This window comes from Leptinotarsa decemlineata, unplaced genomic scaffold (genome assembly GCF_025532065.1).
Source record: "Leptinotarsa decemlineata unplaced genomic scaffold, Ldec_3_MD MMD2_tig00003308_RagTag_RagTag, whole genome shotgun sequence".
Taxonomy (NCBI): domain Eukaryota; kingdom Metazoa; phylum Arthropoda; class Insecta; order Coleoptera; family Chrysomelidae; genus Leptinotarsa; species Leptinotarsa decemlineata.
Window position 1 is genome coordinate 3,530,579 of NW_027412586.1, and position 104,278 is coordinate 3,634,856.

Genomic DNA, 104,278 nt, shown 5'->3' on the forward strand with positions numbered 1-104,278 from the left:
TGACTTACTCACTCGGAAATGAGAAAGCCCGGATGGAGCGAGAGTGCGCGAGAGGACTATTGGGACAATTGCCGTAGAGACGTGGAATAGTGGTGTAAGCGCTGTGACCAGTGCTCTTCGAGAAAGGGTCCGAAGACAAGGCAGAGAGGAAAGTTGAAGCAGTACCTCAGTGGGTGCCCTTTAGAGAGAATCGCAGTCGACATTTTGGAACCACTCCCTATGACCACATCTGGTTACAAGTACCTTATGGTTGTGATATACTAATTTTCCAAATGGCCTGAAGTGGTAGCCTTACCCAACCAAGAGGCTAAAACGGTGGCAGAAGCCCTGTTGCAGAACGTAATTGCCAGACACGGATACCCCAAAAACTACACTCGGATCAGGGCCCAACTTCGAATCGGATTTATGGAAGGAAATGATGACTCTGTTGAGAATAAAGAAGACAAAAACAACTGCTCTTCACCTACAATCCAATGGAATGGTCGAGGGGCATAATCGCACCATCAATAACTACCTCTCCATGTTTGTTTCCGAAAACCAAAGAGACTGGAATAAATTGATTCTTTTTTTTTTCTGATGGCATACAGGAGCTCCCCCAACATGACGCGACAGATTATATCACCATTCATGTCGGGAACTGAAGCCTTCGATAGATGTATTGTAAGGAAGTCCTTTCGATGAATCTCAAGGGGTACCTCTTTCAGAGTATGCGAATGATCTGAAGGAGAGGCTGGAAATTGTACACGAATTTGCCAGGTCCAAATTACAGCTTTCCAGCGACAGGATGAAGATAAGATTCGACAAAAAGACGCTGCCAGTGAGCTTCAAGGAGGGCAATGCAGTGTGGCTCTACCAACCCCAACATCGAAAAGGTATGTGTCCCAAATTGCAGAGATCATGGCAAGGAACTTACTTGGTAACCAAAAAGATAAACGATCTGGTGTTCAGAATCCAATTGTCACCCAGAAGCAAGCCTGAAGTTGTCCACGTAGAGAAGCTGATTCATTACATGGGTCGTGATGCCCCCTCTTGGAATGTTGTTCGGGGCGACAACCTCAGGGAACGAACTAGAGTTGTAGATCATGCCCGAAAGAAAGTAACGCCGGCCGCCACCGCTAACCATAAACCAAACGTGACGTAGCTAATAGCGCGGGAATGTACGATGACTCCCCGCCACTCGAGAAGCAGCGAAAATAATGCTTCCGATTTCGACGGAATTTTGGCGAAATTTCTACGATGTTCGATTACGATACTTAAATGCTAGCGACGGGCATATCGACATAGTCAAGTGGACGTTATAGTCTTGTACGCGAAGTGATCTAGTGGGGCGATAGACATTCAAATAATAGTTGAAGTGTTTGTTGTATTTAAAGTAAAATAAAGTTAAATTTGATTATTCAGTATAATCAATTATTGATCAACCCACGTAACAGTATCTTCAGACAAAAAAGTATATTTTTTATCAATTGAATTGTACTCAGAATAAAGTTTTAAATTGTGCAGAAAAAAATTCCAACTCAATCAGACCCCATTTGTGTGGGAGTTAACTTATACTCGATTATTTGAGGAATGGTCTTCTTCCTCCACCTGATTCGACCGATATGAAATCACCCACATTCAATGTCTGGAAAGTTGGAAAAAACTATAGTAAAAAATAAGGATAGTAATACAGAGTCTGTGGAAACACAGTTGATAAAATATGAAGCAGATTTGAATGAAATTTTGGAATAGTGAGTTGAATTTCATTCTGGACTTATACAATGTCATATATGATGAGAAGAATATATTTTAAACAAAAACACAAAATTCAATTATTCTGATCTATTATCAATATTCAAACTTTCATATAGAAGTCTATGAAATAAAAACATTTTCATATAAAACACTGCTACACTATTTACCTAGCTTAAGAAAATAAATAATTAGGATCTCAAAGATACAAATTGTTGGAATACTTCAAGAATATGGTGATCCAGATCCTGTGTGAACAGCAATGTCTCCAGGGTTGAACTGTATTTTTGAACTTGCTCATGGTGCTGAAAAAAAATAATATCAATAAGTTGAGAGTAAATCAACAGTTAATCATGGCGAAAAAAAAATTAATCTATTGTTTGTAAGGTTATGAATTCGATATTTGAAATTGAGAAAGATTTTTTCAAATATTAAAATAATTTTATCGTTAAAATGGTAGATCATCAAGAAAAATGAAAAATAAAACTTTATTTTTCATTTTTATTTCTCATTATGAAAGCATACGTTATATTTTGAGAAGTTATTGACTTACAATGAAGTTGAGCAGCTTTGAAATCCATTATTTTTAATAGATTAATGCAAAAAAATACTCACTGCTAAGAACACTTGTTGCAGTCTACCAATTGTCCAGGTGTACCAATGTGTGCTGTAATCTTTTCCATCAGTATCACAACGGACCAAATGTTCAGATAGAATCATAATAAATCTCTGAAATATTATGAGAAATAAATTTTTCTGATCAGCCTGAGCTGCTTCTAACTTTTCTTCCATCCTCTCTACCATTTCCTCGGTAGGTTTTTCTGAGTCACCTTGTTTCTTTTTTGATTCATCATCATCAGAATCACTATCACTAGATTCCGCTCTAGCTAATTTTTCCCTAGATTCAGTCAACTCATCGCCTAATTTAATAACATGCTTGTTCATTTTCTTTATCGTCAAATGGAGAATTTCCCACAGATACATTTTGGTGAATTCAACACTCATCTCTTTGGAGAAGATCCAATTTGCCACCTAAAAACGAGAAGTGATTAATATTATTGAACGAGCCCAAAATTATTCACTCTCAAAATTGTCTTCATGCATTCAACCAAATCACACAAGGACACATTCAATTCATTATTACTACCACTTACCGCTGAACACTCCACTATTTGCGTTTTCAACATCTTATCAATTAAGACAGTCATCATCTGCTGGTGGTTGTGCCACAATTCAAAAACATTTCTCAAAATACAGATCTGAGCCTCCTCCGATTCTGCTAATATTTTAAACACGTAGTGAAACTTCGATATTGCTGCGAAACTATGTGAAAAACTTTTTGAACCTAGGTTCAGTAGAGTTTGGACGAAGACGTCGATTTTCAGCGGATTGAAACGACCATCGGCCTCTTCCTCAGATCGTGGGTTGGGAAGGTCTTTGAGGACGGCGAGCACTTCTTCGGGAGTACATTTCTGTCGAATGGAGACAACCAATTGAAGGGCGGCTGAAGTACCGGGTAGACTTGCTGAAACAAACAAAATGACCACATTGAAATTCAATTCAAAATAAAAACATTTCATAATTCATTTATAAGTGAGGCATCAAATCATAGTACAAAAACTATTCCATAGAAGTTACAATGGTTTATGAAATCATAATAATAAAAGACATATTTTACAGCTTTGCATGATAAATCCATTAATAGGTATATACATAGAGAATAAGAGTATACAAACAAGTCTCACTAAGGAGGATGACAATACATAGAAATTGAAGAGCTTAAAGGGTATCAAAACGGGTGATCACTTATAAATGAATAGTTCAAGTGTAACAACATTCATAGTTGGAATATTCAAATGCTACAAAAATATGAAAGACTTACCAGCTCCTTCGTGAGCATACTTGTAGTCTGGTTCGGCTTTTTCAGGTATGAACTTTGAGAAACTTTCTGGTAAAATTTCTCTTATTCGCTGGTAATATGACAACCTGAAATGAATATAAAAATTAGAGAGTCGGCATATGAATATTACTTAATTTAATTGAATACTTCATTCAAACATAACCGTCATAAAGAATGCCAATTTTTTCAATAAAAAATAATCTAGGAAAAACCCAAAATTTCTTATGTATGTTATATGTTGATGAAATCATCTAAAAAAAACAATTTGTTCAGGCCAGTCTCAAATTACCTACACTGTAGGTTAATGTACTGACACCTATCAGAAAACAACTGCTCCCCTGGCTAATACCACGAAGGGCGTTGAATTATATCCGGCAGTTGTCAGTGAAGGAGTCTTCACTGATAAAGTGTTACCTAAATATGTTCTTAATTCCACCACACATTTCACCAGGAAGTGTGTTCATTTTTAAAAAATATTATTTTTTCTCCTGGAATAGATTTCAAGACTAAATGTGACCAAGAAGTATCAAACTGATTCACTTTTCAATTTTAATAATATCAACCCAATATCAGAGAAAAAATTATGAATTTCATTTGCTATGTACTTATTGTTGGTTAGTATTGAACCATTTGAAGATATGATTTCTTTGATAGACCAATTACATTATCTACCACGGTTAGAATCTATAAAAAACAAAATATGATTATGCCACTAGATGCAGTAATTTGAAAAACTCACCTCATACATTTAAGCATTGTTTCTCTGATGAATTTTGGTTTTGGATGATCCTCATCCAGATTCAAACACGAATCCCATTCCTCCCATGACCATCTGAACTGGAAATTACTTAAATGATAGGAAAACCAATTAACGAATCTATCAAAGCAAGACACGTTCATTGTATCAATTCTCATAAACAGCATTTCAGTCGCTTGTGCTAAGACCTGAGGCATTGTTGAAGGCTGTAGTTTACATAATTCAATCAAAATTGCTCCATACGAAATTTCAATATATCTTGGTGTTGGCATGTGTAAGAGTTCTGCAAAAATGACTTCTACAATGCAGTATTCCAATGGAATTTTCAACTTGTAAGGAAAATTTAGAAGATGAGCTGCACAGTCCTTCCTCTCTAAATGATAAAGTTCTATAATAGAATGTAAGTGTTCTTCGATGAGAAATCTTTCAATTGAATGAGCTCCTGGCAGTATGGGACCCTCTGGACAATCTGTGTAGTCGAAAAGTCTGGAAAATAATAAAGTTATCTATATAGCAGGAGATTTTCAAAAATTTTAAGGTTATTCAATGTAGCTAAGATGAGCTAAAATGAAATACTTTGAATGCAATAATGATATTCATGAACGCATACATTAATTCAATATATTTCATTTAGAAACCCTAATATCAGTTAAAATCAATTTATAAGTCATATAAGTCTCTGCAGTATAAATGATAAAGTTCTTTAACAGATCATTCTTTAATGAAATGAATGAGCTCCCAGCAATATGGAACCCCTTGGTTAATATGTATAGTCAATGAATTTCTATCTTCCCCACACTCCACAAAATTATTTCTACTGTTATCATGTGTATCTGAGGTAATCACCCAAATATACCATTCAAAATGCAAGCAAAAAATTGTCAAATGGTGTAGTGAAGGAGACTAAAATGAGCTCAAAAATATTACAAATTCAAAATACCTAAGTGAAGTATTATAACTTGGTTCTGTCAGCTTGATGAGGAAACAGTAGAATCCACTGATTTGAAATAAATAACACATAAAAAAATTGCAAAAGGGGTAATAAGATACTGAAATGACCCTAACCTCAATCAAGTTCTATCTTTCTCACACTTTACAAAAAGTTGTAAATGATTACAGCGATCAAGTTAAATTAATAATATATTCATCAAATGATATGGGACATGGTATAAAGACCTTTTAGGAATAATTGAAAAGTGCGCCTGAATTAATGTAAAATCTTTATAACTCTAACATTTTAGAAAACAAAATACACTGCTTACCTGAATACTACCCATGGCATCGGATATTGGTAGCTATCATGGTGAGGTGGAGGTAAAATGGAAGGCAAATTATGCTGTAAAGCTTCACATAAAATAGAATCGAAAGCTAAGTAGGGTCGGGGTATATGCTTTTCAGCCCAGTTGTCCTGTCGCAATTTTCGTACCTGAGCCCAAAGGCAATCAAGATACTCTTCCTGTGGATGAGGAGTGTCAACTGCCCAAACCCTCAAGGCATTGTGATGTTTTTTTGTTCGTTTATTGAGAAATACTTCAATTTGTACCATAAGGTGTTCCAGTGATTTTTCTTTTTTTTCATATAATTCTCTACCAACCCAGGGCAAGGTGCTCAGAATCGCAAAGACATACCAGTCTCTTCTGACTTGAGGAACATTGTCTTCATTTGCAGTATCTATCATATTATCCAGAAGCTGCAGTAAAGACATTGCCGATATAACATGACAATTCACTAAATCTGCCAAGAACCTTAGGGCATATCTAGCTGGATCCCACTTACAATTTTTCAGAGATTCTTTGAAAGTCTTGACCATGTATTCTACAAATTCACCTCCGAAGTTGAAATTCTTTGCATTCAACAAACCAACAAGTGTAGTATAAATTGTACATTTTTCTGGCATTTTGATAGCACAATCTGTGAGGATCCTCAAAATTTTTGCACGGAATGTGGAAAGGTCAGCCTCAAGAACACTAGCTAGCCCTTCCAAGTTACTTTCTAAGGAAGACGTACTTTTTTCTCCAACTCTTAGTATAAGAGATTCCAGTCTATCTTCAATTTCTTGATTCTCTGATACCCTTCGCCTTTTTCTATATGCTCGGTCTGGAAAATCAAAGTTATCAGCAATTCAAGTTTAAATAAAAAACTTCAAACTTACCATAGCCATCATCATCATCATGGGGCCTTCGACGACTCATTTCTACTTTCAGTCAATTAGTTTTGAAATCAGTCAATTATTTTTGAAATATGAAAACTTAAATGAGTTATTGATCTGACAGGACTTAACCTATTATAATTTTGAAGTTTAAATACAACTGAAACCACTATTCACTAGCCAGTAGCAATAACTCCTGTGTCCTCTGTTACAAATTCAATGTGAAATAATTAAGGACCATATATAGGATTTATATATGCATACCAAAGTGTACCCAAATACCTGTATACCTGTATACGCCACACATTCATAACAAGTTCTTATCTTCTTCTTAATTTATTGGCCTTAGCAACGGAAGCTATTCGCCCAGCACAACGAATAAGTAGAAGCATGACAATGACTGATGACAATGATAACTTACAGCCAGTGTTGATATTTAAGATAATGCAGATCTCTGAGATCAATGTTGATATTAGATGGATGTTACTTGTCAATTGTCATATTTAAAAAAAATAGGTTGGGTTTCGAGTATTTTTCTGGAAATTGTTAACTTTTGGTGAAATTTTCGACACTTGCTTGTTAGCATATCAGTCTTAGAAAATAGATTCGTGACATATTCTTATTGAGATGATAATGTCTCCTTTAACACCAGCCACTCTTAATAATTCTGAAAAAATATTTGCATTCCAAAAAGAGAATTATAAATCACAGTTCTATTGTAGAAAAAACTTATATTGACTATGTGTTAGAAATTTTCTGATGACAAATTTATCACAAATATCAACTTGTCATTCAGATAGAATCGAACGTTCATTAAATATATTTTGCTCCGTTGACTCTTTAATCACGTGGTACCAAATCTGCATGTGCTAAATCGGTTCTAGATTTTTTAAACCGGCCACACTTTCCAGTACATAATCGTCAGATCTGGGTCTTAGTTACCAAGCCCAATTTACCAAAGAGAAGAAGTTTCGTCGGATCTGGATATTGGTTTAGTTACCAAGCCCAATAAAACCATAGAGAAGAAGAAGTTAGTTGTTACATATAGGCCTGTCCGAGATGCTGTCAAAATTAAATCAAAATGGCCGCCTGTAGGCATGCATGTTGTTTGTTCTAATGGAAAGAAAACTAGAAAAGTCCATAATCAACTTGTCTTTGGAGTGATTGTGTTGCTACTTGCTGAAATCCGTTGTTTGAGGCTGATTTTACATATCAATCGTCCTTCATAACATAAAATCATGCCTATAACGTGTTGTGGTGTAAATTGCGGAAGCTGTGGGGATCGTTATCGGTGAACTTTCACAAAATACGTAATTAATTTTTGCTTTTACCAAAGGAGAGAAGCAGTTGCATCCAGTTGAATTAGAAATTAGAAGCAACTAGAGCCATTGCACATGTCAGGGTTCATGTAGAAAGTAATAGGTTGCATTCGTCAAGAATATAGGATTCTATCAGATCTCTGCTTGTTTGTGGTGAAGATGATACGATCTTGGATGAAATAGTGACTATGTATTGTGAATTGATTAATATCTGCCCACCAATAGTACCTTTGAGTTAGATTGAATTTATAATAAATGACCTCATGAAATTGTTTTTGTAAATTGTATATACTTAGTCTAGATTTGTATTTTTGTTCCAACTGTCGTGATGTATTATTGTATTGTATTATTGCAAAATCATATTTCAGATCATAGAGCTGAATTATATTAAATTTTTGGATTATTCAATTGGTACGTAGGTGAGAAACTAGGTTTCGTTAGTATATAGAATATGTTTTGGCCAAACACTTTCAAAGATACATTAATTGGTAAATTTTCGTTTTGTGGACACCCGGCGATTTTGAAAAAAATTTTAACTGTACTTACGTATTTTGATGCGTAGATTACGAATCCGAAAGAAAAAAGCGGCGCTCTCCCTTTTTTAAAAAGTTTCGGCCCTTCAAAGTTCAGAAAAGGGCAACTTTTCAGCCTTCTTTTTCACCAAATAAACTATTTGAAAACACAAGCATTTATTCACTAGGTCACCTTTACACCTTATACGTCTTTCTTTGACACTTTTCACTTCAATAATCAACATTTTTCTTATAAAAAACTTGATTTAAAAACGAATGCTTCTCCTGGTGACACTCTTATATTTGTAGGTTAGATACTAGTAACATTTCAGAAAGAAGCGGTTGGTATTTGTCGTCACCTACTATTTTAAATTCGTAGATTTGAATTTTTAGTTTGACATGAGAGAAAAATACAAAATGAATTTGAACGAAATTCATAATTTAGTGAAAGAAAGAAATAATTTAATTCTAAATTTGGTTCAAGTAGGAGTGTTTGCAGCAACAATACGTTGTACTAATTGCAATGAAGAGTGCAAATTAAATTATGACACTTTATGGTATAGATGCAATAGAAAGCGGATTATGAAAATACCGACGAAAAAAGCTCAGTACATTTGTTGTATTTTTAAGAAAAGTGCCAAAAACCAACTTACGAGCTAAAGAATGAAGGCAAAAAACATTTGAATTACTTTAGGAATATTGACTGCATCAGTCGTACCAACATATCATTAACCTTGAAAACGTAAAATACAGTGATATGTAACCAAAAAGCAGCTCCGTACATTTTTTAACATTTTTATAAGAGAAATGTTGATTATTGAAGTGGAAAGTGTTAAAGAAGGAGGAATAAGGTGTAAAGATGACCTAGTGAATAAATGCTTGGGTTTTTAAATAGTTTATTTGGTGAAAAAGAAGGCTGAAAAGTTGTCCTTTTCTGAACTTTGAAGGGCCGTAACTTTTTAAATAAGGGAGAGCGCCGCTTTTTTCTTTCGGATTCGGATTTCTTTCTACACATCAAAATACGTAAGTACAGTCAAAAATTTTTTCAAAATCGCCGGGTGTCCACAAAACGAAAATTTACCATATATTGAATTGGTTGATATATTCCAGGCCGTACAGTACAGTAGCAACGTGAGTGCAAACTTCAGAATGGCCTGCCATGCAGGTACAATGAGCTGAAATTATTGCACCATATTTCTCGAATATAATCCAGACTTGCAGTGGGGGATTGTTCATCCTCTGTGAATGCTTGAACTAAAATTAAGATACATAGTCAGAGAAAATTATGAATAAATCAAGTTTGAAAAATATCTAAATACCTTGGCAATCACAACAATATGCTCTCCGATTGACTTTGCTTCACAATCATGTACAAATCCAGCTTCAAAATATTTGTAGCCAGTCAAACTTTTGTAGGCCTTCATCTGCTGATTTGTATAGAAACTATGAGTTAGCACCAGATAAGAACTCATATCGAAAGTACTAACTGGTGGAATACATTCTATAGAACTGTTCATTTCTTCTGAAGTGAAAGTAAAAGAATCCATGCACTGTATCACTCTGATTTTATCTTTGTAATGCACAGCAATGTCTTTGTTTTCACGTTCCAATATTAGTAAATAATCACTTTTATTACAAACAGCCACCATAATTATTTTCACAGTTTCCAAAGATAACAAAATACGAAAAAACCGTGAAGTACCTATATCATCCTTATAAGGATGTCCAGAACACGTGACCAATTCTCGAACAATATGGCCGCCTGTAGGCACACAATCAGTACAATGATATAGGTATATCATCCTTATAAGAATGTCCAGAACACGTGACCAATTCTTGAACAATATGGCCGCCTGTAGGCTCACAATGAGTACAATGATATAGGTACTTCACGGTTTGTTCGTGTTTTGTTATTTTTGGAAACTGTGAAAATAAGTATGATGACTGTAATAAAAGTGATCATTTACTAATATTGGAACGTGAAAACAAAGATATTGCTGTGCATTACAAAGATAAAATCAGAGTGATACAGTGGTGGATTCTTTTACTTTCACCTTTCACTTCAGAAGAAATGAATAGTTCTATAGAATGTTTTCCACCAGTTAGTGCTTTCGATATGAGTTCTTATCTGGTGCTAACTCATAGTTTCTATTCAAATCAGCAGATGAAGGCCTACAAAAGTTTGACTGGCTACAAATATTTTGAAGCTGGATTTGTACATGATTGTGAAGCAAAGTCAATCGGAGAGCATATTGTTGTGATTGCCAAGGTATTTAGATATTTTTCAAACTTGATTTATTCATAAATTTCTCTGAATATGTATCTTAATTTTAGGTCAAGCATTCACAGAGGATGAACAATCTCCCACTGCAAGTCTGGATTATATTCGAGAAATATGGTGCAATAATTTCAGCTCATTGTACCTGCATGGCAGGCCATTCTGAAGTTTGCACTTACGTTGCTACTGTACTGTACGGCCAATTCTAGAGTGCAGGCACAGTAAACAGTTTTTGCATGTGACTTCCATGTTCATATTCAATGCTAAATTTCATCATACACCTATTCTTTCAAGTGTTTTTTTTATTTCTTGTTAACTGATTTTTGACTCAAGAGAAATCACTTTTTTAAAATAACCACTATTGTGGATAATTTGTTTAATGAATGTGTATTGAAACTGACTTCCTCGTCTGAAAGGAAGAATAAACAAAACAATATGACCTTATTTTGTGTTTTATTAAATTAATGTATCTTTGAAAGTGTTTGGCCAAAACATATTCTATATACTAACGAAACCTAGTTTCTGACCTACGTACGATCTGAAATATGATTTTGCAATAATACAATACAATAAAACATATCATGACAGTTGGAACAAAAATACAAATCTAGACTGAGTATATATAATTTATAAAAACAATTTCATGAGGTTTTTTATTATAAATTCAATCTAACTCAAAGGCACTATTGGTGGGCAGATATTAATCAATCCACAACACACAGTCACCATTTCATTCAAGATAGCATCATCATCTTCACCACAAACAAGCAGAGATCTGATAGAATAGTATATTTTTGACGAATGCAACCTATTACTTTCTACATGAACCCTGACATGTGAAATGGCTCTAGTTGCTTCTAATTTCTAATTCAACTGGATGCAACTGCTTCTTTCCTTTGGTAAAAGCAGAAATTCACTACGTATTTTGTAAAAGTTCACCGATCACGATCCCCACAGCTTCCGCAATTTATAACACAACACGTTATAGGCATGATTTTATGATATGAAGGATGATTGATATGTAAAATCAGCCTCAGACAACGAATTTCAGCGAGCAGCAATACAATCACTCACAAAGACAAGTTGATTATGGATTTTTCTAGTTTTCTTTCCATTAGAACAAACATGCGTGCCTACAGGCGGCCATTTTTATTTAATTTTGACAGCATCTCGGACACGTCTATATGTAACAACTAACTATCTAGAGATGTCTTCCAACTTCTTCTTCTCTATGGTTTATTGGGGTTGGTAACTAAATCATTATCCAGATCCGACGAAACTTCTTCTCTTTGATTAATTGAGCTTGGTAACTAAGACCCAGATCTGACGATTATGTACCGGAAGGTGTGGCCGGTCTAAAAATCTGGAACCGATTTAGCACATGCAGATTTGATACCACGTGATCAAAGAGTCAACTGAGCGAAATATATTTAATGAACGTTCGATTCTATCTGAATGACACGTTGATATTTGTAATAAATTTGTCATCACAAAACTTCTAACACATAGTCAATGAAGTTTTTTCTACAACAGAACTGTGATTTATAGTTCTCTTTTTGGAATGCAAATATTTTTTCAGAATAAGAGTGGCTGGTGTTAAAGGAGCCATTATTATGTCAATAAGAATGTCACGAATCTATTTTCTAAGACTGATGTGCTAACAAGCAAGTGTCGAAAATTTCACAATTTTCAGAAAAATACTCGAAACTCAACCTATTTTTTTAAAATATGACAATTGATAAGTAACATCCATCTAATATCAACATTGATCTAAGAGATCTGCATTATCCTAAATATCAATACTGGCTGTAAGTTATCATTGTCATGCTTCGACTCATTCGTTATGCTGGGCGGATAGCTTCAGTTGCTAAGGCCAATAAATTAAGAAGAAGATAAGAAATTGTTATAGGTATTTGGGTAACTTTGGTATGCATATATAAATCCTATATGGTCATTCGTTATATGTTGTTTATTATATTACTTTACTTATTGACATAGAAAGTGTGAAGCAAAGTTATGAAGTTTAATTTAGGTGTTTTAGTAGAAATAGCACCATCATTCGCGCTGGTTGGTGTCTGGGATGGACTAGATGTCCACGTGGGAGGGAGTAGTAGAAGACCAAATTAAATATATCAGCAGTCTAAATTGAGTTAAGACAGTGTAACCAGAAAAAATGTGCTTTGTGGGTATAAAAAGATGTACAGTATTGCAAAAAGGACGAAAGTTTCGTCACGTATTCACGTAATGAGAAGAGTGTTATAGTGCTGTATTTCAAACTCAAACAAGAATTTAGTAAAGGAAGAGAGAAGACTGCGGCAGCCTGAGAAAACCAATCATAAAGAGAAGAAGTTTTTGTATAGTGCTGCACCACCATTTTCCATTGGTCATATATTTCCTGTTCTTAAAAATGGTTTCAGGAACCCATTTTTCAAAAGCAGTGTTGAGTTTTTTCATGATTTTTGAGTTTTTTATGAAGAACTTAATAAGTCACCAACTTTCCGATCTCTGACAACTGATTTTAGTTCTGCTAATATACATGCCATCTGCAAGGCTTATGATAGAATAGATTAATTAGAATACTTGAGAATGACATACAGTTTTGTAACCAAAGTACTCAAGAAAATGAAGAATTACCTTATTACTTATGTCTTACATTTGTGTTGCTAACATCTCATGAAAAATTTTAGTAAAGACTAATGAATGTTTCTCAAATCATACTTTACGTGATTTTTACCTAATGGCTTTAGTGAAAATATGAACTTTTTTATTAAGATTTGTTTCACATAACTATCTTGGTAATAAGCCCCATAATTGTGAAAGGTCAGTTGGAGATATTACTCAAATTGAAAAGTGATGTATCAATCGATTTTACTGTAAATCATTTCGAGTGTGGTGATAATTCTAAAGAATGTAAACTAGTTGATAAGTTTGTAGGTTACCATAAATCTAGTCTTGTTTTATATCCATTTCAATAATTCATTTGAACAAACTAACAAAATTTATGACTTTTCTGTATATGAAGGACTAATTAAATATACATAGTAGGTAGCAAAACATTTTTTGATATTATTTTATTGAAATATACCATTTTTTCCACTTTGGATGGGGATTATTGTGAGGCAAAGGACAGCTAAGCACCATGTGAGCAACTCATAATCTGAAAACTATTTAGGTCACTCGAAAAAAAATTTTTTTTGAGTAATGGAAGTTACAAAAAAGTTTCAGATATTTAAGAAAAAGTAGAGAAAATATTCTTGCATTATATAAATGATTCATTTGCAATATTCCAAAAGAGCAGTTAACCAAACACTGTACAAAAAAATGTTGTTTTTTTAATATAAAATAAAAAATATGTTAATGTTTTTCCATTGACAAAACTGATGAGCATATATCTCAAGAATCGCATTTACCCTATTTATAAACAATGTTGGCAATCAATTCATTACTATAAATTCTTGCTGTTTGATTATTACCTGGAGCTATATTTACCTATTGAGAGTATTGAAGATTGTCATGAGATACAGGATGATATCAATTCTCTATATGTTTGGTCTGAAAATAATAGGATGTCTTTAAATCGAAGGAAATGCTTCTGTATAACCTTTAATAGAATAAAATAACAATATCCTCTTCGACTATGTTCTTGACTATGTCAATCTAAATCACTTAATGAAACAAGATATTTGGGTATAATCTTTGGGAACCTTTCATTCACCACCCATATCAACACCTCCATCAATAAAGCTCTTAACTTCTTGGTTTTGTTTTCTGAAATTGTGAGGATCTAACAGTGGATGATACCAGAATTGTTTACCTAGCATATATAAGATCTGTTTGGGAGTATACATCACCAGTCTGGTCACCTCATTATAAAGTACATATAAATAATATTGAAGCAGTGAAAAATAGATTACTTAGACTTGTTGCCATCAAATCTGACCTCACTGTTGGAGAATATGATTATTTGGATATAGGTACTTGATAATGCGAATCTTAACATTTTCTTTTTGTAGAACAAACAATATTACATTATTCAAAATTATATCAGGTAACATTAATTGTAATGACCTATCAAGTGAAGTCCCATTCCAAGTACCTGTTCGTTCAACTAGTAACAATGATCTTTTCAATTGTCCCTAATCATCATACTAACTATGGATACTACTCTCCCATGTCAAGGTTTATGCGGGAAGCCAACCGTCTTATTTGTGACATTATCGGAATTTCTCTTAATATTGTATTGTTTTTAATAGATTTACTTATTATGCTTATTATTCATTCTGTAAGCTACGTTTACGCATTCTTTCTTCAAAAAACGGTTCACGCAAATATGACAATGTCCTATAACTAACGTTATCGCATCTTAATTTGGGTAGACCAGGTCTATGGCTTGCTTTTGTAGTTTTTTGGAAAGAATGGAGTCTGGAATGTCTACCTTATGACCGTTGTTGACCGCGATTTGTTTGATCAAATTCAGCTCTCTCTGGAAATTACTCTAAGACAGTGGAATATTCATAAGTTTGTGAAGCATAATATTGAATGCAGCAACTTCATGCTGATATTCCCAAAGAATTAAAAAGCATACATGTATTTTTGTAAATAGAAAGACCAATTCCACATTTGTAAACCACCTTTTAGCAGAAGGACATGAGTTCAATCATGAAAGCGACGTGTTACAGTTAGAAGAGAAGAGTTTGAAACTCAATTTTCTAGAATTTTCTGATTGATTCGGCCGTTACTTAATGAAGATCCATAGTAATTTCAAAAACTACACCTCACGATTTGATCTCCACAACCTTTATTTGAAAAATATATCACATGTTTCGCTAAGACATTAGCTTTGTCAAGTGATTTTTCAATTTTCAAGTGAGTATAAATCACTTGAAAAAGCTAATGTCTTAGCGAAACATGTTGTGATATATTTTTCAAATAAAGTTTGTGGAGATCAAATCGTGAGGAGTAGTTTTTGAAAAAACGAGGTATTGGTGCTTAGGTCTAGTAAACAAAAAATTGCGCAACGTTGAAGAAATGATTTTTTTCTAGAAGATGATTTGAATATGTTGAATTTGTGTTCTTATTTACATAGCTCGTATGATGTTCCTGGATTCGATTCCTAAATGTCCTGCCAGTTTGACCAATATATACCTTAAATCACGTTCCACGCTTTAATTTATATACTCCTGATTTCTCGAATTTGGATGTCTTATCTATATTATTTTTAACTAACTAGAATGTTCAGAAATCAATAGAATCAGGAATTCGGGCTATTTACTAATGAACAATTAGAATTGAATTACTCTCCTTTACTAAATATTTTTTCAAATGTGGAAACTGGGATATAAGCTCAGGAATTTCTAATTCATCACAAACTTAGGTAAAAATCAGGTACTTGAAATGTAGGTACGTCAATTGTAAAACTAGATATATTAAGCATTGAATATGTAGAATATTATTAGTAAAGATACGCTAAAAGAAACCATTGTATGGCGAAACACATGTTGCGTTTTCGTAAAATTGTTAAGTAAAAATCTCAAAAAAATGTTTTTTAAATACGTTAGTTATGGATTTTCATCAAGTATCGGCCAATTCCATCATAAAATCATTTTCTTTTGTGATAGTTTAAATTTTTCAAAAAATTCATTTGAATTACATGGCAAAAGGTAATTAATATAATGTGTATAAAATGCTTAAGGCAAGTAACATATTTATTCAATAAGAAATTAAATCATCTCCGTCTAAATAGTTCTCCAATTACCTACCAATTTATGTTACCATTATTTCAAACATTGAAATGGATCTCATAAGCATCCATTGAAAAATAGGCATATGCCATCGCGAACTTTTTTGTAAACTCATAAAATAATAATATCTAGTGAATTGTTTTGTTATATGTTAAAGGGCAGCGTTTTCGGTGCAAGCTCTCAGTCTGAAGTCATCACTCGAGGGTCACTCTGTACATAACAAAAAGTGATAATAAACAACAAGATCGGATATGACATAATAAAATGGAAAAATATGCTGTCTGATGTCAGTGACCAAAAACTTATTTACTGGAAACTGTCCCCGTTAATATGGATTTTCTTCCCATGTCAGTTGAATTTATTTATTCATTCATCCTTCTACCATAAAATGGCGGGTGAGTCATTCTCACTGTTGCCTGCTCCTAAATTAATCGAGAATTATACCTGTAAACACTGTGCAAAAAAAGTTGTGAATAAAGTTAAATGCTCCAAATGTGGTGAGCACTTCCATCCGGCATGTTTCAAGCAGTCAAGTGACCTAAAGAAAGCTAAATGCAAGCATGAATTAGATCAACAAGTCAGTGATACTATTTATCTGACAGAAGAAGCCTACCTAAGAGAGGAAAATATGTTACTGAGGCAGATCTCACTGGACAAGGACATCATAATTGCAGACAAGGAACGTATAATCCACTTATTGAACGAAAAAATTGCATATTTAGAGGAAAAATCAAGGAATAAAAACAATATTATTAACGTATTCCAAAAACACTTTATTGTGAGATTTTCACTAAATTGTTTTACAAAAACGCAACACGTGTTTCGCCATACAATGGCTTCATCTGGCGTGTCTTTCAACACGCCAGATGATGTTGAAAGACACGCCAGATGAAGCCATTGTATGGCGAAACACGTGTTGCGTTTTTGTAAAACAATTTAGTGAAAATCTCACAATAAACTGTTTTTGGAATACGTTAGTTATGGATTTTCATCAAGTATCGGCCGATTCCATCATATACAATATTATTAACAAATCTATCCAGTTCACAAATCAGAGTCTGAAAAAAAGTCAACATCTACGGACAAAATAAAACCTACAAAAAACCTTCCACCCAAAAAAAATGACAATACAAAACCTAAACAACCTTGTTTATCAGAAGATAACACATGAAGTGGAACCTCTAACTTAGAGAGTGGCCCAATCACAAATTTGAGCCATTCAGATAAACAAGTAATAGATAATTATCGCCAAATATCACTTCTATCAGAATTTTCTGAACGTTGTGTGTACAATATAGTAGTAAATTTTGTAGAGCACAATAATCTGTTAACGCAATCTCAACATGGTTTCAGAAAGAGTAAATCTATAGAATCAGCCACGTACCATTTAATGAATTTTGTTTATAATTCTTTAGACAAGGGACAATATGTAGTATCACTTATGTTTGATTTCTCAAAGGCTTTTGACTGCCTAAACATTGCTTTCATCTTGGAAAAACTCAGTTTTCTGGGTATCAGGGGCACTATTTTGTAATGGTTTGAATCTTATTTGACGAACAGGATCAGTACTGAAAGAAGTCTTCAACATCTTTCAAAATTGAAATTTCCAAATTGAATATTCTCACATAGCACAGTTCTCGATAAAGCTAATAAACATTAGCGAAAGCTCGGGCAGCTAAAAAGAGTAAATATTTATTCTAATCAGACCGAATCCCCAAAAAACTACTATTCTATACATACATACGGTCGTTACACTATCAATTTTATATAAATATATATATATATATATATATATATATATATATATATATATATATATATATATATATATATATATATATATATATATAGAAATATAGAAACAGAAGTTAATATCGGACATAGCACTCATGAAAGTGGCAAACCAACGTGTTTCGGGCTTTTGGCCCATCATCAGTATGGTGCAGCCAAGTGTAAGGATGGGCAACACTTGGTTACCAAAGATAGAAATACAAATGCACGGAGCCACCAACAGGAGCCAACCGCACATTAGTGGTTTCAGTTGATAGATCTTGTGTTGGTGGCTCCGTGCATTTGTATTTCTATCTTTGGTAACCAAGTGTTGCCCATCCTTACACTTGGCTGCACCATACTGATGATGGCCCGAAACACGTGTCTATGGTTTGCCACTTTCATGAGTGCTATGTCCGATATTAACTTCTGTTTCAATATCAAGACACTCAATAACTTTCATATTTGTATATACAGTACAACTTCTCTAGTTCGGACACTCGCTGATTCGGACACTCCAGTAATCCGGCGTTCCTAGGTGTCCGGATATTTTACCTCTGTAGTCCGGACAAATGAATGTTTTCAATACGAATCGATATTAAACGCGGATTTTTCCTTTTTAAACTTGTCAAAACCAATATTGTTCGCAACCTAACGGGTTTGGCGCCTTTGGCGGTCAGTTATCGTTTAGTTACCGTGCGTCGTGTGTCAATCTTAAAAAAAAATGGCGCCAAATAAACGACCGCATAATACAGTTACTCTTGCGGAGAAATGTAAAATATTAGATTTTCTTGATAAGGTGAGAAGCATACGCCGTGTGGCTGAGAAATTTAACGTTCCAAAATCAACTGTAAGTGATATAAAGAAAAACAAAACTAAAATAAGAAGATTTGTGTCGGAGTCATTCAGTGGAGCAGGTATGTATGATTTAACTTTTATTGCAGGTAATGTTATTATGAAACATAATGTTTTCAGGTAAAAGGCAGGTTATCCGAAAGGGAGAACATCCCGAAGTTGAAGCTGCTTTATATGGATGGTTTCTACAGCAGCGTAGTGCTCATGTACTTATTTCTTCTGAGATTTTGCGAACGAAAGCTAAACAATTTTATGAAAGAATAAGTGGGAAGAGTGATTTTTTTGCGAGTTCAGGTTGGCTTGACAAATTCAAAAAAAGGCACGGAATACGCTTTCTTAAAGTGTGTGGTGAAAAACTTTCCAGCGATGTAAGTGCTATAGTACCATTTCAAGAAAAATTTCTAGCTGTGGTTAATGAAATGAAGCTAAGTCGTGAACAAGTTTATAATGCTGATGAATCAGCGTCCTTTTGGAGAGCCTTGCCGGACACTACGTGGGTTCATGGTCAGGAACAATCAGCTCCAGGGCGAAAAATATCTAAAGATCGCGTAACATATATGCCCTGTTGCAATGCGGCTGGAACTCATAAGTTACCCCTTTTAGTTCTTGGAAAATCCGCAAATCCAAGGGCATTTAAGAATGCTACTTTACCTGTCAACTACAAGGCAACCAGCGAAGGTTGGATGACCAGGACATTGTTCTTCGAATGGTTTAAGACTTGCTTTATACCCGACGTCAAACGTTTTTTATCGGATGTTAACCGACTTCATAAAGCATTGTTACTTGTAGATAATGCTCCATCTCATCCACCTGAGACAGAAATAAATTTCGATCCTGATTTCAGACTCATGTTTTTGCCGCCCAACTGCACAGCAGTTTTACAGCCATTGGATCAAAACTTAATACAAAGCATAAAAGTAGCATACAGAAAGAGGCTACTAAATCACATTATCGCTCACGAAGGTGACGATTTAGTTACAGTTTTAAAGCAATTTAATTTAAAAGATGCACTTGTTAATCTAGATATTGCTTGGAAGTCCATATCTGAAAAAAATATCCAAAAAAGTTGGATAGCATTATGGCCGAACCAAAGAACTGATGCAGAAGAAGAGGAATCTGATGAAGAGAACATTCCACTTTCAGAACTTCAAAGACGACTTTGTTAAATAAACGAGGAAGATTTAAAAACCATTACCGCTTCCTTGCTTGTGATAGATCCTGAGAACAATTTGGATCGGGAAGATATTGTTGAATGGGCTTTAGGCAAAAATTAAGTCATTGTTGATTTGACTGAAGAGGAGTTAATAGGTGATGCGCTAAAATCTAAGGATGCAGAGAGCAATGAAGATTTAGATGGGAATATTGAGATTGTTGTCACTAAAGTGAAACACAGCGATGCTGTAAAAGCATTAACATTGGGAATTCAGTGGGCTGAAGAAAACAACTTACCAATGCACGAAATTTTGCTTTTAAAGAACGTGAAAGAAAAAGCGACTGAATTAGCAAGCTCTAAGGCAGTTCAGAAAAAAATTGATAGTTTACCGTTTAAACTTGCATTTCTTTGTCTTGTATTTGTAATTTTTGTTTTGTCCTACATAATGTATTTTTATTTCTATTTAATGTTTGTGTACCTGCGTGGACATACAGGATGTGTATGTACATATGTACATACATATTTGTTTATACATACTTATTATGTATGTATGTATATTATAATTTGAAATATAAACATAATCTTCTTTGTAATTAGGGTACAATGATTTATTTATACCTAGAAAAAAAGCTATGTACATAGTATGTACATAACTATAAATCGGTTCAATTCGTGAGGTTGCAGTCAATAGCCGGGGTGTTGTTACAAAGAAAACTATTTGTTATATGTCAAGCTTTCGGTATATTTCACACAACTACAATAATAAGATTATATATCTTGTAAAAAATATATAAATATGGAGAACCTACTAACGTGAGAATTAAATATAACAAGGTTCAAAAACAGATAGAAAAACATTAAATGATGACAGTTGATAAGTAATAGATTTATTAATTACCATTCCTATCATCCAAATAAAATGAAAATTGATTTAATAAAATCATTAAAAAACAAAATCATCAAAATTACCCATCCCGATTTATGAAACCAAAGTTTGTCTGATTTCAGTAAAATTCTGATCCAAAATTCTTATCCTAAATCTTTAGTAAACAGAATTTTATTTTGTGAAAGAACAAACTTTCAAAATAATAATGAAGAAGTTGAACATAACAAGGTTATACCTTCATTCATATATAAATCACTCCCATACATTCAAGAATTGACACCAAAATTAATTAATGTATTCCGAAACAATAACCTCAAAATATCTAAAACAAATGTCACTTCTATATCTAAATTATACAGTAAACTAAAAGCTCCAATTTCAAATAAACAAAAATCCAATTTAGTATACAAAATTTCTTGTATGGATTGTTCTAAAACATATATATATATATATATATATATATATATATATATATATATATATATATATATATATATATATATATATATATATATATATATATATATATATATAGAGAGCAAACATCTAGACCTCTAAGTAGTCGCATCACTTCCCATAAGAGCGACTGTAGACGAAATGTTAATTCTTGTGCATTAACAGAACATGTTAATTCGGAATTTTGAAAATCCAAATATTTTAGATAGAGAAACCAATACAACTAAAAGAATATTTTTGGAAATGATACATATTAACAACGAAGAACATTCAATGAATAAACGAACTGATATTGATAGTCTTAGCAAAATTTACACGTACCTACTGAAATATGATAAAGAAAATAAAAGATCTAGTAATTCGAGTATGATTCAGAATTTTCCCACTTGACATTGTCAGCCAAAAATTTTTATCAACTGTCATCATTTAATGTCTTTCTATCTGTTTTTGAACCTTTTTATATTTTATTCTCACGTTAGTAGGTTCTCCATATTTATATATTTTTTACAAGATATATAATCTTATTATTGTAGTTGTCTTGACGAAGGTGTGAAATATACCGAGAGCTTGACACATTACAAAGAGTTTTCATTGTAACAACACCCCGGCTATTGACTGCAACCTCACGAATTGAACCGATATATATATATATATATATATACATATATATATATATATATATATATATATATATATATATATATATATATATATATATATATATATATATATATGAAAGTTATTGAGTGTCTTGATATAGAAACATAAGTTAATATCGGACATAGCACTCATGAAAGTGGCAAACCATAGACACGTGTTGGTGGCTCCGTGCATTTGTATTTCTATCTTTTGGTAACCAAGTGTTGCCCATCCTTACACTTGGCTGCACCATACTGATGATGGGCCAAAAGCCCGAAACACGTGTCTATGGTTTGCCACTTTCATGAGTGCTATGTCCGATATTAACTTATGTTTCTATATATATATATATATATATATATATATATATATATATATATATATATATATATATATATATATACAGAGATATTAACGAGTGTGTATAATATAAATCAAAAGGAGGAAATTCGTGGACAGTTTGCGGTTTGCCCTTATTTTTTGAGTGTTCTGTCCACGAATTTCCTCCTTTTGATTTATATTATACACACTCGTTAATATCTCTGTATTTATATCCTGGACTCGGAAGTCACGCAGGTAGCTATAGCTGCCTACGTGGTGATGTTAGATGATGCCTGGGAATTCTAGGTCTTCTAATTGAAACCACAAATGTGCGGTTAGCTCCTGTTGGTGACACCGTGCATATGTGATGTTTTTCATTTTTGGTAACCAGTTGTTGTCCATCTTTGCAATTGGCTGCACCGCGCTGATGAGGCCAATAGCCAGAAACACGTGTCCGCGGTGTCAGCTACCTGCGTGACATCCGGGTCCAGGATAAATACAAATAGTAGCTATAGCTGCCTCCGTGGTCATGTTAGATGTAGCCTGGGAATTCTAGGTCTTCTAACTGGAACCATAAATGTGCGGTTGGCTCCTGTTGTTGACTCCGTGCGTTTGTGTTGTTTCCTGATTTCGGCAAACAAGTGTTTCCCATCTTGAATAATGCAACTAATTTTCCTTTATTTTCAGTATTTTAATATTAATGTAAGTCACAAAAAGGATTTGAAGCTTTATAACTTCTGTTTAATTATCTGCGAGCGCTTTCGACAGCTGGTCGTACTATCATCATCTAGGATACACTGGGTACACAATTAAACAAAAGTTATAAAGCTCCAAATCCTTTTTGTGACTTACATTAATATTAAAATTATATATATATATATATATATATATATATATATATATATATATATATATATATTTATTATATATACAGTGTGACCCATTTAAAATGGAACCACCCCTGTAGAATGTGCATTTTTCAATCAATCTCAATTTTTTTTTATTGAAATATTAAGCATGAAAAACTGTATCTTGACACTAACTTTCACAATTTTACTTTCATTTCCAAGGCACTCTATGGTTTTTTTTGTTTGTCAAAAACGGCAAAAGTTTATTAGGCAATTTTTGTTTTCAAATTTGACTACACCACTGGATTCGTAGTCGTTATAAATCAAAACTGTCAAATTTTCATTAAAAAATATTTGTTAACAACGAAGTTACAACAACTTCAATTTTGAAAACAAAGTATTTGTTTGTAATTTTTATTCAGATTATAGACATATTTGAGATCTGACAACACTGTCATCACCAAGTAGAACACCAGTGAATTTGTACAGTGAAAATCCGAAGTCAACAGCTCAATGCGTTCTACAGTTATAACTCCTGAAAATATGGTAATGTGAGAGATTTGTGGTGCAAGCGTTTTGTAATAAAAATCTGACTACGCCACTGGATTTGTGGATATTCCCTTAAAATCATTCATTTGAGTGTAGGTTACGAGAAGTGAAAATTAAAATAAAAATTGAATAATTGAATAACAGAAAATTAAAAGTTCATTTTCAAGTTACGCAGTAGTAGACCAAGTTCAGAATCTCATGTCATGGGATCTCCCAATTGCGCTTTTACCAAATCTTGATAGAATCTTGAAGTATTAATGGTCATACTTGTAAGCTTTTTGGAAGTTTCCCAATAATAAATAATAGTACTTTTGTAACAGCGCACCTGGAAAATCACATTTTATGAGATTCTGAACTTACTCTACCTTCTTCTATAGCTGATGAAAACAAAATGTATACAAACAAGTTTCAAAGTATTTATTCAACAATTAATTGCCATTAAGAAAAAACTGATACTAAAATAAACATTGATTTAAAACTAAACATTCAAATTTTTGTGGCTTCTACCAAACCTCCATTAAGTTCAATACATTTATCGTATCTCTTCCGAATATTGTTTACACTATTTCTTATTTGTTGAACTGTAATTTCGGCACAAGCTTGTCGTATCCTTTGCATGAGTTCAGCTCGATTCGTTGGTCTTGTTCTGTATACTTTTTGTGTCAGAATACCCCACAGAAAAAAGTCTAATATTGTTAGATCAGGCGATCTAGGTGGCCATTCAATTAAGTCACTACCTCGTCCTATCCAATGATTTGGAAACTGGTTATTTAGCCACTCTTTAACAATCCTCGAATTGTGCACGGAACAGCCGTCGAGCTGAAAATATAAATTTACTTGTTCCGCAAGAGGCATTTCATCTATTTCGTCCGATAAATAATTGGTTATTTAGAAATTCCAAAAAATTTTGCCCGTTTATGTTTCCATCAAAAAAATATGGACCTATTATTCTATTTTGTACTATACCACACCAAACGTTAACTTTTTCGGAATATTGACTTTTACAATTTATGATCCAGTGCGGATTTTCCGTAGCCCAATACCGAGCATTTTGGGATGAAACTACCCCATTGGTGCTGAAAGAAGCTTCATCACTAAACATTATGCAGTTTAAAAAATGTCTTGTATTCAGGTACTCGCCTTGTGCCCACAAACAAAATTCCATACGTTTCACTTCATCACCTGCCTTTAAAGAGTGAAGAAATTTAGGTTTAAATGCTCTCATTTTGTTTTGTCTAAGACATCGTCGAATAGTCTCTCTCGGTAAGTTTAAATCCAAACTGGCGACTCGTAAACTTCTGTTTGGGTGGTTTCTAAAATAATCTAAAACAGCACCTTCGTTTAAATTTCTTCTTCGGTGATTATTTTTTAAAATATGTTTGCTGACTGCACCGGTTTCTTTAAACGTTTTGTTAATTTTACTGACGGTGCTTCTGTCAATGGGAAGTCGATTTGGATGTCTGTGATTAAATATCCTAGCTGCTTCTCTTTCACTATGATAATTGTCCCCAGAAATTCTCACAATTTCAATTCTTTCTTCTAATGATAATTGCAAAGCCATTATTAAATGCTCGTAACTAACAACTATTATTTTATTTATGATTAACTGTCAAAATCACAGCCTACTGTTGATTTATTATAAAACCTTTGCATAATGAGTTCAGCTTCCTCAAATTATTGATATCTCCTCTAAAAGATTGTTTTAGCTGAGTTATGAAGAATTTACAGGGAACAATTTTTGTCCTGCTCTCTGTTTTATTATTGAATAAATGATTTCCATGCTTTAAATCAATTTGATTTTAGCGGCTATGCGGAAGAATGTACTAAGTACTGCATAACTTGAAAATGAATTTTTAATTTTCTGTTGTTCTAGAATACACTTCTCGTAACCTACACTCAAATGAATTATTTTGAGGGAATATTATCCACAAATCCAGTGGCGTAGTCAGATTTTTATTACAAAACGCTTGCACCACAAATCTCTCACATTACCATATTTTCAGGAGTTATAACTGTAGAACGCATTGAGCTGTTGACTTCGGATTTTCACTGTACAAATTCACTGGTGTTCTACTTGGTGATGACAGTGTTGTCAGATCTCAAATATGTCTATAATCTGAATAAAAATTACAAACAAATACTTTGTTTCCAAAATTGAAGTTGTAACTTCGTTGTTAACAAATATTTTTTAATGAAAATTTGACAGTTTTGATTTATAACGACTACGAATCCAGTGGTGTAGTCAAATTTGAAAACAAAAATTGCCTAATAAACTTTTGCCGTTTTTGACAAACAAAAAAAACCATAGAGTGCCTTGGAAATGAAAGTAAAATTGTGAAAGTTAGTGTCAAGATACAGTTTTTCATGCTTAATATTTCAATAAAAAAAAATTGAGATTGATTGAAAAATGCACATTCTACAGGGGTGGTTCCATTTTAAATGGGTCACACTGTATATATATATATATATATATATATATATATATATATATATATATATATATATATATATATATACAGTGCTAGTCAAAAGTCCCCTCCCCCCCTCGTATCTTTGGAACGGGTATACTTATAATAATGAAATTAGGAGGGTGGAAATAAACGGATGTAGGCTTCTTAACTGGTCATAACAGGTGACGCAATAGTCATAAATGACGTCACAAGGCCACTGTGACTAAAAATTTTAAATGGGACCCTATGGCAAGTGACAGCTCGTTTGAAAGGTATTGAAAATACCTATTCAGTCATACCAATTTTGTTTGGGTTTCGGCTGATTTTGATTGATAAATTGAAGAAATACGAAAATTATTGTTTCGCATTTAATTAATAAAGATTTTAAAGTACCCCTCTGGTTCATTGTCAAAAAGGTTGACGTGTTTGAATTATCTACCTGTCAAAAGTGTTTATACCTTGAAAATTTACCTAAGCTATTGTTTAACGAGACGTTTAAGTGTTTACATAGGCAAAATGGTACGTACTGTAGCCGACAAAGTAGCAGCTATCTTAATAATTGGTGAATGTAGAAACAATTTCCATGCAGCGGAACGACTGTTTAATGAGAGGTACCCCGATCGCCCTATATCGAGGGTTTATTTGAGGGAGCTTCTTCGGAAGTTTGAAGCATCAGGTAGTGTTCAAGATGCCAAACGATCTGGTCGACCAACAATTAGTGATGACAAAAAAATTGACATACTTGGAGAAATGGTAGTGAACCCTACTTCTTCCACAGCCCAAGTTACGTCTATCTGTGAAGTCAGTCAAAGGACAGTACATAGGATGTTGGCTAAAAACAAATTTCATCCATACAAATTAAAAATGGTGCACCAACTTTCAGATGATGACCCCGACCGAAGACTAGAATTCTGTGAAACTATGTCCGATAAAATGAACCAACAACCAGGCTACATACAGACAATTTGTTTTAGTGACGAAAGTACTTTCTTTCTCAATGGAAATGTTAACACTCAAAATGTGAGGTATTGGAGTGACACAAATCCTCACATCTTTCGTGAAAAACATACTCAATTTCCAGAAAAAGTAAATGTTTGGGCAGGTATTTTGGGAAACCACATAGTTGGGCCTCTTTTTCTCAATGCTAACTTAACCGGTGAATTGTATCTGGAAATGTTACAAACTGATATTGAGGCGTTAATTCTTGAAATTCTAGAAGATAATCCAGATGAATTCGACAACTTGGAAATAACGTTTCAACAAGATGGTGCTCCTGCACACTATTACGGTGCAGTAAGACGTTATCTAGATGAAGAATATCGTGGTAGATGGATTGGACGACGAGGTTCGATCGAATGGCCAGCTCGGTCACTGGACCTTACACCATTAGATTTTTTTCTATGGGGGTACTTGAAATCTAAGGTTTACGCTACAGCACCTGACAGTATTGCCATTCTGAAACAACGAATTGTTGAAGAATGTAGGGCAATTTCCGCTGACACACTGGGACGAGTACGACAAGAGTTTAGCAATAGGATGCATTACTGCCAGGAAGTAGATGGAGCACATTTTGAACACTTATTATAAGAACTGGTTCTTAAATCTTTATTAATTAAATGTGAAACTATAATTTTCGTATTTCTTCAATTTATCAATCAAAATCAGCCGAAACCCAAACAAAATTGGTATGACTGAATAGGTATTTTCAGTACCTTTCAAACGAGCTGTCACTTGCCATAGGGTCCCATTTAAAATTTTTGGTCACAATGGCCTTGTGACGTCATTTATGACTATTGCGTCACCTGTAATGACCAGTTAAGAAGCCTACATCCGTTTATTTCCACCATCCAAATTTCATTATTATAAGTATACCCGTTCCAAAGATACGAGGGGGGGAGGGGACTTTTGACTAGCACTGTATATATATATATATATATATATATATATATATATATATATATATATATATATATATATATATATATATATAATAAATATTTCGTTTATATAGTTGAGTGGGAAAGCAGGGATTCAAATAACAGGGTGATAATTGAAAATACTTCTCAATACTACTTACTCACATATATATACAATCGATCGATAACATATTTGTACCAGCAGATGAAAATGAAGCACTTGCTTTGTTGAATGTTGAAGAAGAATCGTCATCCTTAGAAACGGATTCATCCAACAGTTCTTCTTATTGTCCTGTAGTCCATTCGAATTATGATGCCACATTAGAAAAACATTCCGTTGTTTATGTTGCAGGTTATTTGATCAAGAAATGTTTCAATCAGTTCAAATGTAAAGACTGTAAAGTTACTTTGGAAGTTTCTGAAGACATTGACAATGAACAAGAGCTTTTGATATTTCATAAAAATTACGATACGAAATATGAGAGTAGTTTGAAAACTCCAACACCATTATTAAAAAAATTCACTGTTATTTTACGTGGCGGAGTTTAGCAAAGCGCTATTTTTCCACTAAACCACGTTTAAAAAAAAGAAACATTACAAAAAATAAATGTCACTTTCAGGAAAATAGTAAAAATTAAATACAATTGTTTATGTTTGGATTACTGTTGACTGAGCAATTCAATTTTAAGTTTACTTTCGAATAGCGGTAGTGATGAATTTTTCAAAGATTCACTGAATTAATTATACATTGTTACAGCATTATATGTGAAGGATCGTTCATAGATAATGCTGTTATGAATCGGTATGTTAAAAGTATTATTAAATTTAATGTTTCTTGAATGTAACTGATGTCTGGGAAAGAGTTTTTTTACCAAATAAATGGGTTATTGTGTTTTTATCAGTTTGTGAATGAAACAGGCGAAATGCAATTCTCTTCTGTTTTGCATTTTTTACCAATTTAATTGATTGATTGAAGGGATCAACATCATCTCTGTTGTTCAAGCTGAATATTAGTCTAACTCTAATGCAAATGTTCTGTACTTTCTGAATTATTGCAGAGGTTGTGGAATCGATACAAGGACATAGACGACATCGCAATAATTGAACATATATATAGAATCAGTGCGTATGAAAAGGTAATTTTGAGTGACCTACAAAGATAGTGTCTGTTTGAATACAGATGTTTCAGTGTACCGTACGACCTTTGAATGAGAGTATTCACTTAATGAAAAAATCTGAGGTTGTAGTCTATATGAAGTCCTAAGGATTTCATTTTGTCAGTCAATTCCACAGAATGCAAATCAATATGCAAATGGATATTATCTATGGCCCTTTCACGATTTTTGGCTTTTCCAAAAATAAAATATCCTGTTTGAAAAAAAATGATCAAGAATATACATAAATATCTTTCCAAATGGTATACAACAAATTCGATTTGTTGTAATCATAGGAAATACATATAATTACCGCTGAGAACTCAACCGTTCGAATATTGCAAACAATTTTTAAGTTTGTTGAAAACTAGTCAACGAAACATGTGAAATTATCAATTATATTAAACATAACTGAACAATCCATCATTAATGCAATGAAAATATTATTTCTTGCAGATGAATACATATTTTTATTGTTATTTATTCATGTAATGAATACAACTTCTGAATGCTATTTTTGATTTCAATCTTTTTTATTTTATATTTCTAATTATGTTCATTTCTCGGGCAAGGGCCACAAAACGCAGGCAAAACGTAATACACGTATTGACGTATTTTGAGAAACCATATGTTATTGCCGAATACTTCGCTTCCCCATTGCACAACTTCGAACGTCAATTGCATTAAACATAGCACCCTGACGTTTTTGAGACACCCTGTATACGTCTCTCATTGGGATCGCACGTTAAAATGAATGATACAAGCGAGTATCATCCAAACAATCCCTTTAAAGATTTTGCTGTCAAATGCCCTCTTTGATGAACATTGCACAAATAAATGTCGGATGTAATTCAATATCCATATGGGCGAGTAGTTGTTTTGTTGGGGCTACGTCTCCCTACATTTCGAAAACAAAATTTTGAACCACCCCTGTATAACGTTAACCATTTTTTCCTTCTCCAAATCGAGAACGCTTTGCTCGATGGTTTCGCACTTTGTAATTTTAGAGCTACGTCTCCCCCACCTCGACAACAAAATGTTGATACACCCCTGTATACTCCATTGCATTGCCGCCGTTTTTGTTTCTAAAGATATATTTTGAATCACCATATCCCCAATGATGCGTTTTTTCTCTGCCTCATGCAACCATGTTTTTCTCTTGAATGACATAACAACCGCAATGTTTTTTTTTGAAAAGCAGTCTATAAATTTTCATTCATCATTATTATTATATCATTTTCACCATCTACAATCATAATTCTTTTTATAATTCAGCGGCGCGCTCGACTATCTGTCTCGACTACGTCACGATGAACGCCAAAAGGCACCGACCGCTCTGATTGTTACCTCCACCCCAAAAAGATCAAAATCGCCAGAATAAACCTTATAATTCCTTATGAAGATTAACATATAAAAATGGTCAGAAGTTGGTTTGAAATCGATTACGAATTTGTACCGACATACACGCATTATCATTAATATTATTATAATGTTATCATTAATAACATATAAGGCAATTATATTACATTGTCATCCACTTCAGAGCTATGTATGAAGTTTGTTTAATATGGATTGCAAAATTTGAATCAAACATAAGAAACATTATTATTATCATGTTATCATTAATAACATATTAGGTAATGATCATATTGCATTGTCGTACGGTTCTGAGGTAGGTATATATAAAGTTTCTTTAAAATCAATCGAAAAAGTACTGAAGAGAAAAACCATTATTATTACATTATTAACATATTCTCAAAACTTCAGAAATATTTTCTATTCACTCAAATTTTTTTTCCAGCTATGGATTTTCGATTGAGGAATCGGATGTTTACAATTTAAACTGCGAAATTATTTTTTTGTAAGAAAAAAAATTATGCCAAATACCTACCTAAAAACGAAACTCACATTCATATCACTTTTCATCTCATTAAATTTTTATTGACACTTATTCGGCTCCTAATACAAGCCATGAAAGGTTATAACGCCTACACAGTCGGGCTCGACACAGTTAAAATGTGACGTGACAGAAAATTTAACCCGAATCTTCCATTTACAAGCTAAATTCTTCAGTTCCTTAAAATAATAGCATTTGTTTCAGATCGCGCATCAGTACAGGCTATTTTCATGGCTCGACTGCATGTATGAAACTTTCGTTTTCGAGCTGCTTTGAAGCCAGTCGTGTCCCAGGAATTCTTCTGTTAGGGTAGGATCTTTCCTGCACTGACGAGAGGTATTACCTCCAAACCGGTCTGTAGGTGATCTACTCGATTGAGTTCAGCGTGGTCTTACTGCTTGATGAACAGAACACATCTGCAAGACTAATCTCTGTGAGATATCTTACATATATGTCTGTCAGATATAATTCAATGTCAACTGTGCTATTAGCTGGGAAAGTAGTCGCATTCACCAGACCCTACTGTGTAGGAATGTTGGGAGATATAAATGTTTCCAGATATCATTTTGACATATTTATTTTCTTATACATATTTCTCCTCGATACAGTCTCCGGACTTATTCTGATTTCTAATAAATCATAAGTGTCATAGTATGTCAGAATGTCTTAACTCTACCTGAGAGCACAATTTACTTGAAATACAACTTCGAAGTATGTATATCGCACTCTGAGTAAGTTCGTGAAAGGAACCTAGTATTATCTGTTTTTTTTTAAATGGCGTCATTGACAATGGTACATGTCATGCTGCCCTCGTGTATTTACACGAGGAAAGAAGCATGAATAAATGGTCATCGACGTCGACTCAATAATATAAAAGGTAGAACTCGTATGGTCATACGAGTATATGAGGATAGAGTGAAAGAAAGGATTCAAAGCCTTATATCCAACTTCACCTGGAAATACGACAAAATACGAAATTTGTGGGTTTCAATTTACTTACAAAATACTGTGGTATCAAAAATTTTTTTTCAACTGTTATTTGTAATCATTTTTTTTTGGTACAAGTTAGCAACATAAAAAAATCACAAATGTCATTCAACGAAAATATCATCCTGATCTTCAAATTTTTTTTGTATGTTGATATCTTCAGACACAATATTTTCTTTTTTTACCAATTTTTCTTTCTTGATCTTCTCTTCCTTTATCCACTTTTTACTCTTAGGCATTTTTTTCTTAATATTTAATAAACTCTCCTCTGCTTTCCGTTTCTTATAATCTTTGATAAGTTTATCATATTGCAATTTGATTTTTTCCACATCCTGTTTCAGAATATTCCACTCCACTACAGAATCAGAATCACGATTTTTTGTTGGATCGATTTTATAAGAATACTCAGGAATTTCAAGACCTAGTCTTTTCATAATTTTCACAATCACATCGTCCACATAGGTATTTATGATTAAATCAGCCTTTTTATCCTGGAAAATTAATTGGTATTCAAGAAGCCTTATGAAAAAATAATGAAAACTTCAGAAACATTGCTATTATTGCTAGTATTCCACTTGAAATACTTACATGTTTGGTAGATTGTAAATTCACAATAACAACTTTTCCTCCATATTTTTTGTTCCTCAACGGTAAGTTTCCACTAGGAACTATTTGAAGGGTGGTTCCTAAACAAATATTGAGATCTGCTACACTGAAAAAAAAATACTATTTCATTCCTAAAAAATCTTTTTTTTTTAATTGCGTATCAGAAACATTGAAAAACAAACCATTTAGAAAATTTTCAACCAATAATTGGAAAGAAATCAATTTGCAGTGTGTTGCACTGAAAACGAAATATATCGAATATCTTCAAAACATATTTGTTGAGAAAAACAGTAAAAACAGGTCGATTTTCAATTAAGGGAACATATTTCTAACATAACCTCATCTGTCATACCTCCTGTCCTGCATGTTGGTGCCATCATCCTTACAATTTGAATAGGAAAATAGTGCTAATTTATTAGGAAGTTCAACCATGTGACTCTTCACTGCTTAACTTTTCAATATGGCGACCGATTGCAGGAAAAGCAATGTCCTGAGGTACTCTAGAAATGCTCCAGAATGTAAGAGGGTTCGAAGCAAACTTCAGTTTGCTCATGTCTTCTTCAGTTCAATTGAAAACGTCAATAGAAGCCAGTTATACTCATATATGGCAGATAATGGAGAACAGTTTGAGCATATATTGTGTATTATTGTAATTTGATATTATCGAAATTATGCCCGCTTTTCCAAATTTTTGGGTTCATATAATGTTCATTTTTTCACTTTTTATTATCTTATTATGTAAGAAAAATCACTTAAACAAATTATATTATTTTTTCATATACTTTGTTAATTAATATTTTTTGGTAGTCATTGTACAGATGCCGGACTGAATCGTGCCCGGTAAGAAACCCCTCCCTCATTACAATAAGTATGTATGTACGATTTCTCGTACCGGCCATGACTCAGTCTGGTAGCTGTATTTCTCCATCTACTGACACAACTTTATATGAAAACCATTGTTATTCAGTGGAATCATTGGTTATAGCAAATCCAAACTGCAAGTTTATTATATGTAGTGATTATAATATCTCAGATGCATCTCAGATGCAGTATAATGAAAATTTGGAAGTTACTTTCAGCAGTTCAAACAACCCATGCTACTTGCTGATATATTCAATTATATACATATTGTAGGAACTGGAATTGACATATAAAATAGTTTGAAGAAACCCCCCCTACAATAAATTATGTTCAAAAATTGGCTTTATTTTAACAAAATTAGTCTGACAATATTAATATATTTTTTATAAACAACAAATTGTAACTGAGCAAAAAAATCAATATACAATAGATGCAAAATTATCTAATCATTTACATCATTTCCAACATATATTTTTTTAACTAATTTCATTGTAAATACAGGAAACGAATTATTAGATTTAGTTTTTTTCAATATATTTAATCCTGGTTTGTTTATGGCAGATGTCTATCTGTTTCTCAGTAGTATTCACCATAAAAAAAATATTGTTTATAGTGCAAATAAGTCACCTTCTAATAATGAACCTTTCTTCAACTTTAAAAACGCAGGTTACCAGGCAATCAATAATTTCATTTATTACAAACAAAATTCGGAAATTTAGTTATCTGAGATATCTCAAGAACGACTATTGACGTGATCTGAAAAAAAGATTTTATTGTCCCCTCACATGGACCATTTTTGTGCCATGCAAGTCATATCATTTTCGAGTTAGCAATAGTTGAATCAGCTTGGAAATGCTCTGTGTAGAAAATAACATTTTTTTTGACAAATAAACCTGTAAGGACGAACATTATAAGAAGGTTAATTAAAATTATATTTGTTAACTTGAAAATTATCACTCAGACATTGTATGTATGATGCTCATCCAGTTTTAAAAATGATATTTTATTTGGTGAAAGCAAATCGCATTGTTTTTAATTTTAAGTGGAAAAGATTTTTTGAAATAAAAATGTGTCATATTTACTATTTTAAATGAAAGTGATTTGTTGTTAGTACTGGAAAATATGGGCCCTACGAATCCTTCATTTAACCCTGCCAAATGAACATCATGCTATATAAATCCCTTTGTAATAAAATTTGAATACTAGCATATTGTTAGAAAAGATAATGAAATTGATAATGAACAGAAAAAAATATCATTTCCTGAAATAGGTTGAGTATATATTTCATTCACTTTTCAATTGTGACATTTGACAAATGCAACATTTAAATTCACTTATCAATCCTTACATTTTATTTTAGATATTTATAGGTTTATAATAAGTAAAAACCTTCATAAATGTAAACTAAATTCAATGTCAACTTTTCAAGTGAAGAAATTTGAAATTAAATCTACATTTATTCATCTTAAGTCAAGTCATTAATTATATAAATCCCAGAATATGAGTTAGGAAAACTATTATCACAATATTATTACTGAACAATTTTTTTAATCATCTACTTTTCTGTTAAACATATTAGTTTCACTTTTTATGAGGACAGTGTTATATTTTGATATGTCAATTCACTGAATGATGGGTTGAGAAAATAAAAGATTATTTAACTCACCTAGAATGATAATCTGACATCTCAAGATCATATTCTGGAAGACTGTCCTCCCAATCTAGAATCGTATCATGCAGTTTACCACGGCAAGTCCGCCCACGAAGCATAGCAGACCTTTTACAGTCTTCATTCAGACATTTTTTGCCCACAGTTGAGGTAGCTTCGGTTCGAACAAATTGGCTGATTAAAACAAATTCATTTTAATAACATTGTTATATTGATAATACTCATGATATAATTCAGGATTATAAAGTACCATGTCAGTGGCTATAAACATAAACGCTAGTACTGTGGAATGAGAAAATGTGTTCCTGCAATTTGATTCAACATGGCCATACATAGTGATAGTCAATAATGTATTTCATAAGAAAATATTATTTTCGATATAGACAAGGATGGACCAAAATATTTGGTTCGAAATCAAAATAAACTGAGTAAATGAATAAGTACTGGAATGAATTATTGCCAGCTAAAATGAATTTGATATATTGAAAAATACAGCAACATAATGAATTTCATCTATCAACCTAACGACAATTTGACCTTACCATTTATGTTTAACAAGCTTGCTGAGGATTTTCCTGAATATGAAATCCTAAAATTTTATATTTATGGCATGGGATGACAAAGTTTTCAATGAATGAATGAAAACACTGATTTATAGCATGAATCAATTATTTTTAGGCAAAATGTTATTGAGAAATAATTGATAATATGTTTATTGTTTAAGAACAATATTCTTGTTACAATCACAATGTCATAAATAAATATTAATATAAACATGAAGTATATGATGTGGAGTATATGTATAAAATGTAAATGATTAAAATAAAATATAAACTATATTAAGTGATAAGAAAGATACAAGACACATGATACGCAACAAAAATACATGGACAGCACAAACGTGCTGGGTTGAATTTTCCAGTTCATCATCTTTTGACTTTTCCTCTAACACATGAGAGGTTCACAAAAGAAAAACGTACAATACAGGAAGAAGTTTAGGTTAAGAATGAACGAAATTTCCACTTTTAGAAAGGACAAAAACCAAGATAAATATATCTCAGTTCCATACCACCAATACACGAAGAACTTTGGAAAGATTTTCAAGGAACTAGGTATGAAGGTGGTTTTAAAGACAAGTCATACACTACAGAGGCTTTTAGGAAGTCCAAAAGACAAAGTCGAGAATTCGGAAAAGTCTGAAATTTATGAAATTAAATGTAAGGACTGCGATGCAAAATATTATGGACAGACAAAAAAATCTATCAAAATAAGATATAAGGAACACTTAGCGCACTTAAAAATATGGAAGATCTGAAAAATCAGCAGTCGCCCATCATATTTTGCAACAAAACCATTCCATAGACTTCATTTAAAAATAATATTCCTTTATTTTATCATTTGAATGCAAAAAGGTTACAATACAAATTTACATATACATGTATATATAAAAAAAAATCAATTATATAGTTTGAAAATAAAAAATTATTATCATAAAAAGAAATCGTCTATGGAATAACAACATTTACTAAGTAGGATCTTTTTCAGTTTTGATTTAAAAATGTGAACATTGGGGGATGATTTTATATGAACATCAAGAATATTATAGAGCTTGCAACCAATACAATAAAAATTTCTTAGATACCTAGATGTGAGATGAAAATCAGTTCAGTAAGATTTGTTAGACAGGTTAACAACAACAGGAGTCTAGATCCCTAGGAGAGAGTAGAAATAAGTAAACATAATAATATTGTGAATAACGATGGTGGACCAATACCTAATAGTATACTATCTTGTTAAAATTATATTTTATTTATTTGATTTACCTGACTATTACATAAGGACACATTGTAAAATTGATTTAAGACAAGTAGATAAGGCAATTTGTGAAATTAATTTGATATAGCTTATAATATTTCAATTATTAGATTCACCTTACTATTACATAAGGACACATTGTAAAATTTATTCAAGACTAGTAGATAAGGCAATATGTGAAATTAATTTTATATAGCTTATAATATTTCAATTTTAGATTTACCTGACTATTACATAAGGACACATTGTAAAATGAATTTAAGACAAGTAGATAAGGCAAATTGTAAAAATTAATTTAAGACACTCAAGACGCTACCTAGAACAGGATAGCTTTGTAAGTATGATTAGTTCGATCTTCCTCTTGAAGATGATCACTTGGTGATCGAAACACGTGTCGAGGTGTTAAAATAACGGTTTGGTGTTGGGTATTTATTCATTTCAAAGAAACTCCAACTTGTACTACAATGAATAGCAAAGCATAACCTGACTAATCCAGAAGATGAAATATACGATTTGAATAGTTTCATAGCTTCTGCATATAGAATCTCAATTGATATCAAAATCATATTTTTTTCTTTGTCCAATTGTAACAAACAAACACCTCTGCTATAGATTTGTAACATAAAATTTTACCTAAATATGTAATCTTCTCGCTCGATGTTGAAATATCCTAATAAATTTCATGAAGAGAAAATTAATTTTTTTTGCAACTTTCGTGGTTTCCCAAAACAAACTTTATTTTCGGTATACAGGTATTAACAATTATAAAATAAACGAATGAAATATGTATGTTTGAAGTTGTGCAACAATACAATTTATTGTACTACAATAAATCTCAGGCTTTCTATCAATTCTGTAATAGCATTTTCAAGAAGTTCGTATTTCTTCTTCAAAATTCCTATATCTAGGCTCTGAAGAACTGAAAATGCTTTCTGAATGTAAACGGTTGAAACTCAAACAGAAAAAAATATTTTCCACCCCACTCGTGCCTTTTCGAGCTAAATTTTCATTTGAAATTTCTCGTACCCTCTCTAACCGACCAATATTGACAATGACTGGTTGAAACTCTACTAAAAAAAGATGTTTTCCAATAAATGGTTCCCCTATTGACTTTTTCATCTACTTTAATTTATATTTAACGTTTGTTTCATTATTACTTTAGCATAGATATCGAATTTGTTTATTTTGAACTTCAATTGAAATATTAAACTTTTTCATAATCACTTGGCAGGATGCCAGTGTCTGAAAAATATCGTAATTCCTACGTTAAATATGCAATAACTGCTATATCAATATTTTTCTTACCTTTCACAAACATTACATTGGGCAGTGAACATATTTCCATGCAATTCAGCCAAAGAAGATCTAGGAATACCTGTTCTCAAATGCAATCCATCTATATTCTGACTGATGATATAATGCAGATAACTCTCTTCTGTTAAACGTTTTAGGGCCATGTGTGTCTTTGTTGGGATGGCGTCATTGAAAGAAATGTTTATGTTGGGTTTTTTACCTTCTTTTTCCAAAGTCCATACCCCATTAGGTCCCCTGGAAGTTGATACTTTATTTTCAATGACAAATTAATGAGTTGAACATAATATTGTAAATCGGCAGGGCTTTAAACATTTTTGGTTGATATCCTTTTGAAAAGATCAATGCGATTCCTAGATTCAAACTGTTGAAATGTCATTAACTACAAAATTTTAATTTGATCTTTCCCTAACAGAATCTGAAGCTGCTTGCTGGATTCTATTCAAAAAAGTGCGTTTGCTATTCTATTGGAGACCTAAGTCACATCTATAAATTACCCCGATATTAAATAATCAATTTTTTCTCCATTGTTCTTTCACACCTACTAGATTTCAATATAATATGCTGTGAACCAAGGCGTTCATTTATCCTTCTAAGCTTGATACCAAACAGTTGTTGGACTACAGTAGGGATGAACTGCGATGTCTAACAGGCCTTCTTACAGGTCACTGTCATTTGAATCATCATATGCAGAGACTCGGACTGTCGGAAGACAATGTGTGTCGCCTCTGTTTGGAAAATGATGAAACAGCAGAGAACATACTCTGTGCCTACCTGTGCCTAGAATCTTACCATCTGACCTGAAAAACCACTCACCATACAAACTAATGGGCTTCGTTAAAAAACTGGGTTTATTTGATCGAGTGTGAATAGGTGTGAGCCACAATAAACCCTTGCGGGTCGCGGTGGAGTGTCAAATAGACCCACTCACTTTGGACCTAACCTAACCTAATATGGTGTGAAAATAGGATGAAAATACTTGAAAAATTCGTATACTAAAAATTCAACTTTGTACATCTACCAGATTAAAATATTCAGGTACCTGTATCATCGTTTCATATTAAATCAACTTTGTGTGTCTACCATATTGAGTCCCTAAATAGAATGAATTAACCGAATAAACGGTAAGAGATGGATAGGAGATAAAATTATGGAAAAATTGACTGTTTTCAAGAATTATTTTCAATACTAACAAATCGCTACGTAACTTCTTTGGTTTCGGAGATGAACGGGAAAAACCCAAAATGTCGGAATTCTAGTTTTGGCTGCATACTCCTTAGAGAAATTTTAGATATCTGTATACACTTTGTTGTAGCAACTTTCATTGAACTAATATAAAAGTATCACAGAATTTTTTACACTTCCACTTTGAAATTGGGAATTACCAGTTTTTTATTACGGTTCTGTTATTCGCTGGAATGGGGCAATGAAACATGCATTAATAGGGAGAAATAAAAAACAGCTCATTATCACAAACACCGATTCATATTTTTCAATGGTGGAAACCAGAACCCTAACCAAGCACAAAGCGTTCATTTTTAAGTAACATTTATTGTAAAATTTTCGCGATGTTCATGACAGAAATAATCGTATACTACGCCACCTTTTTTTATTATCATGACATCACCTACCCTAATCGCTGGAATGGACGTGTAAGACCTCAAAATTGGCCAGCTCGCAGTCCTGATATGAATTCTCTAGATTTATTTTTCTGGGGTCATCAGAAGGCTCTTGTTTATGTAACTCCTGTACTAGATGGGAATGACTTGTATTTTATCAGAAGGTAGACATTTTGCTCATTTACTTCAAGCTCGAGATTGTTCATTACTTACTTTTGGTCTTCACCCGGCCATCAACTACCCACAACTTCACGCCAACCTAGCCAGTTTAGTGGTGACAGTGTGATAGTGAAAACATGTCTTGTGAATTTAAAAATCTCTCGTCTCCAAAACTTTAATGTCCCTTCTGGTTTGATTGTGATTCAAACTGCTGCTATAGAATTTCACATAACCTAATATCAACTTTTCATTTTTTTTCTCCAGATCTCTACAACTTTACATACGCTTCTCATACGAATTTCGAAATCATTTCATCACATGCACACCTTATGCCTATTTGACATGTCACCATGACGTTTCTTCATCAATTTCAACATCCATGCCCCTTTCATGTGCTTTACATCATAATCTGTCTGCGAAGATGTTAACTAGTGCCCTTTTGACATGACGTTATCTTTTGAGTTCTCTTTATGAATTCTATACCCTTCCTCCTTTCATTTGATGTGCTGCACGTTGAGATCCAAACATTATTAACGAAGATGCGGCTTAGTGCCCTGTTGGCATCGTCTTTGTTTTTTCTTAGTCGATACATTCTGCATTCGTTTCTCTTTCATTTGATGTGCTACACGATATGATGTGACTATTATTAATGAAGATACAACATTTTGTAGTATGTTACAGTATTCTAAACCATTCAAATTTCTACCATAGATGTACAATCCTATTGTGCTTTAGAGCACGATAAAGGAAAAAACTCCAACTTTCTTGGAAATATTACTCATGGGTAAGGTCTATTATGACGATCAAATTATCCATTTTTGGTAAACTTAGTTTCATCACTCCATATAATTTTCTTGAGGAAATGTGGATATTCCTGACTTTTTATTAGCAACCATTCAGAAAACTCAATTCGATGATGCAAATCCGTATCTTTCAGATGATGTACCAGTTGATATTTGAACGGTTTCCATGCTTTTTCCACATACGGTGAGCAGTTCTGGGTTTAACTGGTAGGTTTTTATCACAATATTTCAAAGATGCATTCGGATGAACAACAAAATATCCAAGAACATCTATTTCCAAATCTTCATTATCCATCTGAGGCTTTCGTTTGGTTATTTTTCGAAAAAAAATTATCCATGATGCAAACAAGATTTCAACAGCCTTTTTATAGAATTGTGATTCGGTTTGAGTTTTCGGGATACCTTTCGGCAAATACCTGCGTATCCGGTCAATAAGTTGATTACATTCACTATAGATTATATTCAAATTTAAAAAAATCTTTGTTCATATAACCTAAACGGGACATTGTGCTCACGAATTCATAAAATACACTTATACAAATGACAACATCAATGAATCAAAAACTACCTCCATTTGTTTCCATAACATTTTTATTGTATTAAACGATAAAGTATTCTTATACAATGCATAAAAAATGTCTTGCAGTACCCTAGATGCCAATTATATCATTCGTACTGTCAATAACAATTTGATAAAAAGAGTTTATAAGTGCATGGAAGTTAACGGAAATGTCTTTGAACTTATTTTGAAATAGTTTTTATATTTTTTCTGAAAAGAATGCAGTATTTTTGAATTTTCGTTCTTTTTGAAACATTTTGAATAAACATTTTCAAATTAGTAAAATCGATTCAGAACACCGTGTATAACATTTTGGATATGTTAATCCCACAAAACGATGGTGGGTTGGCTGTCTTTGTTCATCTTTCACTGCCTGAACCACTGTACACGCTGTTTTCGGCGGCTTTGGATGTGGGGGTTGAGCAAACTAGCCATCGGATACCTGCTTCCACGTAGCCCAGCTGGATACGGGAATGACAAAATCACTTGTGGTTCTGTTATTGCCTAACTGAATGGCATCCCAACGATGGCTTAATCCTAAGGTGTGTGTATCCGTGCCGAGAGGATGAATGACACTGAGCCTATCAGCTATCTCTACGGAACCTTCTAGATACCGGGCGCCCTCTCGCCGTATCATCGCCTTGTCACGGTAATGCGGGGCTCTGCCGTGATTGACCTTCTTCCCCTTGGTACTCATGGGACCTTTAAGGTCCCACATTTCTGACGCTAAGTCTATAGAGGAGATGGATGTCGAGCTTACGACTCCAACTGACCTCCCTGTAAACTTAGATCAGAAGCGAGTCTACAGAGAAGATAGATGTCGAATTTACGACTCCAACTGATCTTCCTGTACAATTTAATCCAGGAGCGAGTCTACAGAGGAGGTGGATGTCGAGTTTACGACTCCAACTGACCTCCCTGTGAATTTACTTCAGAAGCGAGTCTACAGAGGAGATGGATGTCGAGTTTACGACTCCAACTGACCTTCCTGTAAATTTAATTCAGGAGCGAGTCTACAGAGGAGATGGATGTCGAGTTTACGACTCCAACGGACCTTTCTGTAAATCTAGTTCAGGAGCGAGTCTACAGAGGAGATGGATGTCGAGTTTACGACTCCAACTGACCTCCCTGTAAATTTAATCCAGGAGCGAGTCTACAGAGATGGATGTCGAGATTACGACTCCAACTGACCTCCCTGTAAATATAGTTCAGGAGAGAGTCTACAGAGGAGATGGATGTCGAGTTTACGACTCCAACTGACCTCCCTGTAAATTTAATCCAGGAGCGAGTCTACAGAGATGGATGTCGAGATTACGACTCCAACTGACCTCCCTGTAAATTTAATCCAGGAGCGAGTCTACAGAGATGGATGTCGAGATTACGACTCCAACTGACCTCCCTGTAAATTTAATCCAGGAGCGAGTCTACAGAGATGGATGTCGAGATTACGACTCCAACTGACCTCCCTGTAAATTTAATTCAGGAGTGAGTCTCCAGATGAGATGGATATCGAGTTTACGACTCCAACGGGCCTCCCTGTGAATTTAGTTCAGGAGCTAGTCTACAGAGGAGATGGATGTCGAGTTTACGACTCCAACTGACCTCCCTGTAAATTTAGTTCAGTAGCGAGTCTACAGAGGAGATGGATGTCGAGTTTACGACTCCAACGGACCTCTCTGTAAATTTAGTTCAGGATCGAGTCTACAGAGGAGATGGATGTCGAATGTACGACTCCAACGGACCTCACTGTAAATTTAGTTCAATTGGTTTAGTTAGGTCAATTGGAGTTTACGACTCCAATTGACCTCCCTGTAAACTTAGTTCAGGAGCAAGAGCTGCGGCGTACGCAGAATCTGTCTCAGGTGGGGGAATTAACCCCCCATGAGCAGGTTAGCAAACGTTTGCGCTCAATTGAGGTTTCACCAAAACCAGAGGTGAAAAAGACCTGCACGGCTGAATCTAAGGCATTGTCAGGTGTAGCTGACGTGCAAAAACCCTCATATGGGAAGGTATCAAGGTGGTATCAAGGTGGAAATCTTGCAACTTGACTATCCGACTACCTCATTAACAGAGCATATACTTTGTGCCTGCCCCGCTGGGGATCGAATCAGGTCTTTAGAGTTCGGCAGAGCCGTATTCTTACCATCTGACCTGAAAGACCACTCACCATATAAACTAATTGGCTTCGTTAAGAAGCTGGGTTTCTTTGGCCGAGTGAGAATAGGTGTGAGCCACAATAAACCCTTGCGGATTACGGTAGAGGGTCGAATAGACCCACTCACTTTGGACCTAACCTAACCTAACCCACAAAACGTAGGAATGAAGTATTTTGATTAATCAATAATAGCTAATTTATGTATTCTATCAAACTTCTGAGCCGAATGTCCTATTTTCATGCTAAGAGATCTGCTTTTAAAGTACTTTTTCATGATATATAGAACGTTGCCAGGATTTGCTGTTAGTGTTAGTCTAAACTTGATGTGGAATGAAGAATCAAGTGTTTTGCTGTTTGCATGTTGGAAGCTATGATTGCTAGCGGATGTGTTGTATTCCTTTTTTCCATGGTAAACTGAAATATGTTTCGTTGTTCGTTAATAAAACGCCTCATAATATTTTCAATGTTTTTACCTAATTCAAGTAATATAGTTAACGGATTTGAGAATGGTTATTATCATTCCTACCTTCCACACTGTTAGAAAAAGGTGATTGTTCAAGCAGTATTGGTATATTTTTATTATATGATCATGTATCTCCGAATCCAGGGATCTCATTATTTTTTTAAAGAACAGAACACACGCACTACAGGAAAAGCCTTAAGGCGCTTTAAGAGTAGTGTCTGTGCATTTGAAAAAACGTTCTCATAAAGTTTATTCTATATACACGTAGTTCTCCGAATGAAAGAGTGCTTAAGCAGTGAAGTTCGAGCTGTACTGAGTTGAACCTCAAAACGATGAGCAGCTACAGTTCGATAATTACCATTCTTGGAGGAATCAAATGTGCCAAGTCACTTGAACACCTTCCTGAAAGTATCTATGAAAGAGAGACAAATCTTCAACCTCTCTTCGATGTTCTAGACTCTAGACCAGGGGTCGGCAAGTAGTTTTAGATGGGGTCCGGATACTGTGGGAAAATGTTAACAGGGTCCAGAAAAAAATCAAATATTAATAATAAAGTGCTACATATTATTTTGGTTTAAATCACATTCTGAATTATAAAAGAAATACAAGACCTCTTATTAATGTGAGAAACTACACCGACGGTCTTGAGTCAGTTTTTTATAGTTTGGTTCTTGAGAGGAACAGCAAATTCGAAGTGTGTCTTCTAGGTAAGTGTCTGTTAATCTCGAACGATATTTGTGTTTCAAAAAATTCTTTGAGAAAAATGTTTCACATATGTATGTCGAGCCAAACATAGTGGCCAAATTAATACCGAGTCTATTACAACTGTCATATTTTTCTGGGACATGTTTGGCCCAAAATTCTTCAGTGGATACCGTTCTATACATTTGCAAAGACACATCTTCTTGCAAATCAATTATCTCCATTTGAAATGATTTCTTTGACAGATTAAACAATTTGGCAGCCACATCTGTCCATTTTGCCGCTGCATCAATTTCAAATAGAGATTTAAGAAACGGAGACAGCTTGCCTATCTCTGCAGAGTCTTGGAATCTTGTAGCAAATTATTTCTTAATATCATAAGATATTCTTAAAATATATTTCAGAAAAACCACAACCAGCATATTTCGCTCGTTTTTTATAAACTCAAAGTGCTTTCTGGCTCCCTGTGTATCCAAGTTTTGCAAGGAGGATACTTGTTCTTTTATTAGCCAGAAACGTTCAAAATTCGACCTTTACTTAGCCAACGAACATTGTTGTGTTGTAGTAAGTCAGAAAACGCAAAATCACATTCAGAAAGGAACTCTTTGAAATGTCGGTACCAAAGAGCTGAATGGGATCTCATAAAATTAATCAACTCGACCAAGTTGTCCATCACTTCTTTGAGTGTAGCACTTAGTTTTCCACAAAGGGCTGCCTGGTGAATTATGCACTAATACGACATTAGACCTAATACGAGTGCTATCGGTCGGTAGCCAGGCGGTTCGACATGGATGCTTTGTTCACTTACTCGAATTGACTGCCTTGTAGGTCGGTGGTTCAAGCTCTAGTCTGAACGATTGATTTTCACTTGCTATCGTTCAACCCGTGTTAGGAATCACACGAGGTAAGACCTCGATAATCCTTAGCTCGCACAAGTTTCGACATCTGAGGATTGTCGTTCGTAGGGGTGCGACAGCCGGTTAACGGAAAACAGATTTTAAACAGACATATTTAAACGGCAATATTGCTAGCAACTCTTCCCTAAAAATTGACATTTGTTATCATCAACAATGTCACATGATTCATCAAGTGCTATGGCGTAGCAAGGTGTCTTTTGCAGGAGTTCAAGAAGAGTGTTTTCAATGTCCGCAGCTGAAATTTCAGTTCTTCGTGTATTACTCCTCGCTGACAATGAAATACTTTGAATTGCAGATTTTTTTTCTTCAAAAAATGACGTAACTACTGCCAACATACATCCCTTTACTATCTGAGAATCTGAAAATGATTTCTGGTGTATATTAAGCGTCCAACAAACACGTAACGCTGCTTCTGTGGATTTTTCTTTGTCACTCATGCAACGAACTAGTAATTTTTTACTCTTTTCGTAACAACTGAGATATACCTGAATTTTTTCTTTACGAGCCTGACTGCCAAGAGAAAATTTTTTGTGGCTTCGCTGATGAATTGTTTCGTAGTATCGCTTCAAATTTCCACTTTTAACAATAGCCACAGTTTTATTGTATATAAGGCACACTGGAACCGCTTGAGGTCTATCAGGCAGTGTAAAACAATATTGTTCAATCAATTCTGCCAAAAACCTTCTATTTTCTCTGTCGACTTTTAGCTTTTTAGGATCCATATCAACGTAGGTACAGAAATATTTTTTATCAAACGAATGAAAATGACAGATGACTGGCAGTCTGCTTTCAGTCCTTTCCCACTCCCCCACTATCGAATTTGATACGCACTCGTGCTTGTTTCAACAAAACAAAATGGGCAAGCACGATGAAGTAAGGTAAGTACGCGGTGCGCTGTGAAATGCTCCCGCACATATTTCCGAAAAAATGGTACGAAGTTCAATCTATGGATGTTTCGTATGCATAACAGATATTTGAAAATATTTAAATCGCAATAATCTCATCAGTCTGATTCGCACACACACACAGGCTAGATAGGAAACTTATCAGTAGTAGGTAAAACAAGTTACCTAGGCAACTTAAAATAGAATACATACTAAGTTAGATTTGATTTGTTATTTTAATTGATAAAGGTATGGTTTACGTCATCTACGATTTTTTTTATGTACTTGGTATATAATACTATATTGGGGCGGTCCGCGGGTCAACCTTTCCTGTTGCTGATCGCGGCTCTAGATTATCAAGGTTGCAAGTGATATTCCCGTCTCCAATCAGGCGGATGGCTCTCTTCTGGATGGAATCCAGCAACTTCAGGGAAGTTTGGGGGCAGAGTTCCATACATGAGAACAATACTCCAAAGAAGGTCTGATCTGAGCTTTATAAAGTATCAAGAGTTGCATTATAAGATTGTTAATAAAATTATTGTTGTATTTGTTTAACTCGCCTTTCAGTAGTGAGTTAAGGGACAATTTATATTCTCAGTACATTTTCCTTTTTTGGTTCCATGTTGAATAGTGGCTTGGGGGGACTCAAATAAACTCCAATAAGATTTCATTGACTTTTTCATTGCATCTGTTATAATTATTTTGTAATCATCTGGTGTTGTAATGAGCATATTCAGGGGTGTTGTAATGGGAATATTCAGGCCTAGGACTAGTTCCAAGGACTAATTCCAAGGCAAGATGATCTGATCCGAGATCTGCAAGTGTATATTATTTCCAGATTGCCTGTATACAGGATAAGATCTGGACCACTGTCAGGATTATTTTCCATTAAAAATATGATTAAAAGTTTCTGCCATTTTGAATGTAGAATTTTCTATAAATGTTTTGAAACGGTTTCTTATGGTTTGATTCACATTAAAATCTCCATTAGTAAGCGAATACTTGTATAATGCAGCTTCATTGAGGATTGTGTCTTCTATGAAGGTAGATGAGGGGTGGAATATATACCAAGAATATATGTAAATTATCTTCGATTAATGGTATAGTGAAATGTATATATTCATTTAGCGGGTTGTTTATAAAAGATATATTACCTATTTTCATCTTTAAAGATAAGCAGGCATGCACCGAGCTTTCACCTCTTGGGTTGTTGATGGTGAATCCATTTTTGTGAATTATGTCCCAGGTTCTATATTTAGTATCACTATCCTGGTTGGTTTTCGTTTCTAAAAATAGTGTACAGATTGTTGTTTTTTATAAATTAATTGATATTTTTTTAAGTATATAGCATATAGATTCTTAAGCATGTCGAAGATTAACAACAGATGCTTGTTCTTGGGTTGGTTCTGTGGGAGACTTCAATATTACTATTATTATTCTTTTTTTAAAACGAAGTATGCGCTGGTCAGGCCCTATCCCCTGAAGCTCCGATACATTCGGTAGGGCGCGCCAGCATTATCAACCAACGACCCCTCCCCACACCGTGGGGTAAGCGATCATTGGGTCCAAGAATCATGTGCCCTAAGCAATCACAATGAGCCAAGAATGACAGCCTCCTGCATCTGTCCGGCTAAGATTTCAGCCTTAGTGCGGCAGGCCGGTATGATTTTAAGATTCGAGAGTAGATAGGGCATCATTCCACCAAGGACTCCAATAATCAGAACAACCATCTCAACAGAGTGGTCTGGGTAAAGTCTGCGTAGTTCAAAGAGAACATCTCGATATTTTATCCGTTTTTCTTGCTCTTTTCGGACGATATTCGTCTCGCCAGGAGCTGAAAACTCAACGACAAATATCGTCTTGCTCTGGTGGTCGAGAAGGGCTACATCAGGCTTATTAGCTTGTATGAGCCTGATGGTGGGGAACGATTAGTTTCAATAAATTTGGCACTTCTCGTTCTCCACAACGGACTCAATATCCCCCGGAGCGTAGGGTAACACCGGTGTCTCGTCAATACCGTAAGAGTGCCGTAGATGGTAATATAGCACTCTTAGGGCCGCGTTATGTCGATGGATATAGGCCGAGACCGCAAAGGCCGGACATGCTGATAGCAAGTGCATTAGGGTCTCGGGCGCCTCGCGGCAGGCCCTGCACCTTGTGTCAGGAACCTCTATACCCATCACGCAACTGCGATAGACTAAGGTGTTGAAGATACCATCCTGGCAAGTAGTGTTGCCCAAATTCAGTCTTGGTCTTGCAGTCTTGGTCTTGTTCTTGCGTTTTTGCAAGACCAAGACCAAGAACAAGACCGCGTATTTTTAGCAAGACCAAGACCAAGACTGACCGTGCAAGACTTGAGCAAGAACAAGACATAGCCTGCAAGACTCTTGCGTCTTGCAGCTAGGACTTAGCGCTATTTCACTGAGTAGTTAGGTGTAACAGTTCGGTGTATAGGTAGGTACGCTTAGAAATTCTATGAGACGCAAAAAACTGTATCAAAGAATAGGTATGAAAAACTGGACCTATCTATTAAAATCAAACTGAGTGCATGCATAGTTATGTTTTAACCATCGGCACTTTGATAATGCGGCTTCAAAGGTTTTGTACTTACTTCTCAAAGAAATTTGCCGCTTTTCGGAAGTACATGGTTACGATACACGCGCCGGCGGCTTCTTTTGAAATCTAAAACAATCGTTGCCGCCACGCCGAAATCATAACATTTGACACTATTTGATTGCCGCCATAGGGCGTAGGCGTAGGTATACTCGTGTAAAATAATTTCGAATTTTAAGAGTACCTACAGGTGTTCCAAAGAATAAATAAGTTTCAGAGTGCTTAGAATGAAAATGAATACATTATACTGATCACGCAAGTAGTATTATGATTGGGATAAAATGGTAAGGATAGGTAGTAGATGTCAAATTAATTCATTCTAGTAAGTATATATTATAATATTGATTACTTATATGGTTTTAAACTAATTACTTAGGTACTATTATTGTACATTTAGTCATTATATTTCTTAAGTTTTTACAAGAAAAAATAGCAAAAAAGTGTTCAAATATCACCCCGCACCCGTTTAATAAATATTGTAGCCACTTTTAAATATACTTGAAACGTGTAAAAAAATTCTACAAAACTAATAAAATAATATAAAAAGCGTAGGTACTTACCTACTAATAAAATAAAAAGCCTGCGATAAGAGTTTTGTATTACTTACCAGCCCGAATATCTCTGAGAGAGATGATGAGAGTAAGTATTTACTAGCTGTGCCCGCGACTTCGTCCACGAGGAATAGTAACTTTGGAGGTATAGTGACGTTCAGGACTTATTTATTTATTTTAAAACTTCTGTCATCAAACATACAAACGAACTCTTCAGCTTTATAATATTAGTATAGATGTACGCCAAAACATTCACTTATATGTAAAGAATAGTGATTTTCACTAATTCTTTTCTATATATTTTATTCACGCGTCGCGTCTGTACAAGTAGGTAATATTTAGTGTGTGTTTGTACGCCGCACGCGGCATTATTTGATTTGCGGCGGCATCCTTTTCATAGAGCCGGCACGTGGCGAGGCGGCGCGGTAGAAAGCAAGGAAACGTACTATAAATAAAGGAATTATTTTAATTCCAGTCATTTCCAATTGAGCTGTGCTTCGAGTCTAACTTAATAATTGTTTTTACTAATTCTTGTTGTTTTCTAAAAACGTATCACGTGTACAATTTAATATGAGTGACGAAGATTCAAATTATTCGAGTCCGAGTAACGAGAGTTTGAGTCACAGATCTAAAAGACCCAAAAGCAAATTTGAAGAGTTTTTCGAAATAATTCATGCATCCCAAACTGCCTTCTGTAAATTGTGCCAACATAAAAAGATTGAAATAAAAATGAAAAACAGAAACACTTCAGGCTTAAGGAAACATCTAATATCTTTCCACAAAAAGGAATCAGAAATATTTCTTCCTGTTAAACCAAAATTAAGTGGAGATATCACAAGCTTTTTAGTAACCGCTGGAAGAAGTGGACAGGTAAGAATATTTTTTCAACTCTGCATAGCTATTCATGCGATACTTTCAAAAACGCCATTAACTTACGTAAGTATTTTTGAGTTAGTGGTGTTTTCATCTAGGGGTGCGACATATTAAGTATGTAATTATCGTCTTAAATATTTTTTATAAACACCCATATTTTCATTTAATCGGCCAGTAACAACTAAGTACTTTATTTTGGTAAATTACAGTACAGTGCAACCTTAATATAACAAATATCAATTTAACGATTTTCTCGATTTAACAACAACATACCTCCTCCTCTTATATGCTCAAACCTTGTATGTTTTAAATAATAACACAAGATTTATTGTTTTGTTTCAGTCGGAAAACAGCAGTGACAACATCACGACAGCTACAGTTGATTGGGTGGTGAAAAAATATCTTCCCTTCTCATTTTTCGATGACGAAGCTACACAAGTATATTTTCGACGTATTTGCATTTGCCCTAATATGGTGTTTCCTAAAAGGTCTACACTTAGAAGGAAAGTCAAAGAGCGATTTGAAGAGCTCCAATTGAATCTCAAGGAACGACTTCAACAATTATCATCTAAAATGTCTTTTACCATTGATGGGTGGACGTCAATTGCTGGTAGGAGTTACTACGGGGTTACTATTCATTATATAGACAACGAATGGAAGTATCAATCTGTAGTTCTTGATTTTATACCATCACGCGGTCGACATACTGGGGAAGATATTGCAACGATTTTCCATGAATGTTTATTGGAATATGGCATAATTGATAAAATACAAGGTATCACGGTCGACAACGCAACTGCAAATACCAAATTTATGTATGAACTGGGCAAACAGCTGCCGCCACACTTTGATTCAGACAATCAACATTTCCGGTGCTTTGCTCACATTTTAAACCTTGGTGTACAAGATTTATTAAAGACCTTAGCATTACACTGTGAGTCTGACACTAACGCGCAAGATCAGCAGTACGAAGACTATGCAGACGAAACTGAGGATGAGGAAGATGAAGAATCTGCACCAAATATTGCTGACTCGCGTACATCTGTAACAAAGTTACGCAGTGTTTCCAGTAAAATAAAAAGAAGTGAGATAGTGAAGAAGAAGTTTCAGTCTGCTTGTGAAGCAGCTGGCGTGCCATCAAATCTAAATGCCATTCTTGACTGTCCAACGAGATGGAATTCCACACATGATATGATTGGATTTGGTTTAAAAGTGAGAGCGGGCATTGACATATTGTGCAGTTCTGTCACCGAATTAAATGATTTTCAAATCACAGCTAATGAATGGCAGGTACTCGAAAAATTACATAAATTTCTAATAAACTTTAAACTTTTAAGTACAAAACTTGGTGGAGACAAATATGTTACATTACCGCTAGTCATTGTATCATTCAATCTTTTGCTAGATAAAATTGAATCTATGGTAAAACAGTTAGATGAGAAACCTAATCGATCTGAAGTGGATGAAAGGCTCATTCTAGCTTTCCAAGCAGCTCGAGACAAAATGCTTAAACATTACAAAAAGAGCAACTGGATTTATTGTACTTCTTTAATTTTAGACCCAAGGCATAAGGCTCAGACTTTTGACCTGACAATGTGGGGGAAGCAACTTAAAACAGAAAGTCTGCGCAAGTTCAATGAACTTTATGAAGAATATAAAAATCTACACTCACTGAACAAATCTCTGGAATTACCAGAAAAAGAAAATAAAGTATGTGATGAAGATGAAGACGTAATAGACTTTGATAAACTCTATGAATGTCCCTCGACGTCATCTGGATCTTGTCTTCAAGGCTTAGTGATAGACGAGTTGGAGGAGTACCTGAGAAAACCAAGAACTGCCAGCTCGGAAGACATTTTAGATTGGTGGAGGACGCATGAGACAGAGTATCCGATTTTATCGAAAATGGCCCGTGATTTTCTCTCAATACCTGCAACTTCAGTACCTGCTGAGAGGTTATTTTCTAAAGCATCATTAGTAATTAGAAAACATAGAAATAGGTTAAATGATGAGTCAGCCAGATGGTTACTTTGTATTAATTGTTGGTCAAAAAAATTGATATAAAGTATCATAACCTAATGATAAAGCTGTTGATTAGTGTTGTATTTTATTTTTTGTTCAAATAAATGATAAATCGTAAAACTCTTTTATTAAATTTCTTATAAGTTGAGGGTTCAATCTCTTTTTAGACAGATAAGTATTGTTCTTTAAAATACAGTCAAGTTATTGTAATTAATTTATTTTTTTTACATGTTTTAGCAAATGTAAGCTTATAAATCATAAATGTTTATTAAGAAACAGTTACTTCCATGGAAAACGACATATAGGTCAGTTAATTTTTCGAATTTCTTATTAAATCTTCAGTTATTTGTTAATCTGCTTGATCTTTACTATGGCTATGTTAATTCAAGCTCACAATGTTCCAATTCTAATACGTTTTTTTAAGATTTAAAGTAAACTTTAATAAATAGTAATAGACTAATAGGTAATTGCAAGACTTGCAAGACTCTTGCTGCAAGACCAAGACCAAGACCAAGACTGGGAGCGCAAGACCAAGACCAAGACCAAGACCAGGTGTATTGGCGCAAGACCAAGACCAAGACTGGCTAAGTCTCGTCTTGTTCTTGCATTTGGGCAACACTACTGGCAAGCCATGATGAACCCCTCAGTTTCCGACTTCAGCCCACTCGACCTGAGGAAAGCGAAAGTCAGGCACTTTGATAAGCCAAGGTATCCAATGTTATTGAAGAAGACCCCATGCATTGGCTTATCCTTGTGTTTCCGCAGAAGTGAGGTAATCTCTGCGGCTTTTATATGAGCTTTCTGCTGAACGGGTTCCAACTCGGTGACAGAGTTGTGATCACCTCGTTCAGTGTTGAAAACTAAACCGAGTTCATCAGCTGCTCGGGCAGCTGCCCTAAAGAGAAATGCTCCAATTCCTGCTCTCTCATGGTCACGTACCTTACAGACTTTACAGGCTATATCCAGTACCATTCTGTCATGTAGACACTCTATAAACTCAAAAGTCCACGGCCTCCCTGTTGTCGGGGAAGGTACAACCATGAAACGAACAATTTGGGATGCAAACTCCTATAGAGATGCATCATTTTTCGGGTCTTTACGTCGAGTTGATACAGCTCCTCCCGAGTCCACTTCGCTACTGCAAATGAGTAGAGTAAGATTGGAACGGCAAGCATATTTGTTGCAGCAACTTTGTTCTTCCTCGACAGTTCCGATGACCAGATCTGTCGAAGTTTGTGCTGATACTTGCCGCGGAGAGAGTTCTTCACTGCTGTTACCTCTTGTGAATGGCGTTGTTCCACCCTGAGTTAAGTATACGTCTCGCCGGCATCCAAATGGTGTAGAATGCTTCCATCTACGAGCTGCACATCCTCTCCGTAGTCCCCACATCTTCCTCTTTTGTACTTAATAGAAATAACTGCGTATATATATATATATATATATATATATATATATATATATACATATATATATATATATATATATATATATATATATATATATATATATATATATATATATATATATATATATATATATATATGATCAGAATGGTACTTATTTATTTATCTTTTGATTTTCATGAAATTATTTTCCAGCAGCTTGACTGCATTAACCTTTCTCGATATATATATATATATATATATATATATATATATATATATATATATATATATATATATATATTATTTAATCACAAAAATACAGAAAATAAGTATAAAACACTAACGAATAGACAGTTATAAAGACGGTAATTGCAATACATAAAGTAGATTGTGTATAAAATAGCATATAAGTGACTTAACATTTGTGTTATGCTAAAAAGTAATACTAATTAATACAAAATTACAGTTGTGTACAGAGAGTTAGGAAACAATTTAGTGGCAGTGTATCTATTGGTATTCTAATATTTTGATAAATTCAAAGTAATTTCCAAAGAATTTTTTTTTATTGTATAGAGAAGGTTTTATAATTTTTAATACGTTTTATCCTTAGGGGTAAATTTTAGGTAGTGTGCAAGTTGAAAATCGATGACAATTTTTTTTATTGAGTTTTGGAGTGGGTAGTAAATCGTTTGTTGTACTTCTAGTGGGAACATAATTATGAAATGTTTTGTTTTTGAATGCATATACATACATAAATTATGAAAGTATAATGTTCGAATATTACTAAGATCTGAACATATAAGATTAGTACGGTATGATCTTTTTTCTTCAACCTTATTTTCAGAATATAGTTCCGTGTTACGTTCAGTTTTTGCAAGGAACTCTTATACATTGCTCCCTACACCATAATACCATAACAAAAAAGTGATTCAGCTAGAGATTTGTAAATTAATATAAGTATATTTTTTGATAGAAACTTTGGTAGCTGGTAAAATTTATATATTAGCTTCTTCACTTTTTATGTCAGATAATGAACATGATTGTTCCATTTTCAATTATTGTCAATAATATACATACATATATATATATATATATATATATATATATATATATATATATATATATATATATATATATATATATATATAGAAGGAGCTAAAGAGGTTTTACTTCAGTCATGTGGTCTAAAGCACACTCCCTTTTTATTGTGCAAAAAAGGTAAAATATTCGACCTTTAAGAGGCCATAATTTCCAAACGAAGGGAGACTGATCGCCGTGTTCTGCTCATCATCTTACACAAACACTACCAGATATTATTTCAAGATCTTCCTATATGAGCTACCTGTATATTTACCTCTTCATCTATTGGTTCATTTCTCTTTGAGGTTGAGCTCAATTAAAGTAAGGATTTCTGGTTATGAGATATGATTGATAATGATTTCATGCAGAAAACAAAGACCTTTCTCCATTCACCTATGCTCAAGAATCTATTAATATTTGAAATTTGTTTCAATATTTGAAGAATTTTTTATAATATAATTATCTTTCAAGTGCTAATTTGAATGCATATATTCTCAAAATTTTATGGTGTATTTTTTCATGGGAGTCAATATCAATATGATGTTATGAATTGCACGTTAAAAGATAAGACCTCGTTAATCCTTAGGGGGAGAGGGGGAACAGCTGGTTCACGGAAAACATATTGGAAAGAAAGATATGAAGTTTGGAAATCATCACCAGAGAGAACTGCCGACATTTTATGATATAAAACCCAACATTTTCAGTGCGGAGGGGATTTAATGTATATAATGACTGAACATTATTTTCAATGAAAAAAATAATACCCAGGTTCTTCATCATTTTAAGATCTCAGCAACTTTTCGATTTTTTTAATATACCTTGTCACATAATATATCTCTCAAAAATGCAAGTATATCAGTATTTGTCCTATAAAATCAATTTCTAATTTTTTACTACTTACCGAAAGTCTGGTATTCCGGCGGAAGTACTTATGCCTGCCCCTGTATGCACTACTACATGTTTAGAATTTTTCAACCACTCCACTAAAATTTCACATTTTTCTTCAACTTTTTGCTCTGTATCAAATTTTTCTGGTGTGCCCAATACTCCTTTGTTTTCATAATGAGATAATCCATCTGCATAGCTGCAAGACATTGTAAATTCTAGGATATTTAAAACATTTATAATGAAATTAATAAAGCTAAAACAAATTATTGAAAACAAACATTTGTTGTTTGTTTACTTTTCACTACATGAGGGCAGTCAAAGCACAGAATATCAAGTCAGGGCTGTCAGGACAGTAATAGTGACATCTAACAGTAAACGAACAATGATCAGTATAAAGGCGAGTTCATATCAGAACGATTGCGATAATATTTTTGCGGTTCCGCAAATTTTCCTCAATTGTCAAAATACCCTGTTCATGTTGAAGCGGGCAATATCTAGGGATTTCATTGTTGAATTTTAAATTTTATTAAATGAATCTGAATGATGACATACGACTCATACGAATTACGACTTTTAAGACCAAACCCCATCATATCAGAATATAGGACTAACAATTTTCTCAAGTTTTGTTTAATAGGAGCGTGTCCTCAAACCACTTATCTCAACGTTACTGCCTGTAGGAGCGAGGGGTTCTTTTGCAATAATTTATTGAATAATGAGAGAGTGAGCCTGAAATAGTTGAAATATTTCTCTGGATCACTAATTCTCATTTATTTCAGCCACAAGATTGTGATATTCTCCATATTTTCTTTTATTTTTGAAAATATTTCCCACTTTAAAGACGGGGTTTTCTCAATGGAGCTTTTTACGGTAAAGTTGATATAATTTGAACAACCTGACACATTCGTCCATTTCGGATTCAATTTCGATGTATGGGCTTAAAAAACTATAGTCAAAGCAATATAACTACTTTGTATGTTGACGTATAACATTTTGCGGAAATCGCAAAAAAGTTAAATTTTTTTCAACTTTTTTACGATAAACACGACGCCGTTTTAAATCGCACTTTTTATGCGATGTTCGTTCCAACATGAACTAGCCTTAAGATCAGTACAACAGAATGTCAAACGTTGTTTTGAAATTTATTGTGGTGATTTGTTCAATTATGAATTTGTGAAACTAGTGTTTTGTAAGTAGGTAATGCATTTTCTGTGTGTCTGTGTTATTTCTTTCAGAGTTTATTATATTCCAGCAGACTAATGATATATTCTGATAATTCACTATGTATTTAGAACGTAGCAATTGTATATTTGACATTAAATTCATAATAAATCCACCTAACAAAATAATTTTCACTTTAGTTTTGAGTATTTGCATAAGTAAACTTTTGTGACTAGTCAAGAGCATGTTGATATCCCTTGTCCCCCTGTAGACAAAATAACAGAATGTTCAGAAACTTCAAAAGTATAACACAATACTCATAATGTGATTCCACACTGAATTGACCCTGATTTTTTACAGTTCATAATAACACCGTTCATGTTGATGATAAATTATCTACCTTGAGAAACATTATAAGAATATTTATATGGAAAATACTAAGGTTATATTCAGTACTAAAAATATTATTATTTACCTCTAAGTATAAAACTAACTTATCTAATATGAGGTATCGTTTCAGAGATGTAATCTATCCGGAATCGAAACATTTTCCGACGGAAACCATTATATTTAGGCAAACAATCTTCGAAAATATTATATAAATTGTATCTACCGATAGAGTGGTATGTTATTGTCAATATTGCAAGCGATGTTTAGTAGATTATCACCTGCTACGTTTCATAACCATTTATAGTACTTTACTATGTATTCGAATATCTATCAATTATGCATGTACGTATATATCATTTGCAATTATATATCACTCATTATCTTTCAATTATTTTCCACTTGGACAAAAGAAAGAATTGGGGATCCCGTTTCCTACTGGTATATAACTGTAGTAGGTACTTTGTTCAACACTTGCCGAATTTATTCAAGCCAAAATATTTTTTCCGATTGTACTCTGATATAAGTTGGTAGTGGAAAGTTATCATCTCTCTTTATCGTTCGTGCATCTCAAAAGCACAGCTAGATTTGCTAAGCTGTACTAATTATTATTTTTTAGTGATGTCAACTGCAGCGACTATTCTGCGCATCAGCCTTTATGTTCTCGGTAGGCAATGTTAATAACATCTCGGTTCACCTAGGGAGCATTATGGCTATTTGCAGTCCGTCAGCCATATAACGTTACAGACTCATCCCAACTTCAACTAGATACACTCTCTTGGGTAAAACATTTAGTCGAGGTTGGGATCAAACTCACGAGTTTTTGATCGTGAGTCGGACACAATACGGATGCGCCATTTCACCGCTTCATACTGATTATCATTACAATGAAAAGCGAAAGTGTTCTCCCATTTCAAACGTGTTGTGGTTTTGTAAACTGTTCAGTGGAAATCTCACAGTAAAGTGTTACTTGAATACATTATTACTGATAATAATAAATAATCAAGGATAAACAATAACAGCTGACGCCTTTGTTGAGTGCCCAAGCAACTGGTGCATAAAAGTGGAACGACTGTATGACGGACTCTGTTTTTTTATGAAGTTGATCTCTGAAATTCATAGACTTTTGAAGCTTTTGTGATCCAAGTTCTGCATTACCTTTGATTTAGTCTTTGTTTTCGCATTTTAGTATTTTTTTTTCAATTAGCATATAAGCTAGCCTAGCCGATGTTGATCCTAATTAAATCCAACTGAACGTAACAACACAAATGATTTCAAACTGAGTAAAGGTCAGTTTAAAAAAATACTACAATGATTTTCTGCTATCAGAACAAATATCATTCTACCTATGAAACATAATAATCATTTCTTTTTTCATAATATTCATTCTTCATTATCTACATAAAAAATAGGGATTGTTCCTTAGTTCGGCGCATCACTATCCAACTCATTAAATTCATTCCGATAATGGAGAAAATAAACGATAAAACACCAATACCAAACTGTTTTAACTACCTACTTCTATAGCACTACCACATAATATATTTTTCCTCTTTGACTTCTATAAGAAAAAACAAGAAATCGAAATTATGTAAATTTAACAACCAGTCATTTGTTTCAAATCATAGATATTTTGAGAAATTAATATATAAAAAATTCTCAATTGAAATTTTCGTTATTACAAAATATACCTTAAAAATCAAGAAACACATAAATCAATTACACATTCTTCACAAAATTTGTATCAGATTCATTGATTTCTGTCCGATGACACGATTACGATATATCGGCTACGCAGCTGTGCGAATCCAGCTTAAATCTTTGAACACGGAACACTAAATCTTTCATAAGCATGATTTGCCAAAGAGCCAAAGGCATAGTAGAAAGTTCTACTGTGTCAAAGGTATGTTCTACTTCCGAAGTAAACAAAAATAATGTGTTCTGTGTCAAATATTACGCAACTGACCTCCTTGGAGTTGTGCGGTTTTTTATGTACACAGTACACAATAAAAATGAAATGCTCAGAAAAGAAAAACAGTATGAGTTTAAATTTTTGAAAGGTTCCTGAATTAAGTAATAACATTGTGTGCAACTGAGTTTATAAGAATAAAGGAAATGATGTGAACCATCAAATTCACTCAAAAACCACAACATTCCTTATTAAAAAAATTGTGATAATACTGCTACATCATTATAATTCTGAAATGGATATTTTTGCAATGTTTTTCTTGGGGTGCATATCAGTATTATTTGGAATAATTCTAACACTAACTATACAGTACTATATTCTATATGTTTATTTGAAAAAGGGTCCTGTAGCAAAACCGACTGTGAATAAAAAATCACTGGACTACAGTCTGCCACAAGTAATAAATTTGATCATTACTTTTCATAACTCAACTTGAAGTTGTTTTAGGCTATCAAAAAACAATTAGAAAATGATGACTTAGAAGACAAAGAAAAAGGTTGCAGTTTACCAATAAGTTTGGTTCTTCAGTTTCTTTTCCATGAGCTTCGGCACTCGGAATCTATAAAGCGATTTCTTTATAAGAAACTTAGCCTAGAATTTGATGAACTATTGACAAAGACTACGATAGGAAAATTTTTTGATTCAATCACGGTAAGTTTACAACTTGATTCACTTTCAAAGTGCAAATTGATTTGGTGTTAATGTGGCAGATGAAAATTATTTCAATTTACTGTGTCGAACTGGGTTTCATATACTCGGTGAACTTGTCTAACTGGTTTGTACCTGAAAATACTTGACAAATCATACTCAAAACATAAGAACCAGTGATTATTTTGTTCCAATGTATATAAACTTATAATTTATATGGAGATATCATGAAGTATCCATTTCATTTGTACACATTATTAACAAAATTCCATCAAGTTTTCAAAAACAGTCGTGATTTTTCTGACTTTTATAAGTTTTCCGTCCCCTGAAATCATAACTTCAAAATAAATCAAATATTAAAGCAAGTTACTGAATTTGCATGTGAATAAAATTCAGATATTGGTACATCAAACTTGTCGGTAACACTTATTTTAAATGTTTCTTGGTGCTTCAATAAAACAGAATTATATGAATTAAAAAAAACTTCCTTTGGATGTTTCAGGAATCACCTCTGTTACTTTTTTTTAATTCTTATAGAAAACTCATGAAAATGTCACACAATTTTGAATAAGATAATTCAATATTTTCAGAACAGTCATATTTTGTTACCACATATGTTTGGCGGAAAGATTTTAAGTAAATTTTAGAAGAAAATTCTTCATGTCCTAAATAGTAGAAGCAATATTATTTGTTCATTTTCATGAAAATATATCAGGATTTTGATTTTTTCCAATGTCATGTTCATGGTGGGGTTTATGGGGTTTTCATTCTTTGACAAGGTTGCAGTTTGTAAGTACTGACTCATAACCTTTTCATATTTTCATTTTTATGAAGAAGTTTTTCTATTAGCATCAAACAAAGCATTTGAACTATCAATCTTAGTAATCACTTCATCAGTCTTAATAAAATCATCATATTCCCTTGGTTCACGTTTCATTAGTATGAAGTTCTCCACAAATTTTCATCAGTCTTAATAAAATCATCATATTCTCTTGGTTCAAGTATTATCAGTGTGAAGTTATACACAAATTTTCATCCACAACTTCTGATGTAGAGACAACCTATGGTGGGATAGAACTACATTATTGCGCAGTGTTGCCAAGTCTCCAAGAGTTCTATTGGCATTTCAATAAAAGAAATATTGCTAAATAATTTTAATTTCCGTAAAAATTGAAATAATTGATGGTAGTATAATTGATGGATCCTATATTCACAAGTGTCTCAAGCTATTTTTTCTCGATATACAATGCAAAATAATAATGAATATATACATAGTTGATAAAACAAAAATATGTTTAAAAACACAAATTTCTAGAAAACTCTTTTTGACGATCATTATTTCATGAAAAAAAATTCCCATAGGAAACTTAGACAGCTTCTTCACGAGACCTGGCTTAAATTATGATTCATTATCAATACTTATACGAGGTTGAAACAAAAATGTGTGGAAAACGATTTTTGAAGGAAAATGATGAAAAAATAGTACATCGTGAATTATAGAAAATAAATTTTTCTCAGTAATCTTATAGTGCTTGTTCACGAGACCTGGCTCAAATTATGATTCATTATCGATACTTATACGAGGTTGAAACAAAAATGTGTGGAAAACGATTTTTGATGGAAAGTAATGAAAAATAGTGGACCGTGAATTAAAGAAAATACTTTTTTCTGAGTGATCTTAGAGTGCTTGTTCACGAGACCTGGCTCAAATTATAATTTATTATCGATACTCGTACTAGGCTGAAACAAAAATTTGTGGAAAATGATTTTTGAAGGAAAATAATGAAAAATAGTTTATCGTGAATTATAGAAAATATTTTTTTCTCAGTAATCTTAGAGTGCTTGTTTATGAGACCTGATTTAAATTATAATTCATTATCAATACTTATACGAGGTTGGAACAAAATTATAATTTGAGCCTGGTCTCATGAACAAGCACTCTGAGATTACTATAATTCACGATCCATTATTCTTCTTTATTTTCGAGCAAAATATCATTTACCACAAATTTTCGTTTCAACCTCGTATATTTATTGATAATGATTTATAACTTAAGCCAGCTCTCGTGAACAAGCACTCTAAGATTATAAAAAAAAAATATTTTCTATAATTCACGATATTATATTATTCTTCATTATTTTCGATCAAAAATCGTTTTCCACAAATTTTCGTTTCAACCTCGTATAAGTCTTGATAATGAATTATAATTTGAGCCAGGTCTCGTGAACAAGCACTCTAAGGAAAAAATTATTTTCATGAATTAACGATCGTCAAAACGCGTTTTCTACAAATTTGTGCTTTTAAACATATTTCTGTTTTATCAACTATGTATATATTGATTATTATTTTGCATTAGATATCGAGATAAAACAGCTTGAGACACTCGTGAATATAGGATCCACGAATCATACTATCAATTTTTAGGGACTTTTAACGAAATTACTTTTTTTATTCTAGTAAAAATTTATAACGTCTTATGTTGAAATTATTCAGCAATATTTCTTATATTGAAATTCTTATGCAAGTAGAACTCTTAGAGACTTGGCAACACTGCGCAATAACGTAGTTCTATCCCACCATAGGTTGTCTCTACATCAGAAGTTGAGGATGAACATTTGTGGATAACTTCACACTAATTTACGTTTTGAATTAGCACAGCTTTAAAATACCTTCAATTTTCAGACTTTTTAACTTTATTTGTTCAATTTTTCAACAAATTCAGTTTTATATCCTCTTATAAATTCAAGTTTTACACCCTTTTCTCTTGTTCAAAGTTGGCTTCTACTTTTAGTGTCAAGTCAATTGATGTTTAACCATTATTGTCAGAGGGTCCACCAACTATGAGGTAAGAAATTTGAAATTCAGTATGCAGGTATAGTTCATTGAAGGTGATATTCAGAACAATAAAACACTTGAAAATGTATGCAGGGTTAACCAGTATTTTTGGTTATTTAATTGAATATTGAATGCTCTTTTCCCTCTTGTTGGAAGATTGCTCGGGTTCAGCCTATTCCCAAAAAGGGCAAGAAAACTCTTCCAAATAACTATAGACCAGTCGCTTTGCTAAAATTATGGAGAAAGTCGTACACCACCATATCCTCAAATATTTGGAAGGATTCAACATCTTGTGCGATCATCAATATGGCTTTCGGAAATAAAGATCAACAGGCGACCTTCTATCGTATGTCACCCATATTTGGAATAACGCAATCAACAAAAATGGATAGTCAGGAGCTGTTGCGCTTGATATTTCTAATGCCTTTGACCGTGTGTGGCGTAAGGGTTTGCTGGCCAAACTTCGATGCTATGGCTTGTAGGATCATTTTTGTGTATGGCCCTTCAGTTTGCTGAAAGAATGTTCCCTGCAAGTGGCAGTCGTTGGATATCTCTCGAATACCTTCACCATCAACGCTGGTGTTCCTCAGGGATCCATATTGTCTCCAACTCTTTTTCTATTGTTTATCTTATTGGACTCATTGGAAAAAAACAAGAATCCAATATATTGCTTTGTTGACGACAGCACACTTTGGGGTGAAAGTAACCAGGTTCATTTCAATGCCACAAAAACCCAGGCATCGGTTTTCTCCCAAAAGATAAATGTTTCCGAACCGAACATAATAATGTCAGGTCAGAAAATTCCACTTTCTGCTTTGATAAGTTTGTTGGGGATTGAAATGGGCACCAATATATCTTGGCATAATCATGTCGCTGGAATTGTAAAGGCTGCTTCATAAAAGCTTGGAACTGTTCCGAAACAGCAACTTGATGCTTTATAAAGCTCAGATCAAACCTTCTTTGGAGTATTGTTCTCATGTATGGAGCTCCGCCCCTAAGCATAACGTGAAGCTGCTGGATTCCATCCAGAAAAGAGCCATTCGCCTGATTGAAGACGCGAACATCACTTGCAACCTTGGTAGTCTGGAGCATCGAAGAAAGGTTGGAGATTTGTCTTTTTTCTATAGATACATATCAAAAATACGCGACGAACTGTGACTGCTCATCGTTTTGAGGTTCAACGTCCTGAGAACGTTTTTCCAAATAGATTTAATCTCCAGCGATTCAAATCCATTGTGAATCACTACTTTCGCACAGGCACCGCTCTAAGAACGCCTTAAGGATTTTACTGTAGTGCTTGTGTTTTATCCTTAAAAAAGCCAATATAATATGGGCCATCTATAGAAAATTGTCAGACAACTCGATGTAAGGAGAAACAAACAATGAAATTTGCTAAGTTTTCTTTATTTTTTTCAAATGCCATTTTTTACTTCATTTATCTCAACAATCTTAATAGGAGTTGTATTTTTTAATTATTTGAACTAAAAAAAAACTAACAGAGTCGAATGTTCCATCCTTTGCCTCCCCAATTGTATTCTGATATTGTTTTGAGGAAGTTTACTGAATGGTTTCTCGAAATTATGGAAATAGCAAACACTATTTCTTAGATTTTTATTTCAACCAAGTAGGCTTTGAAATGGCATGTTGAAAAACTAAGCTAACTTCGTCGTTTGTTTCTACCTACATTGAGTTGTTTGATTTCTATAGATGACGTCATAGAACCGCCATATTGAATTTCGAGAAAATGGATCCTACGCCGCCATTTCGAGAAAATAGATCCTACTCCGCCATTTTTAATAGTATTGGCAACATGTGTTATATCGTTGAAAAAATAATTTTATACTCGATTAACTGACCGAAAAAAATATACAGGATTTTATTCAAAATTCTTCAAGCTCATTTCCGGTTAATGCTGTATGAATTTTTAAGTGTTTTATCATTAAAAATGTATATTACCGGAGAGGAAGAAAAAAACTTCCTCTTGAAGATGATCACTTGCTGATCGAAACACGTGTCGAGGTGTAAAAATAACGATTTGGTGTTGGGAAAAAACTCCGGTAATATTCATTACTACACCAAAGGTTCCGAACAGTATATCACAAATTAAAAATGTAGTTTTTGTTGAACAATACCTTCACTCTGAATTTCAAATTTCTGTCAACGTGTACATGTCACCTGGTATAATAGCTTTCTTGCTCAAAAATTTTCGAAATTTTTACATTCAATTCCTGTTTTAGGTACATGAAAACTATCATATATTATGAAAACCTAATGCTTGCCTGTAGAATAATATTTCAGTTGCAATAACAACATGCTGAAGTTAGAATGTTCCCCACAGTTGTAATGTCCAAAAATTGAAAATGTTTACAGTAGATTTACAAAATTTCTGATCTGCAAACTGGGTTCATCACCTCATATCCACAGTTGGCAAGACTATCCCTCTTGCAACTCATATTGAAAGTTCATGGTGATATGTCATGTAAAATATATATTTTTGGATTTTGAATGTTCTGTTCTTATATTTTTGAAATAAAAAATAATTCACAGGGATCGGTAGATGATTTCAATCTTTGGTGTTTTAGATTAAAGATATGCACTTGGGAACAGAGTTTCCAGATATTAAAGATATCACTGTAGACAGTGTCAAGTTGGATAAGAAAGAAGGCTATATAGAAACAGTTAGTTTATCGTTGAATGTAGATTACACTGGAAATTTTATGTTGAGTATAGATGGTAGAATGAAGTTTGGAAAAACAGCCTACCTATCAATAAAAGGTTTGTATCCTACACCATTGTATGGTAAATGTATGTTTAGTAATACTCTTGATATTGTACAAAATGTATCTACATTCGAATGCAGTGCCAGTGATAATGGAAAGCTTTTGTTATTATAGATACCTAATTAATCCACATCATCCCCTTGTTTTGGTAAAATAGAAAAGGAAAAGAAATTTTATAATAGTAAAAGACCTCATTCAATTCATTGCATTCATTCGTTTTGTCAATGATTCACCGATAAATTTAACTTGAATATTGTTCTGTTTCTATAGATCATAGATCTATAGATCATAAAAACTTGGCAAGTTAACTTGGATGTCACATCAATAGGTGGTTCCACTTATGTCTCGCTCGCGTTTACACAGCTATTTTTATTGAGTACCTACTTTTCTTGGTTATTCACATTTTGTCTTCAATCGAGGACCGCCTGCCCGGTACTGACGATGTCCAATAGGCTGAAACAGCTGTCTATATGTCTACCGGTGGCAATACTTAACAAAAAAATGTTTTTCTGATAGTCCAAAATAATAGTATCAAAAAAACTTGTAAATCTTCAATAGTAAAAGTTCAATATTCTGAACGATTTTCAGTTCAGTCCTACAAGTATATTTTTGTAAGTAATTAAAGGAAATTTGCAGTTAAAAGGATAAGTGGGCAGGCAAGATTGCAGTTTTCGAGACAACCATACACACACTGGTCTTTCAGTTTTTATTCAGACCCACTTCTGGATCTAGCAGTTGAATCCCACTTTCAAGGAAGACAACTCCAATCTAATATCACCAATCTCATTGTAAATCAAATTAAAAAGGCAATTAAAAGGAAACACACCTTACCAAATTATAAAATAAGGTAAATAATGAATTCACTACTGTTTTTCTTTAACCTTTTTGGGAATTTTCACCTTCCATAATCTAAAGAAATTAAAATTGTAATAGAGAACTTAATGCAAGTTTCTAGTTCGCTCCACTAAGTTACTGCGTAAAATCAATATATTTTTCACAAAAAAATTGCTCTGGTTATCAGTAACTTGTCATATTTGATGAGTTTGCCTATATGAGAAGAGCTAAAAATGTTTTTGATACCTAACGTTTCGAAAGGCCAAAATATATCCATCTTCAGAATAATTCTGAATTGGAAAAATAAAATATATTTCACAGTTTTCTCTCATTAGTTCGTTTTATTTTCAAACGTCCTTGGTAGTTGTCAAAAAATATTATACTCAAAACGGTTAACGAAAAACACTGATTTTCTCCACTGATGTTCAAATTCACTATTTTTACAAATGTCAAATTCATAACCAGTAGAATTCATATATAACGACTTCGCTTTTAACGACTATTCGCTTTTTTGTCCAGTTAAAACGTCGCGCAATTTTTTGTTTACTAAACCTAAGCACCAATACCTCGTTTTTTCAAAAACTACTCCTCACGATTTGATCTCCACAAACTTTATTTGAAAAATATATCACAACATGTTTCGCTAAGACATTAGCCTTTTCAAGTGATTTATACTCATTTAAGGATTTTCCTGTAGTTCTTGTATTTTGTCCTTAAAAAAAGGTGACAAACAGTAACTATGACTTACGCGCGTCAACAAAGAGGGGTGAAGCGTGTAGTGAAGTTGGGGACGCGCCGAGGTATTGGTGCATTTCATCAGTTTGGACTTCCATTGTCTAATATGATATAAATTGATTTGAAATCCCTGAAAGAATCTGTAAAAAAATTAAAAGATTAGCTGAAAAAACAATTTCATTAAGCAAACAACTGAAATTACAATGGAATAACACACATGCAACGACTAAAAGGAATTAGGCATCATCAAAAATAACCTTCAACGGAATATTTACTCTAAAGTAATGGTGGAACAGGCTTTAGCTAGAAGACAGCAAGAACTCCACAAGGAAGAGAAACTACCACAACCAGTACTTGTACTTCCCTAAATCAGAGGATTGTCGGAAAGGATAAGAAGGATTGGGTCCAAGTATAACATCAGAACCTGCTTCAGATCTCGGAACACTATCCGTAGCAGTCTCACGAAAACCAGGCCACCAAACGCGGACTGCGATTCCAAGAATTGCATATACCGGATACCCTGCGAGTGCGGAGAATCATACATCGGTGAAACTGAGAGGTCATTGAAAGTTCGCATTGCCGAACACAAAAAAACACACACAGCGAGGGGAAACCAGCAAATCCGGAATAGCAGAGCATGTTTGAACCCATCAACATGACATCAAGTGGGCTCAAGCTGAAATCATCTACAATAGCAGAGCATCTCACATATAGTCAGTGGGCATACTTGAAGACTCACTATAAATCAAATGATCTAAAGGAACAATTCGTTCAGGCCAGTCTCAACTCCCTACACTGTGGGTTAATGGACTGACACCTATCAGAAAACAACTACTCCCCTGACTAATACCACGAAGGGCGTTGGATTATATCCGACAGGTGTCAGTGCTGGATTCTTCACTGAAGTTATTCCTGCATATGCTGTTGGCGATAGAACTGCCGCAATAGATTTTCAATTATTGGAACACACTTGCAGATCGGTTACGGGCTATTTGACCACTCGTCAGTGCAAGGTAGTGTATATCATCGACATGAAGTCGATGATTTCCCATAATTGAAAATCGAATTCTTTCAGAGTATCATTCCTCGAATTAAGTAGAAGCAGACAACAACAAGTTTGTCATCGCCCCATCTGCCTATGAACGAGTTAACCTCAATACCTCTTTCTGCTTCTGCTTAGTTCGAGAAATGATACTCTGAGGGAATTCGATTTTCAATTATTGAAAATCATCGACTTTATGTTGATGATATACACTACCTTGCACTGACGAGTGGCCAAACAGCCTGAAACCGGTCTGAAAGTTTGTTCAAATAATGGAAAATCTTTTGCGGCAGTTGTATCGCCAACAGCATATGCAGGAATAACTTCAGTGAAGAATCCTGCGCTGACTCCTGTCAGATATAATCCAACGCCCTTCGTGGTATTATCCAGGGGAGTGGTTGTTTTCTGATAGATGTCAGTCCATTAACCTACGTTGTAGGGAGTTGAGACTGGCCTGAACGAATTGTTCTTTTAGATGATTTGATAGCAGAGCATATTTGGACTAATCAACATAACATCAAGTGGGCTCAGGCTGAAATTATCCACAAGGAGGAACACTGGTTTAGGAGAAAATTCAAAGAAGCCGCACATATATGTTGTCCAACAACGCATTTAGCCAAGCTAGCGTAGAAATCATATAGTGTAACATATGGAAACCTCTAATCAAGCGGAACACGACCAACTCCCGCCAAACGGTCAGCTCCCGCCAAAAACCAATAAAGCGGGGAGAGGAAAGAGGGGGTAGGTGAAAGCAGTCGAATGACCTATAAATTAGGTTAGGTTAGGTCTAAAGTGGGTGGTTCTATTCGACCCTCCACTGCAACCCGCAAAGGTTTATTGTGGCTCACACCTATTCACACTCGACCAAATAAACCCAGCTTCTTAACGAAGCGGATTAGTTTGTATGGTGAGTGGTCTTTCAGGTCAGATGGTAAGAGTACTGCTCTGCCGAAGTCTAAAAACCTGATTTGATCCCCAGCGCGGCAGGCAGAAAGTATGTGTTCTGCTGTTTCATCATTTTCCAAACAGAGGCGACACACACTGTGTTCCGACAGTCCGAGTCTCTGCATATGATGATTCGAATGACAGTGACCTGTAAGAAGGCCTGTTAGACATCGTAGTTCATCCCTACTGTAGTTCACCAACTGTGTGGTATGAAGCTTTGAAGGATGAATAAACGCCAATTCAATCCTGGAAGATTCTGCCAGAAGTCCATAAATCTTCTTGCCATCCAGGTGTTCAATCTTTGTTTGGCAAAGCCTAAAGCGATGCCGACGACAGGTCCTGGTCCGATGAAGCTGCTTGCAGCACCCTCCTTTGCAAGGGAGTCAGTAGCTTCATTGCCTTCCAGGCCAGTATGGGCAGGAATCCAGACCAGAGACAATCTGTTGAATCTTCCTATCGAGGAGAGTCGTTTTTGGCAATTTGCTACCAATTTAGACGTTGCTTGGTAGGAGCCAAGAGCTTTCAATGCTGCTTGACTGTCCGAGAATATTTTTATTGACTTGTTTATGAGATTGGATTTATCCAATCTCTCCGCACACAATTCAATAGCGTAAATTTCCGCTTGAAATACAGTCGCATAAGCTCCTAGGCAGGTAGATATCTCTGTCCTGGGTCTGCGACTAAAAACACCTGCACAAGAACCGGAAGATGTATTTGATCCATCTGTGAGCCAACAACTATCGGCTCTTAATTTTTCCTTCTCCCGGAGGATCCAGTCCTCTCTACTCGGGAATAGTACTTTATAAGGCAGTTATTGGTAGACAGTTGTGGGCATAAAGTCAGAGGTCATTTCCAGAATGCTGTGACTTCCAGTGTCAACCAACTGTCTGTTGCACTCTGTATTAGATTGATTTGTGCAATTGGAAATGTGCACAAGTCTGTATGCAGTCCATCTAGCCTATAAATAGTCAGATCTCGAAGGAATAAGTGCAGTTATCACCCGAAGACTGTGGAAGATTGTGGATACTAACAATCGAAACGTCGTGAAGTAACTTGGTTTGGAATCTTTCAATTTTATATTTTCAATTTTCATTTCTTGTTAATAATTTTTTGATTTTTCAGCTCGTTTTGATAGTTCAATTTTTTTGGTTGTTGCTTGTATGTTATTTCATTGCAATTTCAGTTTTTTTTGCTTAATAAAATTGTTTTTTCAGCTAATCTTTTAAATTTTTTACAGATTCTTTCAGGGATTTCAAATCAATTTATATCATATTAGACAAGGGAAGTCCAAACTGATGAAATGCACCAATACCTCGGCGCGTCCCCAACTTCACCACACGCTTCACCCCTCTTTGTTGACGCGCGTAATTCATAGTTACTGTTTGTCAAAATACAAGAACTACAGGAAAATCCTTAAGACGCTCTAAGATCGGTGCCTGTGCGAAAGTAGTGATTCACATTGGATTTGAATTGTTGAAGATTAAATTCATTTGGAAAAACGTTCTCAGAAAGTTTATTCCACATAAACACAGTTCTCCAAATGAAAGAGTTATGATAAATCTCTACAAAATGAGTTCTGTGAAGCGAAGTGTTTTACAATTGAAGAAATAAGTGCAATATTACACCGAATAGAAGCCGGTGAATCAAATGCAGCCCTCTCAAAAGAGTTTGGCGTATCTCATTCTACAATATCCACAATTAAGAAGAATAAGATAGAGCCGCTGTTTAATGCCAACGTTTTGAAATGCAAAGATATCTACTGGTGAGCAGTTGGATAAGGCATTTTTACAGTGGGTTAATCTTCAAAGCGACCGGGGAATACCCGTTAATGGGCCTTAACTACAAGAGAAGGCAAATTTTTGTGCTAGACAGTTAGACACGCAAAATTTCATAGTTCCATGAGTTGGATGAACCGTTTTAAAGTAATACACAACATCGTCAGTGGTTAGATTGCTGGCGAGTTTTTGTCAGTTCAACAGAGAGTGATGTAATCGATTGTTTAGAAAAAATTTGGCCTATTTTACTTGCGCAATTTAGAGATGAAGACATTTTTAATGAGACCAGGCTGTTTTATAAATTAACCCCGGACAAGACGTTGAAATTCAAAGGTGAAAAATGTACAGGAGGAAAACTATCAAACCCTGGTGTTTCTGCCTCCAAACACGACATCAGTGTTGCAACCCATTAATCAAGGGATTATTCGATTTTGAAAGTAAATTTTCGTAAAAACTTTGTCCTGAAAATGATCCAGTTTCTTGACGGCTGAGGAAGTATTAATGTCAAGTATCCAAAGATCACTGTTCTTAATGCTATTCTAATGATTCAAGAGGCCTGGAACCAACTCAAGCAAAGGACAATTTTAACCTGTTACAAACACGCTGGTTTTGTGCGAAGCATTGTAGAATGTGGCGTAACTTCAAACGCAGATGATTTTAATGAAGAAGACACTGAGCGAGGGCTATTGATAGGCATCAGTTACCCATAACAATCGAGCACTTTGAACAATACGCATGTGTCAGTAATGCTGTCTCGCCACTTGTGAAAAATCGTCTGATCAAAACATTGTGGAAAATGTCACCGTCGGGAAGACGGGCTTATATCGGTAAAGGTCCTTTCGAGAATTCTGTAGACGGTTCGGTACTCGACTAGAATTTTACCGGCGGTTCCAGACTGCATTCTTTCGCGGTGATGTCTTGTGTTTGTTCGATAAGTCGGCTGGCGTATCGGTCAGGGGCGGCTTCAGATTCGTTACATTAGCGACGGTGAAAATGACGAACCAGAGGAGATTTATCCAATCTTGAGTGTGTCTGAAACTCTGAAGGCTGCGGAAATGCACAATGTGTTTGTTCACTAACTTTAATGATGATCTTATGAAAACAATATCACGAATTCACAATGCTGTACAAAGTTGTTACTAGCGAACAAAAGTTTGTCAAAAACAAACTCAAATGCAGTTTTTTTCGTACAGTACGTGTGTAATTTATCTTTTTGTATTAGAGTACATTATGTAGGTACCTATGTTTGTAATTTGGAATATTTAAGAACCATTGAAATAAAGCATATGTGATTCCTATAAAATATTTTATTTACCTAAATAAGAAAATCGAGCTTTTGCATTTATAATATTCAGGTATTTGTAAGTTGAGTATGTATGTACTTTAGAAATAATTTTGCCGTTTTGTGCATCGTCTGGTTTGTAAGACATAGTATATCCGGTCCCTTGAAGGTCGTTATATCCGGATTCTACTGTATTTGACAACTAACATTCATTCAACGGAAAAAGTCTTTTTTTCAGAAGGAATTAGTTTTTTGTCAAAACAAAAAATTTTTGGATTCCTACTTCTCCATCATTCTGAAAAAATATTTAAAACTTCCGAATAAAGCAAGAGGGTAATTACCTTCAAGAAAATCCCTTCACAAAGATGTGTAGATCATGCATAAACTGGAAAAAAAATTCAATCAAAACAACTATTTTAAGAATATGAACTCAAATTACACGAAAATCACTTTTCTTATTCAGTCAGTAATTCAATCTTCCATAATGGAATTTGAACAGATTTCATTCACAGGATTGCTAAGAAATATACTTTCTTCCTTTTGTTGAAATTTTCTCATGTTTTTTGTATAATGATGGAGAGGTAGCAAGACAAACAGTTTTGTCCCAATTATCTTCATAAATTTCACACGATATCTGAAACCTTGTCAATTACAGATATAAACCTTTCTTTGTAAAAACTGACCCTAGTCAGTTAGACCTAGAAGATAACGAAATTGTTCCACAAGGACAACTAGAAGTAACTTGTGTTGAGATATCACGCCTCTCTCTGCTTCCCAATGTCCAAAGTATTTATTGTACAGTAGCTGTAGGTGAGTAAATTATTGATATTGATTAACTGACTCTATCAAAAATGTTTCAAGAGGTCTTGTAAAATAATTTGAAATGTAAATTCAAATTCTCTCCAATTTAATGAATATAGGTCATTCAAATTCATTGGCCATCAAGCAATTTTTATGAATTTGTTGTATAGGGGCTCTACTTAGATATTAATTAATGAGCACATTTATTAGATAGAGAACAACCTAATGTTCAAATATTCAAGTATTCCAAAACAAACTTGTTGACAGTTATTATAACGGAATGGAATGGCAGTAAATGTCACTGTTATGTAACTAAATAATCTCAAAGACGACTTGCCCCGAGTATATTCAAAACTTCCACACTAAAACAAAATCCAATCTTTCATCACACTTTTCACCAACCAAGTTAGCGACATCAAAAAATGACTATTTATAATTCACTATTTTGGTTAGCAAAACGTGCGTCAAGAGACGGTATTTTGTACCGGTGTGGAAAAAGTGTTTTCAATAGATTCTTTTCACGTCAGATTTTCCGGTTGTAACTATAAAGTTACGTTAAATTGATCGCAGCTGTATTGTCAGAGTTTTGGTGAATGCGACATTTCTTTAGATCCACCAATAGAGTAGTAAAAGTAATATATTTGAACTTACGGGTTTTTGAAGCAACGAGGTCGGTAAGGAAAGCAGTTGGGTTTTTTCTTGTATAGAAGCCAGACTCTCACTACCAATGTCAGATGACACTACTCTATTGAAGTCGCTTTGAGGGTATAGGGTGAAGTAAAATTGAGTGAAACTATATAAATAACTAACTGAGCTTAGTTTGAAATATGTTTAAATTTTTTTTTTCGTTAACCAGCTATCGCACTCCTACGAACGACGTGTGATTTGTGTGATTCCTAACACGGGTTGGACGATAGCGAGTGAAAATCGAGCGTTCAGCTTGGGACTTGAACCATCGACTCACACATCGGCTGATTGACTGAGTGAACAAAGCACCCATGTCAAACCGCCCGGCTACTGAACGAGTAGTATAGATCTTTGAGAAGGATCAAAAATGCAAATAATAGCAACTGTGTGTTTATTTGTTCAAAGACTTTGGTTTTTGACATTTAGCAAACATCTTAGTTACAGTTAATTATTGCGGAAATTAATAAATTGGTTGAAATGTTTATAAAACAATTCATCAAAGATGCATTTTATGGAAAAAAATCATTGATTTGTGTCATGATTATAACCAACCAGTCCAAAAGGTTTTTTTGTGTATATGCTCAATCAATCAATCAAAATATACGTTGTTGTCTTAAGAAGATTTTTTTATAAAGGCAGTTTTCAAAATGAATAATACAATTAGAAATAGAATATGAAATCAAGAAATTGAAAAATACTAGTAGCATACTGCCAATTCAATAATTATGATCTCAGTTCGAATCAAACTAACAAAAAATAATGAAATCAAAAAATAAAACACATTAACAAATCTTTTACAAAGATTTTTGTCATTAAAACATATTGTCAGTTTCAGTTCTGCCAAGCGTAATGTGATCAGGTAGCACTAGGTAAATGAATTGAATAACTCTTGAGTGTTTTATATTGGGTTGGTAAAAAATACTTTTTTAAGGGTTTTTTTCAGAAAAACTTGAAATCAATTAATTCCATAATCGACGACAGGTGGTTATACATTTTCAATTCATCATATACAGGGTGTTCCTTAAACACATGCTAATATTTAAGGAGGTAATTCTTAGACCCATTTTAAGAAAAAACTTCCTATGGACGTATGTCCTAAACGCCTTAACTACAGGGTGGCAAAGTTTTCAAAAATAATCAGTTTTTTAATAATAACTGAGATAATTTTGTAGACATCTTTGGCATATTTGATACATATGTTCCATGCCTCAAGGGGCATTTTCTGATGTACACAAATTTGTATTTTTTCAAACAGTGGCATCCCTACGGGTTTCGCATTGAATATTTTTGGGGAAAAAGTACTACGCCAATGCTTTCTTTTCAAAATAAAATCATTTTTAAACTCCTCATTCATTTTTGAGAAAATTTGATCTCTTGGTATTTCTTTGTCCGACGCATGATTTTCACTCAAAAAATAAAAATCGACAGAAAGCAAATTAAGAAATTAGATCAATTCTAAAATGAATGAGAATCTGAAAATTGCTTCATAACGCATTACCAATTCCCTAATAATATTTGAAAACATAATCTGCAAAAAAATAAATTTTTCACAAAAACGTCCTGGTAGAAAAAATGGGCCTATTAGATGATCACCTATAATTCCTGCCCATACATTAACCAAAAATTGGTGTTAGAAATGGGTTTCGGTTATTGCATGGGGATTTTCTTCAGCCCACACATGATTGTTATGGAAATTTTGAATGGCATTCCGAGAAAAATTTGCTTCGTCTGTGAACAAAATTTGTGTCTCAAACTGCGAATTTAGTGCAATACTTTGTAGATACCACTGACTGAAGTTCACACGCTGTGGAAAACCTCTGGGGAGTAATGCCTGCACTCTTGAAATATGGTATGGGTATAACAAAGTCGAGAGTCATTAAGAGAGTCATAGTTACGACCGCACCGGGGGGCCTGGGGGGCCGGTTAGGCCCCCCAGACGTACCCTGGCGTTGGATGCGATCGGGCGTGGAGGGGTGGATTTTCGGGAAATCCTTGCGGGTACCGCCCCTCACCCCACACCAACAGGATTTCGCAGGGCTTCCTCCCGCTCACCGAACCCGGAATTGCTTCCTTACATCTACTTAGTGTGGCTAACCAAGAGACAGGACCATCGGCAGCGTTCGACCGAACGTTCGTACAAGTTAACTAAGCTCTTCTTTCGCCAGAGAGTGCTCGCGTCGCACACCTGCCCCCGCCAGCCATGCCAAATCAATTGGGAATATGGTCCCGGAAGTGGCCGGCCGGGGTCCTAAGCTCGGATACTAGTAGCTCCGTCCATCCGGGTTCCGACACCTCAAGCGTCTGCCTTGGTGCCCTCCAAGGCTAGACTCGGATACTAGAGCCCGGAAGGACCGCAAGCCCCGACACCTCGAACGCTTGGATCCGTACAGAAGCAGGCGAGGATCACGGAACAGCATAAGCCGTCCAGTGCCTCATAATGGGGCTGCAATGCACCCATGAATGGATTACCGCAGCCCTGTATCCCTTTACCCGCTAGCGGAGCCGCTGCCCCTAAGAGGCCAACGCCAGTTGGAGATGAGGCTCACTAGCCTCCAGCCGCGAGCGGGCACTCACCTCCCCCCTAGAACTCATGTTAGGAAAGTTCCCTTTCCAACGTTTGATGAGTAACCGTCGAGGACTCTCGCGAGCATCCTCTACCACACATCATATGTCGAAGATGTCGCGCCCATTAATCGTATAGGTGCGGGATAGGGCGGTTCATTAACGACTTTTGGGTGTACGCCGTGTGGTTTGCACCGCATACCCTTACGTTACCCCAAGGGGCACTCATGTTAGGAAAGCTACCTTTCCAGCGTTGGATGAGTAACCGCCGAGGGCTCTTGCGAGGCACCTCTCCCACACATCTAGCTTGAAATCGGCCAACGCCTGTTGCCCGCAGATGCGGGATAGGGTAGTTGACCGATAACTTTACTGGGTGAGTGCCGTGTGGTCTGCACCGGGGGACTGTCAAACACCCATAAGAGAGAGACAGTGATCCCCCGCCACTCACCCCGCCACCAGAGTTCTAGCGATCTTCCCCGTACTCGTCACAGGATGTTCCTCAATTTCTTGCAGCACCGCTTCCTCAATTTCAGGAGTTCTTACTACACGAGGTCTACCTTCCGGAGTCCCTTTCTTGAAACTACCAGTTTCCCCAAGTCGACGATGAATATTTGAAAAGGTTCGGCTATCTGGTAATGCACGATTAGGATATCTTTCCTGATAAATGCGCCTGGCTTCTGTTGCATTACCATCGGCAAGGCCATATACGTAATGCATTTGCGCCATTTCCGCATTCGTATAATTTACCATATTTACTGATATTCAGAAAAACAGCGGACTACCAAAATTACTTCAATAACACTTCATAATCAATCAAAACGCGCTGTGACAGTTTTTAACACCAACACCTTACTTTAAACCAACATCAATATTAGCTACTGACGTTTGTACATACAGAGAATTCGTTTTTTATTGCTATGGTGGGTACGCTGTTTTTTCTGCTTTCAATCTTTAAAAGAAATCACATATCGACAAACTCCATATTTCCAAGAGGTGCCGTAATGACGTGATTTTAATTGAGAACAGTGCATCTGACAACAAACAAATACCTTTTAGATCCTCAATTATTTTGCAACAAATCTGATCTCTTAGTTTGCTTTCAGTCGATGCACGATACCGCATCAGATTTTTAAGGAATTTATCCTTAAGTAAAGCGATTTTTAATTTTTTGAGCGAAAACCATGCGTCGGACAAGGAAAACCCAGCAATGCAAATGTGCTCAAAAATGTATGGAGATTTTAAAAATAATTTTTAATTCAAGATAAAGCAGTGGCGTAGTATTTTTTTCGCCAAAAATATACATTTCAAAACTCGTACGTACGCCACTGGCAGAGAAAATTAAGAAAATTTTACATCAGAAAATGCGCCTTGAGGTATGGAACATATGTACCAAATATGCCAAAGATGTCTATAAAATTATCTCAGTTATTATTAAAAAACTGATTATTTTTGAAAACTTTGCCACCCTGTATCTCAAAAGTTAAGGCGTTTAGGACATACGTCCATAGGACGTTTTTTCCTTAAAATGGGTCTAAGAATTACCTCCTTAAATATTAGCATGTGTTTAAGGAACACCCTGTATAATATTATTCTCAATCATTCTGTTGGTTGCTAATGGCAGTTTCAGATTTTGACGAGATATAATAAAGTATACGTAAGGGGCATTGTTAAATCTTTCTCGAATACTATCATCAACTGTCAATACTCCATTGCTTTTGAAGATGGTTAACTCAAATTTCTTGAGTTCAAGCTGCATAGGGTCTCTTTTTTATAACTAAAACAGCTTGATTGAGCTGTTTAGAGCATACTCCCCAAAATGCAATTGCTTATCGTAAATGGGACTCAGTGAGTGCATAGACAAATATATCAGCCTTATATCATATCCCACCTCCGTGGCAATCTTTCTCTCAGCACAGCTTCCAGAAGATAGATATTTGCCTGCTATACTATATGATTGTCGAATTTCAGACCTTCATCTATATTCAGTACCAGAAATTTTGATTGTACTGTGCTTTTTATTTCTCCATCACCCAATGGGACTGAAAAGACAGAATTACAATTAAAAGTCAGTACAATAGTTTTTTGATATTAAACACCGATTGATTTATGTCGAACTATTTTTTAAACAACTCAGTATCAGTTTAACGTCATGACTGATATTTTTGTCAGATCCATGTCAAGAAATGGTGGTATCATCGGCAAAAATCTGTATACTTGTTAAAAATTTCGAATAACGAATGAATTATTCCATTCTATAACAAATTCATCGACATGTTATTATAAAAGTTATCAATAGCTTCAAAACATAAATATTTCACTGTCAGGTTTCGTCGTATTTTTCATTTCTGAGGTTGTTGACTTACGTTCATTTTAGTGTTTCTCAATATTTTTCCGAAAAGAGTGGGTGGTGTATTCAGGAGTACAAGGAATGGGGTTATATAAGATCATTTACATTCCTGTGATCGCATATAATGGCTTTCAGGTAGTTACAGGCCAGAGTCTCACTAGACAGAAAGCCAGGCTTTATTGACTTCTCAAGTTTTCTCTGACCTACCGAAGTTGTTCCTGTATTTATATTTACTTTGATGGCTTCCCTGTATAACCTGGCATGGTATGTCACTGCTGACTTGTACATGTTCTATTTTTCTGATTGATTCTGCCGTTACTTGATGAAGATCCATAATAATTTCATAAACTGCACATTACGATTTGATCTCCACAAACTTTATTATTACCCGCTTTATATTAGCTTCACCTGTATGTATGTTGGTTTGTTTGTCAGTTTGCTTGTAACTCTCAAGCTCGGATCTGTATTTGACAGAATTATCGACATTATTGCTTGATTTATTCGTGGGCAGATGGCGCTGTACGTAATCTTGATATATCGACATTATTGATTGATCTATTCGCGGGCAGATGGCGCTGTACGTAATCGAAAATATCAATGGTCATTTTTCTAAACAATATACGGATGATTGATCCCAAAGTTTAGATAAAATAAATATAGTTTAAAAAGACTAAAAAACACGCTTTTAAAGAACATCGAACTAAAAAGTTTTAAATTTTTTTTAAATAAGCTTAAAACAATAACGAACAAAAAATATTAGTATTATTGCGAAAAAAGCGTGGGCGCTTTGTGCCATATTTTTTGTATATCAAGAAGCGCTCGTCGCTTTTTTCACAATAATACTAGTATTTTTCGTTCGTTAAGCGACGAGCGCTTGATATAAAAAAAATATGGCACAAAGCGCCCACGCTTTTTTCACAATAATACTAATATTTTTCTTTCGTCATTGTTTTAAGCTTATGTAACGAATTAAAGAGTTAACTGTCTTAAACAAATTCATTTTTAACAATATTTCTCTATCACAACTAATTTATATACAACACTTATACAACTAACGCTTAATTTATCTTCACAGTTCGAATTCTTTATTGAAACACACGATTCACTTTCTAGATACAGACTGACTGACTCTCGGGATGGAAAGCGGCCTTTTTATATCGTCAACGAACGTTCCAGATCTCTCTAGAGGTTTCCGCACTCATCTATACCTTTCGCGGTGGTTCGCGATGAATCATGTGTTTGCTGGCTGAGATATCGGTCAGGGCCGGCTTCAGATTCGTTACACTCATTTAAAAAAAATAATTTTTAACTTTTTATTTCAATGTTCTTTAAAAGCCTGTTTTTTAATTTTTTAAACTATATTTGAGAAATATATCACGACATGTTTCGCTAACACAGTAGTATTCAAATCACTGTTGAAGAAGCTACTCTGTTAGCGAAACATGTGATATATTTTTCAAATAAAGTTTGTGGAGATCAAATCGTAAGGTGTAGTTTATGAAAAAACATAAGTCCCAGCCTGCAGTTTACCTTATGCCTTTGTATTATCTGTTCTTATCTCATTGAATCTCTTGCAGAATATCCTTTTGTTGTGTAACCATTCATTTTCAAAACTAAATAATAACAGTTCTTTCTGCTAATGTTTTTATAATTCCTATTTCGGAAAGAATAAAAATCAGTCTGCACTCCTGAAAAAGCCAACCGCCGCCGTGTCATTGCAACATTGCTAAAACTGACTCAAACAAAATGACGTTAACAATTCTGAGAAACGATAATATAAATAACATTACTGACATTGTAACTTGTCTTGAAGACCGTTGATATAAATCAACCACTGATATATGAATCGCTCTGATGTTTTTCTTCACTCTGAACAACATATTGTTCATGATTAAATTAACCAGATCCACTTCAACATTGTTAGGGTGAATGTAATTGAAAATCAGTTATATAATGTCCTGACCAGAACTCTAAAATGCGTTAAATCTTTTCTATCCAAAACAAGCATTACTCCCAAACACCAGAACTGCAAGCCTCTTCTCGACGCGCGTTTCACCAACCAAGTTTGAGTCAGCGGTATCTGAACTAAACTAATTCCTAACATAGTGCGAATAGCGCAGTTTTTGTGTTTCACCTATTTTATTTATTGATATTTTCAATTCATTTCAAGTCAAAATCACTTATTGATGTTTTTGATGCTAACAATCTATAATTTTCAGATGTCATTCCTTGGATTTCACTATATAATAGAGATGACACCTTGTACATGACTCTAGAAATAACCATGACCAAAGTCCGACAAGCACAGTTAGGAGTGATATTTAAGCAAGAACAAGGATTAGTTCTAGTAGACAGTGTATCACCTCATAGTATTGCATTCAAGTCCGGTTTAAGACCAAATGACATTGTATTAGCTGTCGAAAATCGTACTGTTCAGACAGTACCTCAGGTGGCAAAGTTTATAAAATCAATATCCTCGGCAAACATAACATTGAAGATCGAACGAGTAGCTGAAAATTATATTCTTAAATCAAAATATAACGATGAGACTGAGATAAAAATTACCTGCCCAACCCCAGAGGCTGTAGAAGAGACTGATTTGACACAGAATGAACAAGATAATTTTGTTCTGGTTGAAAATGTTAAGGATACAAGAAAAAGGGTTCCAAAAATAATGCCTTCAAACGAAAATATGGCTAAAATTGCACAAACAATTGGAAATTTCAGCCTAAGGAAACGTAAAACTTCTTTGTCAGAACCGAGTAGTGCTAAGAATACTCCTACATCCAGTAATCCTAGTACTCCGCAACACTCCATTTTGAAACAACACTCGGTGCAAATGCCTGCATCAGCAAAGAAAAATTCTCTCTGCGAATTAGCGGAGATTGTTAGGACTGATACTGAAAGTTCTAGTTCAGAAGCATCAAGTTATGTGGAGGTAAATTTATTGTAGAAGTAAATTACACTTTGTTGATTTTATCCGTTGCCATCATTTGATGAAAAGTCCCCCAATAATTGCTGAAACAATTTGTTGATTTTGTTAAATTTCAGGTACATAAAAGTAAAGAGGTACCAACAGGAACAGTTCTTCAGTTCAATGAAGACTTTCAGTTCCCTTTAAAAGAAACTTTAAAGTACCTCAACATAAATGTTTGGGCAACTGTCAGTGATGACAGGGATTTACTTTTAGGTTATACAAATATTCCAATAAGTCACGTTTTGAGTGAATGCTGTAACAGTTTCCTAGGACACTATATGCGTTGTTACTCTTTTTTGCCGCCGAACAACATTATACCAAATAATCAAACTCATCCTTTATTACTTCACTCAGGATTCGAACATGTATTTTGTTATGGTGATATACTACTAGCCTTTGTGTGGACTCATGATGAAGATATTGAGTTGAAGAAGAAAATGTCTGAAGTCACTATAGAAAATGATAACAAACCAATAAATTCCACGGGCTCTATTCAGCATGACTTCATTCGGACTCAGTTTCATCGCACTACCCACTGTGATTTCTGTTCTAAGAAGGTATGATTTGAAGTTTCATTTAATTTTATGACTATTCAGCCAATCATAAAACTCTGTTAGTAAAAATTATCCAATACGAACCGCCAAGTCTACAGTCCACGTGGACTAAGTCGCTGCTGGTTCATTTTTGGCCTTTGAGAGTGCCGCCAACTTTGAATGTTCACAATATCGTTTACTTCGACTATACATTAGCATTTTGCATACCATCTAGTGATAGTTATCAGCGGTTTCAATGGTAAGAAATGAGTATATAACCGGGTTATATACTCAGGCTAAATATTGAAATTATTAGAAAAACTGTTCCTCATAATTATTAGATTTTTTGATAAACAAACAACCACACCTTTCCATTTTCTTTATAAAAAATAATTTTACAGATAATCAGAATCGTGTTATTACAAATTTTTTGGTTATTTACTTGCCAACTCATTCAGTATATTTTGTTATGCCCTTCAGATTTGGTTGAAAGATGCTGTTCAGTGCAGACAGTGTGGTTTGTGTTGCCACAAAAAATGCATTGTCAAATGTCAGATGAGCACCGGTTGCAATCCAAATATGAAAACCGATGTTTTGGTATCAGATGTCATTCTTCAACCAGAAATCACTATGACAGAAGTGGCAGAAGATATAACTGATGCAAAAAATCTTGGAAATGGCCTGAAAAGAGTTAACAGTGTTAACAATTTGGCTATACCAGGTTAGGAATTACAATCATACTTTCATGTAATTAGCCTGTAGAAGCTTTTTTTTTCACAAAACTTTGTTTTAGGATCCCAGCTCATTGGAAGTACCTCCAGAAGTTTGCCACCCTCTCCGCAAAGAACTCCTAGTAGAAAGCAATCGCTGGTTTCTATTAATCCGTTCACAATGTGTCCTGAAGTTTTAGAAGAGGTTCAAAAAAATCCTAGCGAAGCCTCTGATCACGTCAGTAGACTCTTAGAACAGGTGATGCAATGCCCTCCTGATGAAGTTTTAATGGATTCAGCAAAAGAGACAGGAAGGCAGATGTATTGTCATTTGTCTCATGAGGAGCGTGTGGAAAAAATAAATGTAATGGTAAGGTTGTCTCTCATTAACTGGTTTTTCTTTTTTTTTATAAAGAGCCGGAAATGTTTAGTATGAGTTTATCATACAAGTAAAAAAATAGTTGATACTACAAATGTTTAAACAAATTTCGTCTTTTGAATGTCGGTCTTTCCAAACAAAGTTATTTTGAAGTTGTACTGATTGTTCATTGGAATACAAGAGTTGCCTTTTATATTTCGGGATTAGAGAACAAAAACAAATCTTAATCATCGAAAATCACTTTATTGTTTTTCAAAATATTCCCCATGAAGATCTATACACTTTTGCATGCGTTTGAACCAATTGTCGAAGCACTTTTGCCACTCTGATTGAGGTATCTCCAAAACATGCAACCTCTTCTTCAGATGTCGAAAAACGTTGACCTCTCAGTTTGCTTTTTACGTGCGGGAATAAAAAGAAGTCATTCGGTGGTAAGTCAGGACTATACGGCAGATGACTCATCAAATCGATGTTTTGGGTGCTCAAAAATGCAGATGTTTGAGCCGATGTGTGAGAGCTCGCATTGTCGTGGTGAAGAGTGATCCGTCTTCATCGGTTGGTTTTCCTGATTTCTTGGAAGACAACTGACGAACAATTGATTGTGTACCACTCAGAATTGACTGTTCTGTGTTGTTCTAGTGGTACGGTTGCGACATGTCCAGTTTTTCCAAAAAAACAGGCGACCATTTGCTTGGAAGTGCTTCATGCGCAAAAAACTTTTGTTGGAGGTCACGACGATCTTGCAATATCAGTTCGCGCACAGCATCAATGGTTTTCGGAACAACAACTGATTTTGGACGACCTTCACGAAATTCGTCTTGGAGTGATCTACGACCACATTTAATTCACCATACCATCGATAAACACTGGTCCTTGATGGAGCTTCATCGAAAGTTGTGAAAAATAGTTGAACAAAAATGTTCACGATTTAATTCCATTTTTGGGCCGAGATGAATCTTTTAAGTTACTGTAAACAACACAAATAGCGCGCGTATGTCAAAACGTATAAGCTCAAAAATGTCCAACTTTACGATAGAGCTGTCAGTTGCCAGATTGCAACACTAGGGTTGCCAAATCCTTGAACATAAAAGGCAACCCTCGTATTATTCAACTTATATGAAATCTCTTCTACAGTACAGTAAAAATACTTTGTACTGCAGTGATTATCCAAATAATAATAGTTGAAAAATATATTTTACAAGGATAATTAAGTATACATCCAGTTTTATTATTTTTCATTGCATATATTAGGTTGTTTTAAAATTTTTGTCCGTTTTTATGAGTCTACTTCAAACTGTGATACCTCAGTGAATACTTATTTAATTTAATCAAAGCGCTATTCGAATCAGTGCACTTTTGCCATCATGACACAAGTCAATAATTTTGACAGCATAAAAATTGGGTGCCCGCGATTTTTTTAACGACAACAAAACTCAAGCATTATAGAAAAATCCTTAAGGCGCTCTAAGGACGGGGCCTATGCGACAGTAGTAATCCGATGAAGTCGACGAAGGCCGTTTTTGCCAGGTCCTGATTGGCGAAGGTTCTAGCGGTGAGAAAGTTATTGAAGTGTTTGAAAAGGTGGTAGTCGGTTGAGGAGAGGAGGTCTGGGTAATTTGTTGAGGCTGAATTTCGTCACTCGGACGTGCGGACGGGTGTTGTCATGGAACAGGATCGGACATCTTCTGTTTACCAGTTCTGGCTGCTGGTGACGCAATGTTTGTGGTACATTTTGTGGATTTCTTCATACTTGGACTCTGCTCTGATGGTTTGGCTCTGTTTCAAGAAGTTATAGTGAATCACACCAGCCGCTGACCACCATACAATAACCATGGTCTATTTTTGGTGAGTTTTCGCCTTTGTTAGGTGCTTGGGTGACTAATCGGTATCCAACTTCTGTCCTGAATGACTCCTGTTGTCGTAGAGGATCCACTTTTCATCACACGTGAAGATCAAATCCAAAAAAGGATCGTTTTGGTTGCGCAAAAGCAAAGAAGAATAGACTTCAAAACGTGGCAATTTCTGTCAATCAATCATTGGAAGATTTTAAACTTTCCAATACATTTAAACCATCAAAAATCGCATTGGAGCCATCTTGAGATGGGTCAGTCTCCACCAGAATCCTCAAATCCTCATCCTAGATTACTGTAGGTCGACCACTTCGGGGCTCATCTTTGAGGCTAAAATCTACAGAACGAAATTTCGCGAACCAACGTCCAACGTTGCGTTCATTAACACCATCATTGCCAAATGCTAGTTAAATTTTTTAACTATTTCGGTAGCACTTTGGTTCAGATTTATTTCGTAGAGAAAACTAGCCGAAAATCGCTAAACGACATTGTATAGTAATAAGCTGAAAGGAGGCAAAAAATTGAAATGAAAATAAATTTACAGCATCAGTGTATAAATTACAAAATTATCCATCGATTAGTGTATACCACGATACAATAGAATTAAAATGTATTGAAAAATATGGAGCTACAAAAACACATGACAAAACTTTTGAAACAACATAATATAAAGTCAGAGACAGGTATTATCATTGGAAATTAATTGTCAGCTGGCTGGGCTGTGATAATTTGTGCACAAAAACTAGCCTCAAACTGAACTTCATTAAAACCATGGAGTAGAACTCAATATAAATCCTTCATAACTAAGCTGTCAATACCTACATTTCGAAAACAACCTCAATGATAGTAAAAACCGAAGACTACTCAAGTAGTTTGAAGTAATTATAACATTATTTATTTTGAAAAACAATTTCACCTCCAATAAACTGAATACTGTGTTAAATCCTCAAAAGCCTACGAGTTGTACAAACTAAAAAAATGGGTACCTTTTAAAGACATAACTCAAGTATTTTTTTTTTTGGTTGTTGTTTAGTTTTATGTTATTTCTTTGTAATTTCAGTTTTTTTGTTCAAAATTTTCGATCAATTTAACATTTTTTCAGGAATTTCAAACAGATTTATATTATATTGAACATCGGACAAAGTCCGAACTGATGAAATACATCTGAATATGATTCTACATTAAATTTTTATTTCCAGACATTCACGTGATTTAAATTTGAGCAGTAAACTACTAATTTTTGTCTCTCCACTAGAGATTCTAACACTAATTTAGATAATTTTCTTGTTTTTCTTTAACCTACTTATTCTTGATTTTATTATTTAAAAAAATATATTCCACCAATATAGATTCAATTTTACCACCCTCCTTTCCATTCAATAACAGTTTGAGCGAGGCCGAACAACTATGGATCTCACGAACTAATCTAGAAGTACCAAGAACCAGAAAAAATCTTCAACAAACCTGGGATAGTCCTCTTATAAGAAATACCTTAAATAATTTGTTAGACTTGGCTAAATCTTCTATAGATAAGGCACGTATAAAAGCAGTGTTGTCAAAACATGCAGGTGCTTGGTTGGATGCCTTACCAATTTCATCCTTCGGTACATTATTAGACAATGAATCTTAGAGTTGCTGTAGGCCTTCGACTAGGTTCCAATATTTCTGTTCAACACAAATGCAAGTGTGGAGTGGAAGTAGACACCCGAGGATATCATGGATTAAGTTGTAGATATAGAGCCGGGCGCTTTTCCCGTCATCAAGCTGTAAATGATGTTTCAAACGTGCCTTAGGTTCGGCAAATATACCTTCCTTCTTAGAACCCCCAGGCACTTGCAGGCGATGATGGGAAACGACCAGATGACATGACTCTCATTCCTTGGCGGAAAGGAAACCCGTTTGTCTGAGATTTCACATGCGTCGATACTTTAGCTCCTTGTCACGTTCCTTCGACTTCTGTATCCAGCGGTGCAGCAGCTTCATCAGCGGAATTGTCAAAAACACGGAAATAGAATTATTTGGGAGATAATTTCATTTTTTATGCAATAGGAATCGAAACATTTAGTACCTTAGGCCCCCAAGCATTGGAGTTCATTCGTCAAATCGGCATTAGGATGTCCAAAGAAACGAATGACCCAAGAGCTACCTCTTTCTTGATTAAAAAAATTAGCATTCTGATTCAAAGAGGAAATGCAGTTTCATGTTTAGGTACAATTCCTCAATCAAAAACCCTAAGTGAATTATCAATGTTTCCCATGAACAAAATATATCGGCATGTACAGACAGTGCAAGAACTGGAGTTGTGCAGTTTGGTGGAAGACTCGCAGCAAAACCGTCAAGCTTTGACAGAAAAGGAAATAGGAACTCTAAAAGAGGCTGAGTTTGGTCCTCTGGCTGAGCCCTCAAAAGAACTAATATCTAATTCAGTTTTGAGCAGTTTTGCTTCGAATTCCTTATCCTACCAGTCCAATGAAGGGTGAATCATCCTATCCGTGTTTACTCAGAAGAAGATAGTAGTGGCAAACGTAGTTGCAACAATAGATCGGTGATACATTCTTCAATCAAAACTCTTGGGTTCAATGGTTTGAAAAATCTTGGAAACACCTGTTTCATGAACAGTATAATCCAATGTTTATCAAACACGGGATGGTTGCTGGAATACCTAAAAAAGGATGCATACATGGAAGATATCAATATTAGTATTTCTGGTATGAAAGGTGTTTTAATCAAATCGTTCGCAGAAGTTATCAAGGAATTATGGTCAGAAGATTCATCTGATAGAGTAATTAACACAGTCTACTTCAAAAATCAGATTCAAAGATTTGCCCCTCGATACATGGGTTCTGCCCATCAAGACGCCCACGAATTCCTTCGATATCTCTTAGAAGGTTTACATGAGGACCTTAACAAAATTACTGAGAAACCTGAACCAATCTTTACTGAGATTGACGAAAAATTGAGCGATAACGGAAAAGCACAAGAGTCCTGGCAGAGATATTTGAATATGAACAACTCCAAGATTGTAGACTATTTCATTGGTCAATTAAAATCCACTATGAAGTGCACACACTGTGGACACTCATCAGTAATCTTTGATCATTTCTGGGATTTGTCCCTTCCCATACCACAAAGATCTGGCCAAGTGAGTTTGTCACATTGCTTGGATTCTTTCACAAGAGAGGAAACTCTGGATGGAGATGAAAAACCAATGTGTTCGAGGTGCAAGCAATGGAGAAAATTTACAAAGTCCTTATCAATCTATAAGTTTTCCCGTATTTTAGTAATTCATTTGAAAAGATTCTCTCCGACGGAAAGGTTCAGAGGCAAATTGAATGTTTCCATTGACTTTTCTTCAGATGGATTAGATATGAGCAGTTATGCAGCAGACAGTGTGGCTTCTTGTCATTATAATCTATATGCACTTTCAAATCACAGTGGGACTACTTACAACGGACATTACACAGCATATTGCAGACACCCATATAGTGGAACATGGCATGAATACGATTCACATGTGTTCCCAATTTCGCCAAAATCACTTGTGAGCAATGAGGCATATGTCCTCTTTTATGAACAGGAGGGAACGAAGCAGCACCTTTGATGTGTTTTTTTTTCTCCTTTCCTTTTTTTTCTTCTTTTCTTTTTTTTTAATAATCTTAGTTCTTTGAATTGATTTGTATTTCTAGTTGTGTCACAATTAAACATGAAAATTTTCAGAAAAAAAAATAAAATATATATATATATATATATATATATATATATATATATATATATATATATATATATATATATATATATATATAAGTAATCTACATAGATTAGTTTTTCAGAATAAAACTTGTTAACTGTATTTGTGAAACATTATCAAGATGTGTTTACTTCTTTATACAAACATAATGTCGTATGGAAGTTACATACTAAATAAACTCCATGTTTTCAATTAGTTTAATGCTATTTTTGTATTTAATTCTCTTTAGATGGGAGAACTGAAGAAAAGCCTAGATTCTGTTACTGCAGAACACATGGAATTATCGAAACAAATAAGCGTAGAAGAATCTGAAGTTGAAAAAGCAAAGTTGGCATTTCTCATGGGTCAAGCTGATGCTAAAGTTCATGGTTTATCTGTCCTGATGCTACATTACTGCTCTAGTCTCCAGCACTCCCAAGAAAAAATTGTATAAATTATTTGGTTCAAGAAAGCAAATTTATCCGGTGAGAACTTCCCAATATTTTAGGTGGTCAACCCTTCAAAATTTGCAATATCTTTGCAGCGGATTCCAAAAATATCTAATATTTGTTGGCAATCCTCAGAAAAAAGAATCTATTCACTTTAAAGTTTCTCAGCGAACATTCACAGTGATACCTGTTTAAGTACCTGTTCATGTTGAAATTGAAAGTATTATTTAAAATAATTCAGGATTATTTTCGTTAAGTGGGTTGAAGTGTTACAGATCCAAATAAAGAAGGAAAAATCAATAGAATTTTTCAGTTACAAAAAAACGGCTGATCTCCTTTTTAAAACTGTTTCGTGTGGGAACGAAACGTCTCAAGGAAGGTCCACAATTTTGAATTGACAAATGATTATATTTAATAATGTCGAATTTCGGAACCACGAAGTACTCATAAAAAACGAACCTTCTGAACACCTGAAACAGAACAATTGTACCTGACACGCAAGTTGGTAACCAAAAGTGTTATATGAGAGATTATCCAAGTTCGGATGAGTATGATTACAACAAGCAGCCCAAATTTTCATTAACATTAACAAGAAGCTAAGAAAGTGGTTGGTGAATAATTTTGTCATCAGTTTGTCACTAATGTACTTTCTTAGTTTAATGTTGTATGATAATATTAATTTGGGCTGTATGTGGCAGGCCTAAGCGTATTTGAATAACCCACAGTGAAATATTGTGGTGCTCTGTATAAACCCAATTTTTGCTATTATCAGAAATATATTTAATCTTGTTTGAAGTAATACAATATTTACAAATTAGACATTCACGCTTGGTTCACAGAATAAACTTTTACTTTGTCTTTTATTTTTACTCAAGACTGAAATTGAGATGTCCTATAAGGTTCTCACAGAAAAAGTATGCTTGTTTTATAAAGACAATAAGAGTATTTTTCTACAAAAGAAGCATCAACTATTTTACTGTTTATTGTTGAATAAGTAGCCAAAATGATCCATACTGACACCTCAGGCCAATCACAGATGAGCAAATTAAATTTTCAATCCCAAGTAAGCCTTGAGAATTGCCTACTCCAAAATACGTTCTCATATAGTAATTACAATTTTTGAGAAGATGTGAAAACATTTTGAATGATAAATTTGTTAAATATAATTTATTTATGTATATTGTAGAGTTATGTATTTGACTACTCTAGTGCAAAATTCTCTTTGTCAGTAAGGATAACTTTGGACAACAAAGCATTATTATTTCAAATACAAAAAGGTCGTACTGGTTTGCCCATTCGAATCCCCATATTACAGAAAATATGCTGCTATCAATAATGAATGACCATCCATGGCAAAAGTGATCTTTGCTTGAAAGAATCACGTGCCCCAAGAATAACAGCGTTCTGCAGTTGTCTGGCCAAGATTTCCAACTGGTGCAGAGAGATAAATACGTTTATTGTCCTAAAAAAAACAAGCTCCTTTTTGACAAACATTTTTGGAATATGTTGAAATAGCATAAAAGTAGTGGCTTAAATCTGATTTCATTCAGTCATTCATTTATTTTCATGTTGTTTTTCAAATTCTGTCTGCTTCTTCGAGGCAGGGATGATAACATTTGTTGAAGGGTGGGCTATAAGTTGTAAAATATTTTGACATCTGAAAACGTCAAGTTGTGGATGCTGGTTTTTGACAGTATACCCACTGATATAAATAGAGTTTCCTAAAGCATTTCAAAATTTATATTTTCTCTTTTTGATCTTTTTCACGAGAAAAGTACACTGTGTACGTTATTGAAATTTATTTAGAAATTTTTCTTTGTGTTCTTTATGGTAGTGATTTATTTTCCTCTCGAATTTTCCATTCGGTATAGTCAAAAACCATATGGTACAATATAAAAAACTTTAGCAAGTTCAATATAGTTATGGAAATCTCTGATATGTATTATTCTTGTGTACAGTGTGTCCAATTTAAGGATGTCTATTATAAAGATCTTGGAAACCATACGAGGAAAAATTAGAAAACTCTGGGAAAACGGGTTATGAACTTGTCTCTAGCTTCAGCATTTCTCAGCTTGAACACAGAGGTACAGCAGTATTTGTCCAGTCCCAGTCCCTCAAACACTATAAGAACCTGAATGAGTAAGGGCGATGACATCTCCCCATACAAAGATGCCATCTGCGGGATATATAGAGTACTCAATCATCGAATACTAAAGATATACAAGGCTCCCCAAGGCGGTCAGTTACACATCTAAGCTTCGACATCGATCGCCGACGAGATTTATCCTCTGTATGTCACTGCAAGGCAACTAGCTGAAAACCAAAGCCCAAACATAACTCATTTAAGATTGAACACCAGACAATGCTGTTTCGACCCGTCATAGGTTTCATCAATGATGCTAGGCTGAACCACAATTGCATTGGGAAGCTTTGTTTGTCTTTGACATTCGATTATTGAGTTATTCGTCGATCCTATAGATGGCGTCTTTATAAAGGGGTATGTTATCGCCTTACTTAATCTTTGTCATATTTTTTTCAAATAGAATTAGAAAAGTACGGAATTTTTTGGTTCTTGCAACAGCAAACAACCCTTGAATTGTGCAATTTTTCTCTAATTTATTCATTTTCATATGTTTTATGGTTTCAAAGATTCCTATGATAGACATCTTTATCTTTGACACTATGTCTATTACCTAGGTTTTTGAATATTTCTAATTCATTCACCAAAGTATTGAAAATATGTTTACATTTTGCTTCACAACTTTTTATTGGCTATTGAAATAATATTAGTGTTGCTTCCGGGAAAGTCTATAGTTTTACTTTTATCTAGTATCAAAATATTGTGAAACATTTCAAAAATGTTGAAAAACACTGGAAGTCAAACTATTCACATTTATAAGTGAAGTAATTATCTAGCTATCTAGAATGAATTTTATATAATTAATAAATAAAATACAATTACTCAAAAACAAGAACTCTCAGCATTTATTTTAACTTTCACTTTTCATAGACTGAGAGACAATGCTTAAAAATATGATAGAACTGACCGATACATGACAGAAGTTTATCAATTATTTTCCCATTAATTAAGAGTAAATAATTAATGTATTTTCCTGATTTCTTTTTGTATTCCTTGTGACGAAAATTACTATTATTTAGATAATAGAGTATTGATTGATATGAAAAGTGATGGGAACGAAATGTAAGCCACCTTTCAATATTTTTGCCAAATGAAACAGTTATAGGGTATAATAACTGATGATATTCGAAATACATGAATTTGTCCAGATTAAAACAGGTATATATCTCTTAATGTTTACGAGATTGGATTTGTTTTTAAAAAGTCTTGTATAAAACCAAGTTGTATGTATTATTGTAGTTATTCATACAATATAAAATGAATTTATTGTAAAAGAAGTACTTAGGAAATCGATAATTGATGAGTAGTAATTAATTTTGTCATAAATAGCAACAAGTATTAGATTTTATTCTGTATTTTAGTTGCACATATCAAAGGTTGTGGAGAGCACTAACTCGATGAAATTTATTTCATCGACAATATAGTAGTATTTTCAAGGGAATAATCACACAGATATTCTTTTTTCACAACAGTTCAGTAACGATTGTCTGCAGTCTGATATTTCATATAATTTCTTTATATTTTTTATATTCATTTATTTCCAAGAACTTGTGATGCACTATTTGAAACCTTTGGTGTAGTACTGAATATTACTGGAGTTTAATCCCAACACCAAACCGTTACTCTAACACCACGATATGTGTTTCTATCACCAAGTGATCATCATATGGACGATTAATGTACTGCTTCTTTCAACTACTCTCAAAGCAATTTTATCATTATATATAATGAAATTATTTGATCAGTGGATATCTACATTTTTTTTGGTTCAGAACTATTGCTGAGTAAGTTTATGTTCATATCTCCAAACTTATAACACTCAATATTTTGTTTACCAAGAATCCAGATAATGTAGAAATCTGTTTTTATTTTCACTGGGAGAACGTTATATCACTGCAATTATCAACTTGACTATTTTAATAGCTAGGTTAGGTTAGGTCCAAAGTGAGTGGGTCTATTCGACCCTCTACCGCAACCCTCAGGTGTTTATTGTGGCTCACACCTATTCACACTCGACCAAATAAACCCAGCTTCTTAATGAAGCCGATTAGTTTGTATGGTGAGTGATCTTTCAGGTCAGATGGTAAGAGTACGGCTCTGCCGAACTCTAAAGACCTGATTCGGCTCCAGCAGGGCAGGCTCTGTTAATGAGGTAGTCGGATAGTCGAGTTGCAAGATTCCCACCTTGATACCCACGACAACCTTCCCATATGAGGGTTTTTACACGTCAGCTACACCAGACGATGCCTTAGATTCAGCCGTGCAGGGCTTTTTCGCCTCTGGTTTTGGTGAATCATCACTTGCTAACCTGCTCGTCGGGGGTTTGTTCCCCACCTGAGACAGATTCTACGTACGCCGCTCAAGAATTTGGTGCAAGGAGGTTTTATAATGTTTGTGATGGACCATAATGAAACAAATTAGCATCATGTTCTCTTGAATGAGTTAGTACCACATATATTCTACCACTGTATTTCAAGCAGAAATTTACGCTATTGAATTGTGTGCAGAGAGATTGAAAGAATCCAACCTCATACACAAGTCAATAAAAATATTCAACGAAAGTCATTTTTTGTGGAGGAAAAAATCAGTTTTTTATTTTTTCGACATCTGTCGAAGAAGTAAAGAAATAAGCTATCAAAAAAAGGAATAACTGCGAATATATTCGAATTTTTCATCCATTTCTGAAGACGGAGGCAGATTTTGGCCTCCGAAACGTAAAAGATTGTGGAAGGTAACAATTACCCAAAAAAAGGTCGATAAAAATCAATAAAAATATTCTCGGACAGTCAACAAGCAGCGTTGGAAGCTCTTGGCTCCTACTGAGCAAGGTCTAAATTGGTAGCAAATTGCCAAAAACGACTCTCCTCGATAGGAAGACTCAACACATTGTCTCTGGTTTAGATTTCTGGCCATACTGGCCTAGAAGGCAATGAAGCTGCTGTCTCTCTTGCAAAGGAGGGTGCTGCAAGCGGCTTCATTGGACCAGAACCTGTCATTGGCATCGCCTTAGGCTTTGCCAAACAAACATTGAACACCTGGATGGCAAGAAGATTTATAGACTTCTGGTAGAATCTTCCAGGATTGCCTCACTCCAAGGCGTTTATTCACCCTTCGAAGCTTGATACCAAACAGTTGTTGAACTACAGTAGGGATGAACTACGATGTCTTACATGCTTTCTTATAGGTCACTGTCATTTGATTCATCATATGCAGAGACTCGGACTGTCGGAAGACAGTGTGTGTCGCCTCTGTTTGGAAAATTATGAAACAGCAGAGCACATACTTCATGCCTGCCCCGCTGGAGACCGAATCAGGTTTTTAGAGTTCGGCAGAGCCATACTCTTACCATCTGACCTGAAAGACCACTCACCATACAAACTAATCGGCTTCGTTAAGAAGCTGGCTGTATTTGGTCAAGTTTGAATATGTGTGAGCCACAATAAACCCTTGTGGAGGGTCAAATAGACCCACTCACTCTGGACCTAACGTAACCTAACCTCGTATATTTTAATTTTTTTTATTTTTCTCAGTCATTAAACATTCTATTTATAAAAATTGGCTGCTATTTTTATGTTCTTATTTTTTTATTTAAAATATTCATTGACTAAATACGCTTATGATTATTCTGTGTACAATCCGAAATTCTCTATTGAATATATATTCAACTTTGCATTTTGAATATTAGGAATTTTGGTTGTTATATCAGAAATTGAGAAGATGAATTGAGTTTTATATCGGACTGCGTTCACAACATTGAAGCTATAAAACATTTCTTGTTGTAACATATTTTTATTAGAGAAGTGCCAAGTTTTTTATTCAACATCAATGTTCTGTGTGGATCAAAAGTATTTCCTTGTTCTAGTCAATTATATGAAGAGCGTAAGTTACTTTTTACAAAAATGTTTCCACAATAGACTGGTTTCTGAACATATTATGTTTAATTTCTCAGTAAGAAGTTTTAGGTTTAACTGTTCTACTTTTACCCAAATTATCAAATTTTATTATTCTCACATGTCAAATCTATCATAGAACTGATATTTTGTTATAGAAATATATAACTTGATGAAATATTGTTTCAAAATTGAGATGAACTTGCATGTCACAATTAACCAGTTTATTTTGGTCATATAAATAGTTAAATAAAAAATTATTATTAGTAACTTATATTGAACAAAGTAATTTTTTGAGAGTTCCAGCGTTTTTTATCGACTTTTTTGAGGAAAAAATAAACATTGTAATGGGAAACTGTATAAAGTTCTGCATTGCAATTTTTATTTTTCCGATTGTAAAAGGTGAGAATCCCCAAGAAGGTGGGTAAACAACTCTAGTAAGATATATTGTGATAATTTAATTTTTAAATATATTAGTAGCCTTATGAACGAAGCCTTTTGTTTTCATGTTTTTATCTTATATTAAAAAATGGTAGAATATTTTTGTTTCATTCTAAATTTTCCTGACAATTGTTGTTGAAAACCACTGATAACAGGAAAATAGATTGTTGGTGTATTTTCTTGGTTTCTATCCAGCGTTCTATGTTTTCGAGATTATAACTACTTGTGAAATACTAACTTTTTATTCTTATGAAAAAGTCGAACAAGAGAGTGGTTTGAATCTACAACAGATTGTAATATGTATTCCCTTATATATGTATGTACACCTACATGACATTTACGAAACAAAAATATATTAAAAAAAACTTCGGCTACAAACACTGACCAATAGTTCCGAACCCGCAATAAAAAATTTAGAGTGTGGTATAATTGTTTGGAAATATTTTTTTGAGGAACGGGAATGGTATTTAAATGATAATAAATTGTAATTTTTCTCTTCCCCAATAAAGAAAAGATAAATTGAACTTTCTATGTTTTTTACCACTTTTATTTGTAACTAACGTTACTGCAGTTTCGTCCTATACGGACATTTTCAAACTTATACAATAAACTAACAATGATTCATTACATTCGTCATTATAATATACCCCTGTAGGTACTAATGGAAATAGAGGTACTTGACTTGAATGAGTCCCTGAATTTACAGTTCACAATGCGGATGTGTCCTGATAAAAACACATAGGGGATAAGGGGATAACCCCATAAGACCGGTAGTTTCGTATATAAATAGTCTGGTAAGAGAACTAGGAATACGTCTTAACAAGTTCAAAAATATTACCAATTTCGTCCCACCTCACAGTATTAAAAATTCACTGACTTTAGTAGGAAACATAAGGAACCAAACCACGCCACATAATTCAATTTTAGTTCCATTCGATGTAAAGAGTATGTTCTCCAACATACCCTACAATGAGTGTAAGCCCCTCATTTTAGATATATTAGATCAAGCCAAAGTAGACCATATCACTTCCTTTGAAGTTTCAACAGCTTTCGATGTGTGCCTAAATCAGAGCTACCTACAGTACAACAATTTCAGTTCAACAAGATTCAGGTTTACCAGTGGGCTCACCCCTTAGTCCACTTTTAGCAGACATATTTATGAACAACTTGGAGACCACTATAGTAAATTCCGACCTGGGTTGAAAACATATTCATTTTTGGTACAGATATTCTCGCCCGTTACAGAGGTACTACACGACAGCTGAACCAATTTATGACATTCATGAACAATCTCAATAGCAACATTCAGTTCACACTCGAAACAGAGATAGAGAAACAGATAAATTTCTTAAACCTCACCATTACACACAATCAGAATAAATTTGAGTACAATGTTTTCAGAAAACCTAGCTATACAGACATCAACATCCCAAGCGATTCTTTCCATCCAGACAGTCATAAATTAGCAGCCTACAATTCAATGTTGCACAGAGCATTCTCACTGCCTTTTTCTGCAGACAATCTAGCTAGGGAAATTGATACAATTACACAGATAGGTCATAATAATGGTTTCAACGCAGATACTATCAAGAAGTTAGTCAGGAAACAAAGCCGGAAATTCACTTACAGATTAATATACCCTCAGGTCAAACAACCAGAAATCAAGAAATGGGTAACGCTAACATATTTTGAAAAAAGAACAGAGATAATTGCTGGTTTCTTCAGAAAAAACAATGTGGAAGTGGCATTCAGACCACAGGCCAGGTAATCTCATTTCCTTTTCAATGCCAAAGATAAGGTCGACAAGTTGGAAAAATCTGAAAAATACTGAAAAAAATGAGGTGAAGTGAATATTCTTACCTGTATATCCTTTATAGCAATCACATTCATAATCTTTAATTCGATCAATACAACCTGTCAAATGATCAAATCGATTTAGTTTACTCGCCAGTTTTTAAATTGGTACATCCGCATTGTGAACTTTAAATTCAGGTACTCAATCAAGTCAAGTACCTCTATTTCTATTAGTACCTACAGGGGTATATAATGACGAATGTAATGAATCATTGTTAGTTTATTGTATAAGTTTGAAAATGTCCGTATAGGTCGAAACTGCAGTAACGTTAGTTACAAATAAAAGTGGTAAAAAACATAGAAAGTTCAATTTCTCTTTTCTTTATTATGATTTCCTACCACGTAGTAACGGCAACATCCATCAATTTCTTCCACAATAGGTACTACGTATGTATATGTCAATGTGATACAAGAAATATCTCTTGATATAAATTGAAGATGTTTATGTAAAAAATAGATTAAAACAGCTCGAATATATTAAAACTGATTCCTGAATCATTTAGTTGATGATAAAACTGTTGTTGGTCATAAAAACAAGAAATTTATCAATTTATTGTTATTTACATTTTTCACATTAAATGTCAACATGTTTGTCCAAATTGGAGAAAAAAATTTTTGGAAACGTAAACAAAATGGAAGCTGAAAAAACATCGGAGGAAGAGAGTGGGTATTTGTCTTTAAAATATCCTGCAAGTGGAAAACTCATCCAAGAAAAATGAAGGAAGTTCTCTGTTTGTTCTAAAAACCGCAATAGTGCTGGAACATCCAACATTTTTTTGTGTGGTGATTGTAATTCTATTGTGAAATCAAACCATACTTCCATAGAAAGCAAAGACAGCTGTAAAAAATGGTTCCATTTGAAAAGTTGCAAATTAGACTCAAAAGAATTTGAACAGTTTTCTAAAGAAATGCGAAAACCAAATGGAAATAGGTGAATTTGTAAAAGTTGTTCTGAGCAACCAGAAACAAACAAAAATGATAATGGAATGAAGTTTTGGAAAATCTAATAAAAACGTTGAAAGAACTACAAAAAACTATTTAATTCATTTCCAGCAAGTACTACGAAGTTAAAAATGAAAATAAGGAGATATGAATTGTGATAATGACATGCTCAAGAAAGAAATAGAAAATATGGAATTGGCCGCGGTGGTAGTGCACCCGACTCACTAAAGGAAGGCCCTGGGTTCGATTCCCGCCTCGACCAGATATTTTTCTCGAAAGAATTTATCTGGTTGAAGCTGGGATGTTTCTGCAACTGTGTTAGGAATCACACGTTTAAAGGTAAGACCTCGTTAGTCCTTAGCTCGCACGAGTTTCTCAACTTCTTAGAGTTGTCGTTCGTATGGGGGCGACAGCTGATTAATGGAAAAACAGTTTAAAACAGATATAAGTCAGCTGAAACAAATTACAGATTTTCATGAACAGCAGAAGCTAGAGAAAAATTTGGAAATCATACATTTGCCCAAACATAAAATAAAACTGATTTGGACAATGTTTTGAATTTACTTTATTTTATTCTGGTATAATATGGATTATTAGGCTGGGACGAAGTGAGTGGAACCTATTTAAATAAACGTGAAGTTATTCAAAAATACTTTCTAAAAAAAGTCTATAATAATAATTTTGATTTTTCAAGTGAACATCTTTTCAAAATTAGTAAAAAAATGGATATATATCAATTATATTTTTATACTCTTTCGATTCATATGTATAAAAATAAATCAAACGTTCAATATAATAATTATGCGTATGATACAAGAAATAAATTAACATATTCTTTAAAGAATAGAGTGAAGAAAGCCATATCCCAAAAAAATTACATGTATATAATTCCTTATATATTTGGTAAGCTGCCTCATTATATAAAAAATTCTAAATCTTTTTTTTTCATATAAAAATAAAATTAAAGAATGGATAATTGGGATTTCACATATTTATTTCCATGATATAATAAATTTTGATAAAGCATGATATACATGTCATCAACGACATTTCTGAATAATTTTATTCAATTCATATATTGTTATTAAGCACATATTTTAAAGTTATGTATTCATTTTTTATTTTCTTTTTTTTTAACATATGTTCATATACTTTGTAGGTATATGAATATATGTGAGATTGTAATATTTATAAAAATGCATCTTCTTTTATGATTTACCTTGGCACAAGTTTCACTTCCCAAGATTATTATCAGTTTATTTAGAAGTTTATTATTTCCGATGTATATATTATAAAATTTCGTTAATTTTATTATATTATTATTTGATTTGTTTTGCTGAAGCTTTTAATTTCTATTATGTTTTCAAACATGATATTATTTTTGTTTTTGGTTCGAAAGGGATTTTATTCCTTACTAGGTGCTTACCCACTGATTTAATTTCTTTCAGTAGTTCGCTTGGTTCCCCCATCAAGTTATGAAAAATATTGACTTTTGAAAATATTAAAGCAATTTTTATTTTTGCGAGTATGTCATATCATTTGGAATACAACAATTACTTGGTAAATTAAGGTAAATTGAAAAGAAGTGATATATTTGGATATTTTTTAGTTCTATTTTCTTTGAAACATTTTCTATTTCGGAGATTCTGTTCTATACAGCAACTGGATTTAGGTCTCGAGTTCGATTGCTTTTATTGAAGATATCGACAGATTTTTTAAGGAAAGATATTTGTTTATTCAGTATAGTTTTAATTTTTTTGTTTATTTTCTGAAAGAAGATTAATTGCATTATCATATATCTCAACATTATCTTGATCTCAATTACCCCTTATGGAATTTACTATAGATCCTAATCAATGAATAAGGCCACATTGCATTTTTTTTATTTATTAGTGGGTTTCACTGATTTAATGGGGTTTCGATTTTATTTTATAGTTTGAGTACTGAATAGTATGAATTATAGTATTCCATTTTAGAAAGGTCTTCTGAATGTTTGGGAGTTAGTTTCAATAACTCTTTGAACAAAAAATGTGGGAATCTTCCAAAGAAAGGAAGGAAGCAAATAATTCCAAAATAAACTTTTTACAAAGATGTGTAGATCATACAAAGAAGTAACTTTTAGGCACAAACTAAAAAAACCCTCTCGAAACAACTACTTTCATATAAACATTGAATTACACGAAGGTACAATTTTCCTCAAATACTTTTATATGAACATTGAAACACTCTTTCCTATTCAATTCATACTCCAAACATTCATTATGGATAGAAGCAGATATCATTCATAGGACTGCTATACAAAATAGTATATGAAAGAGGTAAAATTTCACTTACATGAAACACTGTCATCGATGTTTCAGAATGAGACACTTGTCTTATTGCTTCTTCAGCACCAATATGGATAACATTACAAAATGAAGTACTAAATTCAATCATAAAATTATGACCTGTCACGAATGAGTTGAATCTTCTCATGTTATCGATGATATTCATCCGCTCATTTGAGTTAATCTTAGCCATAGAATAGAATTTATTCATCATTAAAAACATTACACACATAATATATAACATTTTATCAGACTAGTCAAAACAGTTGAATATAGTTTATTCAATAATAAAATTGTAAAGATAAAATCTAAAAGCTGAAAATGTTAAATGTGTTGTATAAATTCCTCATATAGTTGATGTGAAGATAAAATAATAAAATTGTAAAGATAAAATAATAAAAATTCCAAAAGCTTCAATGTTAAATAATAAAATTCTAAAGTTGACAATGTTAAAAGTTTATATTTTCCTCAACAGAATAAAATGCATTTGATAAAAGATAATTTGTAAAAGCTGTCCTAAATATATTGAAGTTGTCTATATTTCCCAATATTTTTGTTGCTTTGTTAAAACAGATGACACCTTGATAGCTTGCAGAGTCCTGCCCGACGGTCAACCGTGAATAGGGGAGCCTCAGTTCATAACCCCGACGAGTGTTGTATGCATGTATCATATTTTGTTTTGTGAAGAGGGATACATTTTTTTTATATTTAAAACTAATAATATATTGAGTGATGGTAGCGTCAATATACCCATTTTAATAAAAGTGTTCTTACATGATTCTCTGTGGTGTGAGCCAGCAATACATCTTTCTATTCTTTTTTGCATTTTGAATACTTTTATCGAGTGTGCTGAATTTCCCCAAAAGGTTAATCCATAGGATATATTAGACTGTACAAGTCCAAAATAGGCCAACTTGACTACTTGATGAGATACTGTTCCACGTAGTTGCCTGAGTACAAAGCAAACACTACTTAATTTGGACGTCAAATAGTCAGTGTGTTTTTCCCAGGTCAATTTTTGGTCAATTATCAAACCTGGCCTAACTGCTCTATAGACCTATTATTTATTTTTATTAGGGGACAGTAGTCTAACGAAACGTATTTTTGTTGATAATTCATGAAAAACGTTTTATTACCATAGACTAGCAGACCATTGTACACCACTGAGAGAATTCATCAGCAGATGTATTTGCAGTCTGAACAGAAACAGATAGTTTATTTTCTGCTATTATTTGATAAGTATCATCTGCATAGATTATTGTTTTTTGGGAAGATACACATGAATACCCTATATCGCTCATAAATATTATAAAGAAAAGTGGAGCCAAGGTTGAACCCTGTGGGATCACTATTGAAACAGGGGCAGGTTGAGATTTAATTGAGGAATCTGGTTCAAATATATCCCTTTCAATTTAGATTTTATAAGTACTTTGAATTTACCTTATAGTGACTTAAATTCCTAAATAAATTGGGTAAGGTAAAAAATTTGATAAATAACCAATATTTGGATTTTGCTCTGATCTTTGCCAATTTTTATATTTAGTACTTCAGGATTCAGTTGGGTACATCAGTTCGCTGTTTGCGAAGTAGAGGGACAAGAGTAGGTTATCTTAGTTCTTTGATCCACGATAATGATTAAACAATTTTCACATTTTTTTTTTGTTTTATTCTAGACGTTTTTCGCTAACACGGTAGCTTCATCGATGCTATTGTAGTGGTAGCATCGCTTGGGAAAATTGTTATATTCGAGTAAGGGGTCAGTCCATTCATTTTTTTTTTCATTTTTGTTGCTTTCTTATTTCTGGTCGATTTCTTTCAGAAAGTTCAGTTATTTCATATGATCCTGAAAATTTGTTGTTTTTTATTTCTGCCTTCTGGATTTTGTTTGAAAAATGTTTGTCCTATGTAAAACCATTACTTTCCTTTCCTTGAGTATAACTTTTTGCTACTAGTTTTTTTTTATTTGATTCTAATTTTTCCTTTATATTTTCGTAAATATGTTCTAACTTTGTTTTGTCATTTGAAACAGTTTGCGTAAAATGCGTGGCATAGTTTTTTTAAATTTTCATCTATCATAATATCATAGATGTATTTCATTTGACATTCTACGGTGTTCAATAATTGTAGAATGAAAACGTTCAGCGATACTGTTAGATTTATGATGGGTAGATGTGGTGAAATGAATCTTGATTTTATGTAGATTAAGAACTTCTTTAAATATCTCATTATTAAATTCGGTGCCATCATCAATAATTAATGGTTTGCAATTCCGAAAGTTAAAGACATTTTGACAGGACTGGCGATCCCTACATCCTACACAGCTGGATGTCGACGGATTCGCCGAGGTCGTCAGAATGTTCTAGGCACAAACCACCTACTATAGTAGTTTGTGGTTCTAGGTTTGTTCTGGTTCTGCGGCGAAATTTAGGTTCTAGGATATATATATATATATATATATATATATATATATATATATATATATATATATATATATATATATATATATATATATATATATATATATATATTTCTGGAAATGAGGCCAGTTTTTCTACCACCTTCTAAATTTTTATTCATGTATGGCTTTATAATAAAGCGCGTGGTTTACTGGGTTAAAATTAAATTATTCCAAATGAACTAATTCATAACAATGATAAATGTTAATTTTGAAAGTAATGAACTTTGCTTCGTATAATCAGATGAAGAAATTTGTGTTTTATTCTCAGATTTGATGAACAAGCGGTACGGATTGTGAGGTCCGATATAAAGAATTTTCGATTAGAAATCATGAATATTTATAATCACGATTGAGGTTTAATATTATTATGCGATTTCATTCAAAATTGGTATCTAGGGGTCTTTGTGGACCGCATTATGTTTTTTTCAATAATTCATGATGACGAATTCTATAATTACGAAAAATCATTAATGTAAATGAAAAAAACTATTCAAAAATGAAAAATATGTTTTTCATATGTGTGCCATAAGTCATATTCATTCTGTGATCTACGGATTGAAAAGCTTTCTGCTCAATGTTCAGTTTGTATACTAAATAGTTATTCTTGT

General features: G+C 34.1%; 5 protein-coding genes and 1 long non-coding RNA gene across 7 annotated transcripts; 2 read left to right on the plus strand and 4 right to left on the minus strand.

Moving 5' to 3' along the window:
- Positions 1-1,806: 1,806 nt before the first annotated feature.
- Cbp80 (Nuclear cap-binding protein subunit 1) lies at positions 1,807-6,868 on the minus strand. Its single transcript, XM_023168978.2, has 7 exons — positions 6,541-6,868; positions 5,651-6,485; positions 4,371-4,874; positions 3,614-3,717; positions 2,886-3,256; positions 2,347-2,763; positions 1,807-2,036 (listed from the first exon to the last, which is right to left on the minus strand). The coding sequence occupies exons 1-7, from the start codon at positions 6,578-6,580 to the stop codon at positions 1,923-1,925; spliced, it is 2,385 nt and encodes a 794-aa protein (XP_023024746.2). The 5' UTR covers positions 6,581-6,868; the 3' UTR covers positions 1,807-1,922.
- Positions 6,869-9,393: 2,525 nt separating this feature from the next.
- LOC141483338 (uncharacterized) lies at positions 9,394-10,094 on the minus strand. The gene is made up of 2 exons (XM_074177860.1): positions 9,688-10,094; positions 9,394-9,622 (listed from the first exon to the last, which is right to left on the minus strand). The coding sequence occupies exons 1-2, from the start codon at positions 10,015-10,017 to the stop codon at positions 9,446-9,448; spliced, it is 507 nt and encodes a 168-aa protein (XP_074033961.1). The 5' UTR covers positions 10,018-10,094; the 3' UTR covers positions 9,394-9,445.
- Positions 10,095-10,207: 113 nt separating this feature from the next.
- LOC141483339 (uncharacterized) lies at positions 10,208-11,136 on the plus strand. The gene is made up of 2 exons (XM_074177861.1): positions 10,208-10,637; positions 10,703-11,136. Exons 1-2 carry the CDS (start codon positions 10,440-10,442, stop codon positions 10,853-10,855), a joined length of 351 nt encoding a protein of 116 aa, XP_074033962.1. The 5' UTR covers positions 10,208-10,439; the 3' UTR covers positions 10,856-11,136.
- A 21,152-nt stretch (positions 11,137-32,288) lies between these two features.
- Sirt6 (Sirtuin 6) lies at positions 32,289-56,537 on the minus strand. The gene is made up of 5 exons (XM_023165258.2): positions 56,217-56,537; positions 38,525-38,767; positions 35,402-35,578; positions 32,857-32,980; positions 32,289-32,759 (listed from the first exon to the last, which is right to left on the minus strand). Exons 1-5 carry the CDS (start codon positions 56,408-56,410, stop codon positions 32,373-32,375), a joined length of 1,125 nt encoding a protein of 374 aa, XP_023021026.2. The 5' UTR covers positions 56,411-56,537; the 3' UTR covers positions 32,289-32,372.
- A 3,147-nt stretch (positions 56,538-59,684) lies between these two features.
- Positions 59,685-93,355, plus strand: Pdzd8 (PDZ domain containing 8). 2 transcript variants are annotated; one of them, XM_074177862.1, is made up of 10 exons: positions 59,685-60,117; positions 60,168-60,371; positions 65,786-65,978; positions 66,620-66,830; positions 73,252-73,406; positions 81,213-81,931; positions 82,045-82,527; positions 82,984-83,224; positions 83,297-83,583; positions 89,420-93,355. In XM_074177862.1, the coding sequence occupies exons 1-10, from the start codon at positions 59,956-59,958 to the stop codon at positions 89,621-89,623; spliced, it is 2,859 nt and encodes a 952-aa protein (XP_074033963.1). In that variant the 5' UTR covers positions 59,685-59,955; the 3' UTR covers positions 89,624-93,355. The 2 variants fall into 2 exon arrangements, with proteins under 2 accessions (XP_074033963.1, XP_074033964.1); XM_074177863.1 differs by lacking the exon at positions 59,685-60,117 and adding an exon at positions 65,441-65,682 and having other exon boundaries at positions 60,235-60,371.
- LOC141483341 (uncharacterized) lies at positions 90,020-103,569 on the minus strand. Its single transcript, XR_012466018.1, has 2 exons — positions 101,220-103,569; positions 90,020-91,080 (listed from the first exon to the last, which is right to left on the minus strand). It is a non-coding gene; the product is annotated as an uncharacterized lncRNA (long non-coding RNA).
- Positions 103,570-104,278: the final 709 nt, after the last annotated feature.

What these genes read in the sequence shown, in the direction of transcription:
- Cbp80 (XM_023168978.2), bottom strand. Translation starts at nt 6,580, where the DNA reads ATGAGTCGTCGAAGGCCCCATGATGATGATGATGGCTATG. An exon ending in ATGCCATGGGTAGTATTCAG is followed by an intron (nt 4,875 to 5,650) that starts GTAAGCAGTGTA and finishes ATTATTTTCCAG; the next exon opens with ACTTTTCGACTACACAGATT. An exon ending in AAATAGTGGAGTGTTCAGCG is followed by an intron (nt 2,764 to 2,885) that starts GTAAGTGGTAGT and finishes TCTCGTTTTTAG; the next exon opens with GTGGCAAATTGGATCTTCTC.
- LOC141483338 (XM_074177860.1), bottom strand. Translation starts at nt 10,017, where the DNA reads ATGGTGGCTGTTTGTAATAAAAGTGATTATTTACTAATATTGGAACGT. An exon ending in ATATTGTTGTGATTGCCAAG is followed by an intron (nt 9,623 to 9,687) that starts GTATTTAGATAT and finishes TCTTAATTTTAG; the next exon opens with TTCAAGCATTCACAGAGGAT.
- LOC141483339 (XM_074177861.1), top strand. Translation starts at nt 10,440, where the DNA reads ATGAATAGTTCTATAGAATGTTTTCCACCAGTTAGTGCTTTCGATATG. An exon ending in ATATTGTTGTGATTGCCAAG is followed by an intron (nt 10,638 to 10,702) that starts GTATTTAGATAT and finishes TCTTAATTTTAG; the next exon opens with GTCAAGCATTCACAGAGGAT.
- Sirt6 (XM_023165258.2), bottom strand. Translation starts at nt 56,410, where the DNA reads ATGTCTTGCAGCTATGCAGATGGATTATCTCATTATGAAAACAAAGGA. An exon ending in CAATGTAATGTTTGTGAAAG is followed by an intron (nt 35,579 to 38,524) that starts GTAAGAAAAATA and finishes TGTTTTAATCAG; the next exon opens with CCAATTTGTTCGAACCGAAG. An exon ending in ATGTCAGATTATCATTCTAG is followed by an intron (nt 32,981 to 35,401) that starts GTGAGTTAAATA and finishes TTTTTTTTTCAG; the next exon opens with TGTAGCAGATCTCAATATTT.
- Pdzd8 (XM_074177862.1), top strand. Translation starts at nt 59,956, where the DNA reads ATGGATATTTTTGCAATGTTTTTCTTGGGGTGCATATCAGTATTATTT. An exon ending in AATTTTTTGATTCAATCACG is followed by an intron (nt 60,372 to 65,785) that starts GTAAGTTTACAA and finishes TTGGTGTTTTAG; the next exon opens with ATTAAAGATATGCACTTGGG. An exon ending in GTGATTTCTGTTCTAAGAAG is followed by an intron (nt 82,528 to 82,983) that starts GTATGATTTGAA and finishes TATGCCCTTCAG; the next exon opens with ATTTGGTTGAAAGATGCTGT.